Genomic DNA, 144,179 nt, shown 5'->3' with positions numbered 1-144,179 from the left:
GGACGACTATAGCATATAGCTCCCATAGGAACAATCGGAAAAAAAATTGAAAAAAATTATAACTTTGCTGTTTTTTAATTTGTTTTTTAGTTCTTCGACATATAGCAATGGTTAAATATTTCAGAATTATGGTTTAAATTTCATCAAAATCGGACGACTATATCCTATAGCTCCCATACAAATAATAAAAATATATAAAAGAAAAATCAAATAATTAAGCTGCAAATCTTCATAGCTTCAATGTTTTTAAACATATACGCAAGTAAATCATAATTTTAATGTTTTCAAAAATATTTAATTCTTGCGATAGCTGCAAGGGTATATGAAATTCGGCTTGCCGAAGTTTGCTTTCTTTCTTGTTTTTTCTAATCACATTTTGAATTTAAGTAGTCCAGAAAACATTTTATTTTAATTTGACCTTATTCTAATTTTCTTCTTTCTTTTATGTACAACTGACAAATAATACTTCTTATCATTTAATTAGTTATGTTTTTTGTTATAAAAATCTTTACTTTAAGTTATTGAGAATTGATTACAATACAAATATCTTGCTCAGCCCATTTAATGTTTCATGTTTTTCTTCTCTTTTCCGACAATTTCTCTAGTCACGCGCTTCTTGTGGGCTAATAAAAATTTATTTATTTCGCTCTTGTAAATCACAATTATGCTGTCATCTATTAGTTATTAATATAGATGTGCTTGGCCCATTTATTATAAGCGTATAAACACATAGTTCCCTCTCGAAGATTAATGATAGCAAAGTATTCCACATAATCAAGTGATTTGGGTTTCTCCTTTGTTGTCGTTCCATTTGGCTTGAGGACTTATTTTGTGAGTGGGCGGGAGTCCTTGTTGTTGCCGTATTTGCCGAGGGGAGGGACCTCAAGCAGACACAAAAACATCTTGATTTGTCAATATTTTATTTATTGCCCATTGTGTGTAATTAGAGCAGGCGTTTTATCGTTGATCCTTCTTGTCGTAAGGGGATTATTTTGTGGCTCTTGGCGATTTTTGGTTTCTTCTAGTTTGTTTGTATGATAGAGCTTACCGAAATTTGTAATGAATATGAAGGGATTTTGTTTATCTGTATATTTAAAAAGCCTTAAAGAGCTATGAACACAAATTTTGTATTGTATGTAAAAGTAAGTTTTAATTTATACCCGATAAATTAAGAATAAGATTTATTTAAGCAAATATAATATTTAATCTTAATCTTGCTTAAGAAAGCTTAAGTAATATAGCCAGCTAAAGTTCCTTTCTTCCACTTACCTTAGGCAACCTTTTATTTTCAGCCAGACTTATACGCAGTAGCAGAAATTAGCTCTTCAGACTAAACAAAAAACAGTATCAGTTTACCTGTTATCAAAGAGTTTTGTGATTGTCCTACCATCAATTACGCTGTTCTCTCAACAACAGTCATAACAAAAGACAATCATAATCGGCTGGCGGGTGGGAAATGAATAAAACAAGAGCCAAAACACAAAACGCAATCTAGCGAATTGCCGCGGGATGGGACGACCTTTGACCAGACAACCGAGCCATAACCAGACGCGTTCAGCTTGATGACCCCAATAGAAATAAAATGCATACTTTTTGCAACATTTGCCTGTTCTGTTCTCTGTTCACTGTACACCGCTCCTGTTTCGCGCCACCAGAAAGTGCTACCCGTGCGGACTATTGAAACAAACGGGGAGCGCTTGAAAAGGACATTCGCTGCAAGTGTCGCGCATCGCAATCCCGCTCGCTTTATCCCGGCTTGGACATTGTCCTCCAAATGCAGGCCCTGTTTCCCCACTCTGCCCCTTCTCCAGGACACTGTCTGCCGGCACATAGTTGTGGCTTTTTATTGTTTTATTTTGCTTATCCTTTGACTACGTTGTTTTCATTCGCCTTTATTGCTGGCTTTGTTTTTCGGCTGATTGTGCGCGGTTGTTTCGGCTCTGTCTTAATTTCTGGGTTGCAATTGGTGCTGGGGCAACAATGCATAAATGTCTATAAATTTAACACCAACATTATGTTTGCGGGTAACAGACAGTGGACCTCCTATCTACCGGATTTTTTTCTCTTTGGCCAAAGAGCTGGGGGGTTACAATTCAATTTCGGACGATTACGTGATAGTGGGACAGCAACACAATTGCATTTCCCTGACACTCCCAAGTGAGTGGGAGTCTGCGTCTCTTCTCGCCAGCAAATTGACTTGGCTATAAATTATCCGACAGACAGTGGTTTGAACTCAAAGGGGTAAACTTGAGAATTTTGACTATATGAACAAATTTAAATATTCCAACAACAAGCTCCGGAAATCATAAACTTTATATTGCAATTGATTAATACTGTAAAATTGTTAATATGTAAGGCCTTTAATCCAATTAGATAATCAATATAATAAGTGATGATATAGAAATCACTAGGTTTTTGAACAGTATAGCACACAGTATATTCTTATATCTCAACAACAAGCTTTAATATTGAGAAACTTCATATTTCAATTGTTTAATTTATTTAGATAAGCATTAGGATTTTGAAATCACTAATGAAAGAGTCTTAAAGTATGCAAAAGACAATACACAGTGTATTCTTAATTCGAAAGACGTCGCTTCTATTTTTGATTGCATTCTTTTAGTTCTCTTTATTTTTATAGCACTCCCCAATATTCCCTATGAAGGAGATCCCTATGAAAACAATTGTGCCTGCACCCCTGTTGGCATTTCTATATTGTAACTGCATTGCCAATTGTTGGCGACCAGGTATGTGTGAAACATTTACACGCATGCAGACTAATTTGCAAAATCTGAATTGTCATATCAACAGATGGAGCCGAGCACCGAATGGAGCCGAGATTGCAGCTCCAGATCCCCTTTTGACCCTGCTCATGGCGCCTTACGTTAATTGCATTGAATTGGGACAGGTTGGACGCCTTCGTTTCGGGTGGACGCAAAAGTGCCGCCCCCTCCCACCACCAGCCATCGCTTTGGTGGTCTAGGACTCTTGACTGAAACTGTCTAATATGCTAATTACACTGCAGGCAACAATACTGAGAGGGCTTCGCCTTCACTACCCCCCCTCCCTTCCAGCCATCAGTGTCTGTGACTGCAATGCGTTTTGGTCGTTCATTTGGTTCGGGATTTGAACAGATTGAGGGACATATAGGACATATAGAGTTGGTTGCCCTGCCTCCATGCTTCTCTCTGTCCCTCTCGTTCTGGCTTCTCTGTCTCTGTCTGCGACTAAGCCGCTTTAGTGAAGTGCCCTTCACTGAAGTACGTGTACCGAGAGAAACAAAATTGCTGCCTTCTACTTGGTAAGAAATAACTTATTACAACCAATTTAAAAATAAATTAACCAAAAGTTTATTAATAACTTATTACAACCAATTTAAAAATAAATTAACCAAAAGTTTATTAATAACTTATTTTAAGCATTGCCATAGAATTAAAAAGTTGAAAAAATAAATCCCTTTAGTTGATTGAATCAAATTATTTAAGAACTTAAATTGAGTAAGGCTTAACTTCACATTACAGTATGTTAGTACCTAGTTGTGCTTTTCCGCTGCAGCTTAAGGTTTTCTTGACAATCTACTATTTGATTCAAAAGACACACATCCGTATAGAAATATAAGAACATAACTTACAATAATCGTCAAAAAGACACATCAACTTAGTTTGTTTTTCTGTTATTACCAAGAACTTTCCTGTTTATTAGGTGCTTACATTAAGCACACTTCGATAAGCCCGCAATTACACATTACGAGCTCACATGTTCGTTCAATTAAAGTGAAATTTTTCTTTCTGTACGAAAGAATGTGTGTGCTCAACTCTGTTCTCCACTTCCTCGCACTGCGTCTGTCTAATTAATTATACTTTTCAATTGTATCGCAAACAATGACAATGACATTTGCCGGAGCTGCCGCCCCTTTCTGTGCCTTCCGTCGCACTTTACCCATTTCAGTTAGCTGGTTTCGGTGCGGTTCGCTTATCTGTGTGGCATACTTTTTGGAGCTTTTCGCCTTTCGACGCTGCAGTCAAAAGTTTTCGCTGTGTGGGTGTAAAGTTGGCGGGGGAAATTTGCATGCGCCATAGATAAATGTTTGTTAGAGTCGCTTATCGCGATTTCCCATTCCGTCGCTGTCGCCAAAAAAAGAGACCGAAGAACGCCAACTCTCAGTGCGAAATTAGTTAAGTTTTGTCGCCAAAAAGATTATAGAGTTTATAAATTAGTTTGCTGGAGCATAGCGCTTAGAAATATGTTTGCAATGTATATACCATAAGTTTTTTATTTATTATTTTAATATAATATTAAGGGCTCAATACCACCATATCTATTTTTTGATAAAACTATTTCGAATGCAAAATGGAAAACTCAACATATTATTTATGGCTTTGGTTATTCACTGTTATTAGTCCCCTCTAAAATTAAAGCACTCAGCTTGCTAATTATTTTCTAAAATTTAAAGCAAATTCAAGGCCCTATTAAAGTATAATCTGTACTATTTGCAACCATTATTATCTCAAATAAACCTCCCTTTATTTACAATGATTAACCCGAAAACCAATCACCCCCGCACACAACTGTTGGGTTTCATATTCATTATCCATTTAAGTGCAATAAACAATCGCTGAATGTACTGGGTATTTACCGCACATCTAAATTAGAGATCCAGAACTGAATCAACCATTGACAGCCACTTCACTCCCGTTTACGCTCTCCCTGTCCACATAGTGTAACCAAATACCAAAAACGGCTGATTGTTTGTTTTTTGGTCAATATATGTTTATGACCAGCCACTGAACGATAAATACAATTTTGATATGCGATGTCGCAGCTGTCAATGACGGAATAATATTTTCAATAATTTTAAAATGCTGCTCCCCAGTCAAATAAATTAATCGAAAATGCCAAAAATGGGCGCCAGAGTCGGGCAAACCAAATGAATGCAAATGAAATTATGGCATCATTTATTTTCGTTACTATATATTGAAAAAAGTATAACGCGTCAGAATTAAACAACGCCTACGACCTTTTTTTTAAATGCTTATAAAAGATATAATTGAGCAAAATAAATTTAAGTAAATCATTTTATTCATAAGAATATGTAAGAAAACTGTTTTAAAATGTATCAGAACAAGTCTAAAATTATACAGATGGTGAGATTTAATTTATTTTATGAAAGCTAAGCTCCCTTTTGCAATGGAAGAAGCCCTGGCTGCCAAAGTCTTCGAAACAATGTGAACCATAAGCCGAGCACATAAATGAAATCGTGCGTAAAATGCGAACAAAAGAAACCCGTTTGTCGTTCCATATTGGAGCGAATATTATTGGAAACAAAAAAAAAAACAAAACTCAATTCGTATGGACATATGAATATGAAAATTGATGTACGAGAAAATTGCAAAGGACACGCAAAGCATTTTGTATTGCCGAACTGAGTGATTGAGGACGGGTAGCAATTTGAGAACTTTGAACTGACATTCAGATTCAGATGGAAGGTAGTCTTTTTGTTGAATGGCAGGGGCCAAGAATCCGAACAAAATGAGCTTTGATTTTGGGCACAAGGCAGGGACCAGCAGTAATAAAATTTTGACTGCCTTTGCCATTTTATGGGCTTACTGCTTGGCAGGTACTTTGAGCATTTGCAATTTAATTTTTCTTTTTACTTTGCATAACTAATTGTTGCTGGCAGAAGCAGGGAAACAGAATTTGATGTTGAATCCAAGGCATTTCCTTATCAAATTACACATGTTCGATTTCAACATATTATTGAATGATTTGCATATTGACTTCAAGGCAAACATTATGCTGGAGATGCTTGAATAATCTCAAAAATTTGATTGAGTTTAAAATGTAGCCAAGTTGGAAAATGTTTATCTTGAATATTTATTCATAGCTTAATGCTTAAATAACTTTTCGCTTAATGCATGACTAACTTTTCAGTTTTTGCAAAAGTGTCTTTCCAAATGCCACATATTTGTTCTTTTCAAAAGTTACTTGCCACTTCTTGGTTAAACAAACCCATTAACCAAATCAACAACTTCTGAAGTCTTTTTATAGCCTTTTTTCTGCACTGTTTTAACTACTGAAAATTTTAATTAAAATTTGCGACCGACATTTTTTGTGGCACCAACGTTTCTCTTTTGTGTTTTCTTATGGCAAATTGTCACATAATTTTTTAAGTGTTATTTAAAATGCATTTTCTAGTAAATGATGTGCGGCATTTTAATTAGCTCTCCCGTCCAAGCAAAACTAATTCAATTTGCACTTGGCAAGCAAGCAGAAGCATAAAGAGAGGAAGAACCTCTAACACAAAATTTGGCTGCGTTTTCTTGTTAGTTTTTTTTTTTTTTTTTTGGGACTTCAAAGACAAGCTAAGACGGTTGCTTCTTCGCCTGGTTGAAACGACTTAACGACTTTTGCTGCCTAGCATACAAATTAGTTTTTTTTTCGTCCATGGAACGTAGGAAATGTAGAGTAAAGAAAATTTGGCTTGAACGTTTTTTTTTATTTTATTTTAACTTTTTTGGTTAACCGAAAAAATTAAAACATCATTATTTGGTGCACTCAGCCAAAAAGTCAAGTCTACTCGAGTCAAGTCAAGTCAACTCAACTCATCTCAACTCAGTCTCTGGGCGGTGTGTTTGCTGAATTTCAATTTCGCAGCCTTGTCACCCCAAAAAGTCCAGAGTTCATATGAAAAACATTACGCATACGCACGGTTGCACAATTTTAAATGGCACGCGCACAACAAATTTTCGCTACCGAGCAAAATCAAACCGAGTTAAGATTTTTCTTTATCTCCTCCGTTTGACTAACCAGCCGTGTTTTCTGAGCAGCGGATTAGTTAACTACTTGAAAACACCATCTAACTCCCCCATGAGTCTTCACTTTGAATCAAAGTTTTCCCGAGGGAGGCTGGGTAGACTCTGTCTCATGTGGCACTCCGTGCTGTCGGCCAACATGGAAAACATTTGTTGCCTCCGTGTGACTTGGCTTCTTCAGGTGATTCGCAAATAATCAAGAAAGTTTTCGTATTAATTTGCGAGAATCTTCTTCCCGTGTTGTTGTCTCTTATTGACCCCAATTTATTCAGACCACGTTGACTTCTTGCTTGGTTGAGGAAACTCAAAATTTGTCAAGGATTTATCCGTTAAAATTGCGACGCTCTTTGCAGTGAAATGAAAACAGAATTGGAACGAGGACTTTGTTGAACAATTATAAAACGGCTATCTGCTCTTTCATTTTTTATTTTTTGGCAAGGGTGCCTTACACAAAAACAAATATTTTTGGTGGCGATGCAAACAATATTATTGATAGGTAATACACAAAGTTGTAATTATGTGTTGTTCCAAATAGGTATCGTTTTATATCAAATATGCAAATCATTACATTGATTTTTAAAATTTTTTGCTTACAGTAGAAGTAATTGTGTTGAGCTTTTTTCCTTTATTGAAATCCATCTCCATTTGTGGTGCATCCATTCTGTCTCGGTATCTCAATCAAAATCAATTAACGCCCCCAACATAAGCTACCGATTGTTGCCATTTCATTTCCTCTCAGACATACAGATAACACGGTCCCTTAACACCCGACTGCCCGAATACCCGACTACCCGCTGCCTAACCCCTTCCTGTATAGCTTGTCATATGTTACTCCGGGCAACGACAATGGAAGGCAACAAAAGCGCCTGGCATCAACTCCTCCAAATGAAGCCAGAGAGCAAAACAAAAAGGGAGGGAAAAAGTAGCTTCAAAGCCGAAGATTTGATACCCTTTTGTTGTTATTAAAATGCATTTTAAACGCGAATAAATTAGGTATACATTATTTAAGAAAAAATAACATATATATATTAAAACCTAAGCTGACTTTTCTAAATTCCACTTTAATAATTTAAATACATTACATTGCATATCGATCTCGGTAAGCTATAATTCCCAAGGCAGCCATAAAACCATGTCTTATTCGTAGCAAGAACCTTGGCATAGTTCCATCTCGACCATTTTCAAATTGTGTAAAAGTCTTGTTGTTGCATGTACTGCAATATATCTAGTATACCCACTTATTATACGACCACCGGGAATATACAAAAAAGGGGACTCTGCAAACAAGGGTACTCTCCGGGCAGTGGGAGATCGCTGAGGAGTCGCCAAATTGGGTAGCAAAAAAAAAATGGCCAGCGGGTGGGGAAAACCCTTTTGTCAACATAAATGAAATGCGCCCACAATTTCAAGTTTGGCGACGCCGTCTTTCCCTTCCCCTTTCTCCTCCCACGCAGCTCTAAAAGTATAAAATGAATGAAAAGCGAAAAGCACAATAACAACACGGGCAACGAAGAGTGGTTAAAGGTTGGTTGGGGCCTTCGATGGCTGGGTTGGGTTTTCGGTGCTCCAGCCATACAAAAGAAATGACATTCGAGTGCAGTGCAGTGCAAAAAATGACATAAGAATGCATTAAAAGCGCGCGTCAACGTTGACTGACTTCGTACCGGGGGAAAGAGATGGGGAATAGGCATGGGGAAAGAGATGGCCACAGGGCGGGATAGAGGCAGCGAAAGAGACGGAGATAGGGACAGATAAAGCGACAGAACGAGACAAGGACAACACAGCCAGAAACTGCGAGAAAATGCTTTTCCAACAATGCAACAGACGAGACGGCGTCAAGTTGACTTCCACATCGTAACCTCAACTCCCCCACAAGAGACATCCCCGAGTCCCCGAGTCCATTCTCCCAATTTCTCAACCAAGGACCAGGGATTGTGGAGGACTCGAAAAAGTGCTCGCACAAAATGACAAACAGTCATACTGATTGAATAATGGTCGTAAATCGCATTGGTGACATTGCTTCAGGTGCTGTGGAGAAGCAATATAGGTATTTTGAGCATTGAAATGAGCTTCTGAAGAGATCCAGAAGTTCTACACTGTGTAAAAAATATATCTCGTGAAGCCTTTGTAACTAAAAGCACTATTGGAAGCTGATAATTGCGAATATAACGTTCAAAACTGTTTTTCCATAGAGGCAAAACACAATATGAATTACGTATTGGCTTATTTAATAATTTTCGAAATCTTTTTTAATAAAATAAAATAAAATAAGTACAATATTGTTCTTTTATATATTTTTAGCTAAGTTCCACTCTTGGCTAAACAAATGAGTTGAAGAATAACTTGATCAGAGGAGCCCACGATTTGTCAAGAAATAATCGTTTTAAGCCATTTTTAACTAATAGACAACCACAACAAGTTTAATGAAATTGCAATTGCTTTTAAAGTGTGCAGCTTTGTAGAGATCTTTCTCCTAAATAGCTTACGGAATTTCCATGGCCATACACCACGATCTAAAAGTCCATAAGCTATAAACCGTTGTGGAATTTATGTGTTCACCAAATATACAATGCGTTTTTTTCCCTTGGAGCCAAGCGTTACTTTTTTTTCGGGACCTGGCGATTTATATGGAACTTGTTTGGCAGCTAGCAATTGGATTAGAGCCGTGAGATGGTTGACATGTTTTTTCCCGGCCGGTGAGTGGAATGGGATGGATGGGTTGGCAACATGTTGATGTTAAATTGATTGGTGCCAATAGGATTACTCAGGCACGCCGTCTACATCGCGAAGCGGAGCAGTTCAATGTTAAAATAATCGACTGAGTTGGTCCAATTTATAGGTATGAAAAGGTGGAAAGGCTTGGCTGTTTTAAATGGCTTGGGACGGTAAAAAAATATCTTAGACAGTTTAAATATCATTATTCGCTTAAAAAACCGTCTTGAAACTTGTATTTTGTTTTAGCTGTGTAATTGGATTGTTTATAATAAAATCTACAGACTACCTTTTGAAATACCTTTTTAATTCATCATTCCTCTTATTATGTCACTGCTAACCCCACACACTTAAGCCACCCTAAAAACCATTTCATAACTTTCTTTGGAGCTGCTTGCCATAACCGTAACTTTACTTTCGCGCAATTTAATTTGTCAATTCTTAATGGTCATCAAACCATTAGCACCCGCACCCCAAATTAGAGATGCACCCTCTTTAAAGCCACCCCCAAATTAAAATGCATCTTATGCACTCGCACACAACATGTTATCGTTTGAGCCGCCTCCCCCGCTTTCCAATTTGTCTTTAAATTTCTTTATGCGATAGACGTCATTTCCTATTCTCCTTAATCAATGGATTCCAACCCCAATGTCACCGAAAGGAAGTTAAATCAATAGCCACAAATTTTGACATTTGTCCAACGACTTTGCGAACTTTTTCTCCCTTGGATTAAAGAGGGCACAGAGCAAAAATTTGCAATTTAATGAGATGAAGACGAAATGCCTTATCCCGTCAACCCCGAGGAGCGGAATTAATACATTAGACATTTAAGCCCCCCTTAACCTAATGTGAAACTAACCCCGAAGAGCGAATTGCGGGCATGACGAGATCGAATGTTGCACATAATTCGAGGCAAAGTATTTTCAGCGCGTGCCGGAAAACTAGGGTGGAAACTGCCATTTCCCCTGCCATTATTCACCCCCCATGGTGGCAGACTTAACGCATTGGCTCAAGAAAGTTAAATAGCAACGGCGCCGACAATCAATTGATTTATACAAGTCTGTGGGAGGGCGGGCGAAGTCTTTGATATTTATTTGGCAAATATTTGGTGTGGCTGCGGCCCCTGCAAGGGGCAGTGTTTCATGACCCGGATATTGGCTTAGTCCGATTGAACTTCCTCGACTTAATTGCCTAGAGCAGTTAAATTTAAAGCATTCGCTTTATTAAGACATTTTTTTATGTTCTCATCGTTTATTTCCATTTGTTGTTTACAACAAACATTTTGGCTTCTCTTTCCTCGGGCTTTTATGATTGCTCTTTTATAATATAATCGAATTTTTTCATGCTTTAAGCCGCTTTCCGCGGCTCAGGGAAAATTTGAGCCCAGTTTATTGCTGGCAAGCCGTTTGAAAAACGTTCCAAAGATTCCCAAAGGATTAGTGTTTGTTTACCAAATATTTGCGGGATGTGTTTCATCTTATGCGCGTTGAAATATAAGGAAGAGGAAATGGAACCGTGGTGCTGTACAAAAAACACAATAATTTTTATGTAGTACAATAACTGTATAAATGTTGATTGAACAAAATAGATCATTTTATAAAAATAACATTTTATATAATAGTTTAATATATAAATTTAAAAAAATGTATGACTCATAATAATGATAATAACAATAATATAAATGATTTTTGAATATTAATTAGCGCAAACAGAACTTTAAGAACTTTAAAACCCCTGTAATCTTCCTACGATTTATATTTCTGAGATTCAAATAAGTGTTCATTCGGTGAGTATAATTTCCTTTGTATCATCTTAAGAAAGTCCATTTGAAATAAATTTTTTTTGCCCTTGACCCACTGTATATTTTATAAGCTTCAATTCACTTCTCACAGCAACCTTTTGAGCCATTTTTGGTCGGTTATTTAAAAAAAGTCTTATCACTTTCTTATCATTTATCTTTATTATGACCTAAGACCCTCAACAAACACGGCTTCATTTACTTTTCAACAAGAACGCAAAAAAATGTAAAAGTAAATAAAGAGGAGAAAAGCCGAAAACCTCAATGAAAGGCAACTTCCGTGTGCGTAGCCTTTTCCTTCCTGCCCTCGCTGGCATTGTCATTGAAACTTTGTGTTTTGCCTTGGGGCGAGATTTGAAAAGAAATAGCAAGGAAGGAGCCCCAGAGAAGAATCAAGCGAAACAAGTTTGTTATTTATGTGAAAGCCACCTAGTGCCCCTTTACGTCCGGGTTATTTACGGTGGGAAAAGGGCAAAACGGATGTACCATAAACGCTGTTTGAGGGTGAACACTTCAAAATGGAAGAGAAGGACCAGGCAAACGCTCAATCTTTGCTAATTGATTGCCATTAGGTGGTTGATTTTTTCACCGCCTCTGTGGATTGCAAAGACCACCATTCCGTATTGAACTGGAATAGTTTGCCCCCAAAAGAAATGGAGGAAAAAAGAGGTCAAATAGGCAAACAAACCACGAGAGAGCCTCGATTCAATGGCATATAAAAAAGCGATTTCAAGGCAGTTGTCTTTGAGGCAGCGTTGACAAAAGGCAGTCCCACACTTCGTCCACCTTTGTCCAGGATCCCGGTCCTTTGGCCTATGCAAACATATTGAACTTCCGCTTGTGTGGACGCTTCGGACATTGGGTTTTACTTAAGGTTTGCGCTTCAGATTGAAATGGACTAGAGGTCTCTATTGTTGGCACTATTTACTGAGGGCGGACGAGATATTTATTATGCCATCACACAAAAGGCATGCGATCCACTCAACGAGCTTCGCACAAAGGATCCCAATGCATCATTTAAGCATAAATTTTGTCCTTCCATGACTTCTTTTAAGCGTTAGTGGACATTTCTATGTGGCTTTCACTTGTCTCTTTACCCCAGATAAAACAACAAATTTTTTAAGACCCTAAGTAAAAAGGGTCTTTAAATTTGTTAAATAAAAGCCTCATACAAGATAATGTTTGGCATGAAACAATATTATTATACTCATTAGTTTTAATATAATTTTAGATGGAGAAAAATTAAATTTCATCCCTAGTATTTAACATCTAAATTATTCAATTAAATTATTTTTATACAGAGTACCCAACAATCGTATATTTTTTGATGAGCCGAAAGCAAACTCTTGAGACGAGTGAATTCAACTTGAGAGGATTTGGCCGAGTGGTCTATCTCACATTTTCAAATAAAGTTAGCCGAAGGTTTTCTTTAATAACTTGTAGAATGCGAGGACAGACAAATATTTAAGCCAGCCAAATATTTAAAATATTTCACTACTTTTATTAAAACATGGTTATTTTTCTCCGTTTGATTATAAGTCAAGGGCGTTTTTTAATGTAGCATTGCATGAAAAGTTGCCCATTAGACGTAATTCAATATTCCATTCAAGCTGGCCAAAGAACAAGGCCGCAGTGTGGGAGAAAAGTCAGGGCACAACGGCAATGTTCAGTTTGAGAGATGTATGGACAAAGGAAACCACGCGATGGACAATGGACGGTCAGACAATTACGGCTGCTCAAATATTTTCTAAAAGGATGCCAAATTTCGTCCCCTCCTATTGGTCCTTGTGTTTTTGCTTTCGTTTTTTTAAGCGTAATATGAACTCTTCTTTGACATAATGGCCACGTTATGGGATATTAACTTCTGGGTAGCATATTATCGTTACATTTTTTCTTTTCCTTTTTTTCGCAGAAGACCGCTTTTCTGGGTTAATCAATCAATAACAGATTTGATATTAATGGGGATTAAAGAAGTTGTCCATATTGAATTTGCTTTGGTTTCAATTATTATACATGCCTTCAATAAAACTCAATAACTTAATAATGGAGCAACAAAGGATAGAAAATATGTATTCGAATTCCAAATTAAAATTTAAATTGCTTAAAAAACTCATTTTCACTTGATAAAGTGTGAAATTAAAGTTCTTTAATATTGTTATAAGCAATTAAAGCTAGTTTAAGCTATTATTGATAATATTTCAGTGCTCTTATTATTTATATGTCAATACTTTTACTAAAGCACCCTTTCATATTTTTCAGGTAGAGTGTCAGTTTTACTGTTAAATAAAACTTAAACTATTAAATAAACGTATATACGAAATTTTCCAATTAATGCACTTTTTTACCCCCCAAAGTTTTTCGGGTGATTCAGAAATTGAAATGCAATGTTTCCACAAATGAAGCACCAAAGACAAAAACTATCGAAGCGCGCATAATACAAATGAATTCGATTTGTGAAACAATAAAGCTCAATGGCAGCGCAGCCACTACCGCTGATGGCCAATAATGATGATGATGGCGATGTTGGCGTTGTCAAACGAAATAACATCACGTATACGCGGGGCTGTGCAGGCAATGCAAACTATTTATTTGCCTACTGGGAACGTGACAAATAATGCACAAATTTCCATTTCCCATGTCATTTAAACCGTGAAACCGGAAAGAGTTGATTTCGGGGAATAATACCTCACGTAACCATCGCCATATGAATGCCTACTTCCGACTTTTGGCGCTGGCAAAGTTTCACCCATAATCCCCATTAAGACAATGACAGTCTCAAAAGTTACTTCAATGACATGTAAGTGGTGAAATAGACCCGAGTATATTTATTTTATTGTACAACAGCAGCAGAAGCTTCCAAACTGGTGATGAGAGTTTGCCAAATTATTGTCATTAGTTTTCCGAATGAGACACGCCCCGCCCTCGCTCTTCTCCAAATATGTGCAGGATTGAGACGAGATTGTTAGGTCAGAATGGCCCGGAGGGAGTGTGAGGACCGTTTTCCTGTTTGGCCTGGTATTTCCCAGTTAATTAGACATTTGGCCTAGCTCTCCGCATCTGTTTTTGGCCAATATCTGTTTTACTTGTGAGGGGGCAAAAGTTTTTGGGCTAATGTCAAACATAAACCACTCGTGGAGGAGGTGAATTCTGTATCGACTTTTATGAGGCTTTAATGAATACATGGGTCTGATTTGGTTGGGTAAGCTAGTCTTGTTATAAAATATATGATTTTGAGAATATGATTTGTAAGCAGGCCTTAACATTTTAAGCAACGCATATCGGTAAAAGTGAAAGGAAATTTTTTAAGAGCTTTTAAAGATAAATAAAGTAACCAATATTAAAGCTAGATGAGTTTAAATTTCACTAACATCCAATTTGTATGATACAATTTGCCAATGTACTGAAGTACTGCCCTATTATGACCAGCAGCCTGCTCTGTATTCACATATCCATCCATCCACATTTACAAATTAGCTTTCAATCGAGAGGGAAAATGCTGAAATTTGGGAACTCAAACACAAACCTCGCTCATTTTGTTTTTGATATCAACACAATTTCCTAATTATCCACTGGATCACCTTCCAACAGGATGCAGAGGTTCCTTTCATTTCATGGCTATATGAGCTCAAAAGTGGCTACCTCTACCGTACCTCTATGTCACCCTTACGCACAGTTTAATTTCAATTTGCTCCTATAAAAAGGCCAAAAGGGCGTTAAAATTTGATTTGTACGCTTCTGTGGCGTCAAGCCTCGGGCTCAAAACGTTAATCACTCTGTTAATTAATTGGTAAATTGTGTTTGTAGCTTAAATTATGTCGCCGTAGTTCCAGGGGCATTAAAAGAACATAGCACTGTATATAAATGTGTTAATACGTAATGAAATAAAAGATTAAATGGGATTTGATGGAAACGACCTTACAAGCGGTGTGTCAGCGGAGTAAATGCGCATTAAAAGAATTTATATATATATTAATTACAAAAGTGGGTTAACATTCACGTGGCTATGATTCTCTTAAATTTAATGCTTACTCTATAAGAAACGTATATACAAAAACAAAGCTTGCATAACTTTATGTTTGGTATTTAAAGTCAAAGTCATTGTCTAAAAACGTATTCTTCTCTCTAGTCAAAAGGAAATAATCCCATATTTATGTACATTTAGCTATTAATTGACATTATGCCCATGCCTGTTTTGGATGGTGGCCATACTGTGATTGTCTTCTAGCCTGACAAAATTTCCAATTACAGCAATATGAGGAAGAAGTTCTGACCATGGATGCTTGGCAGTCAATTTCAAAATTATTTTTCTTGCCATCTAGCTTGTGTGACAGGTCCCTTGGCTTATTGGTCAAACAGCTATTTGCTTCAATTAACTGCAAGTCCTAGGAACATACACATTTGTCTGCACTTAATTAGTCCGTTTGTCAACGGCGCTGCAATATTCAATAAATAGTTTTCCTGTCCCCAATTACAGATGGCCGATTGGACTGTCGTCTTGAACAGCAACAATGCCAACATCCAATTAAAAGAGTCGTATTTCGCGCAATTAAGTTTCAATTAAAGTTGCCTACAGTTCGGACAAAAGTTTCGCGCCCACTCAAGTGGGGCTGAGTGGCTCGAAAGGAAACGGAAACGTCACAATTACATAAGTAAACAAACGTTGCTCAAGAGCCCGGCCCTCTGAAACAATGTGCTACAATTTAGCAGCGCCTTTGAGCTACGTCCCCAGTACTGAGTACTGAGTACTACGTACTCGTCATGTGCCACGCCCGTGGGCGTAATAAACACTTGACCCATAAAATTTACAAGTATGTGCTCCACTCCTCGCTCCACGAGTGCAATGAAGTCCAAGTGAAGTGCGCACGTGTGAGGAGGGGTCGTTCTATGCTAATTTGGCCATTTGTTTTGGCCCGCTTTTTTGGTTGACACCGATGACGATGTGTTGGCCGGGCCAGAAGCTGCGTTTTTCCTGCATTTTCCTGTGATCTCAGTCACTCGCTTTGTACTTCTCGGCCCCGCAGATTACGCGAACGCTTAACTTTGCCGTTTTGCAATTAAAATACTCAAATGGGGCACCGTGTAAAATGTTTTCTCATTTATTTTCAATTTCATTAAACTTTTCACTGCCCGGCCATTTGCTGGATGTCACCGTGCACTAAGCAAGGAGCAATAGCAATGTGCAATTGCGAGCGGCAAAACAAAACTTATAATTGGTTTCAGTGCTTATTTATGCCGCATTTCTTTCAAAGCAAATACCCTCATCCAAAAGGTAGTGCTAAGTGTCGGCGAATTGTAGAAAATATGAGGGCATATAATATTGAATTTGCAAAGCGCTTTTAAAGTGCTCCAATATATAAATAATTGTTATTATGCTATATACCCTTTGTAAATTTAATTGATAAATTAATAAATTAAAATTGAAAAATTGAAACCTTGTCTTGCACTCAATTTTGAAGACTACATATAAATCTAGTATATCAAAAAATGTTACTTTAAGAGCAAACAAATGTACTTATTAATTTTAGTTTTTTTTAGCAAGTTTTCCGCAAGGGCATTTAATACTCTTCTTTAATTTGACTCAACATTGTTTCTTTATTCCCGTCGACCCACTAAATGCAATTACGGCATAAATCTCTGTCATTAGACCATGTTTGTTGAGCCGCAGCCATTGGAGCTTACCTAGCACTCAGGTCGAGGTGGAGAGTTGGGGTCATCCTCTGTTCTCCGAAATGAACCTACACCCACCCACCCAGATTGTGGTTGCTGCGGCATACACGGCGTATGAGTTATGCATCCTTGGGGTTTGTATGAAAGTTGCACACAATGCAGAACATTTAATAAAAAAATTATACGGACAGCAATTTTAGAGCTAAGCCTGGCACAATAACGAAACGTAATGAAAGGACATGGATTACAAAAAACATGGACTCTCTCTCTTTAAAATTTCACGCACATTCCCATTCTAAATCATGTCACTCGATGTTTTATTAACTCCATTCTAAGCCCCACTCGAAACTGAAGAGAAAATCTCAGCTGTCAATACTTTCAGATATTAATCAGACCAACCCCAGACCAGACCTCCGCAAATATGCAAAGCATTATGCTTAAGCACATGGGAGGCATATTAAAAACGAAACGGAAGTCTTCCGGCGCTGACAGGACGCACACACATCAATCCCATCGCATCGCATTGGATCGCAGGAGGAGAGAAAACCCCTATTGACAGGTGTCGATTAAGAATTTAGCATTATTTCTGCTCGTCCGCAATGCATATAAAAAATTTATTACACGCACGAAAACACACAAACGTGTCACATTTGCAGACATCCCCCTCCGAGTTCGCAGTCTATGCAGCAGGGACCTTCGATTGGCACTTGGAAGTGCGCTTATATCGTGACATGTAAAATAAATCAAGCATACGACATCCACCCCGCCTTAAGAAAGAAAAAGTGAAAAGAACGAAGGGAAAGTTGTTCAAGATTGTCCCTGCAGAAGCAGATGAGACCACTGAGGAATGATTTAACAAAATTATTCGGAAACACACAAGCGAACTAGAAGTGGCTTTTGTGTCGCTATTGTTTCTATTTTATAAGCTTAAAGTGCCTTGTAATTTTGTAAATATATTTTTTCAATTCAGTCATTGAAATTGACATGACTAAATAGTTTTTCATATTCTTGGCAGGCTTACCTGTGTGGTCATTTTGTCTTTCTCATTCATTTAATCTTTATTTATAAAATGTCAATTTTGAATGCATCTTCAAGCAAACAAAACCCTTGTTGAAAGCTATTTGTCTTTGTTTCAATAGTACTCAATTTGCAAATTTGAGAATACCCATAGTCAGTGATAATAAAACAAAATTGCAATATAACAAACATTGTTTAAAGTTTGACTGCAATGTTATTGATTTTTATACCTGCTACTTGTCGAGTAGAAGTGCATTTTAGTGTTTTAGAAATGCCTCCTCTTGCCTTGGCCTTTCAACAAATTTAAATTTAATTCACTTACTAAATTTAAAGTTGATTGAACAAATACTAAAGTCTATCTTGGGACTTTTAGCTGATGTCTATAATGTTTTGTGTACTGAACAGCTATAAGGATAAAATTTTTTACGAACTGCGTGCCGAGTATTTTATGGTCAGGGGCACTGACTATAGCTTTCTTTCCTCTTTGTACCCTTGCTATTGGCTTATTAGTTCTAGCATAAAAGTTGGTTCAAAGAAATGGCTAAAGATGGAATTTTTCTGAATAGGCTAAGGAAGCCCCTTGTAAATTGGGAAAATAAAATTGTAGGATTCAAAATTGTGGATCATATAATAGAACATATTAAAAAATAAACTTTTATTATTATACGATTTATTTTTAGAGCGTTTATTATTTCGACTACAGTAAATATTCTGGCTTCTGTTGTTTTCCGGTCTTGGCCAAAAAATATGTGTATACAGAGGAGCACATACTATAGTATTTTGCATACTTACCTTAGTTTAATCCAAAATGTAACCACATTTCTGTACTTTGTGTAACTTCATAAAAATGAAAATTTACAGCGTAGATCCTTTATGCTCATATGGTTGCCAGTAGCATCAACCCACAGTATCTGGAGCAACAAGAATATGCGATAAACGTGGCTCAGCTCGTTTCCCCTCCCGCCCCACGCTGCATCAACTTTTGTGGCTTTTTCGACGTTTTGGTAAGAGGGGAATGGCTGTTGCATGGAAACTTTGTTGCATCACAATGCCAAGAGCAGCGGCGAAAGGGTTGAAGCCGAATGCTGATTAGGTGTTGAGCGATTACGTGAAATGTTTACGCATTTGCTGAAATGGCTGAAATGGGTTAAGTGAGCTTCTGTGGAAGCTGGCAAAGAAGTTCGGCTCACGTTGTGGCACATTAAACCCAAAACTCACGCCGCCTTGAGGGCGTGAAGTAAGATGTGCTGGAAAATGGGAAAATGAAGTGCATGTAAGCATGAAACATGCATAAAGGATCTTTGACAATAGGGAAAATAGCAATTATCTAAATGCAGTTATATTTATTTTATTTTATATTTTTTTCAAAATAATAACAAAACTCCTCAAGTTTTCTTTTGTTACACATTCGTGTAATTTCCCTTTTTACCTGCTTACCCAAGCTGTGAATTTTAAACAAATTTAATTAAAGTATTTTCGAGTAGTTCGGCGAATGAAAACAGAGCGAGCAAGTGGAGAGAATCAAAAAGATTTATTTACCAAGCGTAAATTTATTTTCACTTCCCCCACTTAATGACTTTATGCTGGCAGACTGCGGGAAACACGTGGAGCGGAGGAGACATAACATATGTCGCTTCAGCTGCCAGCCACCCTCCCGAAAAACTCACGCTATTAAATCTCCTGCATGCTGCGACTGAAGCTCCTTGAGGCGGTGTCTTAAATAAAGGTGCCAAGACTTCACTTTCGCCCCTAAAAAAATATGTGGGTGTGCGAGTATAGTATGTATAGAAAAAGGGAAGAAGCAAGGACACCGGAACAGGGGGCTTCTTGACTTGCTCAGTTTCAGGAACCAGCAACAACAAGTTGTATAATTTCCTTTTCTTTACATTACAATTTTGTTTTTGTTAAATGCATTTTCTCGCTACCATTTTGCTTCCAGCATCCTGCTCGCACACAACAAGTTTGTATAAATATCCTTAGCCTCGGCGCGTGGCACGTATGGGTCTTACGATACTTAAGAAGCATGTAATGCGAGTCTTTTTCCCCTTTTCCCGCTGGAAACTGGAAAATGCAATTTTCACCTTGCATTGTCTGCTGCGTGCCATGTAATTATTTTTCTTCTTCCTTCGCACTATGATCATTTTGAGTTTTTCGTATTTTCGATTTGTGTGCCAGTGCGTGTATGCGAAGGTTTATGTATTGCTTATTGCATTGCGTTCATTTTTAATTAATTTGCCCCCAGCCGGATATTAATGAAACAGAAAGGACTTTTATTCTTTTTGAAAAGTTTGAAACTAATAGCATTGAGGCATTTATGTTGATAATGTTTCGTGGACTGCAAAAACATTTAAGGTTTATATAATATGGATTGCAATTAATTTACTTGCAATGTTCATTACTCTGCAAATTTATTTAAAATAAATATTTTTAGGAAATATTCTCTGAAAGTTTAACTCATTTTTATTTCTTGATTTTTTTTAGCATGTAATTTACTTCAACCACTGAAATAAAAATCGCAGCGAAAGAAAATCTCTGTCCTTATCTTATAGAACTAGTGTGATTTTTATTTATGAAAGTCATAATTAAGATTCAAACTCAGAATATGAAAAAAAATTAACCAAATTCAAAACAAATAGTAGAACATTTTCATTGATTTTCAGTTCAGTTATTGACATAGAACAATTGTTGATTTAACAAATCCTGACAGAATTTGATCTGGTCTCGATTAATTTATTTTCTTGATTTGATAGAACCGAGCATTTTTTTAACGATGCAAGGACGACTTAGCTATCCCAAGGATTTTCGAGAAGCCACAAAGGTGTCCTTAAATCAAAGGATTGAATCGACATTCGTTGCTCGCTCTCGGCTTTATTCTCGCACATGCTTCAGGTGGCAATGAATTTTTGGTGCGTGGCTTGATTGTAAATTGGAGCATGAAAATGTTTTACAAACTCACTCTACCTCGACCAGTTCTTATACAAACGCAGCCAGGCAAATGGATGTACACACATTAAACATATATATTTTGCGTTAAAAATGCATTTATTGTTATACACACCGAATGTGGATGTGCGTATTCCTGTGTAATTTTCATTTGGTGTTCGTCTGTTCGTCTGTGTATTTGTGATAAATGAAAAATGCAAGCGGTGTGAAAATGCAGCTACAAATACCCGCCGCCGCAGTGCCGCCGCGACGTCACTCTGCCATTTCTTGCATAATGACATTGACATGCCGCATGCTGTTGGCATACTTTTGCCTGCCACTATTTAAAATCCCTTAAATTGCATGTCATTAGAGGAAAGTGTGGAAAGTCCTCAAGGACGACAGCGCTTCTTGCGAGGTTTGGTTAAAGGTGTTTAGCAGACTCGACTCAACAAGTAGACTCAAGTTGTCTTGTCGTCTTTTGACGTCTTGTGGGGCGTCGGTTTTTTAATGAGCGCTGGAAAAAGGCATTCAACGCATTTTCATAATTGATTATATTTGTATCTGTACAATGCGGCAAAAAGAAAGCGAACGGATTTGTTACAACTTAAATATTCTTTTATGAATAAACAAAAACCTTTTTGACTTTTATATCTATATCTCAAGATACGAAATCTAATGGGTTGTATTTTTTTTAGATTCACCGAAACGTTTGACAAACTCTGGTAGCGTAACAAATTAAGCAAACCTTTATACAATTTATTTCCGCCAATGGTTCAACTAACCGTGAATAGCTCAATTTCCGCAGTTTTTTTCAAACGTGAAATTGGCTTTAAGAATGTTCAAGCTACCTAACTTTCATAATGCTCGCTTAAGCACAAAAATCATGGTTAACATTATTTTGAAGCTGAAATAAAACTTTATTCAACTATTTCAACGACTTCTTCCTTGAGTTGTTGTTCCTGGAACTAAACAAAAGTTCAATTAACTTATCAATGGACAATGCCAAGCACTTAGGGTCAAAGTCCCTAAGCGAATCTTTACGCTTATTTGCATTCATTTCGAAGACTTTCAATGGCATGCAAAACAGTGCGTGAATTTGCGCCAAATTTGATTCGCTGGTCGCACATAATTCATGCTTGAGAAAATTTGAATGCCCAATATCAAGCACAAAATGCCACAAGTTTTGTTCTGACTTTTATTGACTTACTTGAACTCTGTGGCTTGAGTTGTGCTTGTGAATTTCATTTTGATTATAAATTTACCAAGTGCCGGGGTAATGTGAATAATTTGTCCTGAGCATTTTGAAGGTTGTCTGCTGAGTTCGTCCTTCCAATGCCGCCGCAATTGGCTTGAGATTCGATTGTCGGGGTCAATCAATAAATTACTGAGCTCAGCCCGAACCAGTGGAGCAGGTATTAATTTAATATTGAATCTGTGTGTTTGCCTTGTTATGCGACGGACAACGCGGCGTATGCGTAATGGCAATATAATCAATGCATTGAACTCGATGGCAGCCTTGAAGTCTGCCACAATCCTTCGGTCATGGCGCATAAATATGCCAACGATATGGCTGCTGTTCGAGCATTTTCCATTCTGTTTGATTCATTCCTCTGCTTTTTCACATTTTAGCATGTCTGAGGCTTTTCTTTGGCAGTGCGCTGATTTAAATTCCAAAACAGAGGTCTGCCCAGGATGCACTGTGGCAATTGCGAAACATTTGCACTATAAATTTTTAAGTCATTTCTTATTTCTTATTTCTTGATACTTAATATTAATTATTAAAGGAGTATAACTAAGAAACATATACCATTTTATTATGATCAAAAGTAAAGTAAGGACCTATATACAAAGTAAATTTCAACGTTTGTAATGCAATGCTTACCAACTTAAAAGCTTTAAATAAGAATGTTTATGTCACACTTTCAACAACATAACCTACCCATTTTATCCACTGTGCTTAAGTATTTTGGACGCTTTTTGAGCAGGGCACGTCTTGAGGTGCCTAGTTTGGGTATTGGCCATTCGGAGCAACGATGTCTAGCCCGGCTTATTACAGTTCAATGCTTCCAGCTTGATATGGGTTTTATTTGCTTGTTGCATTTTCAGACCTTCGTATAGCTTACTTTTGGGATTCCCTCGGGAGCCACAGCTACAACTTTGTCCTGACATCCGGTGGGGTGGCGTTGTCCTTTTGGCCAGTTGAAAGTTGGACACACCTCGGCACACGCTTATTAGTTGCCCAGCCAAGCTTTGCGTATTAGTGTCAGGACCAATGCCATGGCAATTATGTTGCGGCCAGTCAGTTGAAGAGTCCGCACCAGAAGCTAATGGTGGAAGTGGGCTGACTCCACCGCCAATTCCCCTGTCAGTTGCAGAACAAGCTTCCTCGAGCACTCGCCGTCTCTCCTAATTGTTAAATGATGCATATTCCATGGCAGTTGCTTGCTGCTCTGGTGGAGTTTCTAAGGTTGCAATAAGGTTGATTCATCATAAAATGTGCATGTTTAACTTAAGGTGAAGATAAATTCAAAAAATATATTTTAACTGCTTTTAAATAATCAATAAGTTAAAATCTTTTTTTCAATAAATTTCATGAAGATATTCTTCATGAGCAACTAACCTGAACCCATTTTTTATATAGAAAAAGTAACTTTAAGTTCTAAGTAACAAATTTTTTTCATTTATAAGTAATTAAATTTACATTTAAATTCCATATTTGGTATTAAGTATTTGAAATTTCCTATATTTAGACCATTATGTCAAGATACATAAAAACCTTTGCTAAACATTTCTGAAGTTGACGATTAATTGATGTCGGTGGACTTTGCATGAGTCGCTAGTTAGACTTTAGTGTTTGTGGCTAGATTGTTTTCAGTTTCTATTGCGTTTTTGCCTTTTCTTTGAAGTCCAGCATATTTAATGAAACCGAAATCCTTCAATCTGAATTTGCCGCATATGGCAATACTTTCAGTGTGCTCTTATAAATATTGAAATAGATGTCAATAACATTTTCACACGCTGTGCAGAGCCAAAGCCCACACCTTTCCTTCGACCAGCTAGCCCGGGGATAAATAAATGGAGAGCTCAGTGAAATTTTGGGCATCGTGCGTGTCGCACCCGAAAATCTGTTAATAATGATGCTTGACATATGTAGGCAGTTGGCGGTAAGTCGAGGGCAAACAAAATGGAAGCCATCCGAAAGCTGGCGCATTTGTGCGTGTGAAATATGTTTTGTCAACTTATTAAATATGCTCACTTCCGTGCTCCTTTTTTTGGAATTTGTTTTGTCTGCCTTTTTTCCGTTGTGGGTTTCAATACGTGCCGGGGCATTTGAATGGTCGGAATGGCACAAACAAATGCGGTCTGGTTGGCCGGATCGCTGGGCCCCGGGTCTTATGTGGCTGAATTGATGCTGATGAAATTATAAGGTTGGCGGAGCTGAGGGCGTGATTGAGCTCTATTGGCATGGAATTGAAATGAATTATATCAGCAAAATATTTGCTGAAACATTGATGAAGTACAGCATAACAGTTGTGTCATCAAAATATTTTGGCCGGGGGGTATTTGTATTGGCGATGAAAAATGCAAAGTTACGTTTATTTAATATCTACCAATGCTTGATACACTTTGAGGCACCGGTGATGCTGATAAATGAAATATTCTATATACCATACTGTACTGAAAGACAAATGAATTTCAATAATTTAATTTTAAGCTTTAAATTCATTTGAAATATTTCTATAATTGTGTACATTTTGAGATATTAACCATTTAACAAACAGAAGACATCCGTGCGCTTCTCGCATAATTGTTCACATTCATTTAACGACATAATGGCAAATGATTTGATTTAACTTTATCTTATGATAAAAATTCATTATATTTTTCAATAAAACAAAGCGAAGCAGAAAACAGGTTTGCAGTTTACCAACACACACCTCAATCATTATTCAGTTCGCAGGATGGAAATAATGAAGGCGGTTGCTGGAATCATCAACTGAGTCACACATATGGGCAAAGGACATTCATCTGAGGGAATGACCAACATTTTAGAGTCCTGTCCGCTTTGCCTTTCCATTCAGCTCCCATGTTTATTGTCAATTGCTGGCAGCCGGGAAAGCTGTCTCTGTTCCACAGCACTTATTTTTATTTAGCCAAAGAAAAACAAGATGGTATAAAACTGAAGACTAGCTAGATTCTGCGCACCGACGTTGTTGTACACTTTTAGTGGTGAAGAAAGCTACGAATATGTTTAGATATATGTGACATGGAATGATTTGTTCTACGGAAATTTATGTGTGATCTAAAAATACTTATTTTATCTATAAGTAGAAAAACAAATCTGCTCTGATGAGACAAGAGTCACTTAATTTTTAAAGCCACTTTTATGTACAACCTTTATTTTGTAGAGAAAAATATTTAAATTTTCTTTTTCAATGCAACAATATTTACTGCTAAAATAAATATTGTACTTAAAATTATTTATCTAAATTAATAATAACAATTTTTGTTCTAAGACAATTAATATAGTTTTTTCTTCGGTGAGACATAATGTATTGTTAAAGATTTTCTTGGTTTAATAACCCTGCATAACCCTTGCCAGAGTATAAAGCCTACCAAGTGAGTGAAAAAATACTTTATCCGTTTTGAGAATGGCTGCGTGTTGATTGTCGGGCAGATGGACTCTTGTGTTGCCTCTTCGGTCGGTTGGCCGTATTTACAGGTAAAAACCCCATTGAAATGTGGACCCGTGTTTTGTTTGGGAACAATCTGCTTTTTGTTTTCGCAGTCTCGTCGGCGCCAAGCAACATCACAAAAAGAGAAGAAAGGGCACAACTTCATTTTAATGGAGTAGACAACGTCAGCCCTGGCGACACGAAGCGGGCGCCACACTAGATTCTGGTTGGTGCTGCGTGGATGCCACGCCCCTTTTTGCCACATAAAATGCGACCTTTTATCGAGATTGTGAGGGTGTTATTTTCTTTTTCAGTGCTTAATTGTGGCACTAAATTATAGTATTAGCAGCCATAACTTTCTGCCACCTTCGTTGTATTGGTGACAATTTGTTGTTTTAACTGATAATAGACGAAAATTAAGCAACGATAAAATGCGATTATTATCCTTTTCGGTATTATTTAAAGATAATAGCTAAAAGTGAACTTTAAAGTAATTTAAAAACGTAATCTTAACGTTGTTGGTCTTAATAAAATAGTTTTGAAGTTATAGCAAAAACATTTTCTTCCTATTTTCTACACACTTTTGCAAGTTTTTCAAAACAATAAATATTGTAACGAAAAATGATTAAACATGCGACTAAATAAAAACACTTCTTAAAATTTCCGTATTCTTTTTAAAAAATGAATTTATTTAGTCGAAGTTGTAGTTCAATTTCCCCACTCTTGCCAAAATTTAAAATGCTATTTTTTTCTTCTGTCAATATGAAGTTTGGAGCCTCATGGGCTTTTTAATGGCAGTCCGTGGTGCATTTTGCGTTCCACATTTCCTGCGGACAGGCTCCACGCGTGTGATGCAAATGTAAAAGCCATTCCCAAAGCTTTCGGCTCTCGCTCGAAATGGTAGGCTCAAGCGATTGGAAAAGGTGTCATTAACAAAGGACACCTCGGCGAACCACCCACAGCCATTGAACCGCCCCCAAAAACCAGCCAACGCCCGAGCCACTCAGCTATTTTCCAGCCGCGTCAACATAATTGATGAGTTTCGCTCTAAGCAAGAGGCGAATGTCGACATCGGTTTTCCGTGAGCTGTGTTTGGATGTTTGCGGTCACCTCTCACACAGATACTCACACAGATACCCTCGCACACCTCCAAACTATGCGGGTGTGTCGGCGTGTGCACTGGTGTTTGTAAATTGGCTTACTTTGTCGACAGCTTAAGTCCCTCGGGTGTTTATTGAAATTTAGTTGAAAATAGCTAAACACTTAAGTTGGCATTTCGGGCCCATCGGAAGATAAATGATGGCTATTCGAGTGTATTTAGTTTCTTTCTATTTGGTCTACAATTTTTTCAACAAAACATCGTTCAGGCAGGCAAACAGGTATAAATGGTACTAAATAATAGTATAAATAAATAAATAATAAATAATTTATTATTTACTTCTTTCACAGTTTTGTGGGTGCAAGTCTTATGTGGTTTTAAGAAAAACAGAAATATTGCATCTAAGGCTTCTTCAGTATAATCTAATAAATAAATTTAAAAAATTTATAAATCTAAAATTTGAGTTTTGTTTTCTGCGTTTTTGACTTTTCCGCTCGGAATAACACCCAACTGGTATTATAGCTAAAATATATAATGAAAGCATGCAAACCCAATGACAATATTGACGAAAATAAAATAATTAAATGGTGGGGACGTACTGCCTGCTCCGGTGGCTTCGGGGATGGGCATGGCATTGTCCACCCGGGGCAGCCTTTTGTTGACCTCGCACTTGTGTATCATAGCCCTACCCATGCTGTCGGCGGCGAAGGATCTCAGTTGCTTGGCAGACTCAAGACCACAGAGCAAGGCAGCCCTGGTGTAATAGCAGTCCAGGACGTCGTTGAAGATGTGACACACCTTCTTGGCGTTCCGCCGTTCGTACCAATCCGCCGGAGCCTCACACTCGATCATATCGGTGCGGAGTTCCCGCAGACAGTTGTGCGACTCCTGGAGTCCAGTGCACCGCTTTCGGTTGCTTCCATCGCCTTCGTCACAGACCTCCGATCGGAAGTAACTCAGACCGTCCGCTAATCTGCCGTAGATATTATCCGGCTCCAGGACGCAGTTGCGCATGGAGCGCTGTATGTTGCCCAGAACATCGGCGATCTCGTCACAGGAGGCGGTGAGTGAGGGCTGCGCCAGCAGCAGGACAATTCGCTCGGGACTCACCACATAGAGACGGGCCAGCTGCATCAGCACGGGATTATCATCGCACAGGCGTTCCGATCCTGATCCTGATCCTCCGCCAACCGATCCGCCAGCATGCTCACAGCCAGCCATTCCTCCCGTCAACTTGGAGGCCGAGGACTTGGGTTCGTAGCCCGGTGGACAGGTGGACCCCGAGTGGTGGGTCTGGTTTTTGTAACCCCCACCATGGCGAAACGAGTGCGGCACTAATCCGTAGCGCTGGAAGTACCATGGAAACCAAATCGCCTGACCCGACTCCAAATTGCCCAGCATCTGTAGCAGGAGCAGCAGAGCACTCCACTTCTCGGTCATGATTCTCGATTAGTTGTGATATCTCTAGGAATTTCAGATTTCTCTAGGTAAACTCGATTTGCTTAGCATTAGATTCTTTTGATATTTTAGTGCCCAGCAGTTTATAAGGACTAAGATCATACATGCCCACGTCACGAAAGCAAGACTGTACTATCTCCACTAAATATATATATTGTGTATTCGAAAAACAAACGAAACGTTCGGCACATTATTCAGCTCGAATTTTTTTCTAGCCAAGTCAACTTGTTAATCTTGGAGTTGATCGATTGATTTTTTTATTTTTTTCTTTGAATTTTTTTAGTTTAAAAAGGTTTGTAATTAATAAGTCTTTTCTATCTTTAAAGAACATTAAAAATGCAATGCGACAATATAAAAACTCAACTTTCAAAGCCCCTACTAAAATGCCATTTTCTAAATGAAAACCAACCATACCGCTTTTATCAAAAGCATACCTAATAATGGCCAATAAGCTTATGCATCGGAAAATTTATCAAGGTTTTCATTCGTCATTCGGTTGATGTTTCATTCTTTGCGAAATTATCCCAGAAATGGCACCAGGCAACCATTCTTTGCCTCCGCAGAGCTGACACAATAAATTGTACAATTTAAAATGAAATCCTTGCCTTTTATTCTGTCCATTGGGATCTCTGTCCCACTTAGCCCTCATCCAAAAAGGACTTGGACTCGGAGGGGAAATCTTTATCAAAGCGCACACCTTGAAGGACTCGCACAATTCAGTTTGCGTTTTTTTCTGTGAGCGAGTTGTGGGGTATATATGTATATATGTGTGCCGAGTGAATTTTATTAGCACTCATAAGTTGTAAAGTGTATGGGCAAAAGGCAAGTAGAGACAGAACAAGATGATTCCCGAGGACCTCCCTTCGCTTTGGCAGACTTTTGTGCGTTTGCCGCACTTCATGTTAAACAGATTTTTATTGCAGTTTTTTATTTGCTCTGACTCCGACTCCCTCTTCACTATGAATTTTACTTTGTCACTCATTTCGCCTGCTTTTGCTTTCTTTTTATTATTAAACATTTCGCTGCTGTAGGAAATGAAATATTTTTGCATGTAAAAACCATTCGACTCCATGCTGTGACAATGTTTTCGCGCTCTCGCCGGCGTCCCTGTTTTTATTTTATTGTATTTTATATTTCTGTTCATTTCCGTCACGTAATAAAATAACAAGGTGAATATGCAAGGAGCAACAATTTAAACGCACCATAAATAAAAACGGAGCTTTGAATTCCCAAGGACTCTGCACTTCATCACACTGTCATTGTCTTCATCGAGCCAAGGGAATCGAGTTCCCCATCCTGTGCGGAATAACTTCATTAGGCAATCCTGATCATTAATCTCTGGCTTCGGGCTTATAACAGATTGTAATGTGTCCTGGGCAGGACCTACAACAATTAACTGGCCAAGGGCGTGGGGAACTGGTGTGTGAGAGTGTCCTGGGCATTATCTAATCCAGTCAATGGCAAAATTATGTCATTAGCTTCAGCCGTGTTCAAATTTGCCCAATGAACTGTGTTAAATTTTCTGACTAATTGCTTCTGTATGCGTATGTCCTGTCCAGGATGCTATTGGCAAATCGTTGTCTGCCTCACAAAAGCAACAAAAAAAATAATGAATACAAGAACCCACATAACGATTAAAAATTAATTGGTTTTTGATGTGCTGGACAGGGAAATGTGATGAAGGCATCGAAAGATGAAGCTTAATTAAAGTGATTGGATGCGGAGCAAAAAACAGCAAGTGAATATTCAGCAATCCAAAAGGTTGTGGCTGTGTAGTTGAAGGTCAGTCCGAATAAATTGTCTACCTACAATTTATTGATTTAAAGCATAAAAGAGATTGGCTGAAAAGAATATTACGTATAAACTTAAATTACTTAAAAGTAAAATATATTTTAATGCCTAAAACAAGAGTGACCAAAGGCATATTTTTTGCTGCCTACCGATGATGGATATCCATTATCCAACCAATAAACTGTATAAACCAACACACATTTGGTGTATTTTCGGGCAGATCTGTTGGGTCCATTTTGTCTATGGGCGGAAAATATTGCATATTAAGTGCATAATTTTGCACATAATTTAATGCAATTAATTGCACATTAAAAATTGAACACCATACAACAAAAATTAAAACAAATGGCCGGAAATTTTAACGCATAAAAAACGACTTAATGAAAGTCACTCAAACGCCGGCACATAAAGATATCTGCATGATTGTTTGTTTGTTGCTGCGTCGGCGAGCATAATTAAAATGTCAAACACGGCATAAATCATTTTTCAGTTAATGTTAATGCACTTATGGCTGGAACTCTGCTAAATTTTTAATTGCATTTACATTAAAATCAATATGAAGCAAACTCTGCTTAACTACCGAGTGCACTCTGCCGTTCCCCGAAAAAGTAGTGAAAACAAAATCGAATAAAAATGACACTTAATTTCGCCTAGAACGAACTTTTTAGCCAGCTTCCAGGTGCGGCTGCTTCCGAATGAAAACCTAATGAAAAAGCCAACAAAGTAAGGGCATTTGGGGCGCCCAGCAAGTAGTAAATGGAAATTAGATTGCCTGGCGCCTTGGTCACCCGCCAGACAACAACTTGATACAACTTTCGCAGCCGCAGCAGAAACTCCCCGGGTCCCCGTGGCCATCTCGGCCAAAGGGGACTCCAACTGGCGGCGTAACTAGTTCAAGTCGCTTCCAGTAATTATAAATTTACCTAGGGAATTACCGGGCCCCGCTGTGAGTGCCCATCGAAAGGGAGCCGAGTTCGGTTCGGTTAAAACTTCTGAGTGTGCGGCTAGTGCAACCAAACTAACTACCTCGCTTCAAGTAATAATATTATTGATAGATTACGGTGCGCCTCGAGTGCGTTTGTTTTCGTTGGTGCGGCCTGGAATGGAATGGGGTTAAGTATTTTAATGCTGAAGTTAACAAAGTTGATCCGAAAGTCTGTTTGCACTGCAGTTTGCCGAGTGGCTGTCATGCCAAAGGTAAGACTAGTTTAGACATTTGTTGGAGCGTTTCTGAAGAGCGGCTGAAAATGGCTATTCCTAGCTAATTAATTCGCCACTGAAAATGAGCCTGGGAAAACTTATTTAACGCAAAACTTTACATGCAATACAATTACAAGCGATAGTTTCACAATGCTTTGTTACAGTTCCAAGTATTCCAGATGCTCATTATATATCATAATAACTTCAATAGTATAGCAGAAAGCCATTAATTTTATAGAACACATATTTAAATCAATAATGTTTTCTATTATTTAGTGTCATAGGAAATTCTGTAATATTAGTATTTAGAATACTAAGCCTTTCACAAATTAAACTCTAACCTCGCCAAAGACAGAAGATAGAACTTAAAGCTCACAAATTGCGGAAGGCCGACGAAAAGATAGCTTCAAATCGAAAACTGAGGCCGCTTTTTTCGACCTTTTCTGCTGGGCCGAAATAGGCCGAATGGAAAGCGGCCAAAGAAAATGCAGAAGTAAGAGGTGTTAATACCCCAGAAAATCCTCGTAGACTTTGAGCCAAGTCTTAGCTGGGTCATGCTGTTTCGGTTTTGCTTTGCCAATCCCCGAATTTCGTTTTGGTTGTTCGGTTCAATTGTGTTTTAGGAAAAAAGTTGCGGAAAAGTGTTGGGAAAAAAGTTGTTAAAGGAAACGCAAGAACAATGAACAGTACAATATTCTTGAAGTGCAAAGTGCTTTCCGTTTTTTTTTACATTTTTCACAAAAAAATATTTGATTTCGAAAAGGAAGTGCCAGCTGGCAGACAAAAATTAAAAATGTAGATTCTTTTCGAGTATTATGGTAAGCTATAGTAAATTAATAAAACTGTAAAGTATGTATTATTAAAGTAAATTTACAAAAATATCTGTGTTCCAGGGTTTGATATTAATTGAGGTAAGTAACTAATTATCAAAATATGTAAAATATTTATTTCCCAATTTAGTCGAAAAGTATCTGTTAAGCTTTTCATGACTAAATTGTTTAATTAAATTAAATGTATGTTTTTAAATTCAATTTTCCTTTAGTGGAAACGCTAATCTGGCCATTTAAATGCCGCGAAATTTGCCCAGCTCGGAGTTTATCAACCACGACAGACCCTAAGCGGGCTTTCGCTGTAACTTTTACCTAAATTACAATCACTTAGAACACTTTTAGCAGACATTATGCACTCATTTTAGACTTCCGTCTAATTTACATGCTATTTAAATTATGCTGCTGCAAGGAGCAGGGCAACCCAGCGAAAGCCCACACCCAATATATAAGGCAGCTTCATCAAAATGCCTGTCCGTCCCAGACCATTCCCTCCACGGCGACTTTGCCATCATGGAAGCTGTTCAAACTTGCAGCAGCTGCCGCAGCTACTTTGTAAAAACTTTTGTATGGCATGCAGCGCCAGAGGGATGCGGATCCTAAAGGACGAGGAGCAGGCAGCCGCATCCTTTGGATCGCCTTGCTTAGCATCTCCAACTGCATAAAATTGTGCCCAATATAATTTAAAGAGCACACCCAAGTGGCCTTTACTACTCCTTCGTCCTGGCTGCGCTAGCTCCACACCTATATCCTTTCCCTCTATCTATCTGTAAGCTTTTGCAATAAAAATGAATTAAATGCAATGAAGCAGCAGACCACACAGTAAAAAACTATTTACAAATTCGGTTTGTATAACACAAATATTTTAATGAAGAAAACATATTTTAAGGAAAAAAAATCATTATTTCTTTGAACTTTTGAACTTTTAATTAAATCATCTGTTAATAATCATATAATATTAAATGTATTGCAAAAACCTAAAAGTCTTTTATTTATTTGTACAATTACCTTCTTTTGTTTTGTTGATATTTTTCAACCTATTTGGCAAACAGCATATGATGTAAGAACACCTTTTCAGATAACCACTAATAAATTGATTTATTCGGTATTTGTTTCATGGGAGGTTTTTTTATTTAATATTATTATTTTTAAGGACTAAAAATATATTTTCGAGTGCAAAATCATCTTTCCGCCGCCCATCGTGCCACATCCTCAGCCGGAGCCTCGGGCGCGCAAATTGTTGCAACAAAGTGGAAAGTGGAAAGAGTCGAGCAACTGGTGTCAGTTATTGTTGGGACTGCCAGGTGAGGTGGGAAGTTCTGCTGGGGGATTCGTTAACGGCCACGCCCAGCAGCCACCAAACGCCCCTTGTTGCTGCATTTAATGGCAATTTGTAGTCGAAGGCGACGGCTTCATGCAAATTTGTGGCTTACAGTTTATCAAGCCGAGCTTCTCCGCCTCGTATTAAGGATAAATTCCCCCTGCACGCCCGCAATCCATCAGGCATTGCGAAATGCGTAAGCTTGCATAAAATGCGTAAATGGTTGGTTTTCTGTTGCCGGGGAAATGGATGTAAGAAGACTTCCCCGGGTAGAGTTTCTATTCGTGTGGTTCCTGCGGGCTTCAAGCTGGCACAAATGCGTTTTACATCAAACGGAGGGAGGGCAAAGGGGTCAATTAAAAAGTTGTATTGCTCTTGTGTACTTCGATTAGGATGATAAATTGTGGAGAGCTAACAGATGCTGTCAAACGAGGGTTGAGGACTGAACTGCAGCGGAAATAACAACACGGCTGGCCTTTTAAAAGTGATGTCAAAATATCTGGATTTTGAGAGTCAACCAAAATGATGATGCTTATCTATAAGCAAAAGTCACATAAAAAGAAAATTTTAAATTTATTTCATAAGTGGACATTTTTTTTTTTAAAGTATCATATTTTTGAAAACTGTTCATATATAATTACTTTTTTTTTATTTTACATCACAACATAATTAGTCAATCCATTAATTAATTATTTACATTTTTTATATATTTTACTTTAATTTTATAATTTTTTAGTACTGAAAGTTAAATAAGAATGTGTAACAACGAATTCTGAAACAGAATATTAAATGGATCTTACATCTGTTTCTATATTTATGACATTAATAAATATTAATGCAAGGCTGTGCTTGCAAATTAAATAATCTGGGGTAGGTAAATTTAATAAAGTTTAAATGTCAGTTGAATTGTTTTGTTTTAACTTGTCTTGTAAATATTTTAGGTACGTTCATGTACCTAGTTTATAAAAAACATAACCAAATAAAATAAAAGAATAGGTTACAATACCCTGCCAAGGGCATACAAAATTGAAAGTCTTGCTTACTGAAATAAAAGTTAACTAGCTGCCGGAGGATAACAATAAAGGTCAGCTAAGGGATTCCAAAATTCTATCTGTTTAAAAACAACTTTGCTGGCCGTTTCTTGTTTTTTCTCCTTCTTTCATTGCAGGGCCACAGAAAAAGTGCGTCCCACATGGCGTATGAAAGTTGGCAACTTGTTCGCGTGTTTTTTTCCATCTTCGGCTACCGCTGAAAAGTAAAAAGTGATATAAAAAGAACTGCAAAGACCAGGACCTGGGGAATTGGAGTGGTTGTTGTTTGAGCAAGGAAGAGGAACCAACGAGAATTGCAGTAAGCTATGCAAATTTTCTTGTTATTGTAGTGGCGCTGGTGTTGTGCCACTTCTTCTTTGGCAAATCAAAGCCGAAAGCGGCTAAGGAAACCGGCGGCAGCAGCCCGAGCCACTCCAGTGATGTCCTGTTGCGTCGGGGAAAAGGAAAACGTGCGCCAGCTGCTCCAGCACTTACCACGCCGCACCATCTTCAATCCTCCAGCCTCCATCCTCCATCCTCCGAAGATTTTCCTTTTGCCATTATTTCTGCAAGCTTCACATGGCGCCTCGTCCTTGGGGATCCGGATCCTCGTCCCAGCTTTTGTTTGCACATCCTTGTTTGTATTGTGCTTGCTACAGCCCCACCTCCCGCTGCTATTTGTTTGATTGTGGAAACATTTGCATGCCAGTATAGTTTTTATTGGCACAGCGTTGACACTGATAAGATCCCCTCGGGCAATCCACGGGAGTTTTTCCCTCGTACTCATTGTTGTCTGCGGGAAATTAAATAACAACTCGGGCGGGCGAATGGGTGGATGGGTAGATCGGGTGCCCAGCAGACCACTTGCATATTAATTAATGTTTTCGGTTATTCCCACAGCCCCCACACCGATTTTTCACAGTGCGTTGCACCTTCTTCTACAGTTTTTCTTTTCCATGGTCTGATATTGCCCCTTGGGCACCTGTCATTCGATTTGCATTCTGTTCCAGTTTCATCAAAGGGCACTTGCTTTCAATTAAAAACTATTAAGTATTATCTTGTTTTGAACGGGACAACAAAATGGCCAACCACTACGACAACGCTGAAAAAGTCCTACACCCAAGAAACAAACTTATTCAAATCTAAGGATTCATGAATTTTATTGGTAAACAGAAAATAATATTTCGACTTTAAATCTTAAATTCCCGTATCTAAAAAAAAAGTGTGGAACATATATAAATCCGTCTGAACTGACGTCTGGTTTCGGCAAAGTTACCAACAAAATTTGTTTGTTACTACTTCAATTTCTCCGATGCTTTCCGTTGAATCGGGCCAGGGCATTGGCAATATTAGACACTCTCGAGACCACTGCGAGCAAACAGTCATTGAAATTGAATCGCCGGCACAAAAAACCAGACACAAAAAACGCAATCTGTGTCTTGCACACTACCTAATAATAGACAAAATGGCAAAGCGACAAACTGAGAAATGCGGCAAAAGGGATCGCAAAGGGGAAAAAGTGTTGCTTTTGGTCTGCCTATTTTCAGATGCATGGGAAATGGAATTGAAAACAAACTGAAAGCTCAAAAAAACAGATTGAACTCTAAGTTAAACCGGCTCGACCTTTATATACTCTTTAATATTTAATATTTAAAATTTAAATTTGTGTATTTAAAATATAATAATCCAACTGACAGGGTCCTCCATTGACTGTAAGAGCTAATAAAAATCAAAAGTATTAATTCTCTGCAATATGCTATATTTTGTAATATTTTAATATTTTACATAATCATTGAATTTATTTGATAATTTTAGAATTAAAAAAGTTTTAGTAGGTAAAAGCTTTATTTTTATGAACTATGGTTATATATATCCATGTTAGAAAGATAAGCAGTAGTTGATAACGCCTTCTTTTCATAGAAGCAAATTAAAAACGATGATAATATTCAATATACCCCAGGCTTTGTGGAAGTTTCTCGTATTGGAATCCACAGAAAGGGAGTATTTCCTCCTCTTTGCGTTTGAGGGGCTCTGTGTCCATTCATTAGAGGACTTCGCATTTCGCGGGACGCAGTCAATGTCGCTGCATATTTTCAACGGCAAACAGAAGGCGGCTGTTAGATTTGAAATCATCGCCGGATTCGGTTTCATTTCGGCTCCCACAGGCGCGTTTTTGCGTGCAAATAAAGTACATACGTGCCTGTGACGACTGAAACTCATTTCGGCGTAACGGTATGCCTAATAAAATATTTATTCACCGCCCAAACAGGTGCGAAATTTTAAATGCATGCATTTGCTTTTTACACTCTGCTGTTTTCGTAATGTAATGTAATTTTGTTTACTTATACATTCAGTGGAGAGATGCGAAAATTGTCCTTGTATTTTGGTTTTTTTTTATTATTATTTCAGCACTGTGTGGCCCATACTGAATTTGTTTCCCTTTCGTTTCATTTCGTTCAATTTGCGCTCATAGGTCGGAAATGATTTCGAGTGGGCACTTCATTAACAATCAGTGGCGTAATGAGAGGGGAAAATAAGGATATGTGCGTGCTTATCGACTAATACGTGAGCGGTTTTTTTGCCGCATATTTTTGTTTTTTTCATTATTAAATTTCAGTGTTTCGAAATTGACGCCTGGGTGGCCGCCGGCGTGTGTGTTGAATGGATTTGCGAATTTTATTAAGCTTCCATGTTTTTGTTTGAGCAACAATTAGTTTTCAAACTAATTGGAAAATGCTCTCACGGGTTTGGCAGTTGGAATTTGTTAAAAAAAAAACTTTACTGAAGCGGATTATCTGTTGAAAATTACATTTCATAAACAGGACTCACAAATTTGTACATTTTGCCTTTGGATGTGAAGAAACAATCCTGATATATTTATTTAAATATTTATTTGGATGTTTATAGCTGGGATACAAAAATTATGTAATTTCTTAAGACGCTATTTAAAAAGGAATGCCATAAAGTTGTATGTTACAATATGTTTGTATGGTACTTAAAAAATTAAATTTTAATATGACCAGGGCTTAAGCTTAAATTTTATACATATTTCAATCGCTTTTAAAGGACTTCCGTCTTAAGTTTCAGCCCTTCTGCGACCCCAAAAAATGACTACTGAAAACGAGGACACATTTCACTTATCTTTCACTTTACACGCAACATCAACTAGTCGACTTGTCTCGCGCTGTATCTGCCGGCAGAAAAAAATAACGAAGGAAAACTGGGAAATATTTGTTTATCTCAACGTATCTAACTATGTTAGGCTACATATGGCTGCATTTCCTGCTCTCCACTCCAAAGTCGACCTCGGGCGAATTTGAAACCGAAAATGGCGAAATATGTATGCGAATCCTTGGCTCGCCTCCGGCGTGTTGTTTTTCTGTCCTGGCTTTGATTTTGATTTATGTTGCAGTAAACACAGCCAGCCGAAAGCAGGAGAAATGGCAGCGGCAACCTCATTTGCTACTTACTTTGTCGCATCATTTCACCATAGACGCCACGCCCAACCTCCTCGTAGAACCTCAGTTAGACAACGCATGCCAACGCACGGAAGTTGTGATTTTTTTGTCCCTGATTTGGTTGTTGTTCCGCAGGAATCTCTCCGGCGACAGAGCAAATGCTCGCCTTCCCTCGAAAGCTTCTCACATAATTGTGGTGACGGTCGGCGGTGGTGGTGTAAAAAGCCAACAGAAAAGGCCGTCCTGGTTCTCGGTTTCAGCGGTTTTATTTTTTTGTGTTCTTTTTAATACAATTTAAACACTTTCACATCATCAGTTCACTATTCTAATCTGATATTCAAATTAAAATTTAATTTGCTTTAGGTATGTGAGCCGAACTATTTACTTGAGAATATTTTTAAATACAGGAATCATTCGAAATTCGTAAAATGTTTACTGAATGTACTTGAACAAGTTAAAGAATTTTTATTTTTATTGATTTAGGTGCGGCTAATAAACTTTAAAACAAATATAAAAAATACATCTCAGTTCCAAATTGATTTTATTAAAAATCACACACAAAAACTGCACTTTCAAAATTAGTTTTGTAAATACAAAATACAAAAATGTCTTAATTATTTTTAACAACTAGAGATTTAGAGATTTCCAGAACATCCTGGAATGAGTCATTTTGGCAGACGCATTGTGAGTGTTTACGCTTTATAAAATGCAACATTTTCGGCGATGGCAGCATTAGAATTCAGCCTGGCAGTTGGCAAGGCGACAAACTTGCTTTTAGCCCAACTCGAAGCTTTGGGCAATAAGACGCGTAACGCTTTGTTTGACTTGAATTTATGGTGATGTTTCTTTTTTACTTCAGTGCTTTTTTTGGCAAAACTCCCAGCCTCCCAGCCTCCCAGCTGACTCATGGCAAAGTGCCTGAGCCGGCAGACAGTGTCTGGTTTGTCTGGCACTTGTTCCAGAAATGTTTTAATTCCTCTGGCTCGACACAATAATTTACACACTCTTGCTGGCTGCTTGGCCATAAAATCCTTGTTTGACTTGCATTCCGGCCAATAATTATGTTTGCACATTTTATGTAGTCCCCCCTATTAAAATTTATATGACAATTCGTTAGTTTGTTTGCTCTGTCATAATAATTCATTGCGTTGTACATGATATTTTATTGCTGAAGTGCCTCATGTCGATGAGTGGAATTCCATAGTAGTTTGGTTTTTTTGGTGTTGTTTTATGAATTCTTTCTTTTGGTTTTAACATATGCCCATCAAAGTTGATTGGATACTTTTTGGCTGCTGCGCGAGTTTATGGGGTAAGTCTGCCGCAAAGCACGTAATAAAATGTGCCATTCCGCGATGACTTTGTACTTTTTACGATTTATCAATATTTCTCGATCATATTTTTAGTGTCCATTTTTTATGTTATATATTTTTAAACAAAGCTACAATTTTTGGGAGTTAAGTTAGCACGTTGTATCTAGAAAAAGTGTTAAATAGCTAACATAAGTTCTTGAAAAATGCCAATTTTTGCTAGCATTGCTTTATTATTATCAAGCTTCAAAAATATTATATAATCCCTGGCCAATAAGAAGCTTAAAAAGCTTTCGACCTTCCCAAATAACTAATTGCGTTATTAACAACTTACATGAAAGGGCAGCTTAAGAGCTTTAAATTTAAAAAATATCCGAAACAGAAATCATACAACTGAAAACTAGAAAACCACCAAGGAATAGCCATAGCCAGCAGCTTGAAAGAGAAAATGTGGTTAAATCCAAAGAGAATTTTCCATTAACACACGTGTGCTGAAGTCGAAGACCACATTGCAACAAAAAGAATTTGAAGCTCGGTTTGGGAATCTCAGTCTGAGTTAAGTTGGCATGAGGGTTGCGTTGCGTTTTGGGGTTGAGGGGGAAAAGTCAGCATCACAAACTGACTGACAAAACCTCAACGTGCCACTAAAAGCATAATCATGCACTTAACTAAAGCCCAGTCAAAGGATGTTGTAACCGCGTGTGAGGCAGGATGTTTCGGGTGTTGAGGTAAAGCACGTAGAACTTAAGTCATCATCATATAAATAAAAATTTATGACTTTAAATGTGTTTGTGCGTGAGTTTGTTTGTTTGTGTGCCCTGTGGTTACTGCAGTGCGGTGGAAGTCCCAAGTCATGGTTTATCACCGGTGCGGAGTTCCCTCTTTGAAAGGAGGGGGTCATGACGACATGCGTGACTTTATTTGCACTTGCAGCAGCTGAAAGGGTTATTTAAAAGTGGTGTGGTATCCGGTAGAAGTTTATTTAAGGGAGTACAGAGTTTTTGAGTAACGCTGAAAGTTATTCTGTCTTTCCTAACACCCTTAACTATTTTACTACATTTTTAAAAACCTATTTAAACAAACGCGGGTGCTACAGAAATCACAAGGGTTTACTTATAATTAACTTGTTTTAATTGATATATATTTTTAATGTAGGGGGAGCTTGAATGGTCTTTATAGGACAGTCTAGATACACTTTTTCTATTTATATTTTTATTTATATAGTTTTCTCTTAATATTGTTGACAGTAGAGTAAGAAAACTGAAGCTAAGTGTCCATTCACCCAAATGCTTATCTAGAATACAATACCCTTTTCAGCTTTGTCGTCGTTGATGACCTCTTAAGTGCTTCCAATCACACATAATATTCAGGGCAAACATCTTGCGAGTTTCTTCACAATTATAACAACAGACGGCTTTTACTTTCTCCTACTTAGACGTATCACCGAATGTAAATTTCGGTGCCATGAGGGGCTTGATAATGCGAGAATCTAACAACAGAAAGCCGCTTGCCCGGCTACTTTTCAAGTTAAAGTTATTATCCTGGGGGCGGAGCCACTTGCAGGACTGGGCCCCGCCCTCGTGCCAGACTTGACAAGACTCGGCAGACTTTTGAATAAATTTTCAATCTCCGGGACAACGAGTCGGTCGGCGAAGGGCAGACAGGGTAGAAAGGGAAGAAAATCAGCATTATGAATATGTAGCTACATCTTCTTAAATGTATCTGCTTGTTGTTCGTGTTGTTGGCTAAGTGAAAAGCCAAAGCTGAGTTGCGCCTGCAACATTTTTAGAAGCCGCTTTACTTTCCCTCTAAGGCGGCAACTTTATTAAGTTCTTTTTTTTTGTGTGTGGGACCAGCGAAAACTTTCTTAGCTGCAGCCACCAATGAAAAAAAAATTACTATACAAAATAACAAAAATGGAAAGTTCTCTGGCTTTCGTCTTCTTGCAAGTCTTTTTTGGCTTGTCGTTGCCTGTTAAATGCTTTTAGCCGCTTTTTGTTGAGAACTTTGGCCAGAAGTTACACTCCAAATGGTAAACGATTTTCGTACTACGCCGAAATATGATTTAACTTAAGCTGATTTCGTGATGGGGAATTTGAAATAATTAAGCCACTAAACAGCTGATAACAAATCCCCAATTAAACCGAGGACAATTAATTTTAATGCCTCTAAGACAGAGAATTGTCTTCAGGCCGATAAAATGCGGCCCAGAACAAAGTGCGACCATTTCTCTTTGTGGTCAACCGCCATTAACGTTTATTACACCCACCAAGTGCCGGCAAAAACCAAAGAGCACATGCACAAAAATAAACCCCCGAAAAACCCAGGGCAACCCAGGCAAAAACAGCAATGGGCGAAAAAATATAATTAAAAATAAACATTACGCGGCGACAGACAATGGGTGGAAAAACCAAGGAAAATTCACAATCCAAAAGCAGTGCGAGCAAAAAAAGCAAAGAAATGTGTAATAAAATAAGAGCAAGAGCCAGGTGAAAATTGCATTAGTCCGAAGGAGAGAGATATATTAGAGGAATCGGGGTCCTTGTGCAGCAGCATTTTAGGCGCTTAATTGAGCGTTTTAGTTATGCTAATTATTTGGCAGCAACAAGGACCACAAACACAGGCTAATGGCCCAGTGCGAGATGTCCTTTTCGGATCCCCAATTTCAGCACACATTTATTGTGGGCCATTTGTTATAAGTGGAGAGCCAGGGATCATTAAAGCAAGGGGCTAGTGGACTTTTTTTTGCCTTGAGAAACTGACAAATGTGATACCATTTGTTATGTTATTGTGCAGAAAAAGAAAGATGATAGAGTTTCAGAGGAAAGTCTTGTTAAGGTAACAATTAAGTGGTGATTTGGGAAACAAACAATTTATTTTTTGTATTATTACATGGTTGAATTAAATAACCTAAACGGGGAGAATAGCTATTGAAAGGTAGTCCGCTTTATTAATCCTCAAATCATTAAATAAAACAGCCTGTTTATTTTCCTCGCTTTGGTTTTTTATTTTGATTATCTACCGTAAATTCTTATATCATACATATTTCGATCTTTTTGGTTTTCGTTTCATTTATATAATATATACAAGTACAATACATATATACTTTGACATATATAGGCTGTATTTAGACTTAGAATCTAATTGCTTACTTTTGCCTTACATTTGTTTTTAAGGGGGTTTTCTTTGAGGGCAAATACATTTAGGCGTATATATACTTTTAGTTTTACATAGAACATATACATATATATAAATATCTTTTATACGATGTATAAATAATCTTTACCTTGATATATAAATATAAATGTATAGAGAACCTAAAATTAAAAGCTTAGCACAACATTTTTCATTTGCTTTGTGAAATGAACTTGTGAGTTGGCGGAGAGGTTTTAAAATGGGTTCACAATTTCCAAAAGATTGCATGAAATTCGGAAAAGTTTTCTAAATAACAAACCCCTTAACCAACTCCGTTTTAGGAAAATTGAAACAATTATATATTGCTGCATTAATGATGAACTAGCGGCTTGCTTGTATTTCGCTTATGTCGATACATTGTCCTTGTATGCTTTGTATTCTTTCCTTAAATGCATTTGAAGTTACTTTGAGCTAGCTGAAACGAGTGTCTGGTGTGTTAGTGTAAATATTTTTAGATACATCCTGCAGTTGCTTCTGGGTCTTGGCCTTGGGCTGAACTCTCCCGCACATCCTCTAACTATAGCTGGACTCCACTCTACTGGCTACCCCCGCATCCCTTTTCCTCCCTGAAGTGTGGCACTGGCACTGGAGTTGCGTGACAATTGAATCATGTTAATTGCCTCATGTATCTGCTGTTGGTCCTGCCGCATTCGCATCCGCATTCGCATCCTTTCCAGCTGCATTTTGAGACCCGCAGGCAGGACTTGCGATGCCCCTTTGTTGCGCTGACCCGCATTCCAACGGCCCTTGTCCGCCGGATTGTGCACCTTCCGCTCGTGTTGCACGCTGCACCGCCGGCCTTTGTCATCGCCGTCACCGCCTGCAACGGCGACACTAATTGCCTGGCCAGCGTCCAGCTGAGCACCACCGCCACCAGCGATCCAACAGCCGCCCAGGATTGACTCGGACTCGGACGGCAGCTCGATGAGCCGGCACCGCGCCAGGCGGCTCCTCCGTCCTCCAATCCGCCGCCCTCGGTGCCGTCGTCTTCTTCGCCTGAGGGTACAAAATGAAAGAAAAAGTCTAGCGAGAAATAGAAAGAAATGCAGACAGAAATGCAGGCCATGTATTCGATGTATTCTGGTAGTTACTCCATTTAGCTACAGGCGAACTTGTGTAACTCAAACCATGTACTCTATGTTTTCTGGTTGTGCACTTTTTTCCCCATCTTCCTTAAAGACGAACCTGTGCAACCTTAACTACCAGTACCGGCTTTTTTACATGTATGACCAACGTTTTTATACCCCTGCAGAGGGTATTATAATATTATAACCTATATATTCTTCATCAGCATCACTAGAACAGTCGATCTAGCCATGTCCGTACATCCGTCGCAAACTAGTCTCTCAGTTTTAAAGTTCTATGCATGAAACATTCTTAAAAGTTGTCTCTCTATTGCCAGGTAGTACATAAGTCGGACCGAGCTGGATGGGACAACTATAGCATATAGCTATTATAGGAACAATCGGAAAAATAAATATAAAAATTATAACTTTGCTGTTTTAAAGTTAAAGTTTCAATTTCATAAAAATCGGACGACTTTATCAAGGAACTCCCATAGAAACAATCAAAATGGTTAAAAAAATAAATACAAATAAAATTAACTTCTCTATTTATTAATTTTTTGTAAAAATGAGATGAGTTTGAGTTACCCAACTTCGGCTGTAATACTATCTTTTAACTTCCTTCTAGTGCTTGTGTATTGTGAGTTTTGTGTTTAAAGATAATAATTGGCTGCTCAACTCACCCTGTAGCTGCGTTAAATAACTGTTCTTCTTGTTGTGGAAATTGTCCTCATGCAGTGCATATTGATCATAGAAATCGTCCGGATTAACATGATTGCCATTAGCCCCGTTGCCGTGTTTGGGAAAAAGATCCGTTTCGAGGACGATTTTCTCGGTGGTTTTCCAATAGACATCGTGCAACTGGGCACTGCAGCGGAGCTGGTGGATATAAAATGTTAATCCTTCCTAAAAATATGTATAGATTAACCAAGTTACCTTTAGTTTTCCATTTTCAAAGTGCTGTTCGGTGACCACAAAGTGAATACCCACAATTGCGGTTTCCATTTCGTTGCGGGCATCTCTCAGAACTTTGTGGTGACGCACAAGAGAGGGATTAACCTGGGTGAATGAAATTAATAATCATTAACAGGTCAAAATAGATACAAAGAATAAGGTCGTTAGATTATTTTCATGTTTTCCTTAAGGTGGTTGGCATCTATCCAAATTTGGTTAAATAGAAATAAGTACTTTGTACATTATCAATCCATTTAATTTTAATGATTAAGTGTAATTTCTGGAGATACTTAGCCTAAGGCCAATATTTTTACATTTCTTTCAAAAGGGCTATGGAAGGCTTTTCATAAATGAATTGGGAAAAGGAGAAAGCAGTTGCTTGTAGTTGTCTGGGCTTGGCATTTGAGACCCATTATCTTTGACGTTTTTTGCTTCTTGAAACTGTGACTTTGATTGACTGCATGACTGCCAATTAGTTTGCCCCATGCCCCAATTCCAAATTTAAAATCGACTCTACTAACGCTTTTTTGTGTGTCAAACTTTAGTGAGCTCACGTTTATTTAGCTGGTTTTGGCGGTATGTCTTTGTTGGCTTATTGTTTAAGCGCATTTTGTGGCCAGCGAGGGGGATGAGTGGGAAATAGTGAGGGCTTCGCACATCCAATCAACCGAGCGTGGCCAACTCAACTCGATTCGACAACTAGTTCAGCGGCGTTCGCTATTCGCTTTTCCATTCAACCATCGCCCCATTGTGGTCTGTGTAGGTGTGCGGCTTAACGTGTGTGTGTGAATGTGCTTCAAATATGTATGTGTGCACGAGTGTTAGTCTTGTTTTCCCACCGCATGTTACCCATTTTCCCGTTTCCGCTGTGGCTCTTATTATGCAGCACCAATAAGCATTGTTTGCCTTTGAGTGATGATCGGTGTTTCGCTCTACGCCATACCCATCCCTCTCACACCCTATTCTGATTGTTCAGGATATGTAAGCTAATTATTTAGTTTTGTTGTTATATTTTCCAAATGCTTCGCTTTGTTTTGTTTCGGTCGGAAAATCCAAATTTTAATAAATGCTTTAAAAGTCAATTTGCATTTCTAGAAACTTGATGACGTGCAAAATTATAAGCTTTATGAAAATATGCATTTTTTGGTAAACATTATAACATTACTGTTATCATGCGCCAAAACTATTGAATTTCCCAGGCCCGCCAATTTAATTATAATTATGTAGCAATATACATTTCAAAACGAAATCTCGTTTATATCATTTAAATTATCACGGGCCAACGTCCATAATCCATAGTTTATGAACAAATAAAATCTGCTAAGAGTGATAAGTTAATACATTAATTTCGACGATCTAATTTGTTTTTCCAATTCATTTCGTTAGCATTGTTTTAATATAACAGTTTATCCTCGGGTTTTGCTCTTTTAAACTCGTTTGCAATTGGGAAGGCGTTGTCCCCGACAAGTGTCAAAAATAATTGAGAAATGTAATATGCAAATTGTCCCCGACTCGAGAGTGTTTTCAGCTGGCTCTTAATTTTGCACATTTTCCAGGCCCATTTCCGTTTTGCCCAATTGCTGGGCTGTGGATAGGGATATGGATATGTATGGTTAGTTTGAAAAAAAATTACACCTAAAATTTGATGCTCCCTGCATGGGCGGCATAATGTAGGGTTATGCAAGGGGGCGTGTCACCATTGCGTTGATCTCTGCGAACGCGTGTGTTTTTCTGGTAATTACAGGGGGACCTTAACCCCTCCAAGCCCCCTCGCCAAAAAGCAGACGCATAAATTCCCGGCAGATGCCAACGCTTGAAAACAAGAAAATTGTGTTTGCATAATTTCGGGCGCATTCATTGGTGAAGGGGAGTGGGTTTTGGTTAAAAAGGGGGGAGGGGGGCGTAGGCACACTCACCTCTTCATTATTCACTGTCCATGTGAGATTGGCCGCCGGCCGCGAGTGTCGCGATGTGCAATTACCTCGCAATATGTCGCCGACCCGATATCGAGGACGTATTCCCGATATGAATGGCGCATTGTGCGGTGTTTCTGTAAGAAAAAACAGATGGAAAATAGGGGAAAAGAGATGGCATGAGTTCACTGGTAAATCGGATCGATTGTCACTATATTTTTGATACTCTGCGGCATACGAAAAACCAGAATCCGGCCTGAATTTCTGACCCAACCTGTCGTCCTGTCAATTGCGATTGCCAAGTGGGTGTGCGTCTCTGCGTGTGTCTGCGTGTGTCTGTGTGTGCAATCAATACCCGACGACTGTGTGAGTGTTTTGTGTGTGTCGAGACCCATTTCATAATTGAAATAATTACGAGTTCTCCAGGTTTACAAGGCTGGAATTTTAATTTCGAGCGAAGGACCCAAAGCCAATCTAAAAATTTGCAGTCGGACTCTGGCCTCAACACTTAACAAAAAAATGTCTCAATACTCAGTCTATTTTAAAGATAATTATTTCGTCAAATCAGTTATTCTTAAATCTGATTATGGTGGAGCCACAGAAAAAGAAAATGATTTGGACTTATTTTGATCTTATTTATTTTGAACTTAGTAATATTTAATTTTGTTTTGCTCAGCAAATGAATTTATCTATTTTTCTTATCAAAAAATAAATTCTTGAGAACATTGTTACATATTTTTACTGGAACATTTTTTTCAGTGCAGTACTCTCAGGCAGACTTTCTGCAAAAAGCTAATTTCTCCTGCTGTCTATTATCCTTGAAATTCAGATTGGAAATCGAAAGACACACATCCGCCTACATGAAACACATAAACATGAAATAGACACTTTCAAAAGTTTGTCAAGCCAATTTGAGCTCACCTACGTCAACATATCCTACCCAACCTACTCAACCTACCCGTCCACACAACCCACACAGTCAGTTCGGCAGTTTATTGACCGTCTTCATTGGCATTGGCTAAATGTTTGCTCCGAAGGCCTTCACTTTGTTTGCCGGCTTAAATGTCTCCATCTTTATCTCGTTTACCCTCAAATTTGTTTGTATTTTGTCTGCTTAACTGCCAAAACATTCGAACTTGGAGTTTATTTTTAAGTTTTATGTCCACAATCCACAATCCCCACACAAGTATTTCGAGCCGGGCTGGAAGGACTTTGATCCGGCCAATTGAATGCGACAGTTGGTCAAGTTGGCAAGTTTGTCTCTGTCTTTGACTCCGCCTCGGGCGAAGCTTAACTTTTCTGGCTCTTTTCGACAAGTGAAATACTCGAACTGAAAATTAATTTAGTTGGGCATTCAAATTTTTTGGAAGATCCAAATTGCTTAAATATCTGAACTCAAAAAGTTAAAGTTCCTACAGAAACTGTTTAATTAAATCCACCAGATTTCGTTCGCCTTCGCAGATGTAATCGGAAATGTTTCGTTACTTATATTTATGGGACTGCATTTTTTACTTACCAATAACTTCCAATTCTGCTGCCGCTATTAATGTATGAAATGAGGGCGCATCCGCCGATACTTCGCAACTGTATTTACCGGATGTAGCCATTGTTACCGCGTCGAGCACCACTTGGCTCTCGTTCGAGGACACGCGCTGCAAAAAAGTTAACAAAAACACAGGTGCTGTGAGTGGAGAATGAAATAAAATTGGGCATTTTTTTCTTACTGTCCAGAGCTTACATTTACCCATATTTATTTATACATATCGCTCTTGTTGGCCCGATGAAAACTTTCAACAAACGTATCTCGTACGATTACTTCCGGTTTCCATATATATTCTTTTTACACATATTTAATGGCGGCTTTTAATAATTAAGTTTTTTCTGGTCTCTGGAAACATATATACATATTTTCTTTATCCTTTCCTAAATAAATAATGCTTTTGTATGCCCGTTTATTAACAATGAATTGATTCACAAGAGCGGCAACTATCTTCTATGATTTCTATGCTCAAATATTTCTACTAATCTAAGTAAAAGCACTTGTATTGCAACAAATAGTTTTTTGATAGTTGTGAATTATATACAAATTTTGAAAATAGTAAATATTGCCTTTGAACTTTCCACACATCAAAAAATAAATTCGTTCCGTAGCATTTAAAACCGTTATCAACATTTTTGTAACCCTCTCGTATATTGTATATTGTATATTTCCGTTATTTCCTTGTTTTTTTCTCTATTGGAGGCAAACAATTCTATTCCCCAGCTATTTTCACCATTTTCAATATAAAGCATCTCTTCAAATGAAGGAAATTTTGTTTTCTGGTATTTTTTTGTCACATGAGTTGGAAACAGAAATTTGAATGAAAAATACGAATACACACAAAAGCAGTAAGCAAATAAATAAAATGCCAACGTGTTTCTTTATACGCCTGAATAATTTTCAAACCAATTTAAAAATGCCAATATTTATTTAAAAATATTGCAGGCTGCCACGAACGCGTTTTGGAACTACAAAAAAAGAAAGCTCAAGACACGAAAGGGAATCCAAAGGTTCAGCACACGTGTGCCTGCATGTGGGCTTCTGTTTTTCCGGCTTCTAACTGCCATGAAGCGGAAGTTAAAAACCGTGTTTTGATTTGATTGCGCATTGAAATTTCACATGTGTCTGCCCCCTCCTTGTTAACTGTAGCGTTTCGTTCGATTTGAATGCCCTGGAAATGCAAATGTTTTACATTGTTAAAGCCGCAACCCGTTTAGTTTAGTTTAATTTATTTGGCTTCGATTTTTTGCCTTGTTCATCCTCTCTTTTATTGGCTTTTCAAATGGCATGGGAAAACTAAAATAAAAATCTATGGCAATAATATAGTTTCCCACTTCAAATATATTGGAAAAGCTGGTGTGTTTTGATAACCAAATATAAAAGTGTGAGCTAGAACTGGCAAAAAAGTGATTCAATTAAATCAATCAGTTTTATAATAGTCTTAAATATAAATTAATAAATAATAAATGTGTAAATGTATAATGGTATAATTCAATAAATAACAGAAATTACAGATAATTTCATATTATTTTAAAAACGAATTGACATTGAATGCTTATAGAAATTAATTTTAGAAAATATACCTAATTTAAAAGCTTCTCTTAAAAAGTATATATAATGAGATCGTAATAAAGTTATGCTTATTATATAAAATGTTTAATTTTGAATATATTTTGATTTCAATATAATAGTTTTTCACTTACCCTCACTTTGACGCCTGGAAAGTGAAAGACCTTCATGGGCGGCGTCTCTTTGGGAGTGTACCGGTAGAATTCCCGCCTGCCCTTGTACCATTTCACCGAGTACAGGCTGTCATCCTCGATGTCGTAGAAGCATTTCAGAATGGCCTTCTCGCTGCGTCGCACCGCGTGTGGAATTCGTACCCGGACATCTTTCAGGGCCTCGGTCAGCTCTGAAATGAAACAATAACACGCAAAATCAGAAAAACAATCTTCCAACAATTATACTTAATTATTTAAAGCTGCCAAGCTTTCAGCGAAAAGGGACTGAACAAACAAGTCCCGTGGGCCGTGCCTAATAGAAATCAACTGAAGGCGATAAAAAAATCATCGCTTTTTGCATTTTTAATTCACTGTTTACTTTTATTTTATTATCAATTTAATTTTTTGCCGCCAATGTTTTGTCTCTTCGTTTTGGTTTACGGCGTTGTGCATAATTTATTACGCGCATTTTGTGTTTTATTATTTGGAGTTTTTATTAAATAAATCCCAAGCGGATTTTATTGACTCGACAATTCCCACGATATTTCAGATGTACTTATACCCTTTCGGGTGAGTCGCTTAGCTGAATTATGAACTGGGTAATAATAATTTGTACTTGAGTTTAATTTTACAACTAAGCAGGTAAATAAATAGTTGTTTTTCTTTTCTCACCGAAAAAATTTTAATTTAATGAATTCAAAATACCAATGTAAGAGCAATAAATCTTATATATTTTCAAAATTTGTAAGTAACATAGATTTACTTTGATTTAAGATATTTTTTTTCTTTGAAAGAGTAACTTTATATCGACCATTTCATATACAAAATTTTGGGCATTTTTAATATCTAGTCTGATCACGTATTGACATGGCTTTCGGCATGGTTTTATGCCACAAATCTCTAACTGACTGAACATTCACATACCAATATGCTCACACAGAGTCTCATCCACACTTATTTATAAATATACACATTTTGGGATATTTTTGACATTTGTACGTATGGCTGATTTCCCGTTTTATTGCCATGGCGTTTTCAGCTCCTGGCTTGGCATTATAAATCAGTTTATAGCGAGCAAAGGGCAAACATGGCCCATGTGTGCACAACCCGCTCCTTTCCACCTGTTTGCTTTTATTGTTTTTCCCCAATAAAATATGAATAAATTGTAGCCTGATTATGTGAGATGAAATTAAAAATGAATTTATCCTCTTGTCGTAAAAAATGTAACGCGGCTGAGAGAGGCCATCAAACATTTGTCACACATTTACAATTTGAGCAGGGTCGAAATTCTGGATTTTTCATGGCTGGCATAAGCGTTTGATGGAGATTAAATGTTTTATACGAGGTCCTTAGGGGTTTTATATTTTGTATGAATTTTAAAACCAATTATGTATTTGTAGGTCTGTTTGATTTTATGCATGTAGCACTTGTTTGAATAGCGATTTCCTTCACGGATGCCACAACTTGTAGTCATATCCAACCTGTCATAGCCCAAGGGCCACTTCATTTCGGAAAACTCTGCTATTTTCCAATGGCACTGCCCTTGAGACCCACTCCACCTATGTAGACAAGCAAAGCAGCCATTATAAAGCGATTTCCCCCGACTGCAACTCAATTCCCTTTCATTAGGTTAGACTTTCTAGTTGCTCCACTCTCATTTAGCGCCTTCTGCCGTCTGTGGCCTCCATTTCATGCCACACTAAATAGACAAGGTTGCAACAATCCGGCAGCAAATGAATGTCCAAACAAGCCAGCCGAGCACGACCGTGTGGGAGGTGCTTTGTAAATCCCATCAAATAACTGTAATTGCAAAGTTTTTACAGCCAGACACGAGGAGCACGCCTATGAGACCTCCTATCCCCGATCCTCCATTTCGCAAGGACAATGCACATGCAACCAAGCCATTTGTCGGGCTACAAGGGGGTACAAGGGGCGGAGGAGAAAGTCCCGAAGGACTACTCCGGTGGAGGCGGAACTACGTCCCCACAACGTGTGCAATAAATATGAATAACGAGCACAACGTGAGTGGCACACAAAGTAAAAACGAGACCGCACTCGACATCGCAGTGTGGCAGTGAAAAGGCAGATTCTGCAGGCCATCCCTGGCAATGGCCAACCATCCTGGCCAAAACCCCACGCTGCAAATCCTTGGAGAGCATCCAACCTCATTGTTGGCGACACGCGGCGGCAAATATTTGCCTCTGACGCTGCCTTTTGTTTAAATCTTGTTTATGCAACATGCATGGCATATATTAAGAAGTGCCGACCAGACTCCAGTACTCCGGAGTGTCAAGCAAATGTCCAGCAGCGCTCTGATTTACACCCGGCCATCGCCAGATGGGATGTGTGCTCCAAGTGTCGGTTCAGTTAACAGATTGCTCTGCGGCTTGGTTACTTTTGTGCAGCCCGAGGACCTTGGTTGGATTAGGCGACAGTGTATAATCGAATTGGGAAGTGGGTCAGGTTGTTTTACGGTGATTGTAGACTCATCTTTCGATTGGTATTAGATTATCGGACAAACTATCGATTCCGGGGTAAGTCCAGGAAATTATAGTTTTAAAATAAGATGTCTAGTTTTCCATTTAATAATAGCATTTTGCTTTTCAAATTTCCTAGTATTTGGTGTTATTCTTCATACTACATACTAGTTATTCAAGTTTCTTAGTCTATTTGCTTAAATGGAAATTTTTGAGTATAATATTCTGCATTTTCTTCTTTTAAATTGTTTTCGATTAGAGGTGTAAACAAATACTTAGTTAATTTAAAATATTTGTCACCCAATTGTTAAATGGTTTACATTATTTTAGCTTTGGTGTCGATTAAATACATGTTCTTAAGTTTGGTGACTCCTTTGGACAGGTGAACAAACCCTTGTTGAAAATAAATTAAATTTAGCTCTAAGCATAGCTTTTCGTAACTTATAATTGCTGAAATTATGACACTTTCTGTCAAAGCATATTTCGGAAACTCACAGAGCCAGCTAATTGAAAAGAGTAAAACTAGAAAGGAGCAAACTGAAAGTTTGGCCAGTACTATGACCTGAACTGGCACATAATTTCCATTCCACATGAACTCTCTGGCCAAGAGCAGCATTTGCCTGACTGACCACACAGTGTACACGAAGAAACTGGTGAGCAACTATGAGTTTCTTGGCCAAGTGGAAACTTTGCAAAGTACAAGTTTATGGAGCTTGGCCTTTGAGTTACACGTACACTGATGCAACAGATGGGCCGCTACTGCCAGCTGGCATTTTAATTTCTATTAGCAGGAAACTTACCCTCCAACCTCAACCCCCAGAATATCATAGAGGATGTCTGCTCCGCCAAATTCATCATAATTTGTGCTGACGCTAAAATGTAAAATCCCATTTCGCTGTAACCCAATACGATATCAGGCTTTTACTCCCACCAAACCCGGATCCCATCGACCACTATTAGTGTCTCGACAGTGTGCAGTCATTATTCAGTCAGATTTGACTGCCATCTGGGGTTATCAGCCTCCCGTTTCGAAACCGAGGGAGGTTTATTCAGGCGGACTTGACGCCATCGCGTCGGGGATCGCATCCTTCGCTCCTTCGCTCCATCGTCCTTTGGGGGTGGCTTGAAAAATTGTTGACAATTTCAGCTTAATGCATTTTTATGTCACTTCTTTTGGTTTAGCGAAAATGAATGCTCCTGCTGTTGTTTGTTTGTCCTGCACAAACACAGACCCACTCTGCCAACACATGAGCTGAAGGGAGGTCCTTGCATTCGCAGAGCCACACCACCGATTCTGACCAAGCCGGATAGCTGGAGCCATTCAACGTCAACATCCAGGACTCTGTCTGCGTCTGTGTCTGTCCTTTGTGTTGATTATGAAATTTAAGCACAAAAACCCGTGACAGTCTGGCCGCCCCCTTTATTTTTGTTTACGCTTAAAGAGTTTGCTTCTTGGTGTTTGGCTTTTAATGGCACATTTTCCACTTTTCGGTTGGCTTTTGGGGGATGCCACATTACAATTTAATGTTTTCCGTTCTGTAATTGCGAACAGATTCGTGAAATGGCGTAGAGAATGTGGACGCAAAGGGAACTGTTTCATTAATTTAGCTATATTCGTTAAAATGTTTAATCACTTAATAAGATTTATTTTATATGTAATTTCTTTTAATAACAAAAGTTCCGTAACTGTGCATTTAAAATCTTGAGAAATAAACAATTGAGGCAAAATCGGATAGACAATATCCAACAAGTTTTTAGGCACTTCTTCTTAACAGGGCACACCCAGAATCAACTTAACATCCTTGGCCATTTATTTAAAAACTAAATAAGACAAGCATCGCTAAATCGCCAACTAAGCTCATAAAATCCCACGAACAAGTGCCCGAGTGTAAAGCAACGTGGGAAATGTTCAAGTACGGGAAAAGGGAATGAAAGGAAACTAGATAGTTGGTTGAAAGGGAAGGGAGGATGCGAGGTGAAAGGCTATGAAAAAGTGCAAGGATCAAACACACTCGCACACACAAAGCTGGTCTAAATAATAAAAGAAAGTGGGAAAAGCTGAAATGCTGGCCTCCGGAATGAGCTGAAAAACGAGGGGACCAAGACCAAGCGTATCTTGTGGTGTCTGGTCTCCTTTTTAAACCTACTCCCCAAAAAACCCCCATCTACCGATTCTAATCTAACACTGGAAATTGTGCAGGAATTTGTTGCAATGAGCTTTTTATTATCCTTTTTCGATCTCACTTGTGTGTGTGAGGAGGGTGTGTAATACAAGGTTTTCTATTTTTTTTTTTTGGGTGATTTTTGCTCGCTTTTGCATTCATTTTCCGATGCGAGAGGTGAAAATTGCAGTGCCAGCGTGTTTTTCCTCGCACGGAGCACAGGTAGAAATTTATACTGTTACCTTGTTGCCACGCCCCCAACACACACACATACACACACACACACACACACACACTGTGTTGCGCCCAGACGTTCAAATTATTTAAGGATTTGTTAAATTTCCCCGGCTTTCTGTGCATTTTTTGTCCACCAGCAGCAACCTATTTTATTTTTTTACACAATTTGTCGTGGCAAGGCGGACAAAATGGGCCACACAAGTGTCTGTTAAATGGTCGTTTAGGCCGAGGGGAGTCCTCCAACCGAGGACTGGGTGGGTTCAAGGTTCCCTTTTTGCCTTTTCTATCGCGAAAAGAGCTGCTGACTTGTTGACCTGTAAATAACTTGAGTTTAACGAAGAGATTAACGTTCCAGATTCGCTGGCGAAATTTTATACATTTTTTTGTGAGCTCCTATTTCACGGGAAATAAAAAACGGTAGGGTTTGGAAATGGGCAAAAATGTGCAAAGGAGATTTACGAATTGCTAAATCGAATATTTGAAGCTCAAGATTTTTTCTAGCAATTTGAGATGTATGACAAGGCTCTTGATTTTACTGTACTTACTTATGAAAAAATAAAAAATGTTGTTTCTAAAAAAATCTATGTCAATTGCTGTGTTCTATTCATAACTTTGTTTATGTCAAGCAACCATTATGCAAATGCAAACCATTTATCAAAATAATCATAAATCTCTGGCCATAAAAACTATTTCACATATCCGATCTCAGCGAAATGGAGACATTACCAAGCAACCCCTATGTCATTTTATATATCTTTATTTTCTAATCTCACCCACTCAATGGACTTAACCCACCCTTGGGATTAACCCTCCACTGCCGGCACAGAGTTTACTTGTAAGATGGAGCGTCTGGAAGCACGCGTAATTTTTAATTTACCATGACATAAATCGTATAAAACTGTCAAAGTCACTAAAAGCACGAAGCAACAGCCTGCGCCCTGCTGTCTGCCATGTCCTTTGTCCTGCGACCTCCTCGGGGGCACAAATTACGTCCCAAACACACAGAAGGGTGTCGAAAGTCAACAGAGGAGCAGTCGAAAAAGTAAGGTATAGGGGCCAATGGAGCGACTTCGAAACAAAACAAAGGAGCAGGATGTCGGCACAGGACTCGGGACTGGCATTAATAAGTAAATCTCCAGCATGTGACGGCTATCAGTGGCACTTCCGCTTCCCCACAGTACTCGCTCGATACAGACATACTGTATGTGTATGTATGCCCGCCCACTCGCAAGTAAACCGAAGCCATTTATATTTTATCTTGCCGTTGTCGTCGGTTTAGGTAAAGCGAACTTCTCTAAACTTCCAGCTACTGTGAAATGAAGTTGCCACTCCTCAGAATCTGGGGAATTCCCCCAGCATGTGTGTGTGTATGTATGTGTGTGTGTGTATTTTGTCCGGAAGTTGCAATTCCTGCCCTCAATGCCTATAAATTTAACTTAGTCTTTTGCGGAACTTCTTCGCCAGCCGCCTCAGTGGCTTTTGTTGTTTTGTCATGTTTTGTTATCCTATTTGTCCTGGCCAAAAGCAAGTCCGGTCCGGTCCGGACCAGCAGATCCAACATACTCGTACACTTTGGCGTGGCTTAACACTGTGGCTGTTGATTTTCGGCCGAGGATTGCATTAGTTTAATTAGGTGAATAGAGGTGACAGCAGCCAAGATAGATGCAGTCAATTTGTTTGGCCTGGCTCTTAAACTTACGCCATAAAATTTGTCACTTTCTTCAAATTCTTATGCAACTTGAAAACTTGATAGCTAAGTAATAGAGTAATCTAAATACCACGTCTGTTATTAAATCGACAAATAAGGTATATTTCTGCAAAGTCATCTGTTGTTCAAATAACCTTTAAGTTAATGCACTACAAATACAGAAAAATCGAAAGAAATTTGATTTTCATTTCATTATATTATAGCTATGTAATATTTCTGTTTATTTATTATTAATATTTAAAATGTGAACTTATTTAATTAACAAAGAACAGCTTTAATGAGGACTTAAATCCTTTGAAACTGCATACATAGAAAGTTGTAAAGACAAAGTCTCTCCCTGCAATTGACTTGTCTGGCATGTTTGCCCAATCGATGTGAGTGACATTATGATAACCCAATGACAGCTATTTGCCAAATCATACATGTTTGGCAGGGGCGGGGAAGAGGCTTTGTGTAAATCAATTGATTGGCAATGCGTTTTGATTGCCAGCCAAAATTTGGCCCGGACACGCGACTTGATGGGTGGAAGATTTGTGGCCGAGGGTGAATCTATTTGATTTGAGTTTCTGCGAGACGACGAGGGGTCTTTCCCTTTTAATATATTATTGTTCGACATGCACTCCGAAGTTGCTTTATTGTCTAGAAATCAGCAGGCATGGCAGTCGAAGGGGGCGGCGATAAGTCCAAAAGAATTGAAATTGCAAATTAAAGCGACTTGCGTTAATTTCCACTTGCCAGCTGCAGTTCAATGACACAAATAGCCGGAATGGGAAAATACTAAATGGAGTTTTCTTCGATTTTCAGGGGAGAATGGCAGCTGGCAATTTATTGAAAGACGAATTTCTGGCTCTGAGCTGACAGCCTTAATTCGCTTTGATTTGTTCAGCCTTGCGGGGAAACAAAATGTTCAATAAAAGTTTTCCATTCAAAGTGGAGCGCAGATTTCCAATGAATGGAAACGAGTTCGCTAGTCAAAGTTGGCTTCAAATACTTGCCATTTTCTTTGCAAACGATAATTAATTGCCAAGTATTTATGTGGAAACTTTATGTTCGTTTTTTCTTCATTATTTATCAAAATTGACATAATATTCTAAATAACAAAAAACTAATTAATGAAAGTTAAGAGAATAAACACATAAATTTTTCTAATTCATTTTCTCTGTTATTTCCCCTTTCTTTTCCTGTGTGGTTAACGGTCTACAAGCCATTTTATTAAAATAATAAAGCTCAGCCACTAAACTGATAATCGGCTCATATTGTTGCCCTTAGACTCACCCACTTACACGCATTCAACTGAGCCGTGTTATTTGCGAATGTGCATGCAATATTCTCTTAGAAATATGCTTATCCTATTGGGATATATACATTATTTGGCTTTTTGGCTCCCTCAAACATTTGGCCTTTGGTATGTTTTTTCCTCTTGAATTGTTTTAATATTTTAATATATTTCTCGTTTGATGCAGAACGCAGCAATGATTTTTCCCCTACTTTTTGGCTATGGATTTGGCCTTCTACATACAAGTTTTTCAGTTATTTATTCTTCCTTGTGAAAAATTTTGTGAGGATTAAAATGAATTTAACAAGTATATTTATTTTTGCTAGCAAGGTTAAAGTAACTTGTAGATCTTAGTATTTTGAGTTAACTGTAGATTTTAACGAACATTTTTGTGCATTTTCTTGATAAATTCCTTTACTTGCATTTTTAGAAAATAAAATTAAGAACAAATACAACAAACAATTACATTTCACAAGCTTTTGTTTTTATATTAACAAATATGGTATTAAAATTGGATTAATTCAGTCAAAAATTGATGTGTATTAGTATTTTCTAGCATAATAAGTAAGTTGTTTTGCCTTGACCCGGAAAACTGATGTCAAATGCACTTTTTCCCAGTGCCCCATAAAAGAGGGTCAAAGTTACCAGCAAATTAAAAGCAAATTACCTGCCAGGAACACAATATCCAGCTGCTATATACACACTTAGCTGCATAGATATATGCATGCATCAAACATCAGGCAGTTTGACATTGCTTAGCCTACCGCAACAACAATAAATGTGGGTTACCTAGTGGATGGGCGGATCGGATGGGCGGTCGGTGTTGTTTGGGGGCCGGACAATTACCAGGAGGCCAAGAGGCAGACACCGCAGAACAATAGTTTCCTGTTTCCTGAGTGCTAAAGTTTTCATATGTCTGACCCATGGAGTTCCAGTATATCCACCCGATTCACCTTGCTCAATTAACCACCCACCTCCCACTGAAACATGTGGAAAAATCGAGTCGTATTTGGAAAGCTCGCATGCACTAGTTATTACACAGGAAAAATAGATTTTTGAATAATTATGTTACTCCCAAAATAATATTTTATTTTTTTTAGTTCATCTCAAACACAATTCATTTATAGATACAAACATTTTATCATCTTAGAAATGGTGATTTTATATCTTATTTTGCTGCTATAATTTAAATGCCTTAAATAATGGTTTTAATATCCATTTCTAAAAACCAAAACACTTAAAAGAAATTTGTATAACTAGATAAAATTGCTTAACAAAAATTAAATTAATTAAAAATTGAATGTTAAAGTTGCAAACAGAAATCCAGAAAAGTTTTTTAAGTCTGTATATTGTTTTATTTATAGGGAAATTTTGCAAGAACAAAGTATAGTTATAAGCCCCATTTATTCGCAGTGTAGTAGAAGTAGTGCCCCCTACTGGAACATTTTTAATGCAATTTTCACCTAGCTTGGGAATCTCCCTCTTAATCGTCCCTTCTGTGGCTCCCTCGACGTAATTACTAAATACTCTTGGCGCTTTCTCTGTCCTGCTGAGGTCCTTTTGGCCAGCACTCTCCTCCTTTCTCTCGTCCTGTCCTGCATTGTTCTTTGTTACTTATTTTCTTATCGTCTCGGATTTGTGGCCGCAAAATGCTTCGTGAGCTTTTGTTTGGAATTTGGCTAGCCCGGCTTTCATTTTTCTTATTTGTGTGGATATGGGTTTTTCCTCCTCGCCTTTTTGGTTCTCTCCGCTCCGCTCCGCTTTTTTTCTATTTTGCTCTGCCGCCTGCGGTCTATTTTGGTTGGCATTCCTTAAGTACAAGCGTGTGCCATGTTTATTTTTAATTAATTTTCCCTAAGCAGTCTAAGACCCTGCCACAGCCCACAACAACAAAAAAATCTCCTGCAGGCCAGTGGAGAACTCACTGGAGCTCTCGATTTAGTATTTTCTTTTCTGTTTTGTTAATTTTAGCAATTTTCTACTTAATTACCTAACGGGTTTTGAGCACAAACCAGTCGCCTCTGCCATTTGGGGCCACCCGCATAAATGTTAATTGTGGTAATTGCGGGAGAAGAACAGAACTTGCTAATTTTCCTGGAAGTCTTGTGTACAGACAAGCGAAATTTTGTTTAACAAATACTTAGCCTTTGTAATATATTTTTTTTAATACAGAAGTGAATTTGTAAGATATACAATTAATTAAAACTTACGCGATAAACGCTTATGATTCATGGCACAGTGCCCCTGGCAGATTTCGTGGCCCAGAAAACATTCAACTGGCATTCCGCTATGCAACGGATTCAATTCCAGTACGCTGGCCTGTCGAAACGTTCCGCTAATCGTGCAAATTTCAAGCACAATTGAAGCCAGCTCAATTAAACCCACAGACATGGGGCAAGAGATGAAAGGAAAAGGGGGGAAATCCTATCGCATCCATTGCCCGACTATTTCCCCGACCGAAAATTCGCTGGAGGATTCCGTTTGGCCGGGTCAAATTAAGTTGAAATTAGCCAGGTTTAAAGTATAATGAGCGTATAAATGATTAATTGTTTTTCCAGGAAATTGATAAGGACAGGAGGGCAGGCCGTGCTGTCGCTTAATTAACTTGTCTTTATTGACTGCGCGAATTAGTCTAATTGGTCACTTGTCACTCGATACCTGAAGAACTCCTCAAGACCGAATTTTTCTTGGCAAATTTCCATTCGGAAAAAATTATTTTCGCTCCCCAGACACGCTTCACTGACTGCCGGACTGTAAAATTAAATAATCTTTTATCAATTCCCCAAAGCATTGACAACAACAATTGAGGCTCGTCTTTGGGGGCCTTTCGACGATTTGTCACAAAGCGATTTCAGCTTATTTTCACAATAATTTCATTTGTCCTTTTGTTAGCAAACAACAAAAAAAAAACTTTTCCATTCTCTTCTCGAACGACCGCAAAGTTTCAATTACTTGAACTAATTTATTAATGTTGTTGAAATGTTATTCGGGGACTTGTGTATCTGGCTGTCTGCTTCGGCATACTTTGTCGGATATTTTATGTCTAGGAAGGCGCAGGAATTCGAGAAGCAAGTGGTCAAAGAAATTTAGCAAAATTAAAATAAAATAGTTGGAATACTTGCGAAGCAGAGTTAAATAGAATTATCATTTGCTTAACTTTAAAACATTTTTGTTAGGCCGACTATTTTACATAAATTCAATTTGTTAATAAAGCTTTTCCAGCAAATTATTGTCCATCATGACTGCTAAGTGATGGCTAATTCAGTCAGACTTTAAGCCGGGTTCCTGCCGAGCTTCGGAAAATCAATTTAACTTTAATTAGTATGCCAGACATGCATGTTCTGAAAGCACTCATTTTACAGAGTGCCGAGAATAATAAAATGCCCAACTAGAGCTGCATAATTTTTGGCGTTAATTCAATTTACACTTTGCAAAAGCGCAACCGGAACTTCACCCCGTTTACCCGTTGGCCGTTTTTATAATACACAAATTTAAAAACTATATAGAAATAGTGTGTGCAACAGCTATAAAATATTTGACAAGCAATAGAGAAACTTTTGCAGCTAATAAAAGCGGAAATGCCATGCAAACCGGATGCAAGGGAGGGTTCTTTGGACTCAGACATAGACATCAGTGGAAAATGCGTCTTGTCAGCCCGTCTATTGGCTGTTTCCCCCCTTTTTCAGCATAAATAATAAATATGGCATGTAGTAAATGTAAATGCGCTGTGGAAATTCCATAAATTCAAAGGCCCAGCTGCGCATTCCCTTCATGACATTTAACACTTTGGCAAACAGCAGCCCAACGAATCGGTGAGGCGGCAAGTTAGCAAGCCATTCAAATGCACTTGAGATTCCTGGAGCAACAGCTGCGTCCTTCCGAGGACGAAAAGCGAAAAGGACTCCCGTCAGCGATGGCAGCGTGATGTGATTGGCATTGCCAATTGGCGGTGGCCAGATGGAAACTAGTTGAAAACTACTTTGAGATGCGAAGTGATTAATGATGCTGATGTGGCATTGTGAAACGTGCTCAGATTGTTTGATATATTTAGAAATGTGCTGATTAGGAAAAACCGGGCTCTTTGCTAACAAGATGCTAGATTAAATTAAAAATTGAGTTATGAAATTTAAAATTTATTGCAGGAATGGAAATTCAATCGAAATTCATTTAAAGGAGTTGTATATTTAAAAGTTTTCTCTTTACCCTTTTTTCGGCTCACATATTGGTTTTTCTTTGCATACTTTAAAATTTAATTGACCCAGTTTACAATGTGCCCTCACGAAGTCATCTCTGCCGAACGAAATGGAACATTGCTGCTGACTGGTTGGCGTGCGAAGGCGCCAAATCCAAATTAAATAAGATTTGTTTGGCTGCCGTTCAAAGATGCCGAACGGCAGGTCAGGTCAGGTTCTTCTGGCCACCCGCAGGATGTCTTTGCCGCTGGCAGCCACATCCTTTGCCCTCTGGCCCCCTGGCCCCCTGGCCCTCTGGCCTTAACTTTCGTTGATGGCACCGACCCGATGCCGCGCATTTTAATGAGTCAAAACACAGCCCGTTTGAGTCGGGGGCGTGAGATGTCGGATTGTTTGCCAACAAACATGCGTCAAGTTCAAGTTGGCGTGTGAAAGGCAAGGAAAGGCATGGCATGGAAAGGCAAGGCAGCCATCGCCTCTGTCAGAGCCAAAAAAATAAGAAACCAGAGGCAGGCAAACACCAGGAAGGGACCAAAGTTTTTATCATGACGTCTTGGCCTTAATTTCGAGTTTCAGTCTCGGCTTTCGAGGTTTTTGGTGTCGGCCACATTGTGTCGTTTGGAATTGTTTGCTGGGGCGGGGCCAAAGAAAAATGTGTTTAGAATGCGGAAAACTTGTTGAAAATTGAGTTTTGTGTGAAGTTTTATTCATTGATTTGCGGCTTCATGTGGAATGGGGTGCGTTGCGGTTTCTTGGGTGGAGTTTTGTGGCCTGAAAAGTGTGCGTAAGGCAATGACATGTGGTTACAGGAACTAAATTACTCTGGGCCCTCTTAGTTTTCCTTAAAGTTTCAGAAACAATTAAGGGCTGTATGCAAAATTATTTAACGAAATTGATTTTTATTTAGCAAATCTTAAATCTTTTAAATTGTCAAGAGATAAAAATATATAAGATGGACCGCCTGAAGTGTGTCGCTGTTTACTTATTCAGTGTTTCGTTTAACCTAACGATTTCCAATCAACTCTTTAGTTTGTCCTTTGAGCAGGCGAATGCAATAATACCCCATTGCCAATAACACTTTGGAGCGGTATTAATTAAATTGACAGTAATTCTTGGAGCTTACTTGCCACACTTTCCGATAAATCGTGCCACCCCCGACTTCCCGCAAATGTCAATCGCAATTGGCGAATGCCAGACCTCTAGAAAGTTTCCATATGACCCGCTAGTGCCATTCGATACGTACGTGTTTATTGGAAACTCGGTTGCACGTTCATTGTTTGAGGTCACAATACAATAGTGAAAGCGTTCGCCACAACGAAATGTGCAATAATTTTTAGCAGGAAACTTTTGTGAGGAACACAGCCGACACAGTTCGACATTACGACATGGAGATGGTAGGAAATTTTTAATCAATACTTTGATTACTTTCGTTGTTGTCGCAGCAATTACCAGGTGTTTGCAAATGGTATTAGGGAAAACTGCCAAGTTTATTAATTTGCCACTTGAGCGTTGTTGCAGTGTCTCGTAAATTGCTTAATGGCATCATATTCATTAAGTTTATATTGCTGCGTCGCTGGCGAAGGCAAAAGTTAAGAGTTGAAAGGTTGGGGCGATGGCTACTTTTTCTACTTGTTTGTTGATTGCCAGACTTGCAAAAGCCAGCAGTTGCACATGTGGAGGCGATATGGACATTAAAAATGCAGCACCACCTCCCTCTCTCCCCTGGATTGAGCTCCTTTCCCTTTTCGCTCGCTGTGTTATGAATTGCAATGCATTTCGTAGTGGCAGTCCAAAATGGCAGCTTCCAAAGGAATTTACCTTCCTTGGCAGGTGAAAAAGGCTGTTGTTTGGAAGAAAACTCCTTGAAATAATATGTAAAACAATTTAATATTTATTGAAAATCAAAGTAAATCCTTGAAGTGAATCTGTATCAAATCACAATTTACAAAAGCGTGGCTTCATTCATTTCAATTTCACAATACTTACACAATGACAAAACTCATTTACATTCCGCAAAACATAATAAATGAGGAAACAATGCCAGTATTCAGCATTTCCTCTTTGCAATACTTTTTAAGTTACTATACCTATTTTTAAACATGTAAACATTTTCACACATTCTTTTACATTAAAGTGGGCGCTCCCCATTTTCGGAATCAACGGTTATCCAAAAGCAAAAACTGATTAAGTAATTAGTTAATTAAAAAACTGTCGCAATATATGTATGTAGTCGCAATATATGTATGTAGTCGCAATACATGTATGTAGTCGCAATATATGTATCTAGTAATTTCACTGGTCCGCTTTATAATGCATTTAAGCAGGGCTCAGAGGGCGTGGCACGTGGGAGGGGCGGCTTAGCGGTTTGCTGCATAATGGTGGTGAAAATTGTTGTATCTCCACCCCGTTTGTCGTGAATGTGCAACGCACATTTAGGCAGGCATTTACCCACGTAGATATTAATAATGATTATTAACTATTCGCAAGCGGGGCAAGGAACAGGATCGGGCAACAGCAACAACAAACTTGGGATAATGGCTGGCATGCATGGCATATATGCTCGCATATATGCGTATATTAAAATTCTCGAGCATGCAAATCTGTCGCTTACCCGAGGGCGAGCCAGATAATTAGTGTGTCTAAAAACAATAACGCGCCAAAGGGGACTTAAGCATGATATACATATATTGTCCTTTATAAGCTGTAGCCGGGGACTAATTTCCCCTGACAAATTCAAAGGCTTTTTATCCTATTTTCTTCCTTGGTAATTGTTTTAAAGTACTTTCAGTTTTACTTATATACTTAATAGATTTTAAATAAATAACTATTACATAGAAAATATGATTTGTTTAAAAGAAAATATAAGAGTTCCTCGTTAATTTTTAAAAATATATTTTTTTAACGTATGTATATTTAAAATATATATTTTTTTAAATTAATTTGATTGATCGAGATTTGGGTAATAATATTTTAAGAGTATTGGGATAAGAAATTAAAAATTAAAAACAAATAAAAAAATTAAGACTTGACCGAACATTTTTTTAACGGCTTAAAAGAATAAAATAAAAGTGAAACCCAAAAATTGGATTGCCTAAAATCCTCCCAAATTATCCATTTATTATTTTTCTGTTTGCCCCTTTGCGATTTGCATTCATGGTGCATTTTGTCAAACTAACACATCGTTTTCCGGTGCATAGTTTTGGGCCCCAAGCCGATGCCAATGACCGGGGTCAGATGGGACCCCTAATGGTCGCATAGGGCACGCACTCGCACACAGGCGAAATTGTTTCCTGTTATTATGTAAATTTCTTCGTGGCTCAACCCGATCCGCCTTGCCCGCCGGCACATGCCATGGAAATAGTTTTCCTTTTCGAGGGCTTTGCATCCCCGAATTGACCTTACCAGAGCAATTAAGCCGCTTAACCCATGGCTGCAGCCATATTTTGCAGCCCCTCTCTCGATGGGATGTCGCCATAAAAATTGTTAAGCTGCGTCCCATCCGCTTGACAACGAAAACGAAGCGAAAATGAAAAATAAAGTGGCCAAAAACATTTGGCCGTTACAGCTGCAGTTTGTCAGTCGTGGCTAAAGCTTCAATTTGTTTCCCTTCTGCTCTTCCTCCGCACGGTTTTGGCTCGCTTTTCTTTTTGCTCTTAGCCGAATCGAGATTTTCATGCATTTTATGTAACGATCCGGCCACCTACCTACCCATCTACTCACCCCCACAGACAGGTCCCTGCATCAATAATAGTTGTTTGGGGGTTCCCATCGGTGCACTGAGCGAAATGAGACAAACTAAACTCGAAGACAACATTTTTGAATTAAAACGGACTCAGATTCTTTACAAAGCTTTAATTTGTGCACTTGAAATATGTTTTAGGCCAGCTACTGAAAATTGTTCAAGCAAACAACTTTTTCAGAAGTTATTAAGAAAATAAAGTAATAAATAATCAAATCTTTCTTTATAATTCTTGGCTTTAATAAAGGACCCTAACTGAATTCCAAATAAGTTATTCACGTATTTTAAAACATTTCATTTAACTGAATACTTAATTTTCTCAATGTTTATTGGTTTGGAATGGTTCGGTTTGGTGTTTGCATTTGGCTATGATTTTTTAGCAAACGAGCAAACGACTCAAATTCGAAATATCCAACACTCTGGCAGGGCTCAGCTTATTCATATTTTTGCAGCCCCAGTCCCCCTCGTCCATTGATTTCGCCTGTTAGTTTTAAGTATGCCAAGCGAAAGGCGAAGCCAAGTCAAGCATCCTCGAAGGGGAAACTGTGCGGTGGCCCGTCTCGAGTGGAGGAGTGGTTGGCTGGCGAGATGACATCGGATCAGGAATTCTACGCCACGGATTGCACTGTAATTGGTTCGATAATATATACAGGAATTTGATTGATTTTCCAACCAAAGAGGTTGCCTCGATTGAGCTTTAATTAAAGACGGGTTGGATGGAGCTGTAGCTGTCACTCGAGGCGGCAATTTGTGACCTGTTTGTTGGTGCTGCCGGGTTCGTTGTCTCTTTTCATTGAGGAAAATAAAACTACCAAGGGAAGTTGCTAATTGCTTAGAGTGATTTATTGAATTAGAAACTAGTTTATGATCTTGTGAAATTGGTTGTCACAGCGGGAAACACCGGAGTATAAATCAAAAGGAAGACAAAGGGCAATTAAAATTAATGAAAACTTAAATCTTTATTTTATTCAATCATAAACATACATATATGTTCAACATATTTTTCCCTTGACAAATTGTCAAGACACTTAACCGCTGATTGAGCTTAATGGTACAAAATCAATAAGCTTTGGGAAAGCCACACCTTTCCATTTAGCTGACCTTCCCGCCTCTTGCAATTTAAATCACATTTGCGGCTGATACAAATTACAGCCTATTGTGCTCGATTGCCACTAATTTTCCCACCGACAAACCTCAAGGCCAGAAAAGGCCAAATAAATGACAATTTCCCCATACATTAAGACATTAACACAAGTTTTGAAACAATCTGAATGGAAATAATACTGTCACAAATTTGCAAGCACTCTCGCCATGAGGTTATTAAAAGTAAATCAAGTGCCGATTTACGTAGCCCCAGACTAATTAGCCACTTGTGTACTAAGCCAGGTGCTCAGAGAACCCAATCCTCAACCAGCCAAATGGGGTAACAAAAACATTTTGCTGTTTCCCTTCATTGTTGTGCGTGTTGGAGATTTTAATCGGGCTCCGTGAATTGTGGGTGCTCTGGGTGTCCTGGAAAGGTCCCCGGAGTACAATGTCGTCGTCTACACCGAGTGCACTTGGGCCCGGCTCGATAATGGCAGGTTAATAAACGTTTTTGTGCGACATTGAACGTATGCCGAAACGCAGACGCCCAGGTGTGGGTAACATTTTGTCCTTCGTCCTTTTTGCATCGCTAAAGTGCGACCCGCCCCATCCAAGGATTACGATTACCCCGAAAAACAAGTGGGCGGACTGTACTTTCAATGTAAGGCTTGTGTGCATATCGCACTGAATCTCGGTTCAATGGGGCTTTATTTATGGCAGATTCCAAGAAGGCATTCGAGCCAACTTTAAAATTAACAAAATGCTGGTCAATAACCTCTAGCGGTTAACAAACTATTCTTATTATAAAACAGAGAACTTTCTTTAGATACTAAATTACATATTTGTTTTGCAAGCATTACTGTTTTACGTAAAAATTAAAATAATAAACTTCATCAAAATGATTCCCTGTTTTAAAATTTAAGTAAATATAATATTATGGATAACTTTGTCAATGAGTGTCCCTGTTTTAAAAGTATTTATTTGTTTTCGTAAAAATAAAATATTAACCTACTTATCTTTTGCTTTTTATACAGCTTAAAAAGCCTTAGTATAATTAAAAACCCAAGGTTTTTATAATATATTATGTGCTTTAAGATTCAAGCCAATAAAAGTTTTATTAAGGGGTTAGTTAACTCAAGACTATCATATCATGGAAAATAAATATTCAGATTTGCTAACTACTTTCCACTTTTGTGTGCTTTACGTTATTGTAATCATATATTTTTACAACTTTAAGCTGATGTTATTTTGTGTGTAGTCCTTTAGGAAAATAGAGAAAGCTCGGCACGACAGTCACTTGTCACAGCATCCACAGCCTACACAGTAGTAGTGGGCCGCACTCTAAATAAAGCCCGAAAAAGGTAGGCACACGAAACAAATGCCAGACACGTTGGAGGCATTTATCAAGAGTCCTCGTCCTCGTCCTCATCCTGGCATACACCTACAGATGTCGTGAGCCAAAAAGGAGCTGGGGCGAACGGAGCTGTGGAAAAGGATAACAGGCCCAAATCCATATCGCTCCGAGTGACAAAGAGTCGAAAATTTCAGTCACGCGAAAGGCTTAAATGTCGTTTGATGTATTCGCCGTCATTTAAGTTTCTGTTGATGGAGTGGGCTATAGATGTATAATATATATATATAAATATATAGGAAAGAAATCAACTGTCAGATCCCGCTTTACCCATAGAGAGCGTCTACGACTCGGGGGCAATAGGTAAAAGCAAAGGCAAAAGCAAAGGCAAATGCATTTGTGTGATATATTCCCGCCTCTATTGACATGTGTCCTGGCAGTCTGCTCCTGCTCTGGAACCGATTGACTGGGCCGAAGATGCAGGTAAAACTTGAATCTGCGACGCACGTCCAAGGGTTAAGACCAGGTGAGTGGCGGCGGTGGCAGCAACTTGTGTGATTTATTGAATAAATCAGTTTGGAAGCCTCCTCCCAGCAGATGCTGAAATATTTATGTGTACGTACGTTTGGCTGTGCGTGCGGTTTTCGAAATTTATGTGCGATGGTAAATAAAATGAGACCTCCAACGGCGGCGAAAGCCGCAAAGACGAGGCAATAAAAATTTGAAGTGTGTGTAAAGCGCGGCCAGATATAATCCTATATAGTGTGTTTGTTCGTATGCCAAAAGACGCCGACAGCATGAGTTATTAGCTTAAAGAATTGAGACTCGAATGTGGTCACACTTTAAATTACATTTTTAAACTATGTGTTGGTAAACCAAGTCTCGATTTACTAACATCATTAAATTTATGAGCACTTTTAGAGTTGCTTTAAATTTGAATTTAATAATCCTGTCAATTTTTTTACTCATGCAAATAAAATGTGTGGTAAATTTTATTTCCGTTGCTTGTTTAATTGAGTATTGGTTTGGTTTAAGAGGCTTTATTTTCCCATTTATTCTATCTATTTCGTGGCTAACCTGTTATTAATGCCATAAAATATGATTTAACGAAATTTTTTGTAATGATTTTCAATCATTAAGTGTGTTAAATTTGTGTTCAGCTGCATTCAATAACATCAAATTTAATTAAACTAATTAACACTTAGGGCGAAAAACATTAAAACAACAAATGTGAATATACACAAATATTGTTTCTTAGTTTCCCTCAATTATAATTGCATTTCGATGTTTCCCATCAATTAAATTTATTAATTTCATATTTTGTTTAGCTCTGGTTAATTTTATTCGTGATTGAATTCAGCGCTCCGTAATGATTGGCATAATTTTTAATTTAATAATTACCATGTCACTGTTTAATATTAACGAGCTATTTTCCATTTATTGATGGAATTTATAATTTTACTTTTTGTGGAATTTAATTTACTTACCCAATGTGATTGCCAGGAGTATGGTGGTTAAAGCCGTTTGATAGACAGTTTGTAGAAACCGCATGTTGCAATTTTATTGTTTCGGTACTGAAATAAAGAAGAGAAGGGTTTAATTTTATAAACGCCGAGAAATTTGAAAAAAGGCGTTTATTAGTCTTTTATTTAACATTTGTTGAATAATGTTTGAGCATATGCTTTATTTTTCACTAAAGCATAAGATGTGAAACTAAAGCAAAATGCTTTGCCGAAGAAATATTTTATTTTCTAAAATTTAACTTTATTTATATAAAATATATATATTACATGTATATATAACATATATATATTAAGTTGGATAAAGTTAAAGCAATATGAAAACAATGCACCGCGCTTTTTTGTTCAAAATATAAACATTATAAAGTCTAACTTAAGCAAAGCCACAGAAATATTCTTAAGAACACCTACGCAGCCAAGCCACAAAATGCCGAAACTGTGGCAGACAACAACATCGGTTCTTAATGCGTTAAACTTTGGCTGCAACACGTAACTCTCGTTGGCCAATGCACCCAAATGGGCCGACTGGTTCCCTCGAGGCAGGTGTTGCAAAGTGAGTTTCTTATAGTCACTACTTGGCCCAAAGTATTGAAAGCAATTTTGTAATCAGCCGGCAAAGAACAAGGGGAAACTGTATAAAGTAATAACTATAAAGAAAACTGCAGCGATTTTCCTCGCCCACACACATAGCCAAAGTCTGAGTGAAAAGTTTGCCATTAACGAGATGGGGATGGGGGGATTTGGATGGGGATGTGGCCGAAAAACACATTGTTGCCTAACTGCACATCAAATGCTCCTTCCTTGACTGTGTGAGCATAACATTTTTCCATAAATTCTTGCCCTTCTTTTTCGGAGCACATTTAAAGTTGAAAATCGGATTATAATAATCCCCTGGTCGACTTGAAAGAGCAGCCGAAGGACTCGATGGGAGGAGCTTTAACAAGTTGTAATCTTTTATGGCAGCAAATTGTATTACAGCATCGGGCCAAAAAAGCCAGGCCAAGAACATCTCGTATGCGGATTCCCAGTGCAGCTCGCATTACCCAAAGACTCCACCAAATGGCCATTCAGTGTACACTCCATTAACTTTGCAGACCCTCGGCTTAATTGCTTTGGCTTCATTAAGGTCAGCACAAAACTAACCCACAAAGGCGGAGAATCGGGTAAAAACTTTCAACTTTTTAATTTATGCATTGACAAACTTAAACGACGGAGTGCGACAAACAAAAGGGCCAAGTCTGTTCCCAATGCGATAAGCCGCAAACTGCACTCCCAGACATTCTACTTCTACTCCCCATTTTTTTTTTTTGCAGACAAGAAAACCGAAAAAAAAGGATATTATAAAAATCGGTTGCCCTTAAACCCATGTTCCTTTTGTTAATTGCATCTGGACCAGATCTAAGTAACGAAGTGAAAGAAACAGATTCTTAAATCCCTCTTTTGCAAACAGCTGGAAACCAGTGCAAGCTGGAGTCCGAATGAACTTGGCGAATTTTCCGGACTTGTAAACAGGATTTTGCGTTCTTTGACTAAATTTAAAATAGTTAAAGTTAAGCTTAAAGTAATGCTTAAAAACGTAAGTTAGCTTTATTTTGGTAAGAGTAAGACATTATTTTATTTATTTAAGTTGCCTCACAATTTTTTCAGTTATTTACATTTTTCTCTGCCAACATTTGCAATACAGATTTACAATTTTATTTGTGATGTTCGTTTTACTTGACAAACGCTTTATTGCTTAAACAATGCATTGCTCAAAAATCAATTATTATTTCTCAGACATTCTCAAATAACTCTCTAAGTTGCAGTTACAATTTTGAATTTTTAATATCAAGAATTAAGTTTATAAATCCTTGAAGGGTCATCTATTCCATAGATTGTCCAGCTCTCTTCTTCCTGGTCAATTTGCAAAACTATTATTGCAATAAATATCCAGTCATCCTACCCAATTTCTGTGACATCTGCTGCTGTTGATTCTGTAGCATTTCACAGATTGCTCGATTACAAAACAACAACAACAACAACAACGAACCCGCAATACAAAGGCAAGGATAGACATTTTTAACCCACTAAGATAGATTGCTGGGCACCGAGAACTAAATCAAAATAGGTTTGCTGAGAGGAAGAGACCGATTAAACCGCTTTTATCCTTCAAAGGCCAAAGGCGCACATACACAGCGATGGCAATGGAGTTGCACAGAACTTGTGAAAATTGGTAAACAATTTATGTGGTCAAATAAAATTGCACCGAAGTGGAGCAATAGCAATGCAGCAGCAGAAAAGCCAGACACCACAACAGGAGCAGAAACAAATTTATGACCGCTCAGCCCAATACCAGAAAACTCGCAAAAACTTCCGCCACAGAAAAAGGGATATTTTGCAATATGAGCAGGAGCGGAGTTGGCAGCTAAGAGTGAAACACGGGTATTTTGTAATTAAAACCAGAAAACAACATTAATTTACAAACTAATTTGTATTCATTTCATTTTTAGGAAAATTTTGAAATGCATAATAAAAATTAAGATTTACATATGAAATCTCAACTGTCAGCAAATGGCATTTAATTAGGGAATATTTATTTATAATTTATGTACCATACATTTTTTTTATAAAATCATAGAACAAACACAAAGAACCGCTTTTATTTGGTCTCTCTGCCATATTTATGTATTTATTTTTTAATGTATTTATTCGAATTTTTATATAATTTATTTACGATACATTAGACCTACTACTAGCCCTTTTTGATATATTTTCCTGTGCAAACTTTGGTAAACCCATTAGAAAAGACCTTCCAAGTAACCCCTTATAAGTTTCAGCCCACGCCCCTGGGCATCGGCAATAACTGCATAGATGCAGATACCAAAAACCCAGGAGAAGCCCGAAAGTGAAGTGGGTTTTGAAGGGGGGCAAAGAGGGGCCATTCAAGGATATAAATTACATGCTTAGCTACCCGTAGTTCCGCAGCCCGATTCGCTCGCTCATATGCAAAAGTTTTCCCCCATTTTTTTTTTTTTTGTTGCTCTTTGGGATTTTTGTTGCAGAGATTATGAAATAAATTTCCACATGCCACAACATTTTCGCAGCCGCAAACGAACAACAAATATGCTAGATACAGATATGCACTTTTCCTTGGCTCGGCGAATGTTGCACTTGAGATGCGCCTTTAGCGCCCAGAAGTAGGCAACGAAGCCCTGAATTACACACACTGGCACAGAAAAGGGCGCCACTCCAGATCCTTGAAATCAAAGAACCACTGGCCATGCCAATAACAACAATGGATTTGCATATCAGATATTTTTCAATCGCCTACAGGTCTTTTGTACCGCCATGTTTTCGCAACAGTTGAGGCGAAGTTTGAGTCGGTAAAAGATTTGTGATGCTGGCAAATAAAAAGTTGTGCATACCAACGGTGGAAAATTTAGCAAGTTTCTATCTCTTTCAATCCATATATCACAAGAGCTAAGAAATAGAAGTGGGAGTTTTGGTAAACTTTTCCGTTTGCCGTTTGGTCTTTAAAATTGATGGGACATCTCAAGTCGCATTGAAATTCTATTTCAGAAAATTGGACTACATAAAATCTTCAAATCAATCGATATATTGGGTCAGTAAGTTCAATTTCATGCTGAGAACAACTAGTGTTAATTAACTAAATATTAAAACCGCAAGTCATATTCATATACCTTAAAGTAAACATTAATATATTATTCATCAAGTTGCCGTAATGCGTAAAAGTTATTTGCTAAATAGACAAATCAGTTCTACCACACGCAAAATTAAACTCAAGACCCAGAAAGCCCAGAAACCTTATAAATTAATAAGTTATTTGCTTGTTTAGCATGACATCATAAGCATAATTCGATTATGCAATAAATATTAAATGCCTGCCAAAAATTAAGACTAACTCAGTTATTCTCATACTAATTGAATCAAACGATAGCTCTGCCAGCAGCTTGTAAGTCAAGTATTCATATGAGAGCAAATATCATTAGGTTAACTGGCAAACAAATATTCCTATAAATCTGTGCACACAAAAAGGCGAAAATTAATACGCACACTTAAATTCAAGCCACTCAAGTAGCACAAAAACTAATTAACACCCACGCCTGCTTATACTTTTGTTTTGCATTTTTAGCCGAATTTTCGTTTTGCCTTCTTGCAGCGTTCGTTTTCATAAACCACAGCAGTCGCAACCAAACCAAACAACAAAAAAGAAGAAAATAAAAGACCAGGACTATAAGAGAAATGCCTGGCCAAAAGAAGAATGCGACACCGTTGCAGGTGGCAGTAAAAAATGGCTGCAATTTCTCCAGCTGAACAGCGAACTGGAGAACGGGAGCCGCGGGTCATCCGAGGCTCAGATGAGGACACAGCTCATTAAATGCTGAGCACAGCTTACCCCTTCGGTTGATATTACACAGGAAAATACATTAAGTAGGGCTGCCAAAGGAATACCTCACACCATCTATCTAAGTCAATAAATTTGTTGACACTTTTATTAAAACATGGCAAAGAATTTTCAAAAATAATTAATTCAAATTATGAATTTCTAAGGCGTTTCATTGGGAACTATTGTAAAGCATAAAAGTGTGCTATATTGCTTTTTATTTAGCTGATAAACTATAGCCACAAATTAAAAAAAAAATGTTTAAAGTTGAAAACTTGTTTTATATGCATTATTTTTTGTTTTTTGACAGTGTGGTTCTGTTTGGCTTGGTGCTGATGTTGTTTTAAAGCCGGTAGCAGGATAATCCGAAAAGGCTGGCGACGACTTAATGCGCCCCTTGGCTGTGCTAAATAGCTTTCATTATTTACTTTATTCTCACATAAAGCGTGCGAAAAAGTTTGGTCCAAGCGATTTTTACAGCGCTGGAAAATTCCAACAGAAAAACCAGCAGGATATGCAGAAAGACAGAGATAGAGCGGGAAATAAATGTTCCTACTCGACTGGTTAAAGGCTTTTCCGTTCTGTTTAGAAACTTTTTTGACTCAGCTGCCTGTGGACACTTTCCTGCACTTTTCCTTCTCCTCCTCCTCCTCCACCTCCTCCTACTCCTGCTCCTCCAGTGGCAATAAATCATTTCACATATCAATCAGTCAATCAAACAAATGTTTGACTGCCGCCCAACTGCCTGCCTGCCCTCCCCTCATCCGATATTGATTGTCCCACTAAATACGATTTTTGCCTAGTCAGTGGGTTGCCGGAAAGTATGGCAGAAAAACTCTGCCAGGCAGTTGACATTTTCCATCAACAAAAAATGGGGAAATTGAAGAAGCAGGGCCCAGCTCAAGACATTGTTGCCTAGTTCCCCGGCAACTATGGCAAATGTTTACGAAAAGGAGGAGCCCGGGGTCCCGGAGACACGCTCTTTTGCAATTGACAAGTTTTGTTTGCCTCTTGGATGAGTCAGGCCACGCCCCCATGTCTATCTTCCGGCTTATCTTCCGCTGGCTGCGATGTGAAAGGTTACCCCTGAATTTACGAAATCTGAAATTGGCTTGCCAAGCGCAGCGAAGTTGTGCATCAAAAATTAAACGTCGAAGATTGCGATATGTAATTACAGAAGCACATAGGATTTGTTGAATAGCCCGAAAGTCTTAAGTTGGTGTTTGGGTTGTTTCGTATATCAAATGCGGACATAAATAAATTACTAAATGTATAAGTAAAACCAAGAAATTGTTTATATATCAGCAAAGCAAATATATTTTAAGTTTTTTGAAACCCTGTTTTTCTGAATTTTCAGTTAGAAAATTGTCTTTCCGGAATATTAGGTCGAAATGCTTCTTGCTCGTTATTACGGGAAAGGAATTGAAAATTCTAATTTTTGCCTATAAATAATTTAGATTTTTTCAATATATCCTAAAAAGTCAACTAATGCCATAACAAAGTACAATGCATTCCTACCTTCAGAATATTTATTAAAGTGATTTTTTCCTGAATGTTTTTGTAATATTTTCAATGTTATTCGCTAGCCATATTTATCATTTGTATTTGCATACAATTTTTGTTTGTTTTTTTTAAGTTCTTGCTGCGCACAATTTGGCAAGCAATTTTATTTTATGCAATTTTCGGATGATTTATCTGCCAATCCTTTAAGGCGCACCCAGCGAGTATCCTGTGTGTCCTGGCGAACGGGGATTTGGTTGTTGCTCCTTTTCTGTCCGTATAAGCCGCTTGCTGCTCCGTTTTTTGCTCCTTTCTCGTTCCTTATCTCATTTCGCGTATCACGGAACTCGTTAAAATCACCTTAGAACACGTGACTGCACAAACACACACTGACACGCGCGCACACACACAAACACAGGAACAGGGGAAGAAGCAACAGCCTCACCCACACACACTCAGTTTGGGACTATGGCAGATCCTTTGCTAGATTCCTTTTCCTATTTTCCGCCTTCTGTTTTGGTAAATGCTGTGTCAAAAACACAAAAACTGCATCGCACACACGCACGCCAAAGCAAAGAGTTCAATCCTGCGGTTTTAGTTCAGTTAACGTTTTTTACAACTTTTTTTTCTTCTATTTCCGCTCCTTAAAACCTCCGATGTTCGTAATGCGCCGACAACTAAATGATGATCTACGCACGTCCTCACGCAAGGACAACGCAATGTAAACTGCAGCAGGAGTCGCAGGATTCGCGTTATGCGAGTCCTGTGCACAGATTTCCCAATTGGCGAACAGGCCACGAAGTCGGTTCGGAAAATCCGAAGTTCTTCTTCTTGCGGAAAATCACGAATGGAAAAGCGAGGGGAGAGAGAGAAAAGTTAGTGGTGGGTTTGCTAAGAGAGAAGTGCTTGCACGGCTTCTTTCCCCTTCGAACTGCTTAGTTTCCCCAGTTGTACTGCTTTGCTTCCCCTGAATGGTTCCCCTCTACCACTGCTTAGTATTACTGCTTGGAAACTGCTTGTTCAGTTATTTTCTTATTTATTCATGAAACTTAATTTAGGTTAATATACGCAGTATATCTGAACAAATTCTTATATGGAATGTATTAAGATTTATGTTAAAAAATAGTTTTCGCTTTGATGTATGGTCATTTAACTATTGAAACTCTTGAAATGGGACCAGCTTTGACGCATGGTCAGCAGTGACCGAAACAGGCGCCTTTTGGACTGGTCAGTGACTCCAAATCCAGATTTAGATTCAGCTTAATTATAAATCAAATCGCGTGCCAAAAAGTCCCACACAAGCCTACTTGAGGCACTTAAGTGGAACATAGACTGATGTAAATGACCGTCTGTTTGAGACTCAGATAACTGCAGAAATTTGTTGTTGCCATTGACTGAAGCACTTTGCGCCCAAAATGTCATAATCGTAAAAATTTGCAATTATGCTGATGACCGCAACACGGTGGCAACAACCGACAACTGGAGCAAAACATTTCCAGTTCATTAGCCCAGCCACGCCCCTTTTGCGCCTTAGACTCTGTTCCGTGTAAGGACACACATTCGATTTTGTTGTTGCCTTGGGAGTTTTTTCTTGGCACGACTCCGAAGCTGAATAAAATGCAATACAAATTATGCAGACTACTGGAGACAATAAAGACATTAGCCTCAATTTTTAGCTGACTGCTAAAGCCAGGCTGAAATCCGTTTAAATTCGATTGTGTCTAATGCACAATATAACACAAATAGTTTGTTATAACTAACAATACATATACATAAACATATATAGTATATTTTGTAATAATTTTCGGCTTGCCGAAGTTAGCTTCCTTTCTTGTTTTTTCATAGACATCAGTTTATTCATATCAAATGTTTGTTCGTGACTGTTTTACTTATCACTTAATACATTGTGTTGTTTCCTGTTTTAAGTTATTTGTTTCCTTTTCAGTTAATTTACATAAATTCATTTCTTACAATACGTGCTTTCGTTTAGTTAGATTTCATAAATAATTCACAATATTTTTTTTAAGACTGTTTCAATATAAATAATTTGGAAATAAATTAAGGTCTTAAAACGAAGGCTACTACGACCTAAGGGCAAACTGCTGGGCACTTTCCCGTGCGCAGCTCTGCTACTTGGAATTTGAGTACAAATGCGAGTATAAGTCAAGGTCAAGGCTGTGTTTTCGGGAAAGACATCGCCGCTGATAGTTTGCCACCTATTCTCCTTTCTCTTATCTTTTTCTAGATTTTTTTCGTTCCGATTATCCTTATCATACGACTACCAAATAAATGGGCATGCAAAAAAAAAGTGATAGTAGTGATGCCTAGAGACAGGGGCGGATCACCACTGGTTGGAGGGTCGGCGCTCAGCGCCGGGGGCCGCACTGCCGGAGAATCGCGGCGACGAGGAGTTCTGCGAGGAGCTGCTGCTGGGCATTGTGCTGCAGACCGCCTCGTTTGCCAGCAGCGTGTGAATGGCCGTCAGCAGCTTCTTGCGAGCTCCAAATGCCGCGATGCCCAGCTCCATCAGGTTGTCCTCGGTCAGCGTGGTGAACACCTCCAGGTCGATTTCGTTAAGCACAAAAATTTCTGCAAGGAGAAACACGAGACACAGCTTCAGTCTTCACGATTCTACCAAAGATTTTTTAAAATTTTTTTGAAATAATTTACGAAATGATAACAAATTTTTAAGTTAAGAAAAATTTGTCTACATTTGCAAACCGTCAGAAGATCCAAAATATAAATAAATAATAAACCTTTGAAAAATTCCCATTACGAATACGTATTTTAAATAAAAGTAAGTAAAATTAGCTTAATCATTTTACAAAACTTCAGAATTTGTTTCTAGTTCTTGGAATTTAAACTCAAGAAAGAAGTAAAGGGAAAGCCTTTTAATTGTAGTCTAAATAACCGCACTATTTAGGCTGAATAGTCAAATTCAGAACTTATTGGTGATTTAGTTGACCCATAAAATGGTGTAAGATATATTTCTGTAAGTTGAGTGTGTGGAATGAAAAACTCTCTCCAGTCAAAGTCAAAAAGGTATAAAAAAGCTTTATAAATCACATCTTACACAGTACACAGTTGGCAAAAACGAACACAATCGACGGGATCTACTCACTGATGTAATGCTCCAGACCCAAACTGGTGAGCAGAGTCTGGATGTCCTTGTGCTGGGCGAGCTGCAGCCGCCGGTTGACTGGAGTGGCGTCCAGCAGTCCAGTGGTGGCACTCAGTCCGTACGGGGAGCCCAATCCCGGCGGGAGGCGCCACCCACCAGCACCACCACAACCACCAACACCACCTCCACCGCCGCCCCCACTGTTCTCGCCGTTTTCCAGCGGGACGGGGGCGGGAGCGGGCGAGGTGCTGCTCAGGCCCATGCCCATCCAGGCGGGCGTGGGTGTGCGCATCTCACCCGCCACCGGAGATCGCTCCATGGCCTTGTAGCCCAGCGCACGCTTCATGTCGAAGTCGAGGGCGCGGTGGTTGGTGTGCTTAGACGATCCGCCACCGCCTCCAAGGTCGTAGTGCAGACTGCGGTAGCTCTCGGCACTGCCGGGCAGCAGGTGAGCCCCTCCTCCCGCGGATCCTCCTCCGCCGCTGGAGTTTCCCAGACCCAAAAGGACCCCATCGCTGAGGCGGCGACCCAGTCGCGCACCACCGCCTCCTCCGCCGCCGCCACCACCTGCCTCACTGCCGTACGTGGAGTCCGGCGAGTAGTGTGCCCGATTCGAACCACCCACCGTGGAGGAGGTGGAGGACACGGCTCCCGGCAGCTGGGCATACGGCGGATACGACTGCTCCAGCGAGGTGGTGCTGCTGCTGAAGCTCTGGTAGCCACTGGTGTTCTGGCTGCAGCTGTTCCGCGGTGAGACAGCCGGCGGCTTCAGTGGCGCCACCACCGCTCCAGGCACCTGCAGATAGTTACTGTTGCTGCTAACCTGGCTGCCACCCACCACCGAACGACCTTGACTCTGCTGAAAGCTGTTGTGCAACTGCATATACTTCTGCGTGGGTGCACATATCCCGGTGGGCGTGGCCAGGCCATTGGCGTTGAGCAGAAGGTGATTGTTGTTGGCATAGGGCGTCAGTTGGCCATTCAAGGCGGGCGGCAGCAGAGACGGAGTCTTCGGACTGTCCACATAGCCCGCCAGCAGGGCCGTCAGCTGCGTGAGATAGGCCACGTTCAGCTCCTTGTCCTTGGGCATGAAGTAGTAGTCGGGGATCTCGGGCTTCACGAACGGCGCGGCCAGGCGCAGGATCTCCTGGCGGGCCTCGTAGATTTTGTCTAACGAAGATGTGAATTTCGGAATTAGAACATGGGCAAATGTAAAAAATATACATAAATAAATTACTATTAATACAAATTTACTTATTATAATATTAATTTGATTTTTTTGATAAGAATGAAATCAGACTGAAAATTGAACTCCATCTTTCATTTTCTTTTTGGATTCCCACAACTAATGCACACTTTAAAAGTAAGCTGTGACATCTTTCTTAAACTATTTTAAAATGATTTTATTGTTTTACGTCTTGTATTGCTACAATATATTTGTGCCTGAATTAGATTTATGTTCATTTAAAAATGCTCCAGGTGAATGCAATAAATTGCATGTGACTTGTAAGCAAAAGAATTAAAACCATATTGAATTGATAAATAAGAAATGCCACAAGCATAAATCAAAGAGTATTTGTTTGCTCTCAGGAGCGCAATTACTAATCCCTAAATTGAAAAGTATATCATATTTGCTCTCAGTTTTAGAAAATTTATACTTTTTGAAAATTGCTTATACTAGCAAACTTAGTAAATATTATACCAAAAAAATAATAAAGTTTTAAATTACGAAAATCAGAACTTGTTGTCCTGACTTTACTAGAGTTATTAACAACTTAAAATCTTTCATATTTTCTTTTGGCATTGCTAAGCTATACAAAGTGTGTAGTAACTTAATCTGTTTATCTATTTTAAAAAGGATACCAATGGCTAACTCACCTATAAACTTCTCCACTCCCTTGACCACAATGGCCAGTGTGCTCTGGCGTTGTTTCTGGCGCAGCGTGATGTAGACGCCGTACTTGGTGTTTAGGCTCATTATCTCGGAGGCATCGTTCTGGTTGTCCGGAAAGTCAAATATCAATGCTACGGGCAAATTGCCAAGCAATTGTTGTCGCGCCAAGTAGACGTCGTCGATGCGTCCGCTGATCGTGACCTGCGACTTCTTCAGCGGCTTCACGTTCATGTCGCTCAGATCGGGGAATATGATCTTGGTCTGAGTGCGCTCCATGATGCTCAGCAGGTTCACATTGTTCTTGCCCTTCACGATCTCGTGGTGCTGCGGTGAGATCTCCATCTGGACATTCACCAGGATTTGGCTCTGAAATTGGTGATACATTTGGCATCATAAACTTGGGTTATCCTTTTTGAACCTACCGCAATGCTCTCGCAGGCGAAGTTGATCAGCAGCTGAGTGGCATCTCGGACCTGGGCCGATTCCTTCTCGGATCCTTTGACCAGAACCAAAGAGGTGTGCAGCTTGGGACGTGTGGAGAATATGACCTGAAAGGTTTCGAAGTTAAATTAGCAAAATTGTAAAACGATGCTAAGAACCATTAAAAGGAACTTCAAGCTCGTTACTTTTGTGATACATCCATAATAACAACAAAACATAACAAAACTTATATGTAAATGATTTATACTATAAATAATTTCTATTTAAATATGTAACAATTATCTAATATTTATTAAATTTAATTATTCAAACATAATTAGTAATTAAGAATTATTTGTTTACTAAAAATTATATTCCTATATCCTTATATTTAAAGTTAAGCGGACGGGCAATGTTATTTCGAAAAAAGCAGCATATTGAATCCGAAGGGTCCCAAATATTCTGGACCCTTTTTGAAAATCGCTTAAAGTTTGTAGGGAATTCAGTGACACCATATTTTCCCATTTCGTCACATATAAAACAAATTTGGGTATGAACAAATAGGTGATTAAATATCAAGCTTGAGTTTTCTCTAGTTTTATAAGTGGTTTTCACTTTAATTTAAGCCAATCTCACCTGCACATTGAACTTGGTCTCGATCATTTTGATGTAGGGTGTCTCGTGGTCGGGCTGTGGCTTGCTGGGTCCCATCACGGGCATCTCGAAGGAGATGAGGAGGGGGGTGGAGAGCCGGACGAGGGCCCGGGCCCGCTCCACGCCCTCCAGACTGCCGCACAGCGACACCTGGTTGGATTTCTCCGTGGGATTGGAGCGGTTCGAGTCGGGGAAGTGGATGTGGGTGTGGGTGTCGTCCATGATGCGCTTAATGTTGTTGCCACCTCGCCCAATGATGTACGAGTGATCCGTGTAGCTGACGTCCATTTTCATGATCACACGCGTGCCCTGCCCACAAAATGTAGTGTGAATTTAGTGTAGATCAGATCTAGATCAGTACGCATCACAAACTCACCCTCGAGTCAAGGCTGCTCAGGATGCGCTCCTTGGCCCGCTGCACTTGCTCCACCTTGCCCACAATTCGCACATGCGGATCTTCAATTAAAACATGTATTATTAACATTATGTTCCATTGAATGCAATCTAAGTATAGCCTCACCCTTCTTGCTCTTGGCACCAATTTTGAGTCTGCAAGGCCAGCTCACATACGTATCCGTCGTGTTCATGATCTAGTAAAACAATGGTTATTGGATATATGGCGTTTCTTATATATCAAGTCAGCAGAGCTTTCGAACGGTCCTAACAACTACTTAAAACTACGTGCGTTATACACTGAAATTTATGGTGGTATAGTCAGATTGCCGAACAAAGACATGGATCAATAAACTTAAAAATTTGGCTCAAGGAGTAAATATCTTAAGTACTAGTGAATCGAAAACATATTATTTTTTGTTTCAAACTTAAAAGGCAGGGCATTCTATGTATTGATATACAGTTGCAAAATTTGGGGCATTTAACAAAACCATTAAGTTGTAAAAAAGCAATTAAGCAATAGTTTGACATTACTTGAAAAAGGCTCGAACAAATTTGTTGGTCATCCTTTATAGAGTTTTGATAAATTTTTTAGAATAATTTAGTAGTTTCTAAAGCATACCTTTTATAACCATATAAGTTGTAAAGTTATAAAACACATTTCTCATCACGAATAACTTAGTTTTAAATTATGGCAACTATCGTTTTTCCACTTACGTCATGAAAGAAATACTCGGCTCCATTCATTCCCTCAATGGCGCTGTCCGCTACAAGAAAAAAAAGGTAATACAAAATTCTATAAATATTTAGAGGCCCAGCTATACCCTTAATCAACTGCTCCAGCTTCTGCCGATCCACCTTGAAGCGTTCGGTGTGCAGATCGTCTGGGTTTTGAACGCCCAACTTCATGGCGATGGCGCGTATGTCACTCCAATCGCTGTCCACGGAGGAGATCTCGCTCTGGGTTTCGCTGGGCGCTCCACTGCCCGCCGAGGTGGTGGAGGGAAGGGCCTGAAGACTGGACAGGGAGCCCATGGACCCACCGTCCACCTCCAAGCCGACCATCGGCGATTTGGCCACATCTGCGGCCGTGGGATACATCAGTTTGTTGAACGAGGCACAGGACAGCATCGTGCGGATTGGAGATTGGAGTTTGGATGAGTGGATCAGTGGGTCAGTGGATCAGTGGATCAGTGGATTGGTGAGTGGATTGAAGGATATGTCAAATGTAGGCAGGTGTGGGTAACGCAGGGTCGTTCAGTTTTAAAAACCAAGCAAAATGTCCGTCTAGATGTCGGTTCGTTTTTGGTCAGCGATGAGAGATGCGTGTGCCGTTGGCTAATGAGTGTTGTGTATCTGGGTGATTGATGAGATGAGCTGGCGATGAAATATGAAATGTCCAAAGTTGAAAAACTAAGTAAATGCAGCAATCATTGTGCTTTATAATTCAAAAATTATTAAATAACTTTCATTTCAATTTTAACCGTTAAATTCTTAAAAGAATATTAAAATATTTGTGTGTGATCAATAAATCAAATGATTGTAGTAGTCGTAATGCTGATGCAATATTTTTATTATGTAAAGTTTACATCATATTGTTTCTATTCTGTTCAGCATTTTAAATAATGAGAAGGTCTTTTAATAAATTCTAAATTTATTTTGAAAAGTGATTTTAATTTCTTTGACAACGACAATCTTAAATTAAAGTTTTATATTATTATAATAAGTTGTTATATATGGACTTGGTAATATTTTTAATAACACTACTTAGCAGACATTTGTATGTTCTTGTTGTTGGAAGACAAAAGCATTTTGGGTTCTTTACTTTTTTGAGTATTTAATATGGAGCTTTAACCGCAGTAAACATTTTTCTAGAAGTTTCCAAACAGACGTTTCAAATAATTTGCATATTTACTTACTATTCTAGATAAATTGTAGCTAAATGGTTAGTATTATTATTGAAATAAATAAATCAACTTCTTAAAGTAACTTTCCAAAAACTACATTATTAATTTAAATGCAAAATATTGCTACCAACCAAATGTTGATATTAAAAGTGTTTAATCTTTGCATTGATTTAAATTCGAATATTTCTAGTACTTCCTTAGACATAACCTCTCAAAATGGAGTGCTGCTGCCATGAGGTTTGCACTTTCCCCTTTCTCTCGCCCCCAAAAGAAAGGGAGACGAAAGAGAACCGTATTTTTTCCGGCACTTTCACTTTTCGCGCGCCCAAAGAGCAATATGGCGTGACTTACCGCTGGGAGATCGAGATGGGAGCGACTCAGGGGTCGGGGTCTCTACTTGAGGTTGAACAGGCCCTGGAGATCCAGGCAGAGGGCATGCGTAAGGTCCTGGACGAATTGGATGGCCTCGACGAGGCAGACGTTCATAACAAAATTACGTATTTGTTGAAATCGCTCGACGAAAGGCATTTAGGGTGTGATCTGCGCAATGTAAATCTATATATCAGTATATAGCTGTGTGATTGCGACGGGTCGTTAATCGGGGTTCGTGGTTGGGGGATCGGGAATCGTTGATCGGCACTTGTGTCAGAATAAAAAGTTGGCGAGTAATGTCTCTCTGATTCCTAGGGGACTACCACTTTTAAGTACGGCTCGAAGGCAACTGAACGCGGCTCTCGATTTCGCTGTTCGATTTGCCTGCTGTTCGACTAGCCAGCCATATTTCTAACTGTAGAACGGATGAATTCCGCATGCCGCTGACAGGAGAAGATCGGCCAAATATTGTTGTTGCTGGGTCAATGAACCGCTCCCGGAATATGAGATTCCCAGATCAGAGAGCGCAAAACAAACAGAAATCTAACAGCATGGCTTCCAAGCAGTTAACAGCGGTGTGACTGTTCCCATGTTAAGTCGAAAATGTTGCCAACCGTTTTCATTCATTTTGGCGCCAGAAAAATGGGAGAGAAATACGAGACGAAAGGAAACCGACTTTATTCCCGCCAAAAAACACGCCACTTACCGCAATATGGGATTTTTCGGATCGTAGCACAAACACATAGATTTCTCTGGTTCATTTACTTAAACACAATCAATTGTAAAATCATTTTGACAAATAACACGCTCGTTTCACGTAAAAAATATATTCGCTTGCTAATTAGTTTTGGGCTCAATTAATTTTCCGTCAATTGGTCAAATTTAGGCTCGAACGGGGATTCTGCTGGCAGTCGATGTACTTTTTTCAATGTAACCCAAAAAAAATAACCACTACCGAAGTGCGAGTAACAGAAAAAAATAACACGTGTGTGAAAAACGCAAATGGAAAATGTAATGAAAATCGAATGAAAAGCGAAACTAAATTGTTGTCAGGAAATCGTGCACCGCGCGTTCGATATTAATATTATTTTTATTTTAATTAAATTTTATCTTCAGCTATTTAGAGTTTAAATATCATTAATGGGTGGAGCGCGCCGTGCAGTTGTCGTCATTGAAGCGCGCTGACTATCAAACTAAGCTCGGCTTTTAGTTCCCTGTTCCAACTGACCTTCAGATCTAAAAGCTCTACGTTCCAAGGCGACCAGCGGGAATTGTGGCCTAAAACCATTCAACTAGTTCTGTAAAGAGTCCAGATTGGACAACGAAATATGTTTCAAAGTTTAACAGTTTTTAAATGCTATGGCTTGACTTTTCTTGTCATTTTCATCTTGCTAACTATCAATGTATTTTTGTGTACGGTTCCACAGATTTCCGCCTTTATTAATTGACTCCAATAAGAAGGCACTGAGGTGGCTTGTTGAATGTGTTTTGAAATTTAAGCAATCTTGTTGTCATGTTCTTGTCTCAACTGATGTTTAGACCAGGAAGCTGGACCGAGTATTTAAATCTGAATACATTCCATTATCCAGTTCACAAACAACCGTTGCGATAAAGCTCTAACTCAGCTGGAGAACTCGCTTTCTTTGTAAGCTCCCCAGGTGGCGCTTTCGTAAAATGTACATAATTACAGTGAGCTCAAAAACTTTGCTCACTGAAACAAATATTTATTGCCCTTTAAGCCAAAAATGTTATTCGATTTTAGTTTTCCCAAAAGTCTCTGTTTTTTCAACATACTGTATGTTTTGAATGCCCTTTCTACAGTTACTAAAATAAATACTGCAATGCGTTTTTACTCTTTATTGAATAGGGGGTTACTTTATTTCCTTGCTGCGTTCTTTTTACATCACTATTTTGTTTTTTAGAGCTTATTATTACATTGATTTTGGCTTTACACGTTTTCGGTTATTTATTGGGGATATGAATATATTTTATTTAATGCATAACGCAGTTGCTTGGGTTTTTGATTCTCATTATAAATCTAAGACTTATCTTTGTCCCTAGCACCTAGAAACATTCACTGCTCTTAAGCCTATTTTCATATCCTTGGTTATTATTTGTAATATTTATTCCGCAACATCAAAATTATTATTATTTTTCCTTTTTCTATATACATAAGACTAATTTTTTACATTTCTAAATATCTCCAGTTTATAATTTTATAACTATAATTGAAACCATATTGAAATTAACATTGAAATTATAATATCCTTTAAATGGTTTAATTATATAATGAGCATAAATTAGGGAAGACAACTTTCACAACACGATTTGATTACATAAATCTTGGCTCATGCATATCAATATTATGGGTTCATATATTTGTATTATCTGTTTTCAACATTTACACCAATTAAATTTCTTGCTTTGTTATTTACACATTTATTTTTTTATTGAAACATTTTAAATGTATTTTTTATGCACTTAACATTTATTTTATTCCTTTCGAAAACACAATATATATATTTTTGTTTAATTTACATTTTTTTTCCTTCATTTTAAGTTTAGATAACCCATTGTATTACATTGATTTATTTTCAAGGTAAAGGAACTATTTACCGCTGGATTTTTGTTGGCCAAAAATTTGTAAATAATCATTTGTTTTTTCGAGTTTTAATATTGCCGAAATAAGATTTCAAACCAAATGCTTCCTATTCTTGTTTTTGTTTTGATCTATGTATTCGTGGTTTTCTACAGAGAAATGATTGCTTCAATAATTAATTTTGCATATAATTTCCACAACCGTAAAAAGTTCCTTTCTGTACACTGGATGTTATTTCATATTAGATATTATTTATGTTTTAATCTTTATATTTACACACATCGACTTAATGCCGTGGCACAATTCCAAAGAGAGCAAACAAATCATTATTTATTTCTGTTGCTTGAGTTGTTTACAATGCTTATACCTGCAAAACACACACTTTAAAATGCACTACGGTACCCGAAAGCTAAGCTCAAGTGCAGTCTAAAGTTCAGCTTGCTGTACACTGTGCACATTTTCTTATATCTCCTTTCTTTTATTTCTTTCGGTGAATATGTTTAATGCTTGATATACATACAACGTAAGAGCTTTACAGTACATGACAAATATTTGGCATTCATTTTTTGTTTCAGTGTCTTGTGCACATGCGTTCTCCACCCTGTTCGCAAGTTCACAAATTAACTGTGCATTTTGTGTATTTCTTTCAGCGGTTATTGAGGTTGCCGTCATTGAGAGATTTTGCTTTACTACTCAATTTATTGTGTGATGTTTTGTCAATAACAGTTAGGGACCGTTTTGCAATAGTAAGAAATTAAATTTAAAGCTAATTTTCTGTAACAATAACTTATTTAAAGTGCAAAAAAGAGATAAGCAAATTATAAAAACCTCTTTATTGTCAGTAAATTTGTGATGCTTAGATAATATGCGTTATCTAAGTTAATAATATAAAAATGAAGACAAGTGAAAAGAAATGTGTAAATTGAAATTTTATTCAGTGAGAAAACAACAGAGTGCTTCCATTTTGGACAATTTTGTAACAACACAATGAATAACGCAAAAATATTGGTTTGTGATTGCAACATGCAGGGTATCACCATTTGTTATATTTTTTCCCGACTTAACATTAATTTACTTTCAGTTATTATTCATCGATGCCATATCTACTTGCCGACTATACTTTCAATAATTAAATACTCCGTCTTTCTGCACTTTCCCTGACCTTATGCATATAACACTTAAGAGCTACGGCCAGATCGATTTATGCAGCTGGCGCTCATGCAATCAATATGAGTTCGAATGTATATTAATTATGCCCTTCAACAATTCGGGGGTGAAATGAAAGAAAGGGCCGTTTTTTGTGCTCGGTGGCGAGCACCTTAAGCTACTTTCGGAAATGGATTTCATCATCAATTCGGCATCAGCACGCGCTCCAACGCGACTGCATCGTCGAATCTACAGCCATCGAATGCGATTTCTTATGCCACTTTTGTCGCTTTTGCCGCTTTTGCCGCCGCCGAGTCATCAATAATCGTTGATCCGGCCAACTGGCCACGCCCCTTGCACCCCGTACGCCCCCAACAAGTGTCGCTGACAGCCGCTTAATGCCGCTCGCAACTCCTTCTTCTCCAGCAGCGGCAGCCACATCTGCAACATCAGTAGTTGCAGTTGCTGTTGCAGTTACACTCGTGCTGCCAATATTCGCATCACCATCATCATCATCACCGCGTTTCTGAGTTGGCGTCGTCATAGCCATTTGACAATTATAAAAGCATTTGACGCCCGATGCGGATGTTGCCGCTTTTGAAGCTGTCACATCGACGTTCCTGCTGCTGGGATGTTGCTGTTGCTGTTGCCGTTGGTGTTGCTGTTGGTGTTGCTGCTGCTGTTGCACCTTGCCCATCGCCACCGGCTTTGTGCATTGGCAGTTGATAATTTGATGGCCCAGCGGCCCTAGCAGAAGAAGCAGAGCAGCCGCTCCACCGCCCCCGCAGATCCAGTGCCACGCCCCCGCCAACTGCCTGTTGATGGGGAGCTTTGTCAACTGCGATGGCCAGAATTGCCAGAAGATTTCGTGTGCAGCTGTCGAGGCGCCCGATGCCGTGTTATCCGCTGCAAATAGAGATATACAGACAGGTGAGTTGTGAGTAGTGAGTAGTGAGTAGAGGTGGTGGTGGACGGGCGAAAAAAATAGCCTTTGCCATTTAAGGCAGAACCCTGTTTTTCACCTTTGATGCCTTTGTGAAAACTAAAGACATAAATGGAACACACACTTTCCAATTTTACGAATGGGAAACCCGGCAAAGGCTGCCAATTTGTTTTGTATTTTAGGTGGATTTTGAGTCGTCCACTATCCTGAACAACTGTACTTGATCTAAATACATTTTTATATTTTTTGAAAAGGTAATACTATAAACGAAGAGGGGAAAATATAAGAATTTTTAACACTAATTTAAAAAAAAAATGTAAATGTCCGATATTTGAACCGTTAATTTAAATTATTTGTTTTATTTAAAAATATTGATAAATCATTTAAGCAGATATTATTTTTTTTTTAAAGTATGACTTCAACGTACTATATCGGTACTTCCTATAAACTCTCTCATAAATGATTAAACGAGTTTTTAAACATTATTAAGTTTGCATCGCGTCTATTCCATTGCACAAATTTTGAAAATCATCTAGCAACATTTTAACGAACTTGGATAAGGTGCAAAGGGCAAGAAACATTTTCGCACAAAAAAAAAAAAGATTTTCTTCCAGACTGGTTTTTATGTGTGAGTGGGTGTGTCAACATTGCATTTGCATAAAGTTCAGAGCGGAATGCATGCAAGGAATCGGAACATGCAATCTCCCCATTCCTTCCACTTAATAACGAGGGTGGGTTGCAAACTTCCGTTTTATGCTCGCTTTGGGCGCTGTGGCCAAAATATTGTTGCATACGTTGATATTTCGCTGGGTTCCGTTCGCAGTCCCCGAGCGCTTTTCATCGGTAAGCCAGTGAAGTCAACTCAATTTTAAATACAATTTTCAGCTCAATGCGTTTACACACTTGTTATTCCTGGTGTTGTCGTTACTTGGTGTTAAGTAAATGTTGTCGCGCGTAAGTGGCAAAGGGAGAACCGCAAAAGGAGCAGAGCCACAAAAAAAGGATATAGAAAGGTTTTCCCCATTTTCGCCAAAGGCTCCCAATCACGCTTCCGTCCTGCACAGTCTGCCGCAATTCCGCGACAATCTTTCATGTCTAAACTTAGTTTATAGCAATTTGATTTGCCCGCCATCTGATTCGATAAGCCTACCTGCCTGCTCCCTGCTCCCTGCTCCCTGCTCCTTCTCCTTGCTTTTCGCTTTTTGCTCCTGGTTGATAGCAGTCTGGAGGAATGTTTATGCTGCACAATTTTATTTACATAATTTACATTGTGTGCCCGACATCGACAGGATGCAGTGGGCCGAACTAAGTGGCATTCAGTAGTCCATCTTTTGCTGTTTGCCAACGGCTTTGCCTTCCATCAAAGTGAGATAGGATCACTTAAACGTATCGAATGTGCAGGCAGATCTATTGAATTGCATATTTATCTATCTATAACTTAGACTTAAAGTTTAGGAAAACTAAATAAATATTTGGATTGCCTCTTCGCTATCGAAGAGTAATTGAATTTATGTATCATACATACAGTACAATAGGAAAAATAAATATTTAACAATAAATAATAACTGTTAGAAGTTGAACTCACTTACAAATTAAGGAAAAACACATTTCTCAAGAAATATCTAGAGATAATAGGGTCACCTATATTAAGAGTTCAATCATTTTTTTTTATCAAGCCTCGTCCTTAGATTTAATGGCATATTTTTGTTTATTGGCCCACATTTTTGTTTCAAAACCAAAGTACTTACCCGAGTAGTAGGTCAAATAGGACTCGTTGTGATCCTCATAGCCGCCACGTTCGCCATTTGGGGGCTCCTCGGGGGGATAATTGATGTCATACGATCTGCCCGAGGCCATTATCCTGGGACGGTCCTCCTCGATCACACTCTCCATTTCCTCCTTGAAGATGTCAAAGATATTGGCCGTGCACTTGAGCTAAACAACGGGAAAAGGGAAATGGGAAATGGAAAACAGAACTTTATTAGAATCTCAACGGGTGCGGTTTGCATGTGTATCCTTACCCTCATCTGGCTCTTGAGAAAGTGCTGATTGGTGACCATGAAATGAATGGCACTCGTAACCGATTCCAATGTGCTGTTCTCCCGCTTCTCCGTCTGGTAGGTCTTTATGTGGTGCGGTGGCACCTGCAAGAATCGAAACGAATAATGTCAAGTGGCATCTCGAATTTGCAGCGAAATCAATTTGCAGATATTCAGCAATCCTTTTCAATGAAGTGGACATTCGACTGGGCCGGGGCAGCAATATGAAAGACAAAACTATTCCCCCAAAGCTGACACTTTGGCCCGAAAAATAAAGGCGACCAAGCCAGGCAAATTTATAACTTATGAATGATGAATAGATTTACGCTTGAGTGATTAACTAGAGCAGATGATGGTGATGCTGATGGTGATGCTGATGTTGATGACGACGAGGATGGAAGGGATTTGGGGGCAGGAGCCAAAGGACATGGGTGAGCTGTGTGTCGAGAAGACGAGGCCACTTTGTTTGCGGTGAGTTTAGTTTGAAGTGCCTGCCAGATACGATGCCCTGGCCCAAACCACCCAAGCCACCCAAACCACCCCATCCACCCTAACCACCCAATCCACCCTAACCACCCGAACCACCCACTGCTGACAGAACACATGATGATGGGCGGTGGGTGAGTGGTGCTCCTGTTGAAATGCGCTCGTTAGCTAAAAGATCAAGTGGCAGCACCCACTGCATGGCCACCCACAGTAGGCAACACTCAAGTGCTGTTTGTGTTAGTTTTGCCTGCTTTATTTTCGCATATTTATAAATATGTTTTTATGTTTTGCTGAGTTGCTTGTTTGGATGGCGATTAAATCTGAAACTTTGCATTTTCAAATTGCATTTTATTCATTCTTAGCTCGGATTAAAAATGAGAATATTTGGTGGTTTTTTTTTTGATAGGTTTTACAGGCAATTGAAAATCGTCAGCTTGTATTTTTCATGATGAAAAAGTTGATAAAGTTGAGTACAGACAATAATTGGCTAGCTTTAAAAAGTTTGCCAAGCTTTTTGTATTTGAAATATATATTTCAGTTAAAATTTAAAAAAAATAAATAATAATCATTAAATAATGGGAATGCTACAAAAAGCACAAGGAGCTTAAAATTATTTATAAGAATTCCAAAAGTTAGCAATTAAAAATAGAAACTAGGTCTTTCGTTATGAATTTAAAAGTTCAAAAATCTTTCGACCAACAAAACGTCCTTTTTTTATTTTCTTAAACAATATTTGAGTATTTATATTCCGTAAGCTTTAGTAATTAAGTTTTACGGAGATAATATCCGCTTCAAACTTGTCTACCTCCGTAGCCATTTAACCAACTTCATTTACTTCAGAGTTAAACACTGACTAAGCTCTGCCAACTTACAACTTGATCTCTCTCTCACCTACAAAAACACACACAAAGGCCGCAAATTTGAAATATGAGTTGGAGGGCCTTCGTGACATTGACAACGCATTTACTATACTCCAGCTGCTGCCACCCGGTAAATGGTAACCCTCTGTCTGGTCTGCATGGGCAACAATAACAATAGCAATAACAACAATAACACCAGCCACCAAAAGTCTGGGGAGAAAGGCCGTAATGTTCTGGGCCGCCATAAAAACGGCAGAGAAAAACTAGCTGACAACCTAAACGTTTCTTGAAAAACCGAACGCAAAATGCCAGGACATGTCAGGGATCCATGCAGCCCCGCATCACACCTGTGCAATCATGCGGAGAGGCATGACAGCAGCTGGGCGCAAACTGGCAGGAGGCAGTGTGACCTCCTGTTTGGAGTCGGCAGTCGACTGCTGCGGTTGCGGCCATAAAACATCCAGACCATCCCAGCCTAGCCTCGCCCAGCCCATCTCAGCCCATCCAGGCGAAAGCGAATGGCATAAAAACTGACGGGATATCAAAAAATGTATATAGGCAAAGAAGAAAAAGCGGGCTGGAGAGCGTGGGCTCTAGGCAAATATAAATGCCAAAGATGGGCCTGCAAAATGGAAACGCCGCACTCACAGGTGCCAAAAAGTATGCAACAGACGAGAGATGAAAAATCGCACACTAAACGCAAAAAATTGCAAAACCAATGGCCACGTTTCACCTGGTTTTTCGTTTTTGAAACAAGTTGATTGATCAAATGCGAGGGGGCAATTAAAGAGTTTACTATTTAATGTACTTCGATTTGAAACCATTCAAATAAAAGCAAATGTTTTGAAAGCTAATCCCGAGTGGGTTTTTAAAATCGGTGCTAAAAAGCTAAAAGCCTAAAAATCTTTATAAATTATAAACGAAATTGGATTCTGCATAATCAAGAGACTTTTGCAATTGCCATTAAAATCTATTTTGAAAGCTACCAAAGTGAAAAGATATAATATTAGTTTAAACACTTTTTAATAGCACTGTGAAAAAAATGTCGAAAAATACCAATGTCGGCAAATTTTAAATGCATTTGTTTTCAAAATTTCTATAATGCTAACTTGTATATTATTAGCTGAAAAAACCTTTTTTAAATTTTACATTAAATTTATTAACAAGTCTGATGTAAACAAATTTATAAAGAACTGTAAGGACAAAAAGTATTAACTGCGAACTTAAAAACATATTTTTTAATATATCTTTAAGTCAAATATTTTAACTTTTCACTTAAATCAAAACTGGGAAAGTATATTAAATAAAAGACTTTTTAATTAAGGAGAACTCCTAAGTTCGAATAAACTTGCGTCAGCCTACCGTTTTGGCCCACTCAAAGTGCATTCGAAGCCTCAAACAAGTTTCAGCCCCTCCCTTAACCAATGACTAATTGAAAAACTGGCGGCCCATCAATAGAAGGCGATCAAAGACCTACGTTCACCGGTTTTCGATTGCCTGCTAATTGAAGGGCGGAAAGGGGCGAAAATGGGCGTGTCCGGCTGTGGATAACAGTGGCAAGCGAAACCAAAACTTACCACAATACCATTAATAGTCCATGTCAAATTAGCAGCCGGTTTCGAGTATTTAATTGAGCAATTGCCGTCGACCAAATCGCCGATGCGATAACGTGCCTGTATCCCGGTAACCACAGTGTGCTCTTCCGGCAGTTCTGCAAAAAGTGGGCCAGAAATGGGGGCCCCAATCGTTAGCCAAGGAATGGAAATGTAAAATTAACTGAAAAGGACGAAGGCAGGACGGTGGCAGGCTCAAATAGATTTGTTCTAATTAATTTGCTTGCCTCGACCGCCGCTTTGCCATTCGCCCTCCCCATTAGCCCATTGCAATTCTTAACGCTATATCTTTTTTTGGATTTCTATGTAGGACGTTTCTTTTCTTTTTTTTTTACTCACCAACCACCTCCATTTCGCCGGACACCATGGCCGTTTGGAAAGTGGGCGCCTCCACGGATATTTCGCATGTAAATTTTCCCGAAATATTCAGCGGCACCGACTGCAGAACGACGTGGCTCTGATTCGATAGGTTGCGCTGCAAGGGAGAAAGCGAAGGGAGAAAGTCAGCGGCGGGAAAACGAAGAACGTAATAAAAATTAGTTTGCTCAAAATTGGCTGGACGCGGTGCAAAGAAATTGAATATAACCAGCGACGGCAAAGGGAAAGTGAAAAACGAGGTAGGGAAAATATGAAAATGTTGTCTTGGCTGTGAATGACGAAAAGCACAGCTGCTGCTGGTGCTGAAAGATTGGTTGATGGAAAGTGACTGCAAGTTGAGGGCATAAAGGTGAAGGGTTAACTATAAGGCTAAAGTGGGCATCTCCATTTGATTAAGATTTTCTTTGACTCAAAGCTACTTGACACAGTGCCAAGTGTAGCAGCTGTCTTTTGAATCAGAAGTGTAATCTTTATTCCTTTCCCTTAAGCTTCTAATAACATGAAAGTAAGATGCATAACTTGACCCATCTAAAGAGCTCATTCATTGGAAGCTTAATCCTTTTATTTTAAAAACAGAAAAATCAAAATATAAATAAAATTTCCCTGTAAAACAATTATTAAACAAGTTCTTCGTTAAACCTTTAATTTCAAATTGAAATACTTAATTTTAAGTCCTTGTTTAATCCAAAATTTGCACACATGCTCCCACGTTTAAGCTTTTCAAGCATAAATGAGTATTTTTTGATTATAACGCTTGCGAAACTTAATCGTTCGAAGAGGAAACAAGGAAACCTCATATAACAATTCACTTAATAAAAATCAAATTTCATAAATTGCATTTAATATTGTGCGTAATTTTCAGGATAAATAAATGACACATAAAAGCAGTGGAGTGGAGAGTACCAAATTAAGTTGGGAAGGCGGAAAGGTGGGTGGCGTAAAGGTCATTGGTAGTTCCAGAGGATCAATGGCTGGATGTTTAACCCAATTTGTTGCTGCTGATACCTAATTGACCCTTGTGTATTTCGCCGTTATAATTAAAGGTGGTCATTATACTCTTGCTACGTTTCCCTTAAATTTGCATTTCATATTAAATATATGTTAAAGGATGCAGATAAAACTTTGCGACTATTTAGCCACATTTTCTACCAAATAAAATAATGTTTCTTCCTTTTACATGCTCATATGAATATTTAAAATAGTATAACATAACAATATACTATATTTTGGCTGTTCGAAATTAAATTTTAAAGGGATTAATTATTATTTTTTTGACTAATTAATTTAATTATTTTTATTAAACTAAAAATTTCTTATACTGAAATGAATTATGTACAAAGTGTATTAAGAGCTTCGTTTCTGGTTGGCGGGTGTCATTTTTTCCCCGAGGCCTTATGTAATCTGTATATATTGTTTTTTAATGAGCCGCAAGTCAATCGCAAGCGCGACTAATTGGCCACGCCCAACAACTCTTAACGGATCCGTCTCCGGATGGACTGGCATAATTACATCGGGCAGTGGGGCAAATAAGCCGGCAAGTTGTCGTTATGAAAACGAATCCAGCCGGGGTCCTGGCAATCAGCCATTATGGATATAATTTACACGCAACTGCAGTACCATGTGCGCGTTATGGGGACTGTGTGTTATGTGGCGAATTATCCACATCCACGGCAGCGTCTGGGACCTGTACTTGTACTTACCTCGACATTGAGGCCACTTGTCATGGCGAAGACCTTCATAGCCGGGTTCTCCTTGGGCGTGTAGCGATAAAACTCACGCTTGCCCTTATACCATTTCACCGAATATAGAGTATCGTTTTCCATATCGTAATTACACGTGAACAGCGCATTGCTGCCACGTTTCACCGCCTGTGGTATCATTACCGACACATCCTTGAGTGCCACAATAAAATCTGCAAATAAAATGAGTTTGACGTTAAGTTAAATATTCATGTAACTGGAGGGTTCGTAAATATTAAGTGCATTTCAAGCATATACAATTAAAAGTCGAAGCCAATTGGACTGATAATGTTTTTCTTTATCTATGTAGCTTATAAGCATTGGTTGATAGAACCTTAGTGCTACATAGTACTTAAATGCGTTTTTAAAAGATGTTAACATATTTTAATACAATCTTTAAGATTTGTTGTTTTAAACTGACCCAATCGGCATTATTAAATTAAATTAACTACTTGTATTATTAATTTCAATTTACAAATGGTTTTGTTAGTATTGTTTTTATACCCTTGCAGAGGGTATTATAATTTCAGTCAGAAGTTTGCAACGCAGTGAAGGAGACGTTTCCGACCCTATAAAGTATATATATTCTTGATCAGCATCACTAGTAGAGTCGATCTAGCCATGTCCGTCTGTCCGTCCGTCTGTCCGTCCGTCTGTCCGTCCGTCTGTCCGTCTGTCCGTCCGTTTATATGCAAACTAGTCTCTCAGTTTTAAAGCTATCTGCATGAAACTTTCCCAAAAGTTGTCTTTCTATTGCAGGTAGTATATAAGTCGGAACGAGCCGGATCGGACGACTATAGCATATAGCTCCCATAGGAACAATCGGAAAAATAATTTAAAAAAAATTATAACTTTGCTGTTTTTTAATTTTTTGTTTAGTTCTTCGACATATAGCAATGGTTAAATATTTCAGAATTATGGTTTAAATTTCATCAAAATCGGACGACTATAGCATATAGCTCCCATAGGAACAATCGGAAAAATAATTGAAAAAAAATTATAACTTTGCTGTTTTTCAATTTTTTGTTTTGTTCTTCGACATAAAGCAATGGTTAAATATTTCAGAATTATGGTTAAAATTTCATCAAAATCGGACGACTATAGCATATAGCTCCCATAGGAACAATCGGAAAAATAATTGAAAAAAAATTATAACTTTGCTGTTTTTTAATTTTTTTTTTAGTTCTTCGACATATAGCAATGTTTAAATATTTTAGAATTATGGTTTAAATTTCATCAAAATCGGACGACTATATCATATAGCTCCCATACAAATAATAAAAATATATAAAAGAACAATCAAATAATTAAGCTGCAAATCGTCATAGCTTCAATGTTTTTAAACATATACGCAAGTAAATCATAATTTTAATGTTTTCAAAAATATTTAATTCTTGCGATAGCTGCAAGGGTATATGAACTTCGGCTTGCCGAAGTTTGCTTTCTTTCTTGTTTTTTATAAATTGTAGCTACAATTAAACATATAATTGTTAACCTTCTTTTTACCAATTTGCTAAATACAGCATTTTCGGATCCTATTTTCCCTGCCTTATCCAACCATAAAAGCTTAAACCGCATTAAGAGGTAGACGCCAAACCCTATATGTGAGTGGAAAACCTACCTTAACCCCACACCTTAGAATTCCGATTCCATGCTAACTACTATGCAAACCCTGCCTTTGATAAGCGAGTGACCAGCTGACCCGACCACTGGCTACCATTCGATGCTTCAAATGACAACACAAAATGTTGCAAACAAAGTAGAATCCCATCCAACCACCGATTTCTCGATTTGCTTTCTTTTTTCTTTGCCCTCGACCCTATCATTTGGTCACTGAGTTTAAGGAGTGAGTGAGCGATAGAAGGACTGAAAAGAATTCTATGTAAGACTTGTTTAAATAAACTTTTAGTTCAAAACTGGTTTTAAAATAATATGTGGTTAAGATACATAAACAAAAAAAAGTGTTCATGTTCATGTTTAAAGCAAATCTCATGAAAAGAAAAATTAGTACAAATTTGTATACAAATACTAATCTTACTTTTGTAGTATATATTTATGAATCACATATTTATAGTAATAGTTTTATGATTTTAATTTGAAAAGCAAAATTGATTACAAACTGTTTCCAGTGCATGTTGTTTTTTGTTTGGTTGCCTCGGGCTTGTTTTTCTATTTCTACCGGTGCACAATGCTTTTGTTTCCCATATTGACCCATATAACGAGCGAGCATTTTGCTGTGCCCTCCGACCCGCACTTGATGTGGCTGCATTTATCGCAAAGCGCACAATTGTCCCTCAGCTGCACGATGTTGTTTAGCACTGACCACCGCCCGATTCCCAGATACCCAGCAGTTCAGCAGTCCAACAGTCCTGCAGATACCCGATCCCGCCCCAAAAGAACCACAGCAAGAACAACAACTTTCTCTGCCATTTTATTTTGTTATAAAAAACTTTTACAATCTACGTTTGTTAAGTATTTTAACTGCTTTTCCTGGTTGGATGTGTGTGTGTGTGGGTCGCTACCTTTCCCTTGATATATGTGTGTGGCCATGCAATATAAACCAATGAAAATTGCAGGGGCAACTCTTCGTATCATTCACTTTCCTTGCCTTTCCCCCCGTCCCCTCCTTTCCCTTGGGGAGGAGAAAGTTCTGTGTCTGCTTTGGGTGTTTATCTGTCAGTTTATGTTTACAAATGTCCACTTTTAATGGTTCACCATTTAACTGGAGGGACGCCAACCTGCACAGAACTCAACAAAAGTTGACTTTTCTGGGGGAGAAAGTGGAGACTTGTGGGAGATGCTACTCTACTACTTGCTTTATCATACATATTATTGTGTTCTATTGTGTGGCTTTTTTTATACTTCTACGTCAGCTTCGTCGTTTCTTGATTTCTGTATAGTTGTTATGACTTCTATAAGCCATTTGTAATGACTACGTTTCTACTATCTGGTAGTTACTAGTGGTATCAAGTTGCGGGTGCATTCTTATTTTCCATTTTTTTGTCTCTCAAAAACAACAATTAGTAAAGAATTAATATTTCGAAAAATATGTAAAACATAAAGACCAGTTTGAAAATTTCCTTTTATACGCTCTCTTGGTTTAATTTGTTTGTTAAACAATGTTCATTATTTTCTGCTATTTACTCTCACTATTTTATCCACCTGATTTTTTCAGCACCAAAAAAGCACTACAATAATTTGCCAAAATAAATTACTAAGCCCAGGTGGATCACACAATAAGTAGCTTTAGTTTAGGTGGCTTACTGCAGCTTATTGCCAACATGTTTACAAATTTATGTTCTGGCTTACACTGGCGCTTTTATTGATTTTGCACTCTGTTAAGCCGTTGACCGCAACTTCACCGAATATAATTTGCAATAAAACTTTACAGACGAAATGCATTTAATATGGGCACATTAAGTTATATTAAAAGCTGATCAAAAGTTAAGCAGCAAAACAAAGTGCCAGACAACACAGACAAACCAAACAATTGGGAAAGGCAAGCCGCCGAAATAAGGTCTCCTCTAAGTTGCCTTGTAAGTGCTTCTCACACTTTGGCGAAGCCCCCGAAAATGTATTATTCTCCATATATATACGTATTTGTAGCAGACTCAAAGCAGACTCCAGACCGAGACGCGACCACAGAACTCGACCAGAAAAAAAGAGAAAGGCACAACGGGGAAAACGACAACCGACTACCGACCGATGACGACGATGGGTATTGTAACTGACATGGCTGTCAACACTGTAGCCATTGGCATTGCCAGGACCTCGACCCACGTCCTGCCCATCCGTCTCCACACTTTGCAGTCATTTCAACTTTGGAATTTCAATAAGAGCCTCGGCGAGTGGAAATGCCGCAGGTGGTAGGCACACAGAGTGTGCGATGGACGATGGGAGAACCAAGTTGCCGGCTGGCATAAAGAAAGGCAAATAAACCAGAAAAGTAAATACATAAATTAAATGTGTAAAGGCGAAAAATGTTTAATTCGCGAATGGATGCGTTGGGAGGTACTGAAATGGAATGGATTGGCTAAAGGACAGAAGCGACGAGGCACAGGTCTCCAAATAATAGACCCATGCCAATAAAATAAAAGGTGTCGGAAGTTTCAGATATTAAAGAGTTTTCGTATTTAAATCTATTGAGTATTATGCTGTAGCACCTAAATCACCGATTTGTATTTCAATAAGACCATTTTGCTTATAATAATTTTTATATTATTAACATTTTTCTATATTTTATTTAATATTTAATTCTCTATATATCACGACATTTTACTTAATAAGACACCGGAAAATAAAAAGCATCGAACGTTAGCCACTACATCATTTTGCACCCTCCACTTGCCAAAGTCAAGTTCCAAAAGTAATGCGTTTTAGTTCTTTTTAAGCCAAATCTAACTGGCCATTTTGCGCACAGCTCCAAAGCCATTTCTAGTTCCCAGCTTTCTCTACGCTCTTAGCTCTACACTTCTCCCTGTTATTGCAGGCTTTTGGTTTATTTTTCAAACAATTTTTTATCATCAGCTGTCAATAGTTCAGGCAGCTGACCCATCGAAAGGAGCAACCAAAACGAAAAATAAGCCAAAAGGAGGAAGGGGGCGTTTTGGGGGAAAAAAGAAATCATTACATAAAAAATGTTTTATGTTTTGCTATTGCAACTTTGACCAGGCGGTGTATGAGCCTTGCAACTACAACAACTGCTACAAAAAAAGGGGAAAATTATTTGTTTTTGCTGGGCAACATGGTCCCTGGCTTTGGAAGTAGTCCAAACTTGCACGTATAAATACATTTTTGATGCCGACTTTGTTGCTCTTGTTGCTCTTGTTGTTTGCAGTTTCATTGCTTGCCATAAAACTAAAAAATCGCCAAATAGAAATAAACGCATTTTTATATGTATCTGTATTTATGAACCCCATAAATATGTCAAATAAATTACAAAACAGTCAAAATATTGTGCCATGTTTGTGTTGCCAATGTGTGTTTGTGTTTATGTGTGAAGTCATATATGACTATTGGCCCACATTTTAAAATTTTTTTTTAGTATACATTTCTTTTGGTTTTTATAGTTGTGTTTTATTCCCAATGATGGAGAGTAAAGATTTCAAAAAGCAAAGCAAAAACCCAAGTTCTACTCCTAGATCTTGGGTTTTTGTATAATATTTGCAATATTGCAATTGATTTGAAAATTTTGAAAATTTCCAATTTTGATAATGTAAATATAAGTATTTAGCAATATAGTCCGACAGAAATTCTGCAAATACCTCTCCAGCTTATGTCTTCAACTTTTGTGTAAATATAATAAATAAACAATATTCAACTTTAAATATGAAGTAATGCTCTTAATGGTAGTGCTTTTTTTAATAGTTATTATATTTCGATATTATTACTGTTATTTTTATAGAGTAAATATTTTATTACCTAAAAAATATTGCTAATCACATAGATCAACACCAACAAGTTAAAATTCATTGATTCTATTTCATTTATTTTATATTACTTTCCGTTTATTTGAACAAACACAAATTGAGCGTTGCTTGTTCAGCATTTGATACTCCAATTTGAAAGGCCGAAAACAATAACCTCTATCTCTAAAATTGTCCGCTAATTTGGGTTTTCTCTTTTGTTGGTTGGCTGTTTTCTGTTTTCTGTTTTGGTTTTGGGTTGTGTTTTGTTTTCAGAGTGTCATAAAATTTTGCGGCCAACGTTTTGGCCCCCGATGACAAAAACAAACGAACAAAGCTCAGCCCGCAGACAATTTCATTAGGAGAGAAGTTAAAAAAAATTACTCACATTATGAGATACTCAATGGCAGCAAAAAAGGGGGGCAAAAGCCTAGAAATGAGGGTGACCAAAATCAGTAAAAAGCGAAAACCAAATGCAGAGTTTCGCAGTTTTCAACATTTACCAAAATGTTTGTCACTGCAATGCGTATGTGTATAAGCAAAGGACACTTTGTCCTGTTTTCACAGGGAAAGCGGAGGGTCATTTGTGCGCTCTATGCGCTGGGGCTATTAAATAAACATGCAAATTATTGCGCAATTTTTGATTACGATTTTTCAACACGAGCCAACAACCGCCAGCGACAACAACAACAACAATGGCGCGGCTCTCCTGCATATTTGTATATGTAAATCGAGCCACTGCCCGATACACCACCCTGAACCATCCTGAACCACCCTGAACCACCATACAACCCGTGGTTTCATCCTGCAATCTTTGCATGCATTCAACACTCAACGCCTATTTTGCATACAAATTTTATTATTATTGTATTGAATTGAATCCGCGACAATGGCGGCAGACTCCCATTTTTGTGTGTGTTTTGTTTGGTTTTTCGACACTCTGGTTTGGCGATTTTCTCTTATTTTTGGGCAGAATTATGTTAAATGAAATCTGTGCAATTTTTAGCATGACACTTGTTCGTTGTCAAGTTTTTTTCGTTATGTATTGTGCATCACTTCGAATTGAATATATCGGAGTGCTTGTAAAATTATAGGAGTTAATATTTAAGTTAAGATATTTTAAAATTGAGAATAATAAACTGGGAATACATATATATAAATATATTATAAATAAATGTGCCCATATGCCTATGGAAAATTTAAACAATAGCTAAAAGCGTTCCATTTATTCCATTGTTTTCATGAGTGTTAACTTTTCTGTGCTGTTACATTAATTAGCAAATAATTTAATTTGTAATTGAAATTTTACGGCAATAACGGAAATATTCTGTTGTTCTCTCCATAGGCATTAAAAGAAAATAATTTTAACAGTAAAAATTTGGTTTTCTGTTTTAACCGAAATGTGAAAATAATTGGAGAGCACAAATAGTACTTTACAACCTTAAGCAGTCAGAAATATATTAATAAAAGTATGTATGTAAAATATGTCAAATAAGAAATCATCGAAAAACAATCAAACAAAAGGAGAGCAGAGAAAAAAACGTCAGACTATTGGGTTCTGCATTTGTCATGTCATTTTTAGCGCTCCTGAGGTGGGCGCAGGGGGTGCGGCATATTCAAAGACTGTCCAGGATTCAGACGAAAGGACCCAGAGTTTGGCATTCATGGGAGTTTTGCATGAGTGTCTGTAGTGTGTGGATTCGCAGGCGACCGCCAAGGCGTCGCCAAAAGCATCATCGCACATGGGAGCCGACAAAGCCCTGAGTTTTGACCCCGCCCCCTTGCTCCGCTGCGCCCATCAAAAGGCGCTTCTTCTGTCGAAAAAACTTTCTGAAAAGACTCATTTCCATTGATATGCAATGAGTTGGTGGAGGAAAATCGCGGTGGAAGATGTCATCGCAATGAGCGGCTTATTTTATGGACACTTTTAGAAACGTTTGTGCCCAGATTTTCCTAGGATTCCAGCATCATTTGATTTTTAAATACCCCAATACGGTGCATTTTCTATATTTAATATTCTAGGCGTCTTTTACAATTAATTTTAAAGTTTCTTAAGTACAAATTCCAAGCGATTAAATATCCTTCATAAATAAATAATGAATTTTAAGGCTGAATTATTATCTTGGAAATAAAAAAGGAAGCTTTACCTGTATAAAAACTGTATATTGCTTTTGAATATCTTAAAAAAAGTATCCAAATTATTTAATAATATTCTAATAATAGGCAAATGTCTAGGTACTTAACCCATTAATTCTTGGCTTGGCTTTCACTAATTTGACTCAAGTAATACTATTCAAGAATACTATTTCATATTTTAGTTTGTCAATAAAATCAATATCACCGTAGGTTGTCATTTAAAAATGGCATTGTTGACGCTCCCCTTTGCATTCACCTGCGTGTGGGAATTGTGGAGCTTAGAAGTGTGCAATGTGCCAAATATAAACATAAATGGTTTGCTGTGGGACAATTGGGTGAGTGGGAGTGTGAGTGGGGTGTGTCAAAATGCATAGATACAAATACACTTTTTGTTTTTCGTCAGCAATCTTGCATGGCCAGCTGCAACTGCAGTTGATGGATCGATTTGTTTGGTCCCTGAGCCCCCTGCGCACTCCATCTAGACCGACCCGTCTCGTCGATTGTTGCATAAATTAAAACTCGTATTTCTTGTAAATATTTGCTGTGAAAAACGGTTTCCTCCATATGTGCATTGAGAGTTTGCATTTCGAGTGGTTTTTCATGAATGCTTCAACGATTCAAAATGTTTGTAAATGTTGTACATTTTTATAGAGATTAGAATATGGAAGGGAAAAGCATTTACTTTTAGATTCCAAAACAATTGGTTAACAATTTCAAACATTTTTCATTGAAGCTTTTTTACAACCTTGATATGAAAATAAACTCTATTTTCAAAAATACCCATATATTTTCATTATTCTTTAAAGGAAAAAAGTTAGCACTCTGCATGCTATATTTTCATGTATTTAAAAAAAAATTGTGTTTTCATGTTTTATTTATAACAGCGATATGAATGAAATACCTTAACTGACGTGGAATTTTTAAGGGAAACAAAAATATACGTTAAACTCAATATATACGTAGGCCCTGATTGACTGTCTATTGGTTTCGGGTACCTTATCATTTTTATATTTTATTTTTTTCTGGCCCGTAAAGTTTTTGTTCGAAATCGGAGCAATTTCTTTTGCTTTCCGAGAGTTTTCGACAATGACGGTAACTATATGCGATATATACAATATACGTTTGTGTGTGTGTGTGTGTGTGTGTGTGTGTGTGTGTGTATAGAGGCGAGGCTATGTTATTTCGCCAGACATCGGGCCGTCAAACAAACCAATTTTCACTGCTTTTCCAATAACGTGTCCCATGACCCGCCCCAAACGCCCCCACAGCCCCTCGATCTGCTGTTAACTGTAAACTGCAAATTGTTGGTTTCCATTTTTTGTTTTTGTACTCTGACAGGACGGAGTGGGGTTTTTTTTCAGTGGGGGAATCGTTGGGTTTTTGGTAACAGCTGCGCTGTTAAAAATCGAAATGAAGTCTGACTCTTTGGCCAGACTCCGAGCGTTCTTAATTAAGGCATTCTGATAGAGAACTCCATGGCCGACAATGGACAATAAAGGATTTCAACTTTTTGCTGCATCCCCCTGCCCACCTTATTGCTTCCCCTGTTGTTCATTTTATTCCTACTTCTTTTTCTGTTAATGGACAGTTTTACCATTTGCGTATTGCCTAACCAAAGAAACCCAAAAAAACACCAAAAAAAAAATGGGCACCAAGGTAAATATCGGGATGCCAGAGAGAGCCCCGAAATATCAATTTATCTTTAGTCCAGAGCTCAGGAGAGTTGTGCATGCTTTGCATGAGAAGTGGACGTGGCTCCTGGGGCACGTAATGTTGCAATTTCTCAGCGAGGGAAAATGCCAGGGAAACCAGAAAAGAGAAACCAGACCGGAAAACCTGCTGCCGTCGAGTGCCTTGTTTATGCAATGACGACGCATAAGTAGCAAGTTGATTTCGGTCCAGGGGCCTGCATTTCGCCATGGAAGAACTGTCTGAAACAAAATAAATTACAAAACAATGTTGCTGGATGGGTGGAAAGCCACGCCCGCCCAATGCCAAGTTTCGTGTGCAGTTTCACTTGCTGTCTGCCATTTTCCAGCACCTTAGCATCATCGTTACCGTTGCCGTTGTCTTTGCTACTTGACATGCTGGCATCTTCGGATCTGTGGGCACTATAATCTTAGGAAATTTATGGGAAATGCCAGGCCAAAAGGGAAAGTGAGTGGGAACGAAAACCCTTCGGTGGGGCATAACGAACATTTTGTTTATGCCACTCAAATGGAGCTTTTGGGATTATTGATTGGTCGGGGGGTCGGTCTGATTCTTTGACATCGCCAGACAAGAAACAATTCCTTATGCAAAATATATTCCAAATAAAAAAGAAAAATAATTATAATAAATGTATAACTCAAAATCTGTTAAATCATTTGAAACATGCAGATGCAGTTTCTGAAACAAAATATAAAACTTTTAACTAGTGTTAGAATCCGATATTAAAAATGAATTCGATTTGCGGCTTAAGCGAAATTTACTTGCAAAAACATTTCTAGGTCATGTCAAACTTGGCTCCTTCATTTACAGCAGCAACCACAAAAACTTGAATGTCCTTGTTTTTAGCATTTTAATTGATTGTAGGGAATTGATTTATAACAAGCCCGGTTTGTTTGGCTTGCTCTCTGTCATTTTGATATATGTAAATATTGTTGATTTATTGGATAGCCAGGGTTATTTTCTAATTGTGTAAATGTTTTTGGTTTTGTTTGACTTGGATCATCGATTGGCCATATATCATCCGACCCCGGGGCTGAGTTGACAATTTTCGCATTGATCAAAAGACCCCAAATCGTAAATTTCAAAGAAACATTCCGCAAATGAGCTGTCAAATGCAAACTAGCCTAGAAGTCCAATCCACCTTTTCATATTACGCATACGACCCGTTGCACCCCAAAACCACATGTAAGTTGAAATTGGCCTTCGGTGTGGGAGTTTACTTACGTTTGCGAAAACCTTTTGACACAAGTCCCAGTTAAAGACCAATGTTTGTAGCTGGCATTTCGGACTGTTGTCTGTATTTGGCTTGGGTTTGGCTTTCGGTCTGCTTTTGTATTAATTGCTGTGACATATTTAAGTTGAGATTTTATTGTTCTCCATCCCAGGACATGAGCTTTCCTTTTTTCTTTGTTGCGTGCCCATGTGTGTCTTCGTGTGGTGCCTCGGCCAAATTGATTGAAATTACTACTTAAGTCAAGCTACAAGTCGCCCCAAAGGAAAGGCAACTGGCAACTGCAGCTTTGGTCATGAACACAGTTCAAAGATGGCACCGTGGGTTACAATTGTGATTGTAATTCAATCAACCAATCAAAAAGCTAGTTAGCATATTTCACATACAGATAAAAATATTACGCTAAGGAAGTTTCGTGAGAGATGTAAAATGAAATTAATAACAACCGAATGCTAGTTGATTTTGAAATATAAAATATTAACACTATTTTTAAATTAAGAATTTTTAGTTTGGTCTTGCGCTGTAGAATTTACGGCTTTTTAAAATAAAGAGACAGATGAGTCTAACTTAAAGATTCAAGTCTAAAGGAAACCAGTTGAACCTCAAGAAAAATTATTAATTCAAGAGTATTAATTAAGAAACTGATTTGATACATTTATTTTGAAGCAGTTTGTGACCCACTGTGCCATTCTAGGTGGGGCTCAAGCTCATAGCTTTAGAGGACAGGCAGAACATTTCATTTGAAATCCACAAGGCGAAAGCCAGATAGGATTTGTAATGAAGATATACAGACACGTTCTGATATACAAACACGCACGGGGGAAGGGACACAATCGCACACATGTCCGGCTCAAATCACTTAGTTTCACATTACAAAGCCATCCTGACGAAGGAGGCGAACTCCTTTCTGCTTGTGCGATTCCTCGCTTGATACTCATCGAACATATAAATTAATGAATTCGATGCTTATCAATAGTCGAGCAACAACGGCACTAAGTCCGTCCTTTCTCCTATTAGTTGGTTAGCCGGGCCTGTTTTTTTCGCTGGGCCCCGATTATGTTCGAGTGACTGAGATTTGCAGTGTCTTGTCTTGAACTTAAAGTCAACGCAAGGAACTACAATAGACCCCGGCGTTTTGGTCTCCACACATTTGTCTTGTTCGCATTTATTATAGCACATTCACTTGATAAAAGACTTTGGCCCCTTCAATCATCCCATTGTTGTTCGAGCTTATCCCTTGGGGATTTCCCCCCTTCCTCTCAACCGCTTTTTTCTTGCCGGGGATTTGTAATTTGCTTTTGATAAGGGCCAGAACGCTGTTTCTTAACTGATTCGTCTAGCGGTTATCTACGACTGAAGGACTCTCAAACCGAGTCCTTATTTTCGCATTAGGATTGTTGGATATATCTCTTTTAGTTCATTAGTAATGGAAACAATCCTAAGTCGCGTGGAAAAATGGAGAACTTCAATTCGTAAAGATGTATTCGTTAATTGGCTTATTCCATGGATAACGAGCTTCAGAAAAATTAATAATTGTAGTGAAAGTAATATTAAACTGATAGTGTTCTTTCTGAGGCCCCAATGAAGTCCTTCACAAAGAAGCTTAATTAAAAGAGAACGTTGCTCGAGGCACCCCACAAAATGTAACCTCTTCTCTCAAGGTGGAGAAACCACCTTAAAAACTTCCCTTTTGAAAACCAAAAAAAGGGCAATAACGATGGCTAAGCGAAGTCTGAAATGGCCCATTCATAGTGATTTTGAAGTGCAGTTATGCATGATTCTGATGCAATCGCCAGCAAAATCGGCACAGAGGAAGACCAGTGTCGACTGGCAACCATTTCTGGAATAGCAACTGAAACTGGCGAGGGCCTATCCTGAGTCTTGGCAGCTGAATAAAGGCAATAAAGATGGCCTCCTTTGAGCTGGCGGGAAATCCAAATCGGATTCCCATCAATATGCAATAAGTGGCCTATGGTTTGGCCATATTCGATACCAAACGGACGCCCTGGAAGAAAAGCGAAACAGAAGGTCGAATACTTTGTGCAGATGTATGCTACGCAGTGCTTTTAGGAAAGTGCAACAAAGTATCCCTTTCCTTTAGCAGACCTGATGGTACTGGATTATGGTACATAAGGTTTTTGCCAAAACATTTGCCCACCAGCCTTAGAATTCAGCTATTTAATAAAAGAAAGAGAAAATCACAGCGAAGTTAAAATAGGTGGACTTATCATACCAAAATGCAATTCTGTCTGTGGAAATTATTCAATCATATTGAAAAAAAAACGCAACTCATTTCTATGTTATCTTGCAAAGTTTTTGATTTATCGAAGTAAACAATGTTTAATGCTTTTCTCAATCATTTTTCACTGTGCAGTCCGTAACATTATTAGTTCGTTGCTCCAGACCTTTGTCGCTGATTGATTTTCCACCCAACCCAAACACAAAACCAAACCGAGCCAAGGAAAACTTTCTTCGAACTGCCATAATTTCTTAATCTACATCAACTGTTGACAGTTTTATTAAAAAAATGTTCGCATCTGACATGCCAAATGTGAACAAATGAGCAGGAAACGGAAGCTATACGACAAAAGCAACTCAAAGTGGGGCAGTCGCGGAGCAAAAATAAAATAAATAAAATAAAAAAAAAAACGCAAGAAAGAAACCCGAAAACAACTCAAAAGATGTGTAAATTTGTTCGCCAGAGACAGGACGAAGGGCAAGTGCCAAATGTCACTTGGATTTGTGGTGGGCTAGCAGCGAAAAGTATCGAAAAGTATCCACAAACCCCAAGGAAAAATGTCTCGAAGAGAATCCAACAGCCGTGGCTGCTGTATCGAAAGTAGAAATGAGAAAAGTTTTCGGCCCCAGAGGGTGGTGGTATATGGAACACACAGACCGATGGCATTTATTTTATATTTGTAGCAACTTTTCCAGGGGGTGAAATTTAGTTTAGTAATCAAAGCAAGAATTTGTCGATGGGGTGGCCTTCGAAATCGCTCCAAAAAATTTGTTTGTTTTCGTGCAAGGGCATAAAGAACATCATAAGGGAAGCAGGGAAAAAACAACAACCGAAACTAATGTAATGGAAATTTCGAAATTATTGAAAATAAATGAAAGCAAATAAATATTCCGAGGGCACTTTATGGCTGAGAGGGCGATGGCATCTCAGCAAGGCGATGGACCAAGGCGTTGGCTGTTTTTATCATCTCTGGTTATCTTGAACAAATAAAGGTTTTACCGGCCTAAGGTCTCAGCTGGATTAAAACTTTGTTGCCTTATTTCAGACACAAGTATCTAATACTTAAAGCCTTAAAAGCATTACCTCTTTATGCTTACATACTCTGAAATTTGGTGAAAAATTGAAATTGAAATTATTGTTATTATAATTTTTATCTTTAAATTAAGATTTGCTAAGTTAATTTTTAAAACTCATTTCAAATTTTTAAAACTCTTGGGAAAGTGTATTTTAATTATCGCCTTGGTTCCGTGATCTCAGCTAATTTCTCGTTTCATGTCCTGCTTAATGGCGCGTAAGAGTACAAATTGCCTAGATTAGTGCCTAAATTAAAAGTGAAATTGAAATAAATTAAAAATTTGCCTACACACACACATTTGCGAGTCGTGAAACCCCAGACAAGAACATTTTAAGGGCCACTTAGACTATTTTTTTTCTCACAGGCGTTAAGGAATATTCTTAATGGAATTTATGAGGCTTTCTGAAGAGTCTTATTTTGCTTTGTTATTTTTGGTTTGAGCTGGTATGAGAAGACACAATTAAGTAGATGGTGGGTTTGAGGAAGTGTTTATTATTTGCTAGGAAAATCAATTAGCTTAAAATTGAGAATCTTTTCTCAGCATTATACAAATGAATGATTTATTTAGACACATACTTTACATTGTTGAGACTTAATTCTGTATAGCAGTAGATTTTGTGCATTTGGAAAACTATTAGTCAATGGCAAAAGTGGAACTAATCAATTTTCGTTACTACAAAACATGTTTAAAACTCTTTTACAATAGAAACACTTAAATATAGCAGCAAGTTAAGTGCAAAATTCAACTTCCGGTTCCTGTCGCAATGATAAATGTTTATGTTATGACGTGCTTTAAATTTTCAGGTGCATTAGTGTAAAGTGCTTTTTCCTCGCCGAAAAAGATGCCAAAGAATGGTGGTGAAAAATGTCTGTGAATTGTGAGCCAGACGAGACGAAGAGCTAAAATGCTCTTAACACTTTCCATCTTTTTTGCCTCTTTTATTTCTAAAATGCTTGCCCTTTATGTGGCGGCTGACTGGGGGTGTATATGTGCGGAGTTAACCACCTGACACCTGATATTAAAATAGAAAGCTCATAGAGTAGCGAAGTTATGTTCATAATGAATTTTAACCAACGAGGCGTGAGACTCGAAATTCTGCTTTCTGGTTGGAAAAGTTGTATATTACCAAAAACTTTGTTTTCACACACTTTTTAGCAAATTGTTTCTCGTTAATTATCAATGATTTAAAAAGCTAATAGGAAGTTAAGTACACTTTTAGGTTTTTGAAATTATACAATTTTATCTTTAGTTTAGCACTTACTTAAATCTTAAAAGACAATTTAATTTTTTTAGTAGATACTCCATATGTTAAATGAACTAAATATTTTACAAAAAAAAAAAAAATAATACATATTTTTATAAGAGTGTCCTCACTCTTTTTCTGCTGAAACCGTAAGCGACACTTTTGTCGCCCATTCGTATATCCATTCTGCAGGTGTAACATTTATTTTCGGGTATTAGTGCGTGTGTTAAAATTTAGCACAACATTCTTCCAGATGCACCTGCTTTAGTTTCAGCCAGAGCGGCACACTCAACTTCTGCCGCCATTTTACGCATTAAGACTCTTTGGCGATGGCGCAAAATGCAATTTATACATTTCCGTTAAGCAAGCGAAATTCCGACAATATTTTTTCGCCTCTACTCCGCCGAGTGCCGACATGTTTTTGCTTTTAGCGGAATGCCATACGGAAGCGACAACATTGTGGTGAATGCCACACATACACATTCAACTCCAAAACTCAGAAAATACCTCGTCTACCCCGTCGAAAGCTCCAATCTCTGGTAGTTTGTCGGGGAATTTAAACTAATTAAAATGCTTTCTAAGGGCATCCGGAAATTTCATAAAATAAGCAAAGCACAGAAGCAAATCGGATTGTGTTATTTATGGCAATATAGGGCCGCGACTTTTCCTCTTTTGCATTCGCCGCTCTGGGAAATCAAGGAAAAATATTTAATTTTCCAAATCAATAAACACGCTGATTGCATTGCCTGACAATTGGCATCAGTTTGAGGGGATGGGCAGCTGGCAATAAATCTGGGCATGTGTAAGCGATGCTTTGGTATTTATTTGCCGGCTATTGCCATTCTCCCCAGTTATTGGTGGTCAAAAGGAGCCGAGCAACAAGACAAACTGTCAACTTGCATGTTTGGAGTGGGAGTGGAAGTGGGAGTGGAAGTGGGAGTGCTGGATGATTTTTCCCCTGCCCTCGGGCACCGAAAAATAATTGAATTCCCCAAATGCCAAAGTGGAATTTTAATTTGCGCTCGACACTTCCTAGTTGGCCTCAAGCCCCCGAAAGTTAGAAGAATTGTTGCCACTGATTGCTGATCAGTATGCAAAATGTGTGCGTGCCAAAATCAGCGCAAAAAACGCTGCGTGGCTGGGCGTAAAAAAAAAAAAGGGGGACAGACATTGTCACACGTACTTTCATCGCTTGCCCCCCGAATTGATGTCTTAGAAAATTAGCAAACGTCTTTCTGCCAAGTGCCGTCTCTCGTGACTTGGCATCTCTACACCTTTTTTAAGCGATTTTCTCTCCTCTTTTCCGATTTGCTATTCCCAATCACTCTCTTTTTTTTTTGGAAGCCTGAGTGTATGCAATGTTTTTTTTATTACCAAATCTGAACGAACGGGTTGCTATTTGTTTAGCTGGAAATTTAATTTAGTTTTTGGCTATCGAAGGTGATGGGAAGGGAAAGCATATTTCTTTGGGCTGACAATTTTTTGGTTTTGTGTTAGCAAAAATGACTAGAAACTCCAAATTTTTCAAAAAGGTTTCGAAAAAAAAGCACAAATAACTTATTCTTAAGAAACTGTGGAACTCAATCGGAAACGAAACTATTTTGCTTTCAGACACATTTTAAAGAAATTTCAAATAACTTTCTAAGGAACCCCAAGAGATTTCTTTGTTATCTGAACAGCATTTTGATTTGTATGTATTATGTATAATAGTTTCTTATTTTGTATGTTTTTTTTTTGCATTTTATTTTGTCAGTGAGTGTTGACCAAACCGACCACCATTTTGGTTTAAAATTAAGCTTCCTCTTCATATATGTCCTTTTCTTTTGCTCGACAGTATCGTGTCATTTTTAAAGGCATACATATGCATGAGATCATAAAGATGGCGACCGTACCCGTGTATGTGTGAGCTTTGTGAGTGCAATGCATTTGTCATAAATGTAAAAAAAGGCAAAAGGAAACTCTATAATAGCATACATGTGTGTTCTTCTGTCTCGCTCGGCCCCACCTACAGCCATCTCACTCCCTCGGTATACCCGTCTCGCTTCCTCCCACTCAGAGAGTCTCTCGTCAACGGCATAATGAATGCATCCGGCATGCATTGAAAACTTGACTCATATTTCATACCCAAAAAAAACAAATAAAATACGGGTACATTGACCATCTTGTTCGGACTTCATTGTTGTTGTTCGCCTGGCTTTTGTCAACAAATTTGTTGCACTTCTGTATCTGTGTGTATATGAGATTTAAAGCCAGTTTTTCAGCTCGTGTTGATGATATTTCATAATCTTTTATGCCACACCTTCCACTTCGTACAAATGGTACGTATTAAATTGCAGTTTAAGCAATTTTTTCACTAGCATTGTGCAAATTAAATGCTATTTTTTTACAAAACACTTTTAAGTGCAGCTCAGCCTAGTATGACGTGCATAGGCCACTTTGAAGTTGAAATACATTATGGGATAACAAAACAGAGCTAGCGTATTTATTTTCAATTGCGATATAACATTTGGTTGGATTTCAATTTGATGTGGAAGCTGCTGATTTAATTTGCACGAATATAATGGACAATTTAATCGAAATGATTTACATCGCTTACTTTTGGATAGATTGAAGAAGGCTAATTTGAGCTGCTAATAAATTAAATAAAATGTTTTACAATTCAATGCGCATTTCAGTACCGAAACAAGCTATTTCTAAGTAATAAAAGTCAATACGCTTTTTCAAATGAATTTATGAATTGGCCCGTTCTGCCCTTAAGGTATATTTGTTTTTTTGAACCCTTTTGTTTGTTCAAGTATTACTATACTATTGAAATGTAGTATTGGCTAGTACCTATTCTAACCCCCTACTTATATCTAAGTTAAATGCATCAGCTGCCATCAGATTACGAAAATATTTTTACCTTCTGGTGCTCAACGGGCTGACAAACTGGCTGACATCAACCGCACTCTTCACGCAATTGTTGGCTGCCGACAAAAGGCACGTCAGTCGCCTGCCTGCATTGCAGCCAAGTTGGAATGTCAGAGCAGTAAACGGCAAATGTCTGCTAGACAAAGACGACTCAGCACCAGAGCCCCCCAACCTTTGGTCCTCATCCTCTTTTCGGAGCCTTAATTCGTGCATCCACCTGCTGTCTTGCCGAAAGAGCAAAACAAAAAAAAAGCCCAAAGTGCAAGTTCATGTGAGATGCAAAGTGGAGTGGATGAGGGAGGTTCTGTGCGGGCTTACATGCATGTGCTCTGCACTCAAAGAAAATTTGTCATAATTTATAAGTACTTCCATGAATTTGGCAGTGTCATTAAGCTGGAAACACTTCAAACAAAAGTCTACACAAAACTTTAATGGGAATGCCACAGAAATTAATTGTAAAGGCGACTAAAGGAAAGCTTCAAATTATTTTACTTTTCAATAAATACTTTTAGACATATTTATGATTGACTTTAGACGGGAAGTAATTTTTGTAGTGATTGGTTTTATAGATTCGTTTAAAAATCGTAAAGTTAAAAAGAGTGAAGTGGTTGCACAGGGTGATTATGCAAAATTAAAAGCGACAGAAAATCCACCAACTCTAAAATTTGTTGTTATAAATCCGCAACCTCAATAATTATAAATAAATACTTCATTGATAACCATTGTTTTGCTCTAAAGCCTAATATTTTTCCAAGTGTCCATGTGAGGGGTGCTAAATCGCTGCACAGAAGCTCTGGTAGCGTGAGGCTGATAAAAGGCAGGCACACCAGGGCGTATGTGTGATATGTGGTATATGATCATGATGATGACGATAATAATGATGCCGTTGAAGAATGCTAACTGACTTTTGTGCATTCTGGAAAATTGAAAGCCTATCTGCAGCCCGGTCGCTGGTGCTTCTGCATTTGCTGCTGCCTTCCATTGTGATTGAAGCTGCCCGCAGAGAACAAACTTTTTCCAGGCAGACCTATATTGAGGGATATAGCCAATTTTGGCCTTTGTTCCAAAGGAAAATGCGAGGTGGGGCCATGGCCCTCAACATGTTGCATGTTTTTCGCATGCGCTAGCCCAAAAGTTGAATGGAATAGTTTTCCCTTTTTTGGGGCTCGGGGAGCCCCGTCGTTGAGTTTTCCACTTAATCCCCACATACGATGCAGTGCATTGTTTATTGTTTGCCCCTCAATAGGATGGTCAGGGTGAGCACTTTCCCTTCGGCAGCCCCTTTTGTGTGCGTTTAGCATAAATTAGAAAGTATCGATCGATCTGTGGCGAAATTGAAAAGGCAACTTAGCCGCAACCGACAAAAAGTTTCAAATCAATAACGGCCAGGGAATGTTTTTCGGCTAAGCTGCTAACCAACAGAAATTGTAATTTCGATGGGTACTCGAAAATTGCAGAAACGAAAGAACGAATCAGAAAATAAATAAAACTTGTGCCCCACCACGCTCTCGGTAATTGCAAGAAAATCTCATTTAATCCCAACAAATTCGACTTCATCACGCAAAAAATTATGAAATATTCTCCGTCCCTAGGCAGCAATTGCTTTCGTCCCTTCTATATAAATCTATCTATATTTATATATCCTTTGCCGTTGTTGCTGGCCTTAAGTTGCCTTTTTGTTTTGCTTGTTTACACATTGTCCCGCTCGCGCCTTTTGGCCAGACAAGAAAAAAATGAATATAACCAGCAAAAATGGCAGTCAGAAGCTCTGGTTGGATATTTAGTATCGTAGTTTCTTTTGCCACATCATCATTTAGCTCTTGTTGCGGTTGAATGGTGGTATTTGTGAGGAAAAGAAAAACTCAATGAGTTGAATCCGTTGAGCACTAAAAATGGGGCGGATCAAGGAATTGGTCGCTTGGTAACCATTCTTTATTTTTGTATTATAATTATTTCATCAAAAATATTTAAAGAGAAAAACGCGTTTAAATACATTTTCATAAAAATATTTTTTCAGTTTCTTAAAAATATATTAAACACAAGTTCAATGCTAATGATAAACCGAATAGCATTCAGAATTTTATTAATTAATCACATGGTTTAAATTCATTTTAAGAAATATTTTACATAAAACCTCTTTTTATTTAATACCCTAGTTTTCAAAAACCCCACGAATTATTTAAGTGCTTCCTGCTCTCTTCTGGGCATCGTTTCATGCAGATGAATGCGCGTATTTATGAAAAATGTTGTTGTCATCGCAGCTCTGTTGTTTTAATTGCCGTTTGCTGAATGTGCTTTCGCCTCCGCTTCGGCTGATGAGAAATAATGTTTGCGGAAAAATAAGATTTGTTTATTTTACGAACGATTGATTTCGTCTTCCGTTGTCCTTGCCGCTCCATTTAGCCCTCTTTTCCCACCCACTGCCGTCCGACCTACCACCACCCACCACCCACTTCGGCCACTTGTCCTCGCTTCATTTTGCGCGGCTTAAAAATTAATTATCGCCAAAGTCGGGGACTCATCTAGGAATCTCGTCTGTCACCCGGACAGCCATCAGTGTCATTTATATTTGGAGGCTTTGCCGAACTTTTTGAAATATCTCATCAAAGTTTTTGTCGTCCTTCGACTTTGTGTCACTCGACTTATCTGTGATTTGGACTCGCTCAGTTTATAATTCACTTACCAGGCACCAGGATGAGGAGCAGCATCAGAGATGTCCAGCACATGCAGCCACGCCCACTTCGTTGTCCATGGGAACCACACTCCTTGTCCGCCCTCCAATTGCTGGCCATTTGCATATGATGGGTGGCCGCCCCAGGAATAGTCGTCGTCGTCGGCATTGAAGATAGATATTTTTACTATTTTTCTGTTTCTGGGGCTGCTGTGTCCTCCGCTTTTGTTATTTTTCTTTTCCAGGATCTTCGTTGGTTTCCGTTCGGGCCTTATAAATATATATTGCCCAATAAATGTCAATTCAATTTGGCCTATTTTTGCAGATGGTTTACCCAGTGGCAGATACTCAGCTGTAATTGTAAGAAAATTTAAGCTTACGATTAGAATGGATTTATCGACAATTCGAAGACTAAAATTGTAAATTAGTTTGTTCAAAAGTACACATTCGTCCTAGCAATTATATGGAGTTATTAACTCTTTTTTCCATTATTTAATTATTTTTAATATCTGTATATTATTCATAGTTTTTGTCGTATTACCGATTTAAATATTAAATTTAAAATTAACCAATTAAGGATAACAATTCACATTAATATTAAATCACTAAATTCGAATTCCAAAACAAAAACTTCGCTAAACTTGATTGCACATTAAATAATTCAGCAAAAATCAGTTAAATAATTCATTAAGTGTTGTGGCCCAGACCAGTTTCATTTCATGGCTTTCAGCACCATGTGCATGCCCAACGCTCTTGGCAAATACAGTGATTAATGCAATTAACTGCAGTACTTTAATTAAGAATCGCCTCAAACACAGATGCAGAACAAACACTCACCCTGAAACCGATTTCATTTGAACACTAATCCGTGGATGTGTTGCACTGAGCAAATGAAAAAATAATAGCATTAAGAGCCGGGGAAAAAACTTAATCCTGAGAAAAAATATAACGAAAGCCGTAAAGAAAGGCGCACTAAAATGGTCAAACAGAAAATTCGTTAAGTAAGAAGTGAAAGATATAATTGGAGAAATCTTTTTATACTAAAGCCATTTTTTTTTTCAATTAAACAACAGATGTGAATGTCCGATGTCTTTGAAAGAAACTTTCCATGAAAACTGCTAAAAAAATTGTATCCTTATATAATTTTTTCTGATAAATGTATGCATTTGAAAGTAATTCAAGACAATTCTTTCGGCTGTTTTTATTTATGAATTACTCTAAGCTGATATCTACTTCCAAATGCCTTAGAGGGTATTTAAATCGTTGGCTTGCCAAAAACTTCAATTTTGGTTCTTACAGAACTTTGGTCTATTTGCCGTTCTCCCCATTCCTTTCATACAATCATGATGCTCTCATCCTCTGTTTAAACGAGCATTTCCTAATTGTCTTTCCACTTTGCCCAAAAAAAGAACCAAAGCGAAACTTCAATCCTCAGTTTAATTATTTTTCATTTAAATAAAATTCACACACTCACATACTCATTGGCATTTACATACACCCACATGTGCCCCATTTTACTTGCTTGTTTATGTCGTAAAAACTTCTTTTCTCTTTGCTGTTTTTTCGACAGCGGCTTCGCTTTTGGCCATTTTCTTTTCGCTCTTGCCACTTTTACACTCGTTTGAAACAAAAGTGAGACAAACACACTCACAAACGTTTGCCAAAATCTTTTCAATAAATCGAATACTCTTGTGTTGGGTTTTTTGGACGATTTATGATATAATAAACCGACTTTGTTTTTTGAACAATTTAAAATTAAAAACTCTATTTCTAATAATGAAAAAAAAAAATTATTTAAGCCTACGATATTAAAACAAATATATTAAAACCGGTGTATGCTACAAGTAAATAATGAAAAATTGAATATAAAAATATATTTTATTTTTTTAAGGGTTTGAGTAAAGATATAACTGAGAGGCTCTTCCGTTTTTCCCTTATTTTTGTTCTTCCTTCTTTTAAACTCTCATTGTGCACATAAGATGGCCCAATTGGCATTCAAAATGCTTCCAATGCCATCACATTCAGAAAAGAACTTAAGGAAGGAAACACGGTGACGGAAAATTGGCCTCACACTGCATTTAAGGTAATGAGCAGATACAAAATGCAATTAAAAGCTTGTTGCCAAAAATGCAATTTTGCGTATCTTTTTCTTTCCTCCCTACTGAAAACACATAAAAGCATACGTACATAATTGTGTATGTTTGTTTTTAAGCTTGGACTTTGCAGTTTGGGCACAGGATGCAAAGCATTAATGCATTTTATGGGCCGCATCCGACAGCAAATGCTTTTAACGATGCTACCGTGAAACTGAGGAAAAACTGAAAAGCCAAACGTGAAAATGGCTTAATAAAAAAGTTGTTTTAAGCGAAAAATTGTTTGGATATTAAAAACTGTTAAGGAAAGCTATGAATATGAATCATATGTTTAAAATAATTACATTTTAATTAAGCTAAAGCATTTAAGAAAATACCTTTAAGGCAATGTTACTAAACACTGTATTTAAATATTTAAATATTCGCTAAATATTGAAGGTAAAATTTATGTCGCATTTTGCTTTTAAATTAAAACACTAAGCTGCAGCTGTTTTTCTTTATACCTTTCCATATTTCGCCATTTTCTAAGTGCGTAATCTCTGCTCTCAAAGCTTTCAAACATGTAAAACGAATACGCTTCAAATGTTGTGTATTTTCTTTGTAAATCACCGCTTCCATTATGCAATGTGTAATGTATTGTAAGTAAAAAGTCTATTCTATTTCATTCCTATTCTATCTTTTCACTATTTGCATCTCATGCAGTTCATTGGCCCTGCTGATTTCCATTCTATTTCCATTTTGCCTCTCTTTTCATCCTTACATCTCCTTGGTTACGGCTCACTTATTTCATTTGAGTTGATACCTTGTGGTATTCGAATTGTTTACACAATTTATTTCAACTTCTGTTCGGGTTCGCAAGTGAATCTGCAAACGAGACCCAGTATGACAAACATTTTTGTGCCTATTTGCTGGCCTAGTTTTGTGGGTCAAGTGGAGCATGAGCATACATGTGTATGCAAATGTATCCCTCTCTGTGTTCGAGTGTTTGGATGTGGATGTGGATGAAACCACCAACTGTAATTACGAGCAGATCAAAGTGTTTCCATCAGATTACCGATGTGGCAACATGTGCCTTGTGTGATGATAATGTTGACTGCTGATCACTAAAGTTGGTTAATCTTTGACTAATTTTTAATCTGTTTCAGTTGTAACCGATATCTTAAACTTATTAAAAAAACTTTTGTTCTTTATTCAAGACAAATAATTCAAAAAGTCATTGATGTTTGTTGAAAATGTCCACATAGTTATGCAATATTTTATAATAAAAAGTTATGAAGAGTTCAAATAGTCAATGATTGCCTAAATTTGAGTAAGGGCTATTGTTCAAAAATGCATAATTTTTGATTATTGACATGAAGTAATAAAACGCCATGGATTATAATAAAATCACCTCTGATCATTTTCCCAACAGCTTTGTTCTTGATATCAATAGGTTAATCAAGCGCACCATTCATTGTTCTCCAGCCACCTGCAACCCTTTTCCCCAAATTCATCTGGCATAGAAATTTACCTGGTTGGGTGTGCTCACGTCATCGCTGTCGTGCAGCTGGCATCCTTTCTTAGACCGCAAAAACTCATTACGACTACCCCCTGGCCCCAACTTAAGCCCTTTTGTGTGCTCCTCTGTCGCTCGCTGCGTTTTTGCTATTTCGCAATTAAAACTTTCATTAAAGTAATTAAAAATTGCAACAAAATAAACAAAAATACAATCGAAATTGCAAGGTCTGGCTGGGGGATTTCGTTTTTTTTGGGATCGGGTGAGAGAGGGTGGTCGGATTTGACAGACACACAAAAATGCAGTTAAAAACAACCCAAAAATGGGGTTGAGGGTGGTCGGAACAAAGACAAAAGTGTGACAAATATAAACAGGGGTATAAATAAAATGGTTAAGTGCTGGATGGTTGGCTGGCTGGCTGACTGACTGACTGGCAGGGGTATATAATAAAATGTAGTAATTGTAAATAAGTGGAAAATGATTGCCGGGTCTGAGGGAGCTGTGTCTATTGCATTTGGCGGGATAACATTTTAAATTCAAATTAAACGACCGGCAAAGCCACAAAAGGATTGACATGAAGTTAGTGCCACCAGGCAGGAACAACAAAATGGGAAAATGCGACAACTTGACTAAAGGCAACCACAGCTCTAGTTGGCAGCTGTCGTAGTTGCACCAGCATTTTAGCATCTATTGTTTTATTTGAGCTTGACATTTGCATGGCAAATACGAAAAATAAAGGGCAAAAAGGCGAAGTTCGACTTGCAAATAAAACCATTCGTTGGTTTTGTAGCCTTCAATTAATTTTCAAATAATTTGCAAATAAGAAGAGAAGCAAAAGCATAATAAATAGCTCTCGATTCCGAGAGAGCCATCATCATTGTTTTGATGGTTTTCTCTAAGTCTGCATTTTGCCAAATTAGTTTTCTCTCTTGATACTTGATGCATACAAATAGGAAATCAGTCGATTAAATCTGAAATGCTGTCAAATTTAAACGCTTCATGGATCGGAATGTATTAAATATTTGTATATAATTGTCAAACATTATTAATAAAGCTTGCTTGCACAAATTAAAGGCTCTGCATATTCTTAGAAGCTATACATATCGATATCGGTAGTTAACTTTTACAACTCGTTTGTAAAGGTAGTCTCTTTTCTCGGTTCAACTCACAAATTTTGTTTCTTTTCATATTTTCAAATTCATGTTCATATTTACATCTTACATATAAGAAATTTGATGCCTCCGCCGCTACTTGTGCCGTGTTTCGGGACGGAAATAAAAGATTTTACAAGACATTGCGCACTCCCCTGGGATTTTCCGCACATTCTTTAACAGGCAAACATCTTAGCCCGGCCAAACCTCATGCCGCCGGAGAAAACGTTTAAAGGCAACTTGACACGCCGGCAAATAAAATCTAAACTTCTTAAAGAAAACCCTCATCTTGCCCCTCCCCGCTTCCGCTGGGGGGGTCGATGAAGCTAAAAACGAATACGAAAGGCAGTAAAAAAAAATGATAAACGCTTCAACTGATGACACATTCAGTTTCACACACGAACGACTTTCAATTTACATTTGATGTTTTATGTTTCGCAGCATTTACCAAACGAAAAGCGAAGAAAAACCGAATGAAGCAGACGGGGGACGGAGCGAAAAGAAAAAGAATCACTCATACGCACCCACGCACATGAGGATTGGCGCCCGACGTTTGACGCCGCATGGCAAAGCGCTTAGAACGGAAATAGCACAAAAAATACTGCCAGCCCAGACCAAGTAGAACTTACCAAAAGGCAGTAGCATGAAGGAGTGGAGGCAGGGCAGGAGCGTTCTACAGACGACAACGGTGCCAAAAGGACGAAACGAGTGGAAGCGGGCTGAGTTGGGTAAATAAACGAAAAATATTTTGTACTTCAAATAGAAAGCGAAGAGCTGAACAAAAATTCAGGAGCTTAAGGGACTACTTAAGCCTTGCAATGCCCTTTATAAACCATTAAATTATATCCGAACCATTACTATTTTCTCTCCCTTAAGCTAAATTATTTATTTTCAAAAATGTTCTAGTATATGGTAATCTAAAATTAATTAATGTAAAACAATTATTTTTTATCTGCTTGCTTTAAAGTTGAAGTTGTTCTCGTTCAAATAATTGAAACAAAGCGTGGGACTCAGAAGTAACTTAAGTTTTGAAATTACTTAAAAGCGTTAAAGCCTAACTACAGAGAATTTTAAATTGTCATAATATAAGGTTGATAAAAAGGTAATCTAAGGGGATAAACATATCGCATAACACAAAATTTTAATACAATCAAAAAAACTGGATTTATTTTTAGAAAAGGCGTCTGATTTGACTTGATTTTTGGCTTTGATAAGCTAAGCAAATATCGCTTGTTTCTTTTTTTTAAAATTTAATATACATTGTTAAGTTTTTGTTTGTAGATCGACCTGATATAAAAAATTTATGATTAAACACGGTTGATATGCAAATGACAATCTTAAACCAAGCAAAGTCCACTCTACATTCTCAAATATCCAACAAAATTACTTTCGAGCCCGCAAACCAGCATGAATTTCCAAAAACACAAAAAACAAAACTTCTTGCAACTTGTAATAAGCAGCACTCAAGGATATTTCTTACATATTGACAACTTCGTAGTGTAAACTTTTCAATGGTCACTTGTGAGCGTTTCGCCGAAAACCGATGCTTGACAAGTTGCCTCTTTTGAGATTGGCCACAAAGGCACTTCAGATGGAGGAGGCCCACAAAATAGAAGAGCCGCACTCAGCATGCGGTCAGCAAAAAACAAGAAAGTAAAACAAAAGCACCCAGAAAACAGTTTGAGCAGAAATTGCCCATAACGAGCACTTGACCAAGGACAAAATGTGAGATGTTTAGAGGAATTTCCCAGCATATTTTGTATACCTTTTTTTCGGCACAAGTGTCTCTGTATCCGTGGCAAATAAATTTAAAGCGCTCGAAACGAAAAAAGTCGATGCACTTAAAGACCCCACATTTGTCTCAATGAAAGCCGTGTCACATAAGTAACCTTAAGTTCTCTTTTTACCTAATTTATACAGTTTACGCTGTCCGATGTCCAATGTCCCAATGTCCCGAGGTCTCTGCGGTCCACCATTTATGTCCGGGTCCGGCTGTGGAAGCCATATAATTGCGCTTATCTCTTGGCGCACACTCAAGTGGCCCGGCTCAATATGTTTTTGGAGTGAAATGAAGTGCCCATCGTGTCCACTTGGAAAAAAGAAAGGGGGAGGAGGACGACGACCAAGGGGCAGTGGCAATGGAATCCCGGCAGAAATTTTTGTATTTGATTTAAAAGGAAATACCTTTTTTAGCTGAAGCCTCTCCTGTTTACCCTGCTGTTTTTCTTTTTCCTTGGTGTTTCCTTTTTTGTGTGGTGACATTTTTATACTCTGTGTGTTTGTGTGCTTTTGGATAGCATTTTGGCATGCTACCAATGAGATTATCTTAAGTGGGGTGTTGTTTTTCGGCTCGAAGGAAGGTGGAGAGCCCTCAACTGCAGTCTCGAAGTCGTGTTTCCTTTTTTGCGTCTGTATGGCAAAGAAATGAGTTTCGCAATAGTTTTTAACTGTCTGGGGGGTCTGTGGTTTTTCCTTTTCTCTAACAGCGGGTTGTTAGGTAAATCGATGTAAATTGCTTTTTAAAGAAGTTGAATGAATAAATTATGTGCCCAAATAGGAGGCCAAATAGGACAAGATTCATTGTCGATATAAATAGTAAAGACTTTTGGAAGAAGTTTCTTTTGAACAACAAAAAAAAAATGGTAAGAAAAGTTACAAACTAAGATGAAACCTTACAAGTGAAGTGAAAACATAAAGAGAAACACAAGTTCAATTTAAATCCTATATATCATTGTGAAACCATTCTCGAAATGATCAAATTCGATTTAAAATTTTTAGTAAACACCGATTTCAATTATTAATATTAAAATTGAGATAATTATATCGTAAAAAAATTTACCAACTTAAACAATGGCTTTTTACGACTGAATACTTAAGTCATTTAGTAATAGATTTAATACTTTACTCAAGCCAAGAGAATTTCATTGGAAAAGTTAAATCTTCCATCGTTTTCCGATACACCCTCGCCAAGGTCTCTCTGTTTTGCTGTGAGTGCATCTTTTGAAAGCCTCAAGTGTGAACACACATTATAATAAACGCCTCAATTGTTGTGCAGTCATCTGTGTAATTTATGTTTAGCTAATGTTCAGGGATCGATGAGCTTGTCAGCTTTTGTGAATCACAACGCCCGCAGACGCACACGAGGTCCTGTATCCTATATCCTGGCCCGCACACACACAACCCACACACACATGCCCCAACATTAGCCCCCCGAAAACCGAAGGAAGCTGGAAAATGACGTTAAGGTTGCTTCGTTGAGTCTAATAGACTTTCATGTCTGCCTCGACATCGCCGTTGCCCCAGTTTACAGCAAGTCCTGCGAAAAATCCTTTCGCCATCTTGTTCCCTATCTCCGACATTTTACTGGTGTTATTCTCCCCACAGTTCTTGTTTTTTTTTTTTTTAGACATTTTTCAATGATTTCTTATTTTTGCCAGAGGGGCGAATCTGTTGCGCAGTTCTGTTTTGTCGTTAGAGAAATTCAATTTTTTTTATTTGTCGCTCCGACGTTAAGTCATTGGTGTGTGAAATTTGTGAGCTACGCCAGGAGGAGAGCAGCATCAACAACTTGACTTTGATCGATTTTTAAGGCAGTTTCTCAAAGCCCACTTTGATTTTCATTCTGCCTTACTGGTGGCTGGTTTTAAATTTCTTTACACATCTAGTGGGCCCCGAAAAAAAGTTCCCTGAGTTCGGATCCCTTATTCTGAAGTCGGCTCATTCCAGTCCAATCACTTGTCTTGTACACAGCTCGTACGGTTTCACCAGTACATAAACCAAAAGCTCCAAAAAATTCCGTGTTCAAAAAAAATTCAAAATCTTGTCTGAAACTTACTGTAAGTTCTGTTAATTTCCATGGATTTTAGCTAATTTTTCGCCCTTATAGATCCTTTAAGATGTGCTGCCAAGGAGCCTGTGGATCGGTGTCTTATGCCCTGGCATACGGACCCGTTGGACCCGCCCTGCCAGCCATGAACTACAACAACTGCTGCTGCGGCCCCAATCCGCCCTGTGGTCCCTGGACTTGTCCGCCCAACAGGTGTTGTTGCGCCGGTGAATGGGGCTGCTTCGGGCCCTTCTACTGAGCGTCCCTTAAAATAGAACAGAGTCTAGGAAAACCGACCGAATAGGAAGTGATGTGGAATTTTTTTGTGCTTTTGGTTAAAAAATGAAGACAAGTAAAACAATAAAATTAATAATACTGGATTAAAAGTATATTTGCATAGTGAATATTATTTGACATACGCCACACTAATTTTTTTGATTTATCATGAAACGTTTGTTAGCTCTATAAAACCATTTTTTAATTTTAATTGCCCACTACCAAAAAGATGTTCACGCTGGGATTACTTTTTTTTTTCCAAAAGCAGCATTTATATTTTTTGTATTCGAAATATTTGATTAAATAAATTATTTTCCTTAGACATTTTTAGACATCTAGAAATCTGTAAAATTTGACCAATTTCATCTATTTAATTGCCCACTACCAAAAAGATGTTCACGCTGGGATTACTTTTTTTTTACAAAAGCAGCATTTATATTTAGTTAGTCCCATCACTAAGATTTTGAAAGTGCATGTCTATCCCAATGTTTAACTATTTTCCTTATTCTGACTGCTGTCCAATGTGCAGAGCTGGGCTTCCAGCGGGGATAGGATGTGCGGCACATAACAGTTGTTGGTGTTCTTCTTGCGGCTGGTATCAAGGACATAACACTTATCGCAAGGACCGCACGGTGTGGGTATGAAGTCTCGGCCAGTGAAACGCAGGGTGGATAGAGGTGGATTATTGCAGGCCAGATCGTAAGAGGCACAAGCCCAGCCACCGCACATGATTACGATATGGAGGCAGAAACTGGATGGGAAAGCGATTGTATTAAAAAACTATAAAATCTTCAGTTGAATATTAAACAAAAAATAAACTAAAAACTCACCCCGCTGGAAAATTTGGTGTAAGATGTTGTTCCGACAACTACAGGACATGGACTGAAATGTTTTTATTTCATGGTTGACAATGGGAAGCTGTCAGCCTACTTGGAACTAGAAGTTTTGCCTGCCTCTCGACTCTGTGGCCACTCCAGGACTGATACTGATCCCAACCTCGACCATCATCAGCAGCAGCCGCCGCAACAACCTCCGCAGGCGGAGCAGTCGTTACATGGACCACATGGCGTGGGTGCGAAACAGCGACCCGTGAATCGCAGTGTCGACAGCCGCGGATTGCAGCAGGCGATGTTGTAGGAAGCACAGGCCCAGCCACCACACATCTTGGCTTTCCAAAACTCTACTACACGAGAATTTTTCTCTTCGGAGGGGTTTAGTTTTTGCCTGGAGCAGACACAATATCGAGTGCTTGGTGCCGAAGTGGAAAACGAACTGAAGTTGACTGTCCGACCAGGGACCAAAGGCGATTTTCCGCTCTGACAGCTGTTGACAATCTCATCGACGCCGCCCTCGGGCTGCCTTTGCTTTGAAAATCTGGCCTAAAATGGAAGACTGTCTAAATCGGAATATGAAAGTGGCTGGCACCATGGGGCACGAGTGGAGGAACCGAACTATAAAGAACATAATGAAGCAGTATACTTTTTTCATTTGGCATAATTACTCTGCGAATGTTAGGAGTTGCTAATTTATTTAGTGTGATTACTCAAAATCTCTTGCGGATGTACCAGAATTTATGAAGATTTTAGCATTTTTCAAGGTTTGGTTTACCAACAAAATAATTCATTTTATATAAATATTTTTTAAGAGACTTCTATCGATTTTAAATACTACATAAATTAATCATGCATACATTTACAACAAGTCACTACTTTTTTTTTCCACCAGTTCAAAGTGCGCCTAGTACTTGTTCAATTTCATAATTCCATTATTTCTGCTACCCATTTGCAACTGCACAGTTGGCAATGCAAATATCTATCCGGCGGATAACGAACCGTTGTGAAACTTTTTCCCGCTCCCATCCAGGACACTCCATTCAAGCTCCAATTCAACCAGGCGGACACAATCAATTACATTAGTATCCGCCAGACCAGACCCTCTCGTAAAAGGGGGCGTGGCTGGGCAAGAGGATCTAATAGACAAGCCCACGCATGGTCGACTGTGCAAATAGTACTCAGAGGAAATACGGCAGAGGTTTGGTGGTTCCGGTTAGGTTTTCTGAGCTGGCATATGTGGGACTTAAATGAGATCAGAGGCCAATATAATTTTTAGTCTAGTGTAGTCGTTTAGCTAGGGATTATTAAAGTCAGTATTCTAAAAGTAATGGGATAAAATAAAAAAATTGCTGAGAATTTTAGAAAACTGGCCTTATAGTTGTAAAATGACATTTAACATTTCATGTTAAAGGTAATCAAAACTTTTTGAGAACTATCAGTGTATAATCCCTAATATTGGTAATAAATTATTGCTCTAATATTCGGGAATGTTCCACCTGTGTCTTTGCCCCACTTGTCATTTTTTCAAGACATATTTAACGACGCTGCAAAAGTTTTTATTCCACAACAATTGCCAAATTTTCTAAGTGCTTTTTGCGACGATTGGCGGACAAAAAGGTGCTAAATAGGCGCCTGGAGCTGTGAGTGGTCGACTACCGTCATTGCCCCGGAGTATTTAGCACTCTTTTTTGCGGCAAGAATTTAGCAACAGGTTGTCAAGGACTTCTGGGACATCTTCTGGGATGAGTTGTGCGGCTCCGCGATGTCCACCGCGCTGTGGACCCTCCGGTGGTGGCTGTGGATCCTGCTGTAGGCCCTGCGGCGGTGGTGGCTGCTGCGGATCAGGTGGTACCTGCTGCGGCAGCGGTTACTGCCGATCTGGTGGGTCCTGCGGCGGGTCCTGTGGGGGGTCCTGCGGCGGATGCTGTGGCTGTGGGCCCTGTGCCGTCGTCTCGTACCGCCTGAGCTGCGGCCCCGTGGGACCCGTTCTGCCCTGCATGAAATGCAGCTGCACCTGCAACTGCGGATGCTGCGGCAGCGGCTGTGCCCCGCCCTTCTATTTTGTGCCCAACAACTGCCGCAATTGCTGGGAGTGGGGTTGTTTCGGGCCCCTTTACTAGTATACCCTGTAGTATCTATCCTGTTGTTGCACTTTTGATGGAACTTTTCATAGTTTTGAATGCAATAAATTCACGTGTCAGCCAGAGTTATTTCTTCCAGTTTTATTTTCTGCCATTTTTTTTGCCATTCTGACAGGCTAACAAATGACCGAACTCCAGTTTTAGGGTTGCCACACAGTTTGCGCCATGGAAATCATTTAACATTCGAACTTTTGTTAGCTAGCCCGCAAGAAAATCAAAAAAAGAAAAAACAAAAAATGGACAGGGAAAAGTTTCCATTGGCAGAGGCCGGCAAAACAATGGAAAAATGGGTAAAATCTGAAAGCTGCTTGTTTTGGTTTTGCATACGAAGCGAACGCGAGGGCGGTGCTGGACAAAAAATGCTTAGGAAAAACAAAATATGCGTGCGAAAACCTTCCAATCTATTTGGTTACACGACGTACTTATGTAGGTCATGGATCTGACAGTTTTTGTTCAACCATTCGGTTGTATTTTTTAGCCACGCTTGAATAGCGAAGACAGGTCAATTGTACGAACTTTTTGACAACGCTCTACGGGTAAGAGTCAACCAAATATTTTGGTTTAAAACCTGCCCTAGTTTAAAACAAATTGGTGCCCTGCTGACCATAATTTTGATTTTTAATTAAACCTCCAAATTATTTCGCTCGCAAACTGCTAATTAAGTATTGGCTGAAACACAAATGGAAATGGTTTTGGATGTTAAAATCAAATAAATAAGGATTTATTGTTTAATTCCAACTGACAAAAATAAAGCGTTCAACACTATTTAGGATCAAAAGCATTTAAAATGTTTAACTGGAATTATACAATTATAAAAAGAGTTTTATAATTGGTAATTATACATGTTTATTTAGGTACTTTAATAATAAAGGCACTTCTAAAAAATTTTAGATTAAAAAAATATCAATTCACTTTTTCTTTGGAATATTATAAATAAAATAAAAAAAATCAAATATCTGCTTAATCAGGTAATTAGATGGTGCTTTTTTAAACAAATTAAATGACTGGCGTTACTTGTATTGGCAGTAGCCAAAAAAAATCTCTTGAATTGATTTATTTTGTCGGTTAACATCCACCGCGTAATAATCCACAACTTGCCAATTAAATTTTACTTAAAATTTCATACATAGCCCATTTTTAGTCGTTGAATTACTTGCTGACCTTTTTAAAAGAAGCACATTTCTTTTTATGAAGGGAAATTGTCAAATTGCGGATATAAAATTGATTTTTCAATTGCTTCAATTATATTTGATTACTAGAATAAATTCGATGTATTTTATATTGAAGTTGTAAAACTAATAAACGAAACACCTATTTTGTAGTTAGCTTCATTCAAAAATGTTTTTATTAGGAAAAACCAATAAATTGTAAATTAATTCAGAAAAAAAATAATTTTTTTAATACCGTTAAACAGATTACTTAGAAAAAGAACTTAAATAAACAGTTCACAAAATACCTGATCTAATAATTTTTCTATAAGTTTCAAAATATATTCACAAAGGGTGTACTCTTTTAATGTGCATGATGTCGTAAGACACAACTAAAATTTTGAACTGTATAATAGAAAACCCGTCTATCTTGGCATATATCCCTGTAGGGAAAAGCCGCTGAGACCGTAAATTATTTTGCAGGAGCCCCACTAAAAACCCGAAGTAAAATCACAGATATCATCATCACCCAGTCGCAACTCTCAACTGAAGTAACTCACCTTTGGGTAAATGGGGAGCACGGCAAATGTTATGACTGCCGGCAGTTGTTGTCTTTGTGTGTTGTGATTGTTGTTTTGCCGGCAATAAATTAACTTATTTTAGCACGTTACACGGCTTCTCACACACACTCCACTGGGCTGCTGCTACTGCTTTTTCCTCCGCACACACACATGGCACTAGATGGGCGGTGGGCCGCGAAAAATGGGCGGGTTTTGCGGAAAGAGCAACGTCAGGGGATTTCGGGACCGACCAGGATATATCTCGCACTGGGGGATAGGGCTTGACCTATGCCAGGGGCTCTCAGTTACGCTCTTTGCCCTTTCTCGAGTATTTTGTGGATTTTGCACATTTCTCACATATTTTTCATAATTTTCGCGAGCAATTCACTTTGGTCCAAAAAACGTGTGTACGAAATAAAAGTTTTGCGAAACAAAAAGTTTGTCCTGTTTGCAGAGTTTTTGGTTTTTTTGTTATTTGTTTTGGCAGCACTCAAATCTCTGGTGAAATATTAATTTTCACAAATTCTGACACTTTTTTAGCCGGCAATTGTTTGTCCACCGAGTTGTGCCACTTCTAACGCAATTTTTGTTTTATTCTGTTCGTCGTTAAGCTTGTTGTTTACTTTTTTGCTGTGATGGGATATTATTTAAATTTATTGGCTCGTCGGCCCTCGTCTTTGGCGGTGTTGTTGTGGTTGTACTCGTGGGCGGTGGCGGTGGCAACAGCACAGCGAACCAAACGATTTGACATTATCAACGCAACTGAAGCATCAGCGGCAGGAAGCTGTCGGCCCTCGACGGCATAGGAATCGGAATCCCAACAACAGCAGCTGCTGCTGAAGGACCCGACGCCGATGCTGTTAAATAGAAGCTGGAAGCGAAGGAATTCGGCTGTAATCGTTTCCTGCCGGCGAGAGAAAAAGGATAAAGAGCTGGCACACTCGGCACTTGACGAAACCCGAGCCGAAGTCCTTGTTTTGGCCAGGGAAATTCCAGAGAGCAAAGGATAAAGGAATTCAAAAGCGGGAGAGCGTTTATTTAAATTTTGAGGGTATGGAAAAGCTTTCAAGTTCGAAAATGGCACTGTTTTCATTTAACAGGTTTACGAAGGGAAATTATTTTTTATCAGAAAACATAAAGGGATTGTGTAAGGATACATTTGAGCAATGTTATTTTGAGCAAATAAGGCAGTTGTAATAATAAAAAAAATAATCAATAAAAAAAAATCAAAGGAGTTTTTTAAAAATAAACTATATCTTTACATACAAAATAACACAGAAGTTATACACTGTGTCTTAAGTACTAAGCCGATAACTTTTATGTTTAGTAGTGATGTCTTAATGAGTTAAGTTTCTTGAATTTATTCGGGTGTTTTTCATACTTATTAGTTAGGTGTTCATGTAACACTTGTTTCTTTTCTAAGAATATTTGGTTTTTGCTAACCAAATTAATGAGATAACCTAAATTCAATAAATCCAAGAATGTAAAGGGCAATAATTGTTTTCAATCTATAAAATATTTAAATTGAATTTATTTAACGAAGTTTATTTTATAAAGCAGTTTGCAGAGTTCATAATGAAATCAATGAAATGGGAACCAAGTTTATGTTTAAAGTCATGTTTAGTCATACATAAAACTAGCTTAAAATAAAATCCAGAATGAGAAAAATATTAAGCGTGAACCGTCGGAGACAGTGACTAAAGTGGTCAACAGCAAACGGAACTAATGCACAACATGCAAAATGGCAACCATATTGACAAGACACAGTTTTCATGGAGTAAACTGGAGAGCGGGGCAAAATAGACCAGCAGCGGTAGCAACATAAAGCAATAAACAAGAAAATACCAAATGCATACGAGGCAGCAAACATGACAAGCAGCAGTGGCAGCAAACAAAACACAGCAGGGAAAGGATACATGTGAACATGAATATATATACATATAAATATATATATAAAGTGCTGGATGTACTGGATGGAAAAGGATGCTCTGGCTAGACAATAACTGTAAAATGTAAATATTAATATTGTCATAATAGACAAGACAAGTTGAAAGGCAGCAGTTGGGGGCGGGGTGGAGGGTGTCCAAAAGGGATAACGATGATGGCCACGACGATGATGATTGCCCCTATCCCAATGGATGCGATACTGACGAATAACCGCAAAAGTGCCGTTAAGCTGCGCACTACTGAATGCGAGCAAAACGAAACGAAACGAAACGAACGAAACGAAACGAAACAGAATACAAAATGTCAGCTCATTTCCGGTTGCTTAATTTGAAATCGTTGTGCCAAAAATTACAAATGAGCTGACAATGGCACACCGAAGAAACCAAACAAGCGCAAAATAACAGGACACGGCATGGCTGCCACACAGAGGGAGGGGCAATGGCTATGACTATGGCTATGGCGACAATAAGCACAGAATAGCAGCGTCTAATACGCAAAATAAACGAGAGCTGGCCACAGCATGACAGGCAGGATAACACTGGCCAGCTGGGCGCAAGCCCTTTCAGGACACCCAACTCCCCGAAAAACTTCCCACCATATCACCCCTCGTGTTTTACAATTTAACGCACATCCTAACAAGGCAACGCCCCGTAGTTTAATTTTTGTCTCCCCGCCTCGATGTGTGTATGCATTTGATGCACTCAAAGAAAGAGCTTAGGAATAGACAATGGATTTTAAATCTGAATTATGTTAGATTTTTTAGGTATAGTAATTTCTGTTTGAAAGTCTTTTATTATAATTCTATAATCAATAGTAATTAATGTTCAAACGTTTTACAAAAATCACAAAACGGACTTGGACTTTATTGATTAGCAGACAACTTTTCAGAGGTTTTGCTGGGTGGTGAACTTCGGCCCTCTGTATAAAATGTTAGGGTTTTGAGGGTTTCCACTTAAAGCAATATGTTTTTTTTCTCAAAGTGCATACTCCCTCTCTATCTTTCATTCATCTCTTTCTCTCCCTCTTCCGCTGGGCTTGCTGCACTCTAATCTAATGATGACAAGGAGGGGAGGTCCTTCGCCCAACAACGGCTTTGAGTGTCGCTCTTTTATTGCGTATACGTCATGTGCAACTCGACGCATACATTCACTCACATGGAGATGGAAGCCACAATGTGTCGAAAATTTGGTGCGTCCATCGTCATTCACCTTTTCGTTGAGTGCAAGCGATAAAACGTACGGCGAGCACACTATCTATAGCCATCAAGTTCTCCCTAGGACCTCCTTCTATATTTTCTTACGCTTCAAGGATTCGTCCAGCTGCCGACAGCTTTCGGGCCAAGGAGGTTTCACTGCCAAATGGTCAAGTGGGAGACTTAGCTCTGCAGAAGGTGAATTTGATTCCCGATGAAATTGTATTCTTTTATTGAAGTGTGCAATTTTCTATTCTATGCGTTTTCAATTTTTATTTGAATTAAAAATTTGTGCCTAAATAATCACTACATCATTTGAATGCCTCACAATCTTCTGATTTCTGATGTCAATACACTCGATTAAAACCCAACCCAAGCCTAACACCTTGATTAGCGCTGTTCCAAAAACTTAATTAACGTTCAGCAACTAATTGACTAATTTATGCAAGTCAAATAAATGTCATGTCAACATATAATTAGTTATGGCGCCTGAAGTGGCGCTAAGCAAATGCGGATGTGTACGGGAAAGTGGAAAATTTGCTAATTTATGCATGATTTAAATTCGCTTTGGTAAGGAGCGTCTCTTTTGCGTCTAATTAAATTCTTGTAATGGAAAAATAGAGCAAACAAAATGAGTGCCTGGCTGGGGGAAAACTAAGCCGCTTCTTGGGGACACAGTGTCGGCTGTTTTCACAACTTGGCCATACTTGCCATGCACTTTTGAGGTCACTCTGCGAGTCTCTAAGGATGTTCTTAGCCTTGTCAGCGGCTCCTGCTGTTGGCCAGTATAATTTTGTTATTGTTTCTGCATTGCATTACAGGCGACAGCGGAGCAACTCTTGCTGCTGCTTCCTAATCTATTGGATTAGTGAAAATTCAATTAGGCCGGTCCACGGAGTCCCCTTTTGCTTCGCAGGCCCCAATGAAATTAAACGGCGAGAGCTGAACTTTAACTTTGACATTTCTGTTCGTAAATATTCCATGTGTCATTGAAAGCAATTACTTTTGTACGATTCAGCCGTCGTCCTACTCGTCAAATATTTGTTTAACGGGCTAAACGAAATATCGCCCTCTAAATCCATGTCACAATCCAGCTATAAAATAATAAATAGACCTACAAAAAATACCTAAATCATTCCATCTAGGAGAGGCAAAAAAAAATGGCGCAAAGCTTCATAAAAAATGGTTGCGAATTTCAAACCAAGTGCAAACATTGTTGTAACGCAAATATTTACAACACTTTAAACTATATGGCAGCCACTGAAGCAGCAAAAAACCACCACAACAGGGAGAGCAAAAACAAATGTCTATCAGTAAATGATTGAAAAAAAAAAACTTGTATTCAGGCTCCCCACACATGCGGAGAGTGAGTAAACAATCGAAAAAGGGAATGAAATCACTGGATTCCCTTTGCAGAACACGGTAACATGACTAAGCGCTTAAAAATCCTCCTTTTTTAACAACATTAATATAATAATTCAATTTATGAATAATACTTATACTTAAAAAGTTGCAACTAGAAAGTAATTTTGGTTTTAAAAAAACTTTTTTAAATTACAAGCTTACCAACTTTTCCCGTTTGAAAGGGTAACAAAAGCTGTGCTAAAAAGGGTCGTAAATAAACAAGGGCAGATAGCATTTATAACGCCAACAAATTTTTGAGAGGACAACGTTTTCTATTGACACCATTTTTAATATGTTATCGAAAGATAATCGGCAGAATTTCTAATAGTGTTTTTTTTACATCCTTTTAGCAGAGAAGATTACATTTTCAAAAATCTTTTATGTATATTATATATTAGAAACATTATCTTATGACACTGCAAAGTTAGCAAACGATAAATATCATTCCGGAAATCGTAACTAAATTTAAATATCATTTTTAGAATTATTTTCCTTTTTTTCTGTTTCACTATTTATTTGACTTAGCTATACAACAGCAACATTAATTTACTTTTGCTTTGGCCTTTTCGTGGTTTCTGTGTTTTTGTCGTAGGCGGGTCCTTTGTCCTCCGAACAAAATAAGTCATAAATATATTTCGCTGATTTCATATTTTTCTACAAGGTTGCGAAAATAACTTGCATAATGTTTCATTCGAGGGAAGGAAGAGCAAAACACAAAACGGACTTAACCGAGGCACAAAGGGAATCCCGACAGAGGGGAAAACCCCACGAAGGGCGAAACAAATAATTCACAAAGAATGAAACAGCAAAGAATGGCTTACTATTCGCTGGGATATTTAAGTAGATTTGCCTGTTGTCTTTCAACTGTTTCCCATTTCCCATTTCCCATTCCAGATTTTCCATTTCCATGGCCAGACTTACTTTCATATTTTATCATTCTTTTCTTGGTCTTACCCGGTCTCTATACCTTCAGCTCTTTTTTTCGGTTGGCATGTTTTCGCGCTTCCTCCTTTTTATTTCCACGCTTTTGTACTTATAATTTCTCACGTTTTCCTGCAAATGCAGCACAAAAATTTCTCGTAGTAACTTTTAATTTCATGCCATTTAATTCGTTGAAAGCGGAACGCGTAAAAGGAGCAAAAAAATCGGCAGCTGAAGAAAAGAGAATACTGCAATTATGCCCGGGATTCGGTTGTATGTGTATGTAGGGCGCCAAGGAATTTGCCACAGGACACGCTTTATAGCAAAAATTGTTTCCTTTTTTCCCATTCGGAGTCTTTCTAGAGAAATCTCCTGAACTTGAAGAATTTCCGTAAATAGTTTGTAAAACAATAAGCTTGCGTTATCTTTTGACCGCGTTGGTCTTGTACTTATTTTAAAATCATACATTTAAATTAAAATACATTTTTTTTTTCCTGCTTCGTATTTTATGAACATGTTAAATATTATATATATATATATTCAAATATTGAAAAGCTGCTTGAACTAAATTTAAAGGAAAGCCACGGCTAACTTTAGAAGTGAAAAATAAGTTTCCGACTTCTTTTCATTATCTTTTACGTACCCAAAAATGGTTAACTTTGCCCACACTCTTTTTACACATTTACTTTGCCGAAAGCCAACATAAAAGATCCATTTTTATGTTGCAATATTTTCTCTAAAGGACAAGTTTAAAGTATCTGAAAATTAAATACTTAGCTTGCTAATTACAATTTGCTGAACGGCACAAAAAAGTATGCTTGCTTTAGAACATTTCCTTCGACTATGTGACAAATATTAAATATTTAGGTTGTGCGGATGGCAAGCTAGAAAATTGATTAACTTTTACCCAACAGGACGGGGGGTAAACTTTTTTCGGAAAGCGTAAAACGTATAATGGAAAGCCAGAAAGGTGAGGCCAACTAATAAAGTTTGCGGTGAAAGTAGCTTAGTCCACGCCCACTCATTGAAGCACTTTACCGGAGGCTGCATAATTTGCACATTTGTTGTGTGTGAGTTGCGCCTGGTCAGAGGGTTGGTGGCGTGAGGGGGGCTCCTACTTTTACCTTGTTCATGGTTGAAGTTTTAAGACATTACTTAACTGTTATGTGCACCGCAAGGTAGCACACACACACACGCCCACTTTCACGCAAATCACTTGGGCACGAAAGTGAAACTCGAAACTGGCAACTTTTCCTGCATCCCTCCAAGGACCTCCTCCATAAACCTACTCTCTTACCCCTGCTCATCGCTTGATTCACTCAGCTTGCAGCACGTCGAGCTCTTCATCATCATCGCCCGGTCCTTTGCAACAAACTGCAAGCAAGTTGCAACCTTTTATGCGTGATGTGCCGAGGTGATGGTATCAGGATTTTGTGCTGAACAACTATATCTATATATACTTAAGCATCTGGCGTCTGGAAGGAAGGCACTGTTCATTGAACAACAAATTGTTGAAGACTGATCAGTGTAGGTATAAGTTTTAGTGAGCAAATATATGTACAAAACCGCTTCTATGTGCTATATTTTAATCTGTGATATAGAGATTTCTTCAGAAACATAAATAGTTATCAGTTCGCTTGCACGTTTTTCTATAGTCGTTCAATTTTCTCGTTCGATGTCAATCAACATATTTTCCGCGAGCACTGACAAATATTTGAGGTCACAACATATGTATCAATTTTCTATTGTGTTCCTTAAGGATCTGACAAATGGCAACTCGAGCTCAGAGCAACAAAAACCACATCGTACAAAAGAACAAACAACAATAAATTGATGGTGTTGAAATTGTTATTGAGAAATTGCGCCGCATCATCATCATCGACGTCGACGTCATCAAGATCAAAGAGGCTGACTAGTTTGGCTTATATATATTCGCAGCTCGCATATCCACCTCCTTTATCGCTGGGCAATGACAATACAATTTAATATTGACAGCGGCGAAAATAAGAGAGAACAATCAGCCCTGATACAAATTTTTCTATTTTTCTTCCACGTCTTCGCCTGTCGATATTTCATTTGTCTTGTGAGTTGTTCATTTTTGACTATATGACCATGGGAAAATGAATTTTCTTACGTTGTCAATGTATTTTATGCTTTCGTCAATTTGTCAGTTTTCAATCAACGTGAAATGAAGGACCACAAATGCGTAAATTGTAATCAAATGAATTTTTGGTATTGAAAAATAAATTGACGTAATGTATAAAGTTTGTCACCGAATATAGCGTTGAAGTACTTTGTAATGTTCTTGAATTAAATAAAACTAATTTTACGAAATGCAAAGCATTGAATTTGTAACCACAAAACTTTGAAATCAATCAATAAAAACAAAAATGATAACTAATTACATGAAATATTTACATTTTGGGGTAAAAACGAAACACGTGACATTGTTTCTAATATTTTTTAATCAATCATGTATGTAACATGCAGTTATCTACAAAGGCAAAAAGCTGTCTGGCATGAAAATTCGTTCTGCAATATTTCCATTATTTATCGATTTGCTGGCAGTCACTGCCATCTCCTCCCGTCGCATAATTTGAGCAAATATTATGTTTCCACTCATTTTATAATTGTCTTTTCCATTTCGGATTTACGAAGCATTTTTTCCGAATATTTTAGCCGCATTTGAATAATTTGTCAAAGGCATTTTATTGTCATTTGTAACGCTCTATTAATTATGTGGCACACACACAGCATGGCCCAGTCCACAAATCGGTTTTTTCCCTTCCTTTAACGCACATTATCTTTCCCTCTTTTCCTTTGCATTATTTATGCTCATTTTATCGCGTAATCTGTTTGCGAATGTTAATTGCTAAAATGTTAAAGCAAAGGTTTTTTGCAATTATTTGTTTGGTATTTCATAAAATATTTTTTCCCCGTTTTGTCTGTTGCTGTTTATAATAATTTTATGTGTTTGCTGTCAATTGTTAAGTATTTTTATTGTTTTTGTTGCTGCTACTTTGACAAGTCGAGTGTAAACCGAGGGCATATGCTTTCATGAATAAACCAATATAGTTGCTAATACAAAGTGTGCGGGCCATTGAAAATATTTAATATGCCACTGGGACGATTACACAAAATGTTTATAATCGTATGCAGTTTGATAAATATGTTCGAAGAGAGTTGTGTGCTTAATGTGTTTATCTATAAGCGCAAATCAGAGCATCAGGAATTATGTTTAATTTTCTGGTAGTGGGGACACTTTATGAAGTCTTAATAGAGCGAAGATGAGCAAAAGATAAAACTGATAAATAGATATTAATAATCCATTTCTGATAGAAATCCGTTGGGCTTATTTGCGTACTTTTTTAGTTTTATTTATGGGACGAATACATATTTTCATTATGTTTTCGTCTCCAATTTTCATTAATTAATATTTACTACATAAAGCACTCAGTGCAAGTTAATATACTGCTTCCATGCACAAAAATAAAACCGTACAGAAATAGCAGAAGGTTTATAAAGGGCTTCCTGCAAGTTCGCCGGAGAAAGAAACAAAGCAGATAGCGTTGCAATGAAAATTGTTCATTACTGGTAACGAAAACTACTGAGTGGAATGATATGAAAAGCGTCAATAAAATAAACAAGTAAATATATTCAAATGCAAGATTTTTATTTTAATAAAGTATGTATAATAAATACTTATCATGTCAAATAATAATACGTCTCAGAAAAGAAAAATGTCTTTATAATAATTGAATAATGACGTTTATGTAGTATTCCTTAAGAGTTTACTTCCAGTTTTTTTTTTAATTAAAAGAATCAACTTGATAGTTATTATTATTATTAATATCGGGGTGTCCAGTGTACCGCGACCTATAAGATCTATTGTACCCCCATTCAGAGCCTACAGCTCAGATATCAACCCACTTCCTCGAATAAAGTCGAGGAGTTTTAGTGGGTTGATTCTTACTAGGAGCTCAGGTGTAAGAGTTCTGGTTCCTAAGATTTTACATCTTATGCTTGCTAACGCCGGACAGTCTGCAATGATGTGTCTAGAGGTTTCGTCCTCTATGTCGCAGAATCTGCAAGTTCCACTGCTGGTTATTCCCATCTTACCTAGGTGACTTTTCAGTCTACAGTGCCCGGTTAGTAATCCGGTAACGATCCTAAGTGAGTTTTTCCCCAGTTGAATAAGTTCCTTGAACCTCTTCTTGTTATAGTTATTTATTTGAGTTTTGGCTTGCCTAAGACCTGGGGTATTTCTCCAGTGTTCTTGTCTCATGGCGCCTTCCGCTTTCCTAAGGTATTCTTTTATAGTGTGCCTCCCTATGCCACAGTAGGGCTCTGGGCCTACCAGGGGCTGTTCGGCTCCTAGTTTTGCCATTTTATCGGCAAGTTCATTTCCGGGTATGTCCTTATGTCCCGGAATCCATCTGAGGGCCAGCCTGTTTCGACTGCCCAGTATATTTAGCTTACTCTTCACCTCTAGGACTAGCTTCGAGGTGATTTTGTTACTATGTAAGGCAGTAATTGCTGCTCGGCTGTCCGAAAGGATCGATATGTCCTTTTCCTTGTATCCACGCTGTATGTTGAGCTCTGCACAACGTCCAATGGCACATACCTCAGCCTGGAATATGCTGGTGTATTGGCCAAGGGATTCGTGGTATTTAATGCGAGGCCCTACTACTCCAAGGCCCGTGCCTTGTTGTGTCAGGGATCCATCTGTGTACCATGCAATGGTGTGTTTAGCCATCGGATGCACTTCAGACAGTGTGGTCCAATCTTTCTTATTGCCTAGGTGTGCTGTGAAGTTCTGCTCGAAGATTAGTTCGGCTGTCATTTCATCCCTAGGGTGGAGTATTAGGGGCACCTCACCTAGCAAATTAGTCGCATCCCTGTTATTTAGAATGCAACCACTACCTGTGCCCTCAGTGCTTATTCTCAGGAGTGTAGCTTTGCGTTGGATATCAATCACATAGTGGAGTGGTGTTAGCTCCATCAAAACTTCTAAGGCAGCTGTAGGACAGGTTCTCATTGCCCCTGTCATGCATACGCAGGCAAGTCTTTGTAGTTTTCCTAGCTGGTTTTGCATGCTGATGAGCTTAGCTCGTTTGCCCCATGCAAGTGCTCCGTAGGTGAGGATTGGTCTCACGATCATTAAGTATAGCCATCGTATTATCTGAGGCCTGGTTCCCCAGGATTTCCCAGCAATTTTCCGACAGGTATAGAGTGCTCTGTAACACTTTTCCAATGTCTTTTGGACATGGGAAGCGAAAGTCAGTTTACTATCTAAGGTGATTCCTAGATATTTAACCTCTCGGCTAGTTTCTATAGGAGTTCCTAGCAGTGAGATTTGTCTCATTCTCTGTAGTTTGTACTTCCTTGTGAAAGGAACGATGACTGTCTTAGCAGGATTTAAGTTGAGTCCAACCTCCCTGCACCAGTCTAGCGTTGTCCTTAGTCCTAGTTGGACGATGTCGCAGAGTGTCGCTTCAAATTTGCCTCTGGCGATTATCACGATGTCATCGGCGTATCCTTGACATTGAATTCCTTTTCCAGCAAGCTTGCTGAGAAGGTCATCTACTAGCAGGCTCCATAGCAGAGGGGACAGTACTCCTCCTTGCGGACAGCCTTTGCTGGTAGCGATTGTTACTCTTTCCGAACCCAGTGTACATGTTGCTTGCCTGGATTCAAGTAGGTTGCCAATCCATTTGCTCGTAGTAGTGTCTATGTTCCTTCTGGACAGGGCAGCTCGAACTGCATCATGTGATGTGTTGTCGAAGGCTCCCTCTATGTCTAGGAAGGCACAGATAGCTATTTCTTTGCTGTCAATTGCCCCTTCTAGGGTGCGACATAGTTGATAAAGTGCAGTGTCTGTTGAACGGCCTGCTCTATATGCATGCTGTGTGTTTTGCAGCGGACAGTCTCTGAGAGCTGTTCTTCTGATGTTGTAGTCTACCAGTTTTTCCAGCGTTTTGAGACAAAACGAAGTTAAGCTGATAGGTCTGAAGGACTTTGGGCTGGTGATGTCTTTCTTCCCGATCTTGGGGATGAAGACCACCCTAGCGCTGCACCATGCACTTGGGATATACCCAAGGGCTAGGCTGCTCACCAATAGTCTTCTTAGGCGGGTTAGGAGTAGTTCCTGCCCCTGCTGTAAGAAAGCTGGAGAGATCATGTCTAATCCCGGTGATTTAAATGGTTGGAAGGTTCCAATAGCCCATTTGAGTTTCTCGGGCGTAACTATAGATTTGGCTGTTGCCCAGTCACTGGCTACTGTCCTAGGGGTTCTATGTTGATCACGCCTTGCGTTTCCCATAGTGGGAGTATTCCCCGGGAAATGCGTGTCAAATAGCAATTCTAATTTCTCCCGATCCGTGGAGGTGAAGGTGTTATTCCCTTTCCTCAGGGCTAAATTACTATCCGCTGCACTTTTAGCCATTGCTTTTTGCAGTCTCGCGCCCTCGTTGACGTTACTTATTGCCTCACAGAAGTTCCTATAGTTTTTCCGTTTGGCCTTCCTGATCTCTTTGTTGTAGAGCGTCAGGCTTTGCCTGTATAGTTCCCAGTTTCTATCAGTTTTTGGTTTGTTGAAAAGCTTCCGAGTGGTTACTCGTAGTCGTTCAAGACTAGCATTCCACCATGGTGCGTCTGTTTCCCGCCTCTGTCTACCTAGAGGACAACTGTCTTCAAAGGCATTTACTATCTTGTGACCCAGGTTGTCTACCGCTCTGTCTAATTCCAAGGGATGCCTAGGGTATCCTGACGGTTCGTTGGAAAGATTGAGCTCTAGAGTTGACCTGAATTTGTCCCAGTTTGTTTTTCTGGGGTTTCTTTTAGGGCTACATCTTTTTGTTTTGAAGGCTACTTCAAACAAAATTGTCCTGTGGTCTGACATTGATTCTTCTGGTGACACATGCCAGTTCTTAATGTGGGGTTTAAAAGAGTTGGTTACTAGAGTTATGTCTAGCACCTCTTCTCGTACCCTAGTAACAAATGTCGGCCTGGCGCCGACATTACAGATCTCTAGGTTATTGTTTAAAATAAATTCTAGTAATTGCTCACCTCTGTTGTTGACATCCGTGCTACCCCAGATCACGTGATGTGCGTTGGCATCACATCCTATGATGAGGGGGATCTTGTTCGTCCGGCAGTGGTCTACTAGCCCGGGTATTCCTGGCGGTGGACAGGCCTCCTCCCCGGCAAAGTAGGCGGAGGCCACTGCTAGCTTCGGTGCAGCTTCTGTGCCGTCGATGGTTACGGCGACGCAGTCTCTGCTCATGAACTCTGAAAAGATACTATAGTTGATATCTTTCCTTATAACGATGCATGATCTGGGAGGTGATCCTCCTGGATCGCATATTACCTTAGTGTCCTTCGTGTACAGGCCTTTTATGCCATGGTGCCACCATGGCTCCTGTACAAGGGCTAGCCCGAGGTGTTGGGAGGTGAACATCCTCGCCAAGACAGCAGATGCTGCTTTGGCCCGATGGATGTTTACCTGGGCTAGCCGAGTGCTGCTTGATGCAGCCATCACTCCGAGGTTTGATGCTCCGTGAGGTCTGGTGAAGAGAGAGAGCAAGTCTCTCCACCACCGGCTATCACGGTCACCTCGGCTTCTTCGCAGCTTTCGTCCAGGAGGAGCTCCTGGGCCAGCTCTTGGGATGACATAGGGTGTCCATCCCCTTGGTCGTCCCCAATGTCCATGCTGGTGATGGATTGTTCATCCTGTTCACCTCGCTGTGACTTCGGCTCCACATTCGGTTGTTCGAGGGTATCCTCGACAGCCTTGCATGTGCCGTCATTGGGCGTCTCTTCCGGAGCTCTCTTGGTCTTTTTCAGACCGCTCACGGTGACGTGGCCAAACCGGAAGTTGAGTTTGTGGTCACGCTCCACTATCTCATCCCTTCCGGTCTGGTCCATCCCTACGACCAGGAGTGCACCAGCTCCGTCGTTCTTCCTGGAGATGACCTTCCAGGCGTCCGTCTCGACCCGGTTCTGGAAACCAATGAAGGCCAGTATTTCTTCATTGGTCCGGTCGGAGCTCCTCGGGCAGAACAACGTGGCGTTGTATGCTGCCGGGATGTCTGCTCCCGTGCGGGTCTCTAGGGGTACTCCCTTCCACGTCCGCAGCTGAGGTACGGCAATCTTGAGCCACTCAGCTGAGCCTTCATCCAGGCAGTCGATAATCAGGTAACCCACCCTGAAGTGGATTCCCCTGAACACGACGGGACCGCTCCACGCTGACGTGAGCATCTCGTCCATGACCGACTCCTGAAGCCCGGATAGTTCCTCTGCGGTCAGGCTGGCCGCCGGGAAACCTTCCGGGAGTATAGCCACCCTGATGAGGGTGGCTTTCTTGGCAGCCTCCGCGTAAGTCGGACGGGGTCCGATGACCGGCGGTGCCGAGCTAGAGGGTCTTCCTCCAGCGGTTGTCGGCTTCTGGTTTTGATGGGGCTGGGAAGGTATCTTCCTGGCCCGCACTTTTGCCTTTACTGCCGCTGCTGCTGATGTGCTAGGCCCCTCTTGCTCAGGGACCCGTGAGGACGTCTCACTAGCCCCCGGGCCGTGCCTAGACCTTTTGGGGGTGTCCGTCGGTGGTGTGCGGCTGGTGTTCAGCCGTTTACCAACCGGTGCTGTCCCCAAAGCCGGCTGCTCCCTCGGCTCCTTTGCCTTCTTCAAGGCCTCCTCTGGTTTCATGCCCTGCATGAGGTACCTCAGGTACCACTTTACCTTTGACCCTGGCAGGCCACGCCTGTTGGGGTCGTCCAGTCCTCCAGGCTGTCCCAGGGCTGGAAGAGCGTCCTGCTTCTTCAGCTGCCTGATAGAGGTTGGCCTATCAGATGCGAGAGGTGGGCGTGCTGGCAGGGTAGCTCCTGCTGGCA

General features: G+C 38.6%; 9 protein-coding genes across 12 annotated transcripts; 2 read left to right on the top strand and 7 right to left on the bottom strand.

Annotated features, from left to right (window-relative positions):
* Positions 1 to 27,109: 27,109 nt before the first annotated feature.
* On the bottom strand, positions 27,110 to 28,199 carry LOC108150438. Its single transcript, XM_017278597.2, has one exon. It carries the CDS (start codon positions 28,144 to 28,146, stop codon positions 27,229 to 27,231), a length of 918 nt encoding a protein of 305 aa, XP_017134086.1. The 5' UTR covers positions 28,147 to 28,199; the 3' UTR covers positions 27,110 to 27,228.
* Positions 28,200 to 42,377: 14,178 nt separating this feature from the next.
* On the bottom strand, positions 42,378 to 75,830 carry LOC108150537. Of its 2 annotated transcripts, none has more exons than XM_017278770.1 (8): positions 75,138 to 75,830; positions 69,203 to 69,289; positions 49,469 to 49,677; positions 47,742 to 47,877; positions 46,229 to 46,362; positions 44,295 to 44,417; positions 44,042 to 44,237; positions 42,378 to 43,317 (listed from the first exon to the last, which is right to left on the bottom strand). In XM_017278770.1, the coding sequence occupies exons 2-8, from the start codon at positions 69,264 to 69,266 to the stop codon at positions 42,902 to 42,904; spliced, it is 1,278 nt and encodes a 425-aa protein (XP_017134259.1). In that variant the 5' UTR covers positions 69,267 to 69,289; positions 75,138 to 75,830; the 3' UTR covers positions 42,378 to 42,901. The 2 variants fall into 2 exon arrangements, with proteins under 2 accessions (XP_017134259.1, XP_017134260.1); XM_017278771.1 differs by having other exon boundaries at positions 42,378 to 43,290.
* A 1,122-nt stretch (positions 75,831 to 76,952) lies between these two features.
* Positions 76,953 to 82,732, bottom strand: LOC108150521 (protein bicaudal C). Its single transcript, XM_017278747.2, has 9 exons — positions 82,426 to 82,732; positions 82,319 to 82,368; positions 81,729 to 81,798; positions 81,585 to 81,664; positions 81,191 to 81,517; positions 80,557 to 80,682; positions 80,119 to 80,500; positions 78,241 to 79,410; positions 76,953 to 77,708 (listed from the first exon to the last, which is right to left on the bottom strand). The coding sequence occupies exons 1-9, from the start codon at positions 82,730 to 82,732 to the stop codon at positions 77,461 to 77,463; spliced, it is 2,760 nt and encodes a 919-aa protein (XP_017134236.1). The 3' UTR covers positions 76,953 to 77,460.
* A 133-nt stretch (positions 82,733 to 82,865) lies between these two features.
* Positions 82,866 to 85,055, bottom strand: LOC108150522. Of its 2 annotated transcripts, XM_017278748.1 has the most exons (3): positions 84,587 to 85,055; positions 83,860 to 84,048; positions 82,866 to 82,978 (listed from the first exon to the last, which is right to left on the bottom strand). In XM_017278748.1, exon 2 carries the CDS (start codon positions 84,034 to 84,036, stop codon positions 83,902 to 83,904), a length of 135 nt encoding a protein of 44 aa, XP_017134237.1. In that variant the 5' UTR covers positions 84,037 to 84,048; positions 84,587 to 85,055; the 3' UTR covers positions 82,866 to 82,978; positions 83,860 to 83,901. The 2 variants fall into 2 exon arrangements, with proteins under 2 accessions (XP_017134237.1, XP_017134238.1); XM_017278749.1 differs by lacking the exon at positions 84,587 to 85,055 and having other exon boundaries at positions 83,860 to 84,217.
* A 671-nt stretch (positions 85,056 to 85,726) lies between these two features.
* On the bottom strand, positions 85,727 to 130,610 carry LOC108150512. Its single transcript, XM_017278732.2, has 8 exons — positions 129,828 to 130,610; positions 116,317 to 116,656; positions 95,645 to 95,856; positions 93,906 to 94,041; positions 93,531 to 93,664; positions 90,590 to 90,712; positions 90,317 to 90,503; positions 85,727 to 88,531 (listed from the first exon to the last, which is right to left on the bottom strand). Exons 2-8 carry the CDS (start codon positions 116,471 to 116,473, stop codon positions 87,840 to 87,842), a joined length of 1,641 nt encoding a protein of 546 aa, XP_017134221.1. The 5' UTR covers positions 116,474 to 116,656; positions 129,828 to 130,610; the 3' UTR covers positions 85,727 to 87,839.
* LOC108150515 (male-specific sperm protein Mst84Dc) lies at positions 124,746 to 125,258 on the top strand. Its single transcript, XM_017278736.2, has 2 exons — positions 124,746 to 124,879; positions 124,930 to 125,258. Exon 2 carries the CDS (start codon positions 124,940 to 124,942, stop codon positions 125,126 to 125,128), a length of 189 nt encoding a protein of 62 aa, XP_017134225.1. The 5' UTR covers positions 124,746 to 124,879; positions 124,930 to 124,939; the 3' UTR covers positions 125,129 to 125,258.
* On the bottom strand, positions 125,553 to 126,132 carry LOC108150514. Of its 2 annotated transcripts, none has more exons than XM_017278734.2 (2): positions 125,976 to 126,132; positions 125,553 to 125,896 (listed from the first exon to the last, which is right to left on the bottom strand). In XM_017278734.2, exon 2 carries the CDS (start codon positions 125,872 to 125,874, stop codon positions 125,635 to 125,637), a length of 240 nt encoding a protein of 79 aa, XP_017134223.1. In that variant the 5' UTR covers positions 125,875 to 125,896; positions 125,976 to 126,132; the 3' UTR covers positions 125,553 to 125,634. The 2 variants fall into 2 exon arrangements, with proteins under 2 accessions (XP_017134223.1, XP_017134224.1); XM_017278735.2 differs by having other exon boundaries at positions 125,553 to 125,925; positions 125,976 to 126,088.
* LOC108150516 (male-specific sperm protein Mst84Db) lies at positions 126,024 to 126,442 on the bottom strand. The gene has a single exon (XM_017278737.2). The coding sequence runs from the start codon at positions 126,306 to 126,308 to the stop codon at positions 126,153 to 126,155; it is 156 nt and encodes a 51-aa protein (XP_017134226.1). The 5' UTR covers positions 126,309 to 126,442; the 3' UTR covers positions 126,024 to 126,152.
* LOC108150513 (keratin-associated protein 5-1) lies at positions 127,475 to 128,184 on the top strand. The gene has a single exon (XM_041710446.1). The coding sequence runs from the start codon at positions 127,721 to 127,723 to the stop codon at positions 128,096 to 128,098; it is 378 nt and encodes a 125-aa protein (XP_041566380.1). The 5' UTR covers positions 127,475 to 127,720; the 3' UTR covers positions 128,099 to 128,184.
* Positions 130,611 to 144,179: the final 13,569 nt, after the last annotated feature.

This window comes from Drosophila elegans, unplaced genomic scaffold, assembly GCF_018152505.1.
Source record: "Drosophila elegans isolate 14027-0461.03 unplaced genomic scaffold, ASM1815250v1 contig_814, whole genome shotgun sequence".
NCBI lineage: Eukaryota > Metazoa > Arthropoda > Insecta > Diptera > Drosophilidae > Drosophila > Drosophila elegans.
Note: the sequence above shows the minus strand (reverse complement) of the source record. Positions and strands in the feature narration are given on the sequence as shown.

Coding starts and splice junctions, on each gene's coding strand:
- LOC108150438 (XM_017278597.2), bottom strand. CDS start 28,146: ATGACCGAGAAGTGGAGTGCTCTGCTGCTCCTGCTACAGATGCTGGGC.
- LOC108150537 (XM_017278770.1), bottom strand. CDS start 69,266: ATGCGGTTTCTACAAACTGTCTATCAAACGGCTTTAACCACCATACTC. Junction 44,418..46,228: donor GGACAGTGAATAATGAAGAG/GTGAGTGTGCCT, acceptor TCATTCACCCAG/GTTAATCCCTCTCTTGTGCG. Junction 43,318..44,041: donor TTATTTAACGCAGCTACAGG/GTGAGTTGAGCA, acceptor ATTTCTCGCTAG/ACTTTTTCTTTCATTTTGTA.
- LOC108150521 (XM_017278747.2), bottom strand. CDS start 82,732: ATGCTGTCCTGTGCCTCGTTCAACAAACTGATGTATCCCACGGCCGCA. Junction 81,799..82,318: donor CCGAGTATTTCTTTCATGAC/GTAAGTGGAAAA, acceptor TTGTTTTACTAG/ATCATGAACACGACGGATAC. Junction 77,709..78,240: donor GGGTCTGGAGCATTACATCA/GTGAGTAGATCC, acceptor TTCTCCTTGCAG/AAATTTTTGTGCTTAACGAA.
- LOC108150522 (XM_017278748.1), bottom strand. CDS start 84,036: ATGCCTTTCGTCGAGCGATTTCAACAAATACGTAATTTTGTTATGAAC.
- LOC108150512 (XM_017278732.2), bottom strand. CDS start 116,473: ATGCCGACGACGACGACTATTCCTGGGGCGGCCACCCATCATATGCAA. Junction 94,042..95,644: donor CAAGTGGCCTCAATGTCGAG/GTAAGTACAAGT, acceptor TCTCCCTTGCAG/CGCAACCTATCGAATCAGAG. Junction 90,713..93,530: donor GGACTATTAATGGTATTGTG/GTAAGTTTTGGT, acceptor CGATTCTTGCAG/GTGCCACCGCACCACATAAA.
- LOC108150515 (XM_017278736.2), top strand. CDS start 124,940: ATGTGCTGCCAAGGAGCCTGTGGATCGGTGTCTTATGCCCTGGCATAC.
- LOC108150514 (XM_017278734.2), bottom strand. CDS start 125,874: ATGTGCGGTGGCTGGGCTTGTGCCTCTTACGATCTGGCCTGCAATAAT.
- LOC108150516 (XM_017278737.2), bottom strand. CDS start 126,308: ATGTGTGGTGGCTGGGCCTGTGCTTCCTACAACATCGCCTGCTGCAAT.
- LOC108150513 (XM_041710446.1), top strand. CDS start 127,721: ATGAGTTGTGCGGCTCCGCGATGTCCACCGCGCTGTGGACCCTCCGGT.